Source organism: Ascaphus truei, chromosome 3, assembly GCF_040206685.1.
Source record: "Ascaphus truei isolate aAscTru1 chromosome 3, aAscTru1.hap1, whole genome shotgun sequence".
Taxonomy (NCBI): domain Eukaryota; kingdom Metazoa; phylum Chordata; class Amphibia; order Anura; family Ascaphidae; genus Ascaphus; species Ascaphus truei.
The window spans coordinates 34,118,201-34,240,096 of record NC_134485.1 but is presented as its reverse complement, the minus strand read 5'-3'; the positions used below and the strand labels follow the sequence as shown (position 1 = coordinate 34,240,096).

Sequence of the window (121,896 nt, the reverse complement as noted above, 5' to 3'; positions counted from 1 at the left end):
CTTCCCGTTAACATGTCAATTAATAACCAAAGGATTCTCTTCATCACAGCTCTGCACTTGTCTGAACCTTCCTGTCACTTGCCTCTCTTGATTCCTCATGACTGGACTTTTTCTCATTCCACACTTCTGGAATGCTGCTCCTCTCCCTGTCCTCCAAGTGCGTTTATATTTTAACCATCGGTGGAAAGAACATACACATCACATATATTGAATTCATAATGTACTACATCTTTATTTCTTTCACTGAAACAACAAAACCAAGTGTCAATGTTACACTTTATAAATGAAACATTGTGGTTTTTAAAAACATGGCATTTACTTTAAACTTGTTACATTGATGACACTATACAGTACATTTCTCCTACAGTTCTCAATTATTGTGTGGTGCAAAATACTGCACCTATACAGGGCCATAGTTGCTAAGTGGTGATAGGACCTAAGATACCTTGGGTCCATTCATGTGAATGGCCTGCAATGCATCTTATGATTCAGCACAGCTTAGTAAATATGGGCCAACATGTAAAATTATGCAATAATCGTATATCACTTTTAAACATACTTCAAAACACATTGTACTAAAAGGTCTTCCATTGTATGGTTGGTAGCATATGATAGCATGTGCCAAGTGTATTTCAGTGTCTGCAAGAAGAAAGTTATTCATTGACTATTCAAGTGTAATTATTTGGAATATAAGGCATTTCAACACCTTCCTACTTAATCTTGATATGTTAAAAAAAATGCATTTAACTTCCCCATCTTATTCAGCAACAAGAATTAAAGCAACAGTCCCACTTAACAACATCTGTTGCAGGAGTGGCCAACTCCAGTTCTCAACGGCCACCTACAGGTCAGGTATTAGAGATATCCCTGCTTCAGCACAAGTGGCTCAGTCAAAGCTGCTTAAGCAGTCTTTGACTGAGCCGCTGATTGAGCCACCTGTGCTGAAGCAGGGATATCCCTAATACCTAACCTGTTGGTGGCCCTTAAGGACTGGAGTTGGCAACTCCTGATCTATTAGATTTCAATAAAGCAACAATGCTCAGCCTTGCAACACCTTCTTTACCATTCATACATTGTTTCATAGTTGGAGACAATTATAGGGGTTTAGTTTATCTTGGAGAAATTAGAGACTTTATAATAACAATATATAATGTGATATACAGTGCTGATTAGGCGTTAGGGCATTGTAATTAGCAGAGCAAAAACATTTTGCAATAATTCCAAATGTGGGTCAATCTGGGCTTATTTATAAAACCCTTTGTAAAAAAAATCCCAATTTAACATGACCAATAAAAAATGTCAACAAATAATATTCCCCCAAACACTATTGTTTTTTTTTCCATTTAGACTAAAATCTGCATAACAGCAAATCAAATGCCATTTTGTTTAAAGAGACATTTTTGGTACACATAAGTGGGGCTAGTGCTTCACGAGAGCCAACAAAACAATTGTAATTTCCTGATGTTTGTAAATGCCCGAGCTAGAAAGGTTAGAATTCCTTTATGTTCCTTTGCATTAGCATTGGCTCAAATTTGCATGTTCACATTTAGTAGACGTATTAATAAATTGTGTATGTATTAGAACTAATTCTGAACTAAGGAACTTGTTTTAATGTCTGAATACTGATCATGTATATACTGTATGTGCACATGAATACTGGTAATGGGAACACACACATATACAAATCATTGATAACAAATTAGACACGACACGTAGTGAAATTAATGCAAATGTGTTATGCTTAGAAATGAGAGCAATGAATAATGATAAATATATACTGTACTGTTTTAATAAAATATAGCAAAATCATAAACCTCTGAAGGAATATTTGGCTTATGTTAGAAATATTAATCTAAGTAGTATCTATTAATCTATTACCTTCTTTATAACAAATATATCCCACATAATTCATTGCCTGAAGTTACAAATATAATTTGTTTGTCGGGAAGAAAAGACATCTATATGCATAATAAAAAATACATAAAAGGACCACTGATTTTCAGTGTAAATATACTGTTAAAGTACTTTATTGTTGATTACTGTACATTCTTGAGAAGTGGTGGTAACAAATGGTAGACAGACATCTATAATTTCCGTTTAAACTCTACTGTCATATGGAACATTTCATGCTAACCAACAGTATAGACAGTCAGAGTACAATCAGATTTCAGAACTTTCTTTTGCAGTTTGTAATAATGTGGGGTTGACAAAATAATTTAGTCTGTGTTTTTTAGGGGGATCTGTTTGTGTAAGACAGAATTATAAAAAGAAAAGCTAAGAGAACTATTAAAGGTTATGTTGAACAAGACAAAGGTAGTGTAACATTCCGGTCAAATATACAAATATACAAATAAACATACAGGGAAATGTATAAACAAAACCTTTGAATGGAATTTAGTTTTAAGTACCTAATGAAGGACAAGGCAAGTCCATGAATGTTTCTCAATTTAAATAGTAGTTACACAAATGAAAAAGTATCACAAACAGATGTGTTGATACATTTTGTTCTATGCCATTTCTTTTTAAAAGAGAAAAATGAGAAAATAACCTAATAGTTCATGAAGAGAATTCAAGCTAAGACATTCAAAGTAAAAAGTGGACATTATGGTCAAAGTTATTGCATGAATGCATTTTGTACAGATGTAGAATTTATGGTTATGCATACACTGGCTGCCCCAAAGTTCTCATATGCCTTTAGTTATTTTAATGCCAGATTGATTATAAGGATTACATTTACAAATACTCTCAAGCCTTGATTAACTCCCGAGGGAGCTATCGATTAATTTTGTGATTCAAAAAAATAAATAAAAGACGAATACTGTTTAACAAAACAATGAGAAGATATTCTTAATATCTTAATATAGTATAGCAATGGAAACAATGAAAATGCCTTTTGGAACAGCCCTGCCTTCAGAAATTTGATCGAGTGTGATTTAAGCCTTAATTTAACCTGAACGTCTTAACAACTACATACATAAAAACAATATGTTTAGCAGTGTGCGTAGACCATTAACCGTCATATATAGAGCCATGTTTACCACTTCTTTTGAAAGGGAAAACAAAGCTAGTGTCAGAATATAGCTATGTAAAGAGAATATATATTATATACAGTATATATATATATTTTTTTTTTCATATGGAAAGCTTTCTATAAAACATATAAAAACAACCAGTGCTGCACATTATGTAAACTCACAAAGTATACTTTCAACACACACAAGAAGCATAAATAAAAAAGGACAAAAGCAAAACATGTTAAATACAGAGAAACTTGTACAATAGGTATTTGTGTTAAATAAAAATAAATAAGAAACATTACAACGGTTCACATACCTTCTCGTACAAACAATAAATTATTTTCTTCAGTGCTGTATAGCATTTATTTTATCGTGTAAATTCCTTAAAAAATAGTTTTTCCGTTAGTAAAAGATGTTTCCACATAGAGACTTTAGTAATAAAGGGTACATTCAGCAGAGGGTCAACACCCTATGCTCAATGCATTGAGTGCTGGAGCAACCTACAGTGCATTCCATACAAACAGGTCGCAGTCTCACTGCTTGTTAACATGTAGAGGAAATTCTTACTATTCTCTTCTATATACTATTCCTAATAATCCAGTATTTTTTTTTTTTTTTTAGTGTTTTCAGCAGAAACAAATTTTAAAAATGGGATACTCACACTATTCACGTCCGTAGTAATAATGTATATGTAAGTGTCCTAAAAATAATTCCCTTTTAATGCAAATATGTAATCTGCATATTATCTATAGTCACACAGCCCCATACTATAAACATTATACAAAATATAGTCATTGTATTACATCATTTTGAATGGAAACAATCCAGTGACATAAGAAAACACTCACATAGGCATGTGAGGAAATGGCTATATATTTTTTTCGTTCGCCAAAAAATGTATCAGACTGAACTTTTAACTGTGGCCTGCATGATGTTAAAAAAAAAGTAATTTGTTCACATAGATTGCACTACAACACTTGGAATATGCCGACATTGTTTCATCAAAAGCAGCAATTCCCTCGTTTTTATTTTTATATAGCTTCAGGAACTGTGGGTCCTGCTCATGTGTTTAGCTACTTTGTTGTCACTGAGCCAATTGACATTGATGGGATCATTGTATGAACAAGTACATTAGTGACAGTGGCCATTCAATAATGCTGCCATATTATTATCCCCAATGTAACCATAAACAATATGTATCTACCTTTTGGAATGGGTGTGGTCCATTAGTATACAACCTGTATAGTCAGGGATGTCTTTTGACTCAGAAAACTTCATACATGGGTACTGTTGCCTTACCATGGGATGTAACTGGCTGATTTGGTAAAGTGGAGAGATATGGGAAAATCTGTATGAAAGGGGAAGGCAATGTCCCCCAGAATTGGCCTTTAAATGCCTCTACAAGCAATACAAATATATGTGGGCCAAACAAGGTGCTAACTAAAACAGTTATACAACCGTTTCTGAAACTAAAATCCAATTTACTTAATACTAATCATTGTTTAATGTCATTGCAATGATGTAGTCTCACAATATGACCACTTTGGTCTTTCCAGGAAACCAAATGTTTTGGAGACACATTTAGTCCAAGTTTTCCCTTCCTATAGGTTCTCCGGGATGAGAATAAAAGGCTGTCAGCTGCTCCGTGCCAGTGAGCGTACTAGTGCGTTCCAAACCGCGTGAGAATTTTTGATTGACTTAATAGCTGTCAACTAGGAGAACTGCTGCTTTAAAAAGTTTTACAAATTAATACTATTTCTCCGTTATAGTTAAACTGAGAAACAAAGAGATTAAGTAATTTATTAATTATCACAAATAATGTCAAATGTTATATGGTAATTGAGCCCACAGAATTGTAGACCAAAAGTGGGATCCCCAATTTGTACCCTGCAGTTCTTCCTTTTCCCCTTTGGTTTATTAGCATCTATTTTTGCTGACGAATCTACAACACATTTCAAAGGAGGTAAAATCAATCATTATGCGGAATGATTTGCTCTCTATGTGAAAACAGACTTTTTTCAGTTTATTGTATTTTCGTCTGTATTGTATTTTCAGACCCTAATCTGTTTGGATATATTGGTTATTCAGTGATTGTGTTTAAAAGGTGTAGGTTCAGTTTAGAATAGGAGCAACACCCACATTTTGTACTTCATAATCAACTTATGACAATACAGGACTGTCTCTGGAAAAGCAAATAGCAATATTGAATAAAATAAAAAATACAGTACTGTACTTCAGCCAAAAGGGCTTGTAATGCTTGGTGTGCAATGCATTCAAGCCTATATGGAGCTAAAGGGGTTAAACGGCTTGTTCTTTTCTCATTACCACAACATTTTTACAGGATAAAAACTTTAGAAGTACAAGCCAATATATCAGAGTGAGCAGAACATTAGACATCTTACAGTCATCCTTTGATTGCTTTTGTTCTTAAATCAAAACTTGGATGCCTCCTTTCATATTTGTTTTTTTTTAAAAGAAGCAGCTGTGTACCTTTAACTTAGGTTGTTACATTTTTGAGAAAATGTTCTACAGAGAAGGCATCACATTTTCTAAAATGAAAATCTGCTGTCACATATTGTCAATCTGTCTGGAAAAATAAGTATTCTGTTAATGAACAGCAGGAAGCTCTTGTTTTCCAGTAAATATCTACAGCCGTTTCTGAAACAAATGGAAAAGCTCAGAACAGCTGCAGAACTACTTTGGTCAATCACTGTGCTTAAATAAAGAAGCAAGTGATATAAAGTGACATACCAAATGACACATATTTACAAACACCAGAAGTATAAGCTACTACATGCCATCAGCAAGTACAATTTGACAGATGCTCCTCAAGGCTTTCTTTACCAGAGGTAGGTTACACAAAGGAGACCATAATGAAACCTTCAAATATCCCAGGAACCTCCATTATTTGATTTCTTGCAATATTCTTCTTGACTTTGAGGGTTTGTAACAAAGTTTGTTGCTTTATGCAACACACATGTTTAATTCTAATATCATCCAAGAATGTCTTCATTTCATCCCAAAATACAGCCCTTCGGATGTTTTGGTCGAACTTCAACAAAGTCTTAGCCGACATCTGTCTTGCTAGATCTATTGTAATACAGTACTATCCCATTTAAGAAATTGCGACTCCTTTGGTTAACACTTCTTAAGCAAGCACTGCTTAAATGCCGATGGTCTCTGAGACAGAAGACATCCTTTAGCTAATTTCCCATGTCCATCTTGGCACTGAACAGTTCTGGTGTGCCAGCCGGTGTCGCATGTTCTAGAACAGGAAAGCCATGGTCCTGTCACCCACTGTGGCTGTGCAATCTTTGGAACCACATTGTTACTGTCACTTATGGTGTTTGTGGTTGGAAGTTGTTTTTTGGGTACAAAGAAACTATAACGCACATCAATTGGTTTACTTGGGTCTGTTGCAAGAATCTGTACTATTAACACTTCCTTTGTAGCCGAATGCCCCATTGTATGCAACATATCGTCTATGTGACTCCAGCCACTATAGTTCATGACGGTTCCATTCATTTCAATGATGGTTTCTGAGGTGGATATCATATATTTTCCATTTATTACATAGGCCCCTGTTTTCCTTTTTAATGCTAAGTAAGCAGTGAACCTAGTCTGGTCTTTGCTCTTGTATTGCCGCACTCTTATATGGGTGGCTCCTTCTGGAATCTTGACAATATCTGTGTAGCCTTTACTAAAAAACAAAAGTTACGGATGCGTGTTACTGATTATGCAGGATCAAAAACATTATTTTATGCAAAACACCACGATAATAATATACCTATGGTAAGCTGTGCAATTAAACATGTAAAATGAAAAGATACTATTAACTGTTAAGTTGACAAGGGCAAAAAATATATAGATAAGCTACAAGTCAAATTTCAGATCTTTCTTTTGCAGTTCATAATATCTTAAACATTTTCTACCTGGAGGTTTCCCCTACCTTTATAAACTCATTATCACCAAATTCACCCCTTTCTTTCACATAGTTTCTTTGTATGATGGGTACTACTGAATTTCAATTTTCTCGTATATTCCATTCCCCCCAAATGAGTGAAGCTCCTAAGACATAATAAGTTCTTTTTTTCTTTTGTCTAATAGGCATTTTATAGTTATAGTAAACGGCATACGTTTTACCAGGACTGTGAAGCAGAGTGCTACAAAGCATAAACAGATATTGTTTATAGTCTAATTTACGTGCTTTCCAGCATACAGAACATAAAGTACAAAGGACTCTGGGCCATCCCTTAAGGTTGGAGGAAAGGAGATTTCACCAGCAACAAAGGAAAGGCTTCTTTACAGTAAGGGCAGTTAAAATGTGGAATTCATTACCCACGGAGACTGATGGCAGATACAATAGATTTGTTCAAAAAAAGTTTGGACATCTTTTTAGAAAGTACTGTATACAGGGATATACCAAATAAGTATACATGGGAAGGAGGATGTTGATGCAGGGATTAATCCGATTGCCAATTCTTGGAGTCAGGAAGGAATTTATTTTTCCCCTTATGAGATAGAATTGGTTTTTTGTTTGCCTTCCTCTGAATCAATAAGTAGGTATAGATATAGGATAAAGTATCTGTTGTCTAAATTTAGCATAGATTGAAATTGATGGACGTACGTCTTTTTTCAACCTCATCTACTATGTAACTATGTAACTATGTAAAGCTACAACAATCACCTAGATCTGAAAAACTACTATTTGACTAATAAAAGCTTTGAGTACTAAGGAATGTTTTTAATGATAAACTTTGATTTTTATAATTTACGAAGAACAGCTTCTAAACATTACAGCTAGTTCTTATTCTAATAGATTACTTCATAGCCATTTTTCTTGTAGGCAATTGTTGTTGAGCGATTTTAATTTTCCCATTCTACAATCAATATGATAAACACTTATGGGGATATGTATAAAAGTCTCTTGGTTGCAAAACTGGGGCAAAACTAAATGTGAATGGTGCCAGATTTATCAAAGGATAAGGGTCCATATGATACAATAGGATTCTTTCCTATGATAAATATGGTTTGATTTAATTTCTCCGGTGTTGCCCCAGTTTTGCAGCTGGGAAACTGACATATAACTCATTTTCGGGGTAACTAATCAAAGTCTCCTAACTGCAAAACTGGGGAAAAATCTGCATCAAACTTATTAAGGAAATGTCTGTCAATTAAAAGCAACAAGTTATTTTTCTTTGACAAATCTGATGCAGCATTTTTGCACTAGTCTTGCCCAGTTTTTTGTTTTAGCCAGAAAAAGTTTATAGATAACCCTAAATGGGGTAAATGTATCAAGGCAAAAGTTGTGCAATTTCTGGAGCAAAAAGGGTGCAATTTATTTTACCCAGATTTGCCCCTTTTTGCCTTTAAACATAGGCCGGGATTTCAACATCTCTGATAAGGGATATAAGAGTTTGATCTCATGTTCACTTCCATTGACATGATTTGTAGTTAATGCAGGATCAAGCTCTAAAACCTGTTGTTGGAGTTTAATGAATTACCCCCATATACCCCAATGATTGAGAGGAAAGTACTAAGACAAATATATAGTGAACAAAATAGAATTGTTCTGGTAAAATTCCATAAGGGTCCAACAATGACATAGCAATACAAAGCAATACACATCCTCTCCTCTTGATTAGATAGCAAAGTAACATTCATGCATCTCCTGGCCTGCTGAGGTTTCTAATATTTCATTGCCCTGAAAGAGATCTGCATGACCCTCTGGAGACAAATGAGCTAATATTTCCGTACGCTATGTAATCTTTAGAAATCAAATCTTCCCATTCTCCTCTTGTCAAAAGTAATTATGTGTGGCATAAAAAAACGTTTAAAAAAAAAAGAGTAAGCAAAGCAAGATTATGTAATGTCCAAATGTATGAAACTAAAAACAAAGAACTGTCTGTACTGTAAAAGGCAAATAGTGTGATTAATTCTGAAGTCAGTTTGGATTCTGTAACCAGGGCTATTGTTCCGGGTGGGTCACAATGCACAGATGAGGTATGTATCTAATCTACTCTCTAGTGCAGACATCACCAAAGAAGCACAATGATCAAATCCTCTTTCATTAAAGCAACTGAACACACTTGTAATGATGCAGTTCCACTTGGTAACATTTGATTGAGGTTCATGAAACCTTTGTCGCTGCAATTTTCCTTTTCTGCGTTTAGTTATTATTTACCCTCAAAGAAATCATTATGGACGTAATATGGCAAAATACTTGCTTCAATTTTTTTTTTAAGGAGGACGCGCTACCAGATATGGTAAATAAATACATTTTCATTGGAGAATGTATTTTTGTAAATATGATTGTGTTTCTTTTCTAGTACAAACCAGGAAAAAATATCATTGATTGGTGTGTTGCGTTTTCTGTGGGGATAATTTTAATGTTTAGAGTTTGAAAAATAGTACAAAGTTGTTACATGCTGTGGTTGAGTATACTTTATTTCGGATTTAATTCTATGTGGGACTATACCACTCAGTGTTAGACAGACATACGGAACATGGCTCCATAATGTAGTTGATGTATTAACAAGCAATCCATTGTTTATCTAGTACTTTCATATAAAGCTTCCGTTGTGCAGCGGAAGTGTACCCAATTTACTCACAAATTTATCCTAATCCTCCTGGGAGAAAGCTTGGATAATTTGCCTTTTAACAAGCATTTACTTTTACTTTGTAAAAATAATAACATTCACTTATTTGCATCTGCTTTATAACTTCCAGCTCATAGATCCTTGCATTGCTGTTAATTATCATTTTAGACACGACATTAATGCACAGTGAAATTTAATACAAATGCTTTCCAAAGGCACATCTTCATGTTCAAAACGTTATCCATCTCCCTCAAAAATGAATATGCAGCAATAAGAAACGTTTCTTTTTAACTGTATTCTAACCATTGGAAGGCTCTTCTACTTATAAAATGTATATGCTGTACAAGATATACTTCTAGGTGTCAGATTTTGGAAAAACATGCATAAATCTCCCAGATGTAACCCCTTAAGCATGTCACTTGCATTAATTTGCTTTGGTCGTAAGAGGGATTGCTTCGTTCAAGCTAATTTTCTTTAGAGAAGACTAGCCCAGCAGATAAAAGCCAGCTCTGAAATGTTGATGCAGTGTTTCCTGTTCAAGTTGTCCTCTAATTTAATAACAATAATAATAAATAGGAGAGTCCAATCTGATAGTTATTATTCATTTCTATTTGAATAGGCCTAAAGTACTTTGCTGTTTGGCTGTGCTGCTCAGCAGATGTACATTCTGGCACTGGGGTGTGCATACACTGCAACATAAACAGAGCCATAACTTACTGTATGATGTGATCCATTTAATGACATTAAAAGAATGTAATTTCTGCGGGACCAACAGAGAAAGGGTTAGAGCAGTGGCTTTCTTTCACCACATTAGGCCTACCAGAGCACAACCCCCAGTTTTACATATGGAAATCTCCCTTCTGTGACGGTCCCTGTTCTTTCCACCATAGTTTCTGAAATGTGGATAACAAAGTCTAATCTTATCAGCATTGAGAACGGGACTCATATCAACATTCCTGTTTGATGTTGTTGGCAATCATGTTCCTTGCAGCTATATTATTCTTCCTTCTACTGTAGTAACACAGGGCACAGTGACAGTGGAACTGGAATCTTCTGGAGGTAAGACTGGTGTGGTTATGCTGCATGAGACCCCTCCGCTTCATTCAGAAAGTGTACAAAACACAAAGTTTTTTTGTTTTTTTTGGTAAGTTTAATTTGTTTGTATATTTTCGGTTTAATTTTCCTTTACGGTGGAACCATAGAGGGTCTGGGAAGTTGAACCACAGTTGTTTAAAGAAAAGCTCTGCCGTTAAAGAGCTAACTGTTTTACTGTCAGTAATGTCTGTAAGAAATGTGAGGAATATATTTCATTTTATTACATTTAACACTAATCATTACACACACAAAAATATAATTAGGCCCAGACCCACAAAACGGTGTTAAGCTTTAGCACACCTCAGGTCCTATTCCTATGAATGGGGGTAAAGGCATACTAAATCTTAGCACCCTTTTGAGGATCTGGGTTTTTATAGTTGTACTTTTTTTGTCCCATTTGTGTCAAAGTACCAAGAAATTTGACCCAGATCCATAAGAGAGTACTAATCTTTAGCATGACTTTACTCTCATTCATTAAAGCTTGGCACCGTTTTGGGGATATGGCCTTTGGGGGCTAAAGTATGTATTATATCAAGGAGCAAAGTTGACCCAAAACCAGTCTTGTTTCATTGTGTTTCTTTATGAGGTACCTTTCTCCAACTTTGTCCTCTGTGTGTTGTTTCAATTTGAGTGTTAACATGAGGTGTTAGGGAGGAGGACTTAGATGCACATATAATGAGATTACAAAACTTCCCTGACTAACATACTGTGTGAAATGTAAGGAACTCTTACATTTGAAGCAACCCCGTGATAATATGGTGCATCATTGTGGTAATTACAGATGTGTTAACCCAGTGGTGCTCAAATGCAGCCCTCAAGACCCCCCACCAGGTCAGGTTTTCAGTTGAAGACTGAGCCTCTGATTGAGCCACCTGTGCTGAAGCAGGGATATCCTGAAAACCTGACCTGTTGGAGGGGCTCGAGGACTGGAGTTGAGCGCCCCTGTTTTTGCTGCTGAGATTTGCTTCGTGCCAGGCTCTATCAAACTTGCCCAAACAAGTTTACATCAGTTTCGATCAAACTTCTGGCTGCGAAAGCTCTAGCAAAGCAGCCCACATTTGTAAAAAATCACTATTTTGCTTAGCAAAATAGCAACACCGTGCCTTTTGAAAAAAAAAATATATATTTTAAAGTTTGATGAAATGTAGAAAGAAAAACTAATCGAAATTCATGGAACATGCAATGCCCATTCACTTTTAGTGTTTTTAAGCAAAATTGTTGGATTGAAGCAAATGTTTTTGCCTGAGCACGTTCAACGTTTTGCATATCTCTAATGGATCAACATAAACATGTATTGCACATTAAGTGACATTTAACCATGCATTATTTAGCAGTCACTCACTTGGTATTGTTACAATAAATATTTATTTCCCTTAAAATACGTGGAATTAGTTGTGTTTATATTAAAATGCTGTACACAGATTTGCTTTCTGTCATCAAGCCAATCTTCAGTTGTTATTGTTTGTTCAGGAAAATGCTATAATATAAATGCTGATTATGCACATTAAAGCAAAAGTCCACCAATATGAACACTGACATGCATTTCTTATCCAATTCAATGACAGATGTATAGTATGTACAACTTGCTTTCTTATGACTAGAGATGGGCGAATTTGGATCCGCAGCGGATCAGTCGGTTCCTTTGGTCCACGGATTTTAGCGGATCAATCTCAAAAAAGGCCGACGCGCGCTTTGCAGATTTTTTTTATTATTATTGCCAATACACTCCATGGATTGCACAATACGTTGACGGAGTGGCAGAATCCGCAGAGTGGATTCTACAAATCCGTCAACGAGTGGTATCCAATGGCGATTTTAGTTGAATCCGCGCGGATTAAAACCCTACCAAATCCGTTTGCGGATTTTACATCGCGAAACGGATTTTGGTGGGAGAATGCGAGAAAATCCGGGAAATGGATTTGGGCAGATTCGCCCATCACTACTTACGACTGATTTTGTTTTGCAGTTTTCACTTAATTGTACCATTATTGCGAAAAGTCTACATTTCTTGGGAAGGCAAGAAAATATACTTAGGTGCAGATGTGCGAACATCTCCAAAATTGCTTTGTGAACTATTAGGGAAAAACTATCGACTTTCTCCCACTTTACAACATTTTTCGAGTAAAAATCTTGTCAAATTTTCCCTGATTTTGAAATTCAGCACAAACAAAAAACAAAGTTACTGTAACAAAACACTGCTGTGTAAAAGTATTATCCTATGTACAATTTCTGTCCACCACAACCTAGATTTCATGGAAAGCTTAGTACCTTTTAGTAGTGTAGGTGCCCATAACTTTGGTGCAGCTGGAGTTGTCGCCTCCGCAGACACCGCATTTGTCAAACTGGAGCTTGGAGCCGATAATGCCATCACAGCCAGTGCGCACACATTTACCCCTTACACAGATGGAGTTGCTGTAAGGTCTACATTCGGTGCCATCAGTAACCTATGGGGTTAACAGGAAGATGGGAAACTTTGTGAAAAAGCAAAGCAAAAAAAGTTATTTATATTCCTTCCATGCATATACATAATTGCCGTGGAGAGCAGTCTTATTCAAAACGCAATGGCTCATGCCTTTAAAAAGCATGTTGAGATGTAGAAAGCAAGGTGACATTTATTTTCTGAATAAAATCATAAAAAAGAACTCTTACTATAATTCTGACATTTCAGTCTGATTCTCTTTAATGCAGCAAATCACGCCATTTAATTATTCGTATGCACTTTAGGAGACCTTTCCTTGCCGTTATTTTAATATTCTAATGCTCTTTTCAGGAGATCTAAGTGTTTGAAATATTAAGTACGAGGGAAGTTAAAATGAAGCTCCCACTAGAGCCCAGTTCAGATTGAAGGTTATCAAAGTAACCTCGGAAGCTAGAGATTTAACAAAAAAACATGATTTTTAACACTCATCTTTATTTATTTGGTTGTTTTTTTTAGTTTTGTTTTTAGAAAGGAGCAACACATATTCAGGGGACAAGATACTGGTCTAACAGTATAGGGCCTATTCTGGCAAAGTGTGACAAACCGCTTCTAAAGTGCTCTCTAGAAGCGGATTGGCATGCTTTACTATTCTGTAAACCCTTATCGCATGTCCAAATCGTGTGTAAACGGCTTTTTTAGAAGCGGGTTCACTCCTGCTCTGACAATCCCATCAGTTTGTCAGAAAAAGAATCAAACTCCCATTTTATGCACACACCTGTATTTTAGTAGCTCCGTTATGCAAACCGCTTCTAACAAATCCCATTTTTTTAACACCACTTAAAGAGTGGCGAGATTGGTATTGCAAGTGTAGCCATGTATCCTCTTGAATACTAATCTGCCGTGCCAATCACATAAGCCCTGGTACCAGTGCAGGCAGTGTTAGGGTTAATCTGGGTTTTCCCCTGCAGTAAGCATCTTCCCTTAGTGACAGGGGGGCTGAGCCTAGGGCCAGTGTTCTACCCTATCAGGGGTTCAGACCTAAGACCTTCACCCTGGGTACAAAAGGAGCCTAAATGTAGTGGTTGTGGATCTGGTACCTGGAGAGTTCAGAGTGTTGGAGAGACCCTCTCCCTCAGGAGAGTGGGGTACTACCCCATATTCCACCAGGGAATAAAGGAGCTAAGATAGACCTTTGGGGCCTCAAGCTCCTTGGGTTGAGTCCAGGGACTCATGGAAGAAGTGTACCTGATGTACACTGATGAACAATAAAGATCTGTTCCTCTTTTATACTCCAGCTTGAAAGTGCAGTTAATCAGGGGGAGCACCGGAGGGTTTTCCTGCAGGGACTGCACCCAGTGCCTTTGGGGCCTGCGAATAATAGAGGCGTTGCACAAAGAAAAGAACTGAGAAGAACCCTAAAGCATGTCCTGTTCATCTCCACTACCACAGGTGGACACTCAGTATCCTGTAAGCCTATCAGGTGAACAGCAGAACAAATCCTGGTAACAGTGAAATCTCCCAGTGGGTGAGGGAAAACCTGTTACACAAGTTATATCTACAGCCTGAAATATGGCTTTGGCTGAGAAAGCCAAATGCATAAATCAGACCGGGGATGGAGTTAGCACAACCTCAGGTCATTCCGCTTCTAAAGCAAGAACAATCTGTGCAGTTCGTCACTTTTTAGAAATGGTTTAGAAGAAGCAGTTTGCAATAGAGAATACCGTATTTTCTCACATTTCATTCCGCTACTTCTGCACATTCCAAGGCCCTATGAGTTAAACTCCTATAGGCTTCTGAAGGGAATTGCTGCTTTAAGATACAAATAGTTCTTTAGAATAATATTGTTGAATATGTGTACTCACGATTTATACAATTTACTGAACAAAATTGTCAATGTTTCGATCAAACACAGGCGTTCCTTATTCTTCTCAGTAAGGTTCACGTTGGAACGAAAGACTGACAGTTTTGTTCAAACAATTGTAAGCCCCCTTTCGGATTACAATGTTCACTTAGGAGTTTAAGGGTCTTAAGGGGTTAACACGATGTTCTTAGAACGTGTAACGCCCTCTCTTATCACATGATGCAGTGACTAGACAGAAACCTAGCCACACCCACCTTCTAGAACATTTTTTTTCCCCTGCCACCTGGTGTAGAATATTAAGTATAATTATAGCCACTCCCACTGTAGGCATGGTGACCTGTGATGTCACTAGTTTATATATATATATATATATATATAGCTGTAGAAGCTTCTAGGTTCAGGTTCTCAGGAGGAGACAGAGAGGGGGAATCACATTGTATATATTCAGCCTAGTTTAAGTGTGGCTACATGTGTCAGAATGTATGGTCACCTCTATTGTTTTTCTGTACCCAGAGATGAAGTGCATGAAATGCACTATTGGTGCATGAAATAGCTGGCCAATCCCTAGCTACAGTATGTTGGAAAAATTGCATAGCTGCGTAAGGTAAACCTACATATGTGTTCTTGATTCTTGTCTACAAGTATCCATGTGCATACTGTATGTGAAAGATTGACATAGATGCATTTTATAAAATAAAATTGACCTTATAAAATTACCTTTTGTGAAAAAACAACATAGTATCCTGTTCCTTTAGCTTGGCAGATAAGCTTGCACACATCTCCAGGCTGCACTCCTGCATACTTAGGGACCCACTCAACAAATGTTTTTACCCCTTTAGCATCCGATTGATAGCCGTTTCTTGCTTCACATTGCTGTTGCCGTAACGAGTTTGCTTAAGAAATAATAACAATGTTTAGAAGTGCTGTGTTGTTTCCACTTTCAATCATGATAATTTCCATGTCCCGTACTTTAGGCAGTGGTTTTCATTAATGCAACTCTAGAGTAACTAGTGGATTGAAAAGATTTATGAAATAATGAATGGGCAACACTAAATAATAATGTATTATTTTAAAGGATTCAGACATAAGTATATGGACAATGAAGAAAATTATAAATCTAACCATCAAGATTGAAGCAAACAAATTGTAGATGACGCTATTTTAGGGCGTTTCCATTGTTAACATATTTTGCTTGTTGTTGGTGTGCACTCCTTTCAAGGTCCATATATATTTATAAGAAGCCTCATCTCCAATGAATTTTATTATGCAGAAGTTTTTAGAAAAGGCAGAACTGCATCTAAATTGACATTTAATTCCCCCTGCCTCCCCCTGATTTGCATCCAAAACAAAACCAATCCATATGTATTTATACCCAGAGACATGGTTGTACGGCACTGCCATCCACTTCTTCACCTGCTGCCCTGTAAGCCTGCTAACATACTACCGGCATACCCCGGTTTAAGGACACTCACTTTAAGTACACTCACGAGTAAGGACATATCGCCCAATAGGTAAACGGCAGCTCACGCATGCGCCTGTCAGCACGCCCTGAACAGCAATACCGGCTCCCTACCTGTACCGAAGCTGTGCGCAAGCAGGGAGACTATAGAGCCTGTTACACATGCGTTATTTACATCAGTTATGCACGTATATGACGATTGCCGTACAGTACATGTATCGATAAGTGGGGAAAAGGTAGTGCTTCACTTTAAGTACATTTTCCCTTTACATACATGCTCCGGTCCCATTGCGTACGTTAATGCGGGGTTTGCCTGTACTTAGATTTTAGGTTCTGTGGTGGAGGGAGAAGGAGCGGCTCAGTGAGCAAAGACACTGACTGGCACTGAGTTTGAAGCAGGGGAACCTGGTTAAATTCTTGGTGTCGGCTCCTTGTGACCTTGGGCAAGTCACTTTATCTCCCTGTGCCTCAGGCACCAAAAAACATAGATTGTAAGCTCCACGGGGCAGGGACTGTGTCTGTAAAATGTCGCCGTATTGCGCTACGTAAAGCTAGAAGCACTATACAAGAACAAATTATTATTACAGGGTAGGGATCCCCTGTCGTATTGTTGACTTTTATGTTTGTTGCACTTATTGTATCATAATTGTGTCTGTTATTTTATAATAAGTTTGTAATGCTCTGCATACATTTGCTCTATATACAAATGACGCATATAGGAGTTTCACAACTTCTGTCAACAAATACAATTTTTCTCCTCCTTACCATTAGCTGGACATGGAATAACATTACAGGAACGATAGATGGCTCGCTTTCCTGTGCAGTATCGCCCACTGTTTCTTGGAGCAGGGTTATTGCAGTGGCGATAGGCAAACTGAACTCCTCCACCGCATGTTCGAGAACATTGTCCCCAAGGACCCCATGAGCCCCAGTTACCATGACTAGAAACCTGCAATGTACAGACAATCTTTATGAGTAAATGCCCACTCATTTTTTAACAGATAAACATAAAAAGATATACATATATACATTTCATTCTCACTACCCATTTCTTCTCTCTGAGGTACAAGTTTGAAAGCAGATGTCTGTGGTACTTCAAGACTCTTAAGTGGGCAACCTCAAACAGTGGGTGGTGAGGTCTAGTTGGTAGATGCAAACAGGGACAATTTTGTGTGGTGGGTAATATTGCATGGTAATGATAGCAATAAGCATGATTGCAAGATTGAAAGAAGCCTATACACTGTAGAATGTAATGATTGGCTAAAGTAGTAGGAGGCAGGTACAGTAAGCTCATGGGACATCACTCTTGTCCTGATATTGAGTTGGCCAAAGTCTTAGCCTACAGCTATAAAGGTGGAATAGAGGGGCACATGTTCACAAGGATATTAACTGTCAGATGGAAGTGAGGAAATGCATGATTGATAACATAATAAAGCAAGCCAGATTGGGGTACTAATTATTATGGTCTGCCTGGCTGTTTGGTAGCTGTCAGCCACTGTGTGAAATTATTTGCAAAAGGAAGTTGTTTATATTTTATATAGCTGTAAAGGTAATGTTAGAAGCGCCAGGGAGTTCAGAATGTTAGTTACATAGTTACATAGTAGATGAGGTGGAAAAAAGACGTACGTCCATCAAGTTCAACCTATGCTAAATTTAGACAACAGATACTTTATTCTATATCTATACTTACTTATTGATCCAGAGGAAGGCAAACAAAAAACCCCATTAAGGGAAAAAAATAATTCCTTCCTGACTCCAAGAATTGGCAGTCGGATTAAATCCCTGGAACAACATCTTTCCCATGTATACTTATTTGGTATATCCCTGTATACCTTTCCCATCTAAAAAGATGTCCAACCTTTTTTTGAACAAATCTATTGTATCTGCCACCACAGTCTCCATGGGAAAAGAATTCCACATTTTAACTGCCCTTACTGTAAAGAACCCTTTCCTTTGTTGCTGGTGAAATTTCCTTTCCTCCAACCTTAAGGGATGGCCCCGAGTCCTTTGTACTGCCCGTGGGATGAATAGTTATTTTGAAAGCTCCTTGTATTGTCCCTGAATATATTTGTATATAGTTATCATATCCCCTCTTAGACGCCTCTTTTCTAATGTAAATAAATCTAATTTAGCTAGCCTCTCCTCATAAGATAGAATGTCCATCCCCTTTATTAATTTGGTGGCTCTTCTCTGCACTCTCTCTAGTTCCATAATGTCTTTTCTTAGGATTGGTGCCCAAAATTGTACTCCATATTCAAGGTGTGTGAAATCTCTTCCTATAATTAGATTATAGCCTGTTGGATATATATATATATATATATATATATATATATATATATATATATATATATATATATATATATATATATATATATATATATATATATATATATATATATATATATATATATATATATATATATATATATATATATATATATATATATATATATACGATATATATACACATATACACACACACAAAAAAAAGAAAATCCAGATAAATACACAATGGTATCTAATTAGTTCCCATTGAGAGTAATGACCTACAGGTCTAAGAAGCTCATATATGCAGCATGAACATGAAGATACACATGGTAGAAGAAAACTGCTGTGAGAGCCTATCCTGTGGCAATATGCAGTTAAAGGAAAGCATACATAAAAGGATGAAAAAATCAAATCCCTATAATGAAACAAAATAGCCAGGAAATGCCTGCAAAGAGCACAATATTAAGTAAGCAGGTGGTGCTTAATAATCAGAGCACATTCTCTAACATACTTGTGAATGTAGGGGGTAACCAGGCTTTTCAATAAAGGTCAAGCCCGGTTTGGCTTACCCCTGATCCGTCCATAAGGGTCCAAGAGAGTTAGCCCTTGGGCCCAGTAACATTGTACTTATCCAAGGTATTGTATGTATTAAAAGTATTTTTTTGTGTTTTTTCCCTTTCCGGGCATGCAATCAAACGGATTTCTGGTGCCTGAGTTATAAAGGGGATTTTGCGGAGAAAGTGGTGTCAGAATGGGCATATCAGGTCAGGGAACAGAGTTACCAGTTCCCTGATGTTGAATGTATCCAACATTCATGCCTGATTTTCAGATATATGTATACATATAGCCCCCGGCAATACCTTCCCTTAAAAATATAACTTACCATTAGGGTACCCTGCTTTCGCATAGCTCAGAAAGGTGAATGAGGCACAGGGATGGACAGGTATCCCTGTAGCTGAGTGAATCCCTAGGTTAAGGGTGGTACCCCAGTTAGTGCCAAGGTATCCCAGAGCCTGTATTGGGATTGTGGGTGCCCCAACCGAATATGAGGTACCCCAAAATGTATGCTGTAATAAACTATGACATGGTGTTTTTACATTTACTATAAGGCTCTATGCAGTAAGCCTGGCCATATGTTTAAGTTGCCAGCTTCAAAGAGGAGACGGGATCTTGAGAGGTGTCGGGGTGCTAAGTGGTTGGGGAAGGGCGGAGTACTGAGTCCAGAGAACAGAGACCCCCTGTGGGGGGGGGGGGAGAGGGGGGACCTTCTGGTCTGCTGGATGCAGTGGCGCCTGCACAGCAGGAGGCAATGGGCTGGGTAAGGAAAAGATGGCGATCGTAGGTGCTTTTCCTATTGACCAGAACAGATGTCCCGCCCATGGGGCATCCCGAGCTGGTTCAACATGCCCCCTGCCTCTGACATCATCAGCAAGATGAGCCCTGTGTGGCTGAAAGGCTCTGTCCATGTAAAACAGTAGTCTCTAAAAGGGGCTGCTGCAGATCATTTGTCTGCTCTCTCAGTCTTCTCAAACTTATAGATAGTCTTGGGACTAGTCCAGTTGCACTGGTAAGGTTCCCATGGGCATTTTGATGCCAGGGAATTCCTAGCCAAGCTGAGGACTGGTTCTGAGGAGTGAAGTTACCTGTTCCAGGCTTATTCCAGCTCCGTGGAGTGGACAAGGTAAGCCTTTGCTGAAGCAGGTGCCTTGCACCTTGGGCAGCCTAGTTTTAACCCCAGACCCAAAGTAAGTGTGTATATTCTCTGTATTTTGTATTTCTGTGTGTTTCCGAGGTCTTATCCAAATAAACCTCATTTTATTTCATTGCCTTGTTTTGCCTTGTGATCGATCCCTTAAATTTAAATGGTGTTAAAAGCCCTGGGCTACCGTGACAGTACTAATACTAGTTGAGAACATGTCTACTCCTGGGTAGTTGAGATTGATGAATACCACAGTGGTTAAAACCACACTTTGAAACATGAAAGCCACAAGAAAAGGTAGACACATGTAATCTCCAACGGAAAGATAACTTGTAGCAGTTGTGTGTCAACACGGTTGCTGTCTGTATGGCAGATTTTCTAAGCGCTGTTAGCATATAAGAATGTCAGTAGATATAGTCCCAGACATATCTGTGTAGTTTTAGCGGGGATTGGCAAAATACACTTCTTCCATGCAGCAATAATATGTTTGTAATAAGAGAAAGTTGAAGTAGTGACAATTAGAGTGATAGCGGATAGCAAGCAGGTTGTATGTCTGGCTACATGGCAGAGCAACACCTTGATTGGCGATTGAGTGAAAGTGAGGATAAAGGTAAATTAATCCATATCACCAAATGTGCTCCATGCACCAGATACGCTCCGCTCATCTGTTTGCCAGCCCTGCGCAATCAGCCACTTGTCTCATCAATGCAGGATGATTGTGTTGAAAGGTAAGAGGCTCAGTCCTGGATTGCTGCCTATCAATCTCAACTACCCAGGAGTAGACATGTTCTCAACTACTGTATTATTAGTATGTTAGAGAATTTGCTCTGATTATTAAGCATCACATGCTTACTTAATATTGTGCTCTTTGCAGCATTTCCTGGGTATTTGTTTCATTATAGGGATTTGATTTTTTCACCCTTATATGTATGCTTTTCGTTGACTGCATATTGCCACAGGATCGGCTCTCACAGCAGTTCTGTTCTACCATGTGTATCTTCATGTTCATGATGCATATATGAGCTTCTTAGACCTGTAGGTCATTACTCTAAATGGGAACTAATTAGATCCCACTGTTTGTGTTAGGGCATTTCTGTGTTAAATGCTGCCTTCAAGTCAGTAGGTTATTAATTCGTTTCTTTTGTGTGTCCCTACATTTTCTGATTATATTTATGGGTTTTGTGCTATATTTCTTATGAGGTTTTCTGTTGATCCCCGCTTTTTATTGGTTTCTCTCATTTTTTGATTTGAGTCCTTAATAAAACATTTTTTACATTCATTATTTATCACAGTGCTTTATGTGGGTCTTCTTCTTTTAGCGTTTTGATATATTTTTCCCCTTAGCACCACCACTGGTATTATTTTTGCCATATTTAGTGTTTTTTGATCACTTATTATTAGTGATTTTTTATCCATTTTTCTCTCATCTCTCTCTCTCTCTCTCTGTAATTTGTTATGGGGTACTCGCAAATAAGTGAGTATCTTTTTAAGGGCGCTATGGCAAGTTGTACAGTAGGTCGTGGAATTTTGTAGTGTTAAAAGTACCTTATTTTGTACAACACGGTACAGTGCCTGGTAAGTGTTATAATTTTCAGTGCACTGCAACGAGCAACTTAGAGATGACATGCCTCTGTTTATGGGGACATTATGTTATAATTTTCAGTGCACTGCAACGAGCAACTTAGAGATGACATGCCTCTGTTTACAGGGACATTTACACCCGGTTTCATTTCAGTCTTTAGATTTCAGTATATTTTTGGTTTTCACAGGTTTCAGAGAGGGAAGTAGTGCGTTTGTAAGCATAGTGGACTGGCTGACAGTTTCATTTTCAAGGTTGTTAAATAAAGCTGCGGCCTTATTTTACTTCAACAAAACGGTGGGGTCTCCTTTTGTGGGGGTTAACAAATCATGTTTTTGCACATCAAGCCTTTAAGATGGGGCAGAGCCCCAGGGTGGGGACATAGCCCCCATACGGGCTGATGTCCCTCAGGGATTGTAGCATGGGTTAGTTTCCTGTCGCATCAGGATATATCAAGTCAGTTTTTTCCAGAGTTGGATGTCGTTTTCGTACATGTTACTGGTGACCCTAAATGAAATAGGGTCTGCCACACATAATATTTACACTATTATAATTATCGTTTAATTGTGACACGCCAACATATTCCGCAGCGCGGTACAATGGGGCACAGAGTTATGTATATTACAAAAACATAAACAGTTACATACACGTGACGACAAACATGCACAAACAGACAGAAAGAGGTAAGAAGGGCCCTGCTCGTGAGAGCTTACAATCTAGAGGGTATAACATGGACATGTATAACATTAATGAGGCGAGGTGAGAGATGGACGAGGGAACTGGGGAGTCCCAAGGCCGGTGCTGGACCACTGCTCTGTTGCTCACACCAAGGTGTGTTATTGTGTGTGTGTTGGGGGGGGGGGGGGAGTGGGTGTTTAGGGGAGATCTAACTTTCTCTGGAGCGGCAGCGTCTCCCCTCCTTCTGCAGCGTCATGTTTTCATGATGATCCCATGTCACATGACAACGCGACGTCACATACTGCCATGATGTCATGATGCTGCCTGGAGGAGGGGCCCCGCTGCCAGCATGCCACAAGAGGTAAGGCCGGCCCTGGCACGAAGGGCCCAGAAAAACCTGATGTTTGACGAGTGGGCTGGAGGAGAAATGGAAGCCTGGTTCTTTGGGGACGCATTCCACATTCTCTGATGTGATGGGATCATGTCATTTGTGATGTCATATGTGATGTAATTTGTGACATCATGTATGATGACATCAGCAAAGCATGGGATGGAGGTGAAGTTTGCGTGTCACCATAACTTCGAAATGTCCCGACTTTTGATGGGTTTGCTTACAAACCTTAACTACACTTTAACAAAGTTTTTTTCAATCGAATTTCTATGGTTTTTATTCTATGGGCCATACAGTATATAGCAATTTATAACAAGGACTCTTTCATTAATTATTTCACTATGAAATTGTTCATAGATACCTCACAATGATGTTATAAAATTGTATTAAATTGATACAACCGATTGTGCGCAAACTTTACACATAAATTCACTTTGGCAATCCGACCTACACTTGGTGAATTTTTGAGAGTCATGAGCAACTGAAAAAGAGAAGTTATAATGGAAATCTCATTCAAACCAGTGCATCCATAATATCCTCCTCACTCCCTGTAATAAATATATTATATATATATATATAATGGAAATATAACTGTATGCTCATTTGCATGTCTTAGGCAGGTCTGCAACCCCACTTATCACCCAGCACAAATGAGCACACAGTATATATATATATATATATATATATATATATATATATATATATATATATATATATAATACTGTGTAAAGTAAAAAGTATTAGTGTGCAGTCAGCAAGGTGCATAACAATCGGTAATGGATAAAATACGTTTCAAGGCTACTTAACCATGTACATACCGAGTAATATTTCTTCTTGGTTTTATCTACACATTTGCTATGAAGACATATTCTTCCTTTTCCACATGGTGTTCCATCAACAGCAGGTAGTTTCTTGGTTAAACATACCATCTGGCCTTGGCGAACAACTGCACACCATAAACGTGAGCAAACATCCATACCTGGGCACACAGTGTACTCAGGCCCAAATGCAAGCTTACACTGACGAATGGCATCATAACTCTGTCCAGGAAGTTCCTCGGGCCCCAAGATCTGATTTCTTGGCTGATCAAGCAAGCAGTTTCCTGAAAGAGTCAATGTCTGGATGATTAGATTTCCCATGTTTATTTTTATGTTTTTTTTTTTTTTTTTTTTAAACAATAATAATGTTTCTGAAGACTAAACATCTGACAAGCACACTTGAAATGTCTGATCATATCAATACATTAGTGGCTTCTTTTAATAGAGCAAAGCAACACTGAACTGCAAAATGAGTCGGAAAGTACTTTTTGTTTGTTTTGCAAATATGGACACAGGGCAGTGCATGAGATAACTATGTATCAATAATACATGCCACACCTGCTGCTGTATGTTGATTTTCTGCTGTAAGTAATAATTTACATCACTTTTCTCCTTCATAGCTGGTAATAAATAGAATAACGAAGATATAATTAATACAATTTAGGACAGAATTGAAGGCCTTATTAGTAGTCATTGTGAATCAGCAGTTGTTCTGTGACTTGTGATCTGTACGTTTAAGAAGCTTTCAGATAGTTTTACCAATGTAATAATACTTATAACTGGATTATCCTGTAAAATGCTGTTATTGAAATAGAATAAGGGAATTTCTAACACTTCAATTTTAAGAATGGATAAATACTGTATTGGCCCGAATATAGTACAGCCTCGCACATAATACAACCATAAAGTTTTGAAGGTGGCAGAGCGCGATCACATGGCCGCAAATTGAAAAGACAAATATTTTTTGTCTTTTCAAGCGTGGCCGCGTGATGTCAGCATCACGTGAAGTGGTTCAGCTTCATGACGCTTCAGCCACGCCTCCTCATCGCTTCCCCAATCTCCGGCAGGGATAACCACCAATCGCTGTGGCTGCAGGAGTGTGCCAGGCTTAGCGCGCGCACACGCCGGCACTATAATACAGACCTAATAAAAGGTGTTAGGCTGCGTATATAATACGAGTATAGTTTTGGGAAGAACATTTTTAGGGAAAAAAACATAGCCCTATATTCAGGCCAATACGGTATGTCAAAAACTACCAGATGAGAAATTACATTTTTGTATCCATGAAAAATCTAGAAGAGAGTAATTTGAAACTCAGAGGAGAATACATGTGAAAAAACTACGACAGTTAAAAAAAAAAAAAAAAAAAAACATCAATAGATTCAGAAAGAAATCCTGATTAAGTTGTCACAAGTTGCTACAGAGAAAAATAAATTTGAGTGATACTCTGATGCCAGCAGACTGAAATCAATAAGTAGATTTAGTATTCTCATACCACCTAAAATATTAAAGTCATGCTAGGAAATCAGTCTGTGCTAATACTTTCCATATCCTTGGCTACAACAAATTCTTTCTAAATGGGATTTAATGACTGTCAGCAGTTTCTAGCTAAGAAAAAAAAAAGGTATAACTACAGAAACAACCGCCCCCATGGAATGCTACAAAACTGTAGTGGCTCTTAAAGAATGCAGTCTGGCAAAATTCCACAGGGACGGAAACAGCTAACACTCGTGCCGTTGTGCCCGCTGCTGACTTTGAAAAACAGCCCCAACTTTAGAAATGAGAGGTTGGTATTATGGAAAAAAAAGCACGCATGTAAAGCGGAACATTAAAACAGAGTGTTGGTAAAGCATAAAGGCCAATGTGAAAACAGACTTCTGTAAACTACTGAATAGAATGTGTGACCTCATCTACCCTTTGTTGAAGAATTGAGGATTTCTTCAAGCTTGTCCCATATCATTGTTAATGGCCATTTTATGTCAATACTACACTGACTATCCAATACATATAGTGCGCGTCAGAGTTAACAATAAGGAAATACGTTACTTTTCTTAAATGGAAATGCAACCTTGTATCAAAAGATATTACCTATCTAGTGTTCGGCAGCTGAATCACACAGTGACAAACACAGGGATTCACAAACTCCTAAGAAAAATTCAGATAATGCATTCTGATATTTGTAGGAAATAAATACTGATAATGAGACTGTATTGATTGCAGGTTGCATCTACTTCAACCTTACATGTAGGTTGTTTCCAGGCAAAGATGTGAGAAAACCTGATATTTTGTAATAGTGCCATAATTCAGCTTGAAATTAATAATAAAGCTATGCGTCTGATCTACTGCATGACATAGATTCATTCCTTTTAACCCCTATGCTGTCAGTAGGCGAGCAAGACAATACTTTACTAAATCCATTTTCTTCTGTTCACGGTAGGCAGGGAAGGAGTTTAGTAACAATATTTTGTTACAATCTAGCCAGTAACTGTGTAATCATGAAAACACACGTTTTAAAATAACCTACCATTTTTTCATTATTACTTTAGCAATACTGAAGAAGGTGCACTGCAGAAATACCACTGAACCCTTTTCGTTTATCACTATACCTGTATATTAAGTGCATCAACAAGTCTGAAACCAATGTCGATGAAGTACACATTGTCTCATTATTTGTTTTAAAAAAAATATCTTACTATACTGTATCTGTGACTAGTTTACAAGGCAAAACCGCTACTGAAAACATATAGTATAAAGTAAGACAATATGCTACAAAACACATGCTAAAAAATGCACATGTAGCACCTATCATCTGAGATCTGACTCCAAAAGACTGTTCATGGTCCCAAGGCTCAACAAAGTATCCGGCCGCTCCTCCTTTTCTTACCGTGCACCCCAAAACTGGAACAACCTACCAGAGACTCTTACATCCACCACCAGTCTAAGTTCTTTCAAATCTAAGGCTGTCACACATTTTAATCTGGTCTGTAACTGTTTCATACGCCCATAATATATATTATCTTTAACTGTGCACGCAATGTCTTGTATATAATGTATACCCTGCTCATTATGTAACTGTATTTGTAAACATGTATTATTTGTCTTAACTCTGTGCCCAGGACATACTTGAAAACGAGAGGTAACTCTCAATGTATTACTTCCTGGTAAAATATTTTATAAATAAATAAAATAAATAAATAAATAATAAATACATAGAAAAGGTAGCACCAAGGTGGACTAGCTATTGGGAATTCTAAAGCTTTTTTTTTAATATAAAAAAAGAGATTGAAGTTTAATAAATATGTAGATACAATCCCAAAGCATTATTACATTAGTTTGCACATTACAATTGTCAAACTGAAAATAAATTGAATATTGCAATTTCTCTAGAAAAGCTGTTTAGCTGAGGATTTTTTCTATTACTGATGATGCCAAAGAAAGATTTAAGTGGGTAAAAATGACTACATGTCAGAAGTACTTGTTTCAAATTTGAGTAGCTAATTCAGCTCAATTTCTTTCGCCAGGACAACAAGAAGCTGGTTTGTTAGAAATGTGAGAAACCTGAGGTCACGAACTGTGCAAAATGTGCCCTGTTTGAGCCCTCTCCTCTCCCTAGCAGTGCACCAATTGTATCTAGTGACTGCCTGGTTACATGATCTTCCACATACAACTTTGCATCTTGGGTCCTATTCTGCTGCACTGACAGCGATTTAGTGAAACCCCCGAGCAGAATCTTCGCCGATCGGTAACAGGAGAACGGATTGATCTGCAACTTAGCTAATTACTTGTCAGTGTGTAGATTGTATTGAATGGAAATGTATTTTTTTTTAAAAGGCAGCTTGAACTGCTGCTTTAAGTGTGCATTGCTGTTTCATTTGTTATGCTAACTTGTGAAGTCTCTAAAACCGCAATGTTTGCTTCCAAAATTCTTTTAAGTCATTCCATTTGCTTAAGAAGACTATAAATAGGGCACAGACATCATGTTTCACTCACTTTCTGGTGATATTTTGCTATAGGCCTACTAATTTGGCAACTATATTATTAGCCCTTTGAAGCTTGGTAAAACATTTTGAAGATAATTGAACTTGGGAAAACAAATGGTTCCAATTTGGTGAATGCATTTTGGACGGTTTTGCACATCTCTAGTGTTTTGGCTTTCAACCAGGTTCTCTGCTGGATAGCCATTGCTGCTACTACCTATTGGCAACTGATGTATTTATTAGCTGACTGAAATGTAGAACATTGATCCTAATATTTTACAGATCACTTGTATGATGATGGGTAGCAGGGTATTTAGAACCGTATGTAAAACTATCTTGAGCAACTGGAAAAATAAATGATATTACTTTTTTTTTCTCTATACAACATTTTCTAACTTTCAGTGCATTCCACTTGTGTCCTTAAACAAACTCCATTACATCAGTAACCAAGCTCACACAACTATTTGGCACTGAACGTTAGTGTTTTGCTGCCATAGACCTTGGGTAATGTTATTAAGTCTGATAAGGAAATATGCTTTGTTTTTTTTACCAGAATAATTAACTGTGTGCCAGAAAACTAATACCATTTGACAAAAAAGAATTGTCTTTATAAATTTAATGAATATAATTTTGCTCTCTTTATGAGTAAATACTGCTTTACCTTATCTGACTCTTTAGCCAAAGTACACAGTAATTTCATGGTACTATATGGTTGTTATTTGATATGCATGTCTTTGGAAATAAAGTATTTTTTGTTGTTAAACACTACTAGTGTATGCTGAGATGAACATAATAGAACAGGACAGACAAATGGGATCTCTAGTCCAATATACATGTACTGGAAATGGAGAAATAAATAGATTTTCCCAAGGTACCGCCGAGTCAGTAAAGTATCAGCACAAATGGCAAGACATCTGATCAAGTACTTAGTGAAGTGTATTAATTAGCTTTGACTTCAATATGTATAGGGCCAGAGTTATTGTTGTAAACCACTTCAAACAGAGCAGTATCACGATCAGTAGTGGAACTACCATACTGTATGTGCAGTCGATTTGGCTGCACCAGGGACAACCACCTTTAGGGGCCCATCGTCCAAGCGCAGGAATGCTGTCCCAGCATTTATTTTAGCAGTTGGAACAGCGATACAGCATTTCTAAACTTCCCCTCTCAGCACAGAGGCTCCAATCTGTGGTGTGGATCATTAACCTTAGGTGGTGGAGGGAGCGCACCAAGGTGGTCCTAACAGGGAAGGTAGTCCACATTGGAAGTCGAGCCCAACTCTGCAATCATTGCCTGGGTGGGTTCCCTTAATCGCTGCCACGGCGTTAAGGACTCTCTCCCACCGATGACTCTTTCCGCCACTGATCTCGACATGAACTCAGGCAGATTGTAGAGCACTAAATGTCCGACGTTAATGTATGCAAGCCTCTGTTTCATTTGTAAAGTCCCTAAACTGGCTGTTACTCTAATTTCAGAGTCATATACACTTCTTGGGCCATAGTGGCAATACATAACTCTCTACTAAGTGAGAATAAATACATATTTATACACTTTGGTATGTTGTATGAGTCCCACATGTAGAAACTCATGTTTATGTTTAGGAAACTGAACTAATTATCATGATATGCCCAGTGGTTGATAGAAAGGTGTCTTAGTCTTACTAAACACTACGGAACAAAATAAAAAAACAACCATAAAATAGTTATAGTTCTGGGATTCATTTATTATAAAGGCCCAATTCATGTAGGTTTCACACATTGGGAAATAGTTGACTTTGCTGCTAGGACAGAAAATCCCTGTAAATATGGTAACACACATACGGATCGAAGCCAAGAGGACATATGGACTCACTCATGATTCATCAAACTCGAATAAGGCAAAAATGCAGTATTATAGGCAAAAAAAGGTGTTATTTTATGGTGCAAGTAATCAACATTGTACCGCTAAACATAACACATGTTTTATTGTAGCCGGCACCAAAATGACTAAATACCACAAATGTTGTTATTTTGGTGCTAGACATCAAGTATCGATATTTATCGGATCCTGGCTGATAAGAAAAATTTGGTAATTTTTGGCATTACCTACTCAAGGTTGTTGCTACCTTGACTATGTATATAATGGTCATTACATACATACGCAAGATAAGCTAAATCAACAAGGAGAATGCGATAAAATCTAACACTGAAAAACACCTTTAACTACATGATAAAGCCTTAGCAGGCCAAGTGGTCATATAGTCATGAGACTCTAGGACAAGCTTACCATTAAGGCTATAAAGGCAAGTAAGGCATTGTCATGCTTCTTTTCTTCCTTGAAGCCATTTTCTTTCTTCTTCAATCTTCAGCCACCGGATGTGGCCTCCACGTTCACTTCCGGTCTTCTGCAAGGGCCCTGGTCTTTTATAGTGACTAGAGCCATCACAGAAGATGTGTCATTGGGACACATGGTAAAGTAACCTATCATATTGCTTGCTGTACCATATGCTTCCCTCCCTTAGTGATGACATAACAGATTTTGCCAACCAAGCTCTCCCTGGTTGTCAAAATCTGGGACATCAGCAGAAATGGAGGGAAACATATGGTACAGCAAGCAATTTGAATGGTTGCTTTACCATGTGTCCTAATGACACTTCTTCAGTGATGGCTACTATAAAAGACCAGGGCCCTCACAATTGATCGGAAGTGAACATGGAGATCACATCTGGTGGCTGAAGATTGAAGAATAAGAAGAAAGAAGGCATCTTCTAAAAAAAAAAAAGAAGCAAGAAATACTCACAGAAGAAGATTCTTCTATCAACAGAGGAGCAACAGAGGATCCAGGATTTTCTGTCACGTTAAGGATAATCTGTCGCAGGCCCATGGATCACAAATAGGCCATCGGATCTTCATTGAATTATTTTGGGATTTAATTTTTTTTTTTTTATTTCAGCCATCGGGCTTTGTATTTTATAGTTTTTAAATTTTTGATTTTTTAGTGGCTATCGGGCCTTGACTTAATTGTATGACTTTTTTAATGGTTGGGGATCAGACCTTTTTTGGATTGGTTCCAGAGACTACAGCTCTGAATGTGAGGATTTCCTTCATCCAGGATGGGGTAAACTACTAAATTTTATTATAGCTGTTCATTGATTGTCAATGTGGTTATCTAGGCTCCCATTGAGAGGGCCTAAGAAGCCACAGTGACAATCAATGGCCTTATGTTTAAAATATATTAATTAATTTTTTTAATTGTATTATTCATATTGATGATTTTTTTTAATTTACTGTAATAATTTTGTAGTTATAGTGACCAAAGCCCTATTAGCCAAATTTAGCTAATAGGGCTGGCAGCCATTACTCAACAGGGGGGGTATGTTTGTTTGGATGAGTAGAGGAGGTGATTGTTGGTGGTATTTTCCCTGTGGAGGGGGTTTAGGTGCCCACGGGGGGATAGGACACAACCCCTGATGAAGAGGAGAAGTTTCCTCCAAACCAATAGTGGTAGTTCTCTTTTAACAATTGGTATTGTTGGCAATTGGTGTAGTGACAGCAAGTAAGCGAGCAAACGGACGCAATCCCTGGAGATTGGTCTTTCTAAATGTGGTGACATCAAGATGTACAACACTTGGTGCTATTTATGCACAACAGATACTTCTTTTCCAAAATAATTATAAATGTAAAAAATATATATTTAGATTACAATATTACAACTATACTGTCTTCATTAGAAATGACAAAGTAATACAGTCCTAATTTCTATTACTTTTAAAAAGACTTGTCATTTTAAAAAGGATTAAAGGCAAGATTTGACTAAAGGGGGATAAACTTTAGCACACCTTAACTCTCAATCAAGTTAATAAGAGTTAGGGCATGCTAAAGCTTAGCACAGATTAGTCAATCTGGGTCTAAGCGCCCCCACATTTACTAAAGTATAGTAAGGCTAGGTCCCTGGCGCCTGATGCAGCACGCGCTATGGTATATGCTGCAGGGACAAGAACGCCCCTCAATTGGGCTGGGCCCGCTTGCTGCCCTGGCCGCCGCGTTGCGTGACCAGATTTCTCTGAAGACAGTAAAACTGTCTTCAGGACTGGCGACGGAGCTCTGGCCACGCCCCTCGCAGTTCAGCCAATGAGGGTGAACCTGACGGGTGACGTCATGGCTGTGCCACCCACCACACCACCGTCACGCCTCCTATGTCTTTCCCCCTGTAGCTCTGCACAAACTTGGGATCACAGATGCATGCGCCTCCAGCCTGGCAGGCGCGCGTGCATCACCGACACCGAGGCCGTAGCCTTAGACATCACATTGTGACTTCAATAAAGAAACGAAACTATCAAAAACATAAGTCAGTGAGGAGGCATAATGTTTCAGGGAGATTCCTTTATCAGACTAAGTTAGTCTGTGTCTATAAGTATTGTATTTATATTGTAATGTCTTAACATTGTTTTGCGGCTTCACTAATTTGAGATACAATGTCTACAGCGCTATAGCATTACATCAAGAAGGGTCAAATAAGGAGTCGTGGTTTTTAGAGTGGAAGCCAAGAGGCCTATTCGTTAAACTTAAAATCAGTGAATTTCCAGATGAAACCGGACATTTTCATATGGATTTGCACCTGACCATATTCAATAAACCCTTATCATATGTCCAAACAGTGAGAAAATGGTTGCTTTTTACATGGTTTTGGTTATGCAAGTCCACGTGGTATGCAAATGAGGCCAACTCACAAATGTACATATTCATGGACTATTCATTAAGCTGCGAGTTTGCACATTGCCATGGAAAATCCTATGCAGAAATCTCGCCCATGCAATGATATAAGCATATTTCCCAGGTACAGTACTGTATCTCAGGTATTTCCCCATGTGGAGCATCAGTTAATCTATTTGGAGGCACAATATATAAGTGAATAGACACTCTCTCTTTTTCAAAAGCCATATTTCGCCTGCCTGAGGGAGGTGAGATTTCCATCAGTTTCATGACTGTATTGCAGCAAACTGGACAAAACGCATGCAAATAAGATATCAAACTGTGTGATTTTTATAAATACAAATACAGTAAAGAGAAAACCACGGATTGTTATTGCATCATATTGCATGCTATTTGTAGACAATTTTGCATTGACAATATCATAGTCAAATTAATTAACCCCTAAGACTCATGTTGTGAAGTTAAGTGATTCTTTATGTTCCAGTTTGCAATGGCACATTCTAACTTTAACTGTCCACTACTAATACCAAAAAAATGCAGACAGATTAAAGCACCAACAGTGAAATCCATCCTGCTGATGATTACAGTGGAGAAAGGGCAGCAAGGCTCAAGATATAATCTTGGAGACATGATAATGGTCTGCAGACTGGAGCTGCTTTTACTTATCTTAAATACGTTTAGGAAGTTATGGGCAGCTTGAAATGTCAAAATGTTCTCAGATTCATAGATTGTTCATTTAATCTGACATAGTGCACATTCAATGTCAATACCAGACTAGCACCCTCTCTATCCAACTTTAAGACCCACCTTAAAACACACCTGCTTAACAAAGCATATGAGTAGCTCCGTGGCTAACACTAAACATGATACATAAAGCTTGGCCCCTTGCAGACACACTTACCAGAATGCCCTCCTACTGTATCTGTATTTTCCTCCTACCAATTAGATTGTAAGCTCTTCGGAGCAGGGGCTCCTTTTCTTAAATGTTACTTTTATGTCTGAAGCACTTATTCCCACGATCTGTTATTTGTATTATTTATGATTGTCATGTTTATTACTACTGTAAAGCGCTATGTAGATTAATGGCACTATATAAATAAAGACATACATACAATACAACATGGACTTTTAATATAAAAGGTTTGTATGATAATAAATGAAATACTGGCTTGATAACTCTCAATTATTATAATCAAAATGATGTAATACCTTTATGTTAACTTGTTTGACAGTTTGTGCATTAGAATATTTGTATAGTACTTACCATGGCCATCATCCAGAAAATCAGTGATTGTCGCTGAAGTGCATTTTGACCATGGCTTAGAAGCATCAATGCTAGTCAGCACAGATGACATAAGACGTTTATCTTCAAGTGAGCCAAAGTTCTCTTCGCAGAATTTCGAGTCGTCATGGGAAAGTCCAAGTAGATGTCCTATAAATTATAAAAACATATATATGGAATTTATTATAAACCAAGAAACGTTGACTGTTGACTTCTAAATTACAGACATTTTCCAAACAGGAGTTGGAATGAAGGACGGGATATGTAACATGAGAATGGAAAGAGAAAACTATTTTATAATGTATGCAAATGCTAAAGATATAACTGAAAAGGATGTTGTCAGCTGAATTAAGTTTCATTGTGAAGGTAGTTGAAATCAATATTTATTATGTACTGTAGCTTCACAGGGCACTTTGACAAAGTTTAAGCCTCTTACAGTAAATCATAATATAAAGTTCACCGTTTAGTGAATAGGAACAATTCTTACCCGTGACACAATCAGTGAGGTACTGTATAATAATCCAGATACTGAGATATTTCTTATAAAAAGGTCTCATATAATACTATGCTGATAAATTGCTATACAATCTTTACTTCTCTCTGAGCTGCACTTACAATATGAACCTAACACCGTCACAAAAAAATAAACAAAACACAAACTGTAGGCATGTTGCAGGTGTGCTACTTGGTATTTAATTAAACTGGCTCATAGCACTCATTGGGGCTAATTTCCCCGGTAATAGTTACGTAATTGTTTTTTTATCACCTTAGATTTGTTTTTTTCCATGTGTGAAGAATGCCAACATTAACATGACATTACTCAAAAATGCATGCTGTGTAACAGGCACTGTGTAACTGCTGAATGTTACGTGTGAAATAAACATTTATGGTGTTTTCTCTAATGTTTATAAAAGTATGATACTCGTAACAAAATTTGACAAGTCAGCAAAGCCTACGATATCAAAAAAGCCTTCAATGCACTCAACATCGTCTGCGTTTCTATGGACTGACTCCCAATATAACTATGTGTAGTGCTGTTTCTTTATACTCGTTGATGGTATCTTAGACGGTGAGAAACAAATACTGTACCATGTCCTGGAAGTGATCATAAAAAATACCAGCAATTATGTTTTAATGATATTTTTGTGGAGTCAATAAGAGGGATGCTGACAAGGAATGTAATTTAGTATAAGATGTTTTACCAGGAAATAATATATTTAAAGAGTTACCTTTCATTTTCAAGTACGTCCTGTATGAAGAGAATGAAAGAAAAACAAATGTTCCTGGATATATAATGTAACACGCGGAACCCTCCCTGCCGGGATCCTAGGGAATTTACATCGGTGTGCCGGAGTTGGCTACTCAGCATAGTTGACCTCAAATCAGGGTGCTAGATTCATGCGGCTGGGCGATGAGATAGGAAGGGGACAATGACGGGCGCCAGGAACTTTTATAGTAAAACTCGGTTTTTATTCACGTCCCCAGGCATGGGAATACATCACTCATACAGTAGTTTATGTACTTGTAGCTACTCATGAAAACTGTGTTTCCATAGGTGCCCACACTCAAAGGGAGGTGCATTTACTTGGATGCATTTCGTGTACTGGACAGAGCCCCCCCCTCCCCCCTTCGGAGTAACATCCATTGTACCCCATCTACTGTGGGGCCTTACTGGGATTCAAGCGGGTTCTGAGCCGATTATACTTGATTTCTGATTGGGAACTGCTACTTCCCTACTGATTGAGGAGAATATGTAGTTGGATCTGACTGTAGAGCTGTTCCATGGACACGAGAGTCCTCTGCATTCGGGGCCCCATCTGGAGTAACATACATTGTACCCCATCTTCTATGGGCCCTTCCAGGTATCCTAGCCAGTTGTGAGAAGGTACTGATTATATTCTGTCCCTAATTGGGAACTACCTCTTCCCTACTGATTAAGGCGAATACTATTATAGATCCGGCTGTAGGACTGATCCGCTGACACTCGGGGACCCTTTGCATATGGCCTGCTATGGCTTGTCTGCTTCTCCCTATCTGGTACCTGTGTGTTTAATTGGGATCCTCACAATAAGGGCACTGTTTCTATCTGTAAAATAATAAACAAAGGGGGGACCTGATCTCTTCTATTACTTCATGAACATCATCCCTATCTACACTCCCGGAGGCTCCTCTCCTCTTGTCCTCCAGGAACCTATCTTCCAGAATCTTCCTCCTATCCTATATACTCCCCTGTGATATCAGTATACCTGTGGTAACACGGTGGTTCGCAACATAATCATGGACACATGACACAAAGCTTGGCCCCCTGCAGACGCACTTACTAGTATTCCCTCCTACTGTCTCTGTACGTTCTCCCTACCTACCAATTAGATTGTAAGCTCCTCGGAGCAGGGACTCCTTCCTTAATGTTACTTTTACAGTATGTCTGAAGCACTTATTCCCATGATCTGTTATTTATATTATGTTATTTATATGACATGTATTACTACTGTGAAGCGCTATGTACATTTTATGGCGCTATACAAATAAAGACATACATACATACATACATATGCTATTTTGCTATTAACCTCTTACAGCAACCCGATAACCCCATTGAGGTGGGGGTGGGGTTACACAAGAATATCGAAGAGAGAGAGAAAGGATAGAGTATAAAAAGAGAGTTAAGAACATCTTGGAAGAAGAAGAGTGATGGGTTCATAAGGGAAACATCATAATAAGCAAGGGGGAGCCGAACACACTAACAAAAAAAGCATACAGAGGGTTACTGTAAAAAGATAATTTAATGACTGGGATAGTGAAACGCATCCAACGTTTTGGGATGAAGGGCTTAGCACCGAAACGTTGGATGTGTTTGACTATCCCAGTCATTAAATGATCTTTTTGCAGTAACCCCTTTTGTGCTTTTTTTTGTTGGTGTGCTCGGCCCCCCTTGCTTATTATTATTATGTTTCCTTGACTAGGTTTGTTTTGCCTGTAGCCCCCTTTCTGTTGTACTCTCTTCGCCCAGTCCACACTACCTAGGGCCATCACAATTTGCTTTGTCCTGATTCCCCTCTTTGGCTTCATAAGGGAAACACAATTTATTTTTGAAATGGTCATAAATGGTGGATACCTAAGGTTTACAAACCTGCCTTTTCTTTGCAACTGTGAAAATAAGGGGAGCGCAATGTGAAATGACAATTATAATATAGTGTTCAAATGGTGTAATAAAGAGAAAAAGGTATTGTAACCATAAAATGTGGTGTTCCCTTAAAAACGATTTCCTCATGAACATCAGGAGTCTTCCTCACAGATTTTTGAACATAGAGGTTGTTCTTTTCTGGGTTGAGCTACAACACTAATACTTTATTTCACCATTTATTATTTTTAATACCTTATTTCACCATTTATTATTCATTAGCCCCTTGGTTATTTTGCACTTTTCCCTTTTCTTTGCAACTGACATTCTGTAAATATAAGATGAATAAGAATAAGGGAGCTGTTCCGAAACAATCAATTAGTGATGATTCTCAATGCAGTTCAGTCTTCTGTATCATACAGTAAATTACATCATTAATTAAAGATACTGTAATGGTCTCTAAGCTCTTAAAATTAAAATAAGAACACTAAATCTTGTTTTTATCGTGTTTCATTTTGTATAGTTGCACAAGTATAAAAAAAATCTGGCACTACAGATGTAGCAAGACGTATGGTCTCCAGAGCCAGGGCAAACTGCATGACTGCGACCGCAGCTGCCCCTGGCGTCAGAGGATTATTGCTGGGAGGTGTCTGATTCGGAAGCATGTACCACCCGTGACCATGGCAGACACTGCGGCTTTTTGCTTTCTCAGCCCCAGCACCGGAGAGAGTAAACTTGCTACATCTGTATTTTGAGCATGTACTGTGATATAGATGCAAAATTGAAGGAGGAAAAATGAAGCACTGTATCCAGCTATGTATGCAGCAATAAAACCAAAAGGAGTACGTTCCCAAAATAAAAGCTATTTTAATGGGTCAGAACAAGGTAACAAAACACACCTATGCGTTTTCCATTTCAATCATTTATTTTTTTGCAATACGGACTGTCTTGTGAGCACCACACACATTTCTTTCTACTGTGATATAGAGAATGGTGTGAGCTAACTTGAAGAGTTATATGAAAATTTGGGGGTCAATTGTAATGTAATGATTCAAGTGAGATTAAATAATTATAGTGAAAAAAATGATATATTAAAAACATTCATTTGTCGAAACAGATTGTAATATAACATTTTAATTTACAGCAACAGAGGACTTAACAGGTTGAAAGTAGAGGAAGAAATACTGTACAGTAAGAAGTCAGACTGTCAAAAAGTAAGAAGAACGAGAAGCTGGTGAGAAAACAAGAAATACAAATATAGCAACACAAAAAGAACGATGTACAGAAACTTTGAATAACACTATTTTGAGGGTTTTGTGATTGTACACATAAAGAAGACACCCGTAAGGTCTTAAAAGCTCTGTACATAATACTGGATCTACACAGCACTTTCTTCTTGGTCCTTTAATAGCCTAAGTGCTTCTTCATATTGGACAGTACTTTTTTGAGCCATATGCTTGCTGATCTGCAGCTAAAACCTGATTTATATCTTCAGGACCAAGATATTGGTCATTCAGCTATCAGTGAATACAATCCAACGATCTAAGTATCTGATATTCTGCAGCCTATGCACTAAGCTCCGATAAGCCACTTATCGCCGCCTTATAACCAAAAAAGCTTATTGCTATTTATTAAGCCCCGATAAGTTGGTGATAAGAGAGCTTTTCAGCAAAAAAATTTGCAGGAAAAAAAAACGCCAAACGCGCGGTGATAAGCCACTTATCACCAGCTTTTTAAACTTTTGCAATTCTAGTAGCCCCGATTAGCTTTTGAAGGCTAATCGCCACTCTAGAATTGAGATTTCCTCTCAAAATCGTCTCGCCAGGAAAAGTTGGCAAGAGGGTGGTGAGAAGCTGCCAAAAAGCGTCGAGACGAGACGTAGAAAAAAATGCATTTTTCCTGCATCGGATTGACACTTATGCACACTTACAAAGCTACACATAACACCGCGCCTCTCTACATCTCTAACCTAATTTCCAAGAAACCTCCCACGTGCCGTCTATGCTCCGCTATATATATAATGCAGCTGAACCAGTCTTTGAATAAAATGTTTGTTTATTGCTTTATCTGTCAACGCTTCAGTGTTCGTTCACACCTTCATCAGGGCGACTTGGTGAAATGAGAATTAACAACAACAGTAAACAAACAAACATTTTATTTAAAACTTGATGTGTATTGGTGAAACTATGAGACCACTGATTCTAAGAATGACTAAGGCTGTTTATATATAGTTCTAAAGCATTTTTTACTTAATTATTAAAATTATGCCAGTACATGTTAAAGTAAACATATATGAATAATAGTTTTTTGACCTTATTTTATTCTTTAATTTGAAAACAATACCATTGGATTGTTAGGCATGATTGTCCATTATAACATGTCAGATTATATCAAGTTCTATCACATAATGCATTTCGAATTAAGTTAGATGTCGATAACGGAATGCTGCATACATCCACATGTTTATCTTTCCAATCCCTCAAAATAAAGCCACAAGATCTTGCAATTACAGTTTAACCAGCTAGCATACCATTTGCAATAAAAGTAATAAAAAATCAAAGCAAAATACTTTCCCACATATCGTAAGATGAATGTGCCAGTAACCTTTGACTGCAGAATTGCTTTAAGGTTACCGTGTATCAGGATACATTACAGCTTTCAAAATAATGTCTTGTTTAATCTATCCGTTCATGGGGAAAACTTCTACATAGATCAGCAGAAGTAGTAAAAAACCTCAAACCACAGCAAAAGGAAAGCAGAGATAATGTTGTGTCTGAGGCACTTCCTAGCATTTTGGCTGAACATTTTGCTTATGCTTTTGACTCATTTTACCAGCCAGGCAATCAAAAGTCCCACTAACATAGTTTAGCAACAAAATCTCAAGGGGAAAAAAAATGAAGTAGGATTAAAATAGAAAGTTCAATTACTCTGAATTCGATCTGTTTCTTATCCTACACGTCCAGCCAATTTCCAAATGGCATTGCTTCACTGAAGTGGTTATTTCTAAGCATGTGTGCAACAGGTGAAATAATTGTTAACTGTTACAAGTTAATCCGAATATTCCCAAGTAAGCCAATAATTTGCTGTCAAAATGTAAAACTGCCATTACGTTTAGTTAATGTTTGTGTTTTGACAGAGCACTGATACATCACCTCCCTTTTAATTACATTAAAGAGGCAATCCACATGGCAATTGAAAAACATACATGCCATCTATTATGACCTTTACTGAAAATGAATTACCTAAGATGCCGATCAATTCATTCTCCTGTGTTTGATCAGCAAAAATCCTGCTTCCAGGGTTCACTAAATGGCTGACTTTGATTGAAACTGAATCATTCAGTTAGTGTGACTCAGCAGCTACCATGTATTCTTATTTTACTAAGGTAACATTATCTATTTTTACAGTTTGCAGCTCAAACTGCTTGGAATATTGGCAACAAATCATCACAAACAGGAATGTGTTACAAAGATCTTGCACTGCTGGGAGGTGGGCTATAAAAATCAAAGGATGCTCAGTATATTAAAACTGGCATTACATGTTGGATAAAAAAAAACATGTAGTACAGTAAGTATGATCTAATATTATAGAACGGATTAAAAAAATAAGCACACACGTAGGGTATTGCATGGATTGCTCCTTTAAATTCTTGTCACCCTACTCTATATCCAAGTATATTTCTATATGAAACTTCTTTTAGTATGTTGCGATCTTTATTATATTTTCCATTTAATTTGTTATAGGGACACAAGACAATTTAGCAACACATGTTGCAGGTGAAATTAAATGAAAGCATTCAATCATGAAACACATTCCATACTGTACAGTTATTTATTTATTATTAGGTATATTTTATAGCCTAAATCTGAAAGGCACAATTAATTGCCTTGCACCTCTAGCATACTGTATATATACAGTAGGTAAAGTATGGCATATTTAAGTGTTCCAGAACCATTCAAATGTTTCAGAAATCAGGTGAGATGGAAGCATTATTTTAGGTTTTGGGAGCTTTTACTGAGCAATATAACAAGTACTATATGCTTAGATATGGGTGATGTTCACAAACGTTTGACCTTCTATACAGTACCATATGTCCTCACATGAGCACAAAAGGTATAATGAAGGAAGCAGGAATTATTTCAAAGGCGTGGTGTAGAGGAAATGAACTCTGCAGGGGTTTACAGTACATAGGAGTTTGTAGATTAGCACACAATATGGGACTTGGAGGTGTCAGATGTATTGTAAACAGAGGAAGTGGCTGAAAGGTGTTAGAGTAACACCACTTCATAACAGTGAACAGAATGTGACATCAATGGAACATTTGATTCAAGTTTTGAAGACTGATACATTTTAACACCCATAATGGTTCCATCCAGTATGTTTAAAGGTGGCTCCATTAATGCAGATAATGTTGCCAAATGGCCCCATGCTAAAATCTTAAGAAAGGACCACAGTTTGGACTGAAATGTTGATGAAAAGAAACTTCATTTTTAAAAATTTTAACGCAGGTCCACGTGATTGCTGTCTTTCGTATATGTAGCATTTAACATAGTTATGTAGCTGGGACCTCTCCCGGTCTTTGAGAGCTCCCGTAGCAATATCCCCACCATCAGTGCTCCTACACAGGATCTACCTATGCTAAAAGGACAGCTTCAGCAAGTGCTGACCTTTATATTTGCATAGGAAAATTAAAAAGAAAAAACTGGTTGAATCTGCACTTGCAGCAAGACTTTATATTAAGAGTGAATTTCAGCTAGCTCTGGTGTACTGTATGCATTTTCTTACCTATGTTTAAAATCAGCTTTGAAGCCTATCAATTAGAGGCCAGGTAGCAACTGTGGTTAGAATGACAGTGGTTATTTACTTTATCTGTAAATTGCTATAGTACGTGATTTAAAAGGGTTATCTTAATTATATCAAAGATATGGTGTTAGTTTACAACCAGATTCCTCAAAGGTGACCCGTTACATGAGTTTGCTAATTTCGATTTTCGATACGTAGCCTAGGGCTCTTCAATTAGTTTTCCAAAGGGGCACAATCAGAAAAAAATTAGTAGGAGGGCCACGATCATATAACAGTGTAATTTTAGATACATTCACAGGCTTAAAAAGTATTATTTCAACATTTTGAAAGCACTTATAACATCCGTACCATATATATTTACATTACCATAATTTACAAGTGAGTTTCAGTGTGAAAAACTGCACTTTGCTATTCAAGCAACTGGTAAGAATTAGAAGAAGCCCAGAGTCAAAGGACCATACCAAGGCCATATAACAAGCTGCATTAAAGCCAATGTGCCATCTGTTAAAGAGCCCTGCTTTAGCCTCTTTATACAATCATATTTAAGTGTAGAGCTATTGTACTCTATCGGTGTCCTTGCTCTTACTGGTTCGAACAAGCTACCTCTGTTACTAGACTCCACTGGGTCGATAAGTCCTAATCGACTGGGATAGAATGCCTTCCTTTTTTATCATATTCACCTTGACTACACACAGCAGGCATTCCCTACTGGAGACACAGAAAGAAATGGGAACAAGACAAGGTATCCCACGTTGCGGTCCTTGCATGTCTTTAATCTCAAGCTTTATTAAATAGTTTTCATTTTGGTCTCCCACTTCCCTCCGCTCCATACACTACCAAACAACCCTATCTACTCAGATTTATTCTCTTCTTGTTGTGTTGCTAGTTTGCGATGCATAATAAAGCTCTGACCAGGTGTTTACATTCTGAGTCACACAGTGAGTATTTTGTAACATTACACTTGGAGTATATAATTACCACTGTTATGTTACATCAGGTATTGTCACAGTGGGAATATAACCATTAGCAATAAACTTCAACTGCTTCCAAATCCATAAAGTAAAAGGATAGATACAACTACTATATACATTACCACCTTCACACACACACACACACACACACACACACACACACACACACACACACACACACACACACACACACACACACACACACACACACACACACACTATATAAATGATGGTGGATGATCAGTATCCCTTGAATTAAATCTATTAAATTGCAAACATCTTGGTAATGTCCGTGAAAAAAAAACCAAGTAAATTATACGCATACAAAATTCTTACTAAGGAAAGTCAAATGAAAATGCTTTGGCTGGCAAATATTTATAGAGAATGCACAGTTCTCAGCTTCAGTAAAAAATTGGCACAGATGCCATAGTTAAAAGACATGCAAGCCTAACAAAAGCAGAGCAGAGGAAGCAGCATTAGACAGAAGGATGAAACATGAACTATTAAAAGCTTCACATTTCTTGCACCAACAAAAAAATGAGACAATCAATATAGGGTCACATTTCATGTTGGATAATTAGAAGGAAATTGGAAGAGAGCATAAAGGTGCCCCATTGGGTAATTGAGTAAGTGAGATATAAAGATCGCAAACTGTGATCTTTATGTAATAATACAGACTTCTATGCTTGACCTTCCACTGAAGTATCTCATACTGACAATAAATGAGACTACTTTTCATCACAAATGAGTAAGACTTAATAGGTATTCTCTCTAACGTGATATCATTCAGCATGAACTGCCTGCTTGTCTCCAACTCTTCTGAAAATAATCCTGTTGCCCCTCGACCCCCATCTACTAAGTATAAATGCAACGTTATTTATATGACACTGATACTATTCCCTTAGATGCCTGCGGTCGTGACCCATGAAGGATTTCCAGACAAATAATGGAAAATCAATTTGAAAACTATGAAAACAGCTGACTTTTTTGTATGCCTGCATCTGACATCCTATTCATAGGGGTATACGCAAAAAACGACATTCTAAAGGGTTAACCATTAAACTGAAAAAGTGCTGATCAGGCACTATTGCACGGAAACTACCATTGAATTCAATCAGAGATTCCATGTGAGTGCCCACATCTGAAATATCCCAATTTAATAATTAACCTTGTAGACCCCGAAAATACAGTACCAGGCTGGTGCTCTGTAATGCAAACACAGCATTGCAACCTGAGGTCATGTTTAAAAGTCAGACTATTGGGAAAGCTTGATATACAGTATAACTGGTGCTTCACAATGATAGTTCTGGGTCTCCCACATTTAACAATTGAAAGTGGTCCTCGCTGTTGCTTTTACATGGGTTTGTAATTTGATCTAAACAGTTGCAGACTCTTTCAGAAGTGAAGAAATTAATCAGTTTATAATCCAAAAAATAAAAAAACTTCACATTATTCTCCAGCTATTTAAAAAGTTTGAACTACTGAACTGAGACTCCAAAGCAAACTCTATTTTGATTTGGCAAGTGCTCTAAAGTAGTTTTCAAGTTGGCAGTTTTAAAATCAGTTTCCCTAGTGTTGTTATTTCTTGCAAGGAAAATAAAATAATATTTTTTTTTTTTTTTGCATTTTTAGTAAGCTGATGATCGTTTTGAAAAGACACCTTCTCGTGTATATTACATGTTGAATAATGCAAAATGTTCATATGTATTAAATAATATAGCAGTCAAGACATAGGCCCGGGCCATAGAGGTGTGGGAGAGCGGAGGCGCGCTAACGCTGAGGCTCGCCTGCTTCAGTCAGCGCGATTGCACGGACATGCAGGCGAGCCAGCGTGCGCGAAGGGAGCCGGGGGGGAGGTGGTTGGAGGCGGGGCAGTGACGTCGCTGGGCCAATTGCCCCGCGACACACTGACGTCAATGTCACGGCACCGACGTCACGGCGCCGTGACGTTGACGCTGCTGAAGGCTGATTGGATGTTTTCAGCCGACAGCGCGCTGAAAAACAGCTTGGCGCTCGGCTGAAAACTCCAAAGCCTGAGCACGCCTGCGGACGCTCGCGTGAGCCCCCTCTCAAGGCATCCTCATTGAGGATGCAGGGGCTCAGCGCGGAGCGTCCGCACGCCTCAGCGCTGCTTGTCCATCTATGGACGCAGCCATACAAGTCGTCCAAATCTATTTGTACATGATATTGCACAGGGTATTATTGTGATCCATTTTGCATCTGACTACAGAATTGCCACTGGGCTAATTGATTTTTTAGTACATTTATACTTCTTATATGATCTTAATGGGTAGAAATGAGAAAATGCTTATTTATAATGGTTTACATAACAGAAGAGAAACATTTAGTGCTTTATTCTATATGCACCAAAGCAGTCGCTATGAATTTTATGTGGATTTGCCTCAGAGAACTGCCTTGTGCAGCGGCTTTGGTATACAAACAGTAGAATTGCTCCTTAAATCATTTGACATAAAGGACTGCTGATAATTCATATCACAAACTTAGCATCTTTCTGATTCATTTTTTGTTCACATCTGAATGAGATTTCTTTTTAGATATACCATAAACATGCAAAATACATTTTTAAATGTCCAATTGCCAGTAAAATCATGTTATCCTGGTAATGTTATTACATTTTATTTTAGGGGTGACAGGTTTTACTTTTATAAAACAGGTGGATGGATGAGAGTACCTTGAGTTTTTTTTCTCCAACCAAATTACACTGAGCTTTTAAGAAATAAAAGCCATATCCTATTGTGAGTTGCCACTTGATGCCCCTAAACAGTGTTCCAAAAAAGAATATGTATATTATTTCATTCTCTTGTGAATATACGGAACAGGGTAAACCTGGAATTCATTGAAAAGTATTTTGGTTACTAATGCAGCTGTTTAAAGTGTTTGATTTGGCTAGAGAACAGAAACAGCACTACATACCAATTTCGTGAGCGACGGTAAAAGCTGCATGGAGGCCGTCATCCTCAATTACTGCACAGCTGCGCTCGGGAGAGCATATGGTCCCAACGTCTGCCATTCCCAGGGTATCACATGAGTGATGCCCACATAAATCCTGTCCAAGAAGGAAAATATAAGTAAGGCAAATCATTTTTTATACTAACCGCGAGCAACAACATGTTGTCAGCCACTTACAAAGAGCAAACCTTTGGCTCACACTATTCATGGCATTCAGGCAAGATTGGACAGAATCACAAACATCACCTGTCCATATTAACACTTCCGTGCCAGCTCCGAAGGTGGGGTAGAATTATATTTATTCTCCAAATATAGTTCCACACATAGTACAGTACGGCTATTTGTTAAACAAAAATGTAATTAGTAAACTTTATATAAACACGTTTTTGTTTCAGACACAGTTCAATTTATGAGCTGCAATTTGGAGGGTTAGACTATATTCCCAATGCTTAGTTATTGAACTCCATTCTGCTATTGGTATACTGTCTTTGAAACGCATGCATAAAATAATACATGTATTGCCTTTTCTGCCAGTAATTGCAGAGACATAACATTCTTATTTCAAAGGGTTTCTCTTTCTTGGTTTACAATACCACAGCTTTGTAGCTACATACTGTACTTCATCCATAAAGAAAACTCTTGACGTGAAAAAATATAATAATTCAAGCCTTTTTCCATGCGATTCACAGGAAGTTGTAGATATATAACAAACAAAATGTGATAAAAAAAAGTAAATTAAATAACTGAAGCCTCATTAATTAATAAGGTTAATAATAAAAAACATTTGATTTATTATTTTTAATAAAGTGAAATTTCACAGTACTTAGCTTGCCTTTGCACCCCAAAATATGATGTTTTAAATGCAACAATGTTGTTAAGGGGTCACAGAGAATATGTATACCCAAAAACATGCACCTGCCTCTTTTGGTGTTTTATTATGAACTCACAAAGGGCAAGATCCACAAAGCTTCATTAAATCAGCACTCATAACGTGATGTTACATAAATCAGGAATGGGCAATACTGTATGTTCCCCGAAGGTCAATGTGTAGCTTAAAATCTGACAGGCAGGGAACCACAATTGTTTGTCTCTCAATGCGATGTATCCCACACTTGGTATTTCAATCTTCAGAGTAAGTCATTCAACTGCTCAATTCTATCTATTAGTTACACAAACATGCATCTAGGGAAAGTATTATTGAACTCAATGTGTTACATTGTAATTTAAGAGTGCTGTTAGTAATATTGTCTCAAAGTAGATGGCTATAATGTGAATGAAGTTTCAATACATTATTTCTAAGTGAAGAATACACATGTAGCCAAATAGGGATATATTCCATCACAGCCTCTATTGCATTGGTAGGAAACACATGGCCAAGAAGGCACATGCAGCCCTCTGGGGCTTTACCTGCGGCCCTCATGCTATGGCCATCCCAGCAGCCCACTCTCCCGCTCTACCCTGTGCAGAGTAAAGATGTTACTGGTGTTGTTCGTAGTTTCTTTCCACTCCCTAAACTGCCTAATGGCAGTGCTAATTACTAGTTCCCAGTGTAAGGAGAAAGGTGGGACAGAATTTCTCAGTGTACCGGCATTAAGAGTTGGTTGGAGGTGGTTTGGAGACGCTCCTACCCACGGGTGCAAAACCCCTTCTGTGTATGCATCATATATCATCTTCAGTCCTCTTCAATCCATTGCTGCATGAAGGGCTCCCCAATCATCCTCCAGGTACAGCAGTTGCAAGCCTCTTCTCCATTTACAGCCAACACATTTTCTTATGTAATCCCCCTATCTTACTTTTGCTCATTGTTTTGGTCTTTTAATATTCTTTGGAATCCAGACGAGTACCATCTTTGTCCAACGATAGTCAATTCTTCTAGTGATATGACTGGCCCACTACTATTTTAATTTCTTCACCCTTGTGATGACGTCACAGGCTTTTGTTTGGTTTCAAAAACATTCATTATTTTTCCTGTATTTTCGGGCTAGCCAGCATACATTCCTCAATACTTCTTTGAATTGTCTGAAGCTTCAGAATTATCTTGTCACCAACCAATGAGGTTAGCAGGCTTGTCATGATTTGATCAAAAGATGCAGCCAAAAGTCTCTTTTGTCATACAGACAGGTTTCACCATATACCGTTAGCCTAATGAGAGAAGTGCAGGGATTCACTTTCTGTATTGCCAAATTTAGGTACTGTAAGACCAACAGGTGCAAATGCCGGTTCTGAACCGCTGTCCAAGGAAAATCCGTGACCATCTTGCGGTCACTCCGCTAGATAGTCCACAGCAGGCTGTAATGTCCCATCGGATTAACACAGCAGGGGTCCTTCCATTTTAATGGGACTAACACGGTGTGAATCCTACCGGGTTCCACCTGTCTGTAAGAGACATGCAGTAAGAGAGACTGAATCAGTCACTCTCCCTGCGCGCCTCTAACAGGCGATCACAGGTCTTTGATTTTATTTAAATAACATATTATTGTAGCAAGATGTCTCCAGAACTGAACCGCATTGATTTCAGGTCTGGGGACCCACTGCTTCCCGAGTTACAGGCTCTGTTATGGGGTGCCAGTTGAACAGCCGCTCCACCCCCCAACACATACAGTAATGGGCAAAATCCCAAATATCCATATCTGGATAATAGCTCATTTGCCCATTAAAAAATAAAACATAAACAAAACATGACACAGCCAGTATATAGTAAATTAAAGTTGTATTTACCACTGCCAGGATGAAGGCCATCTTCGTCCTCCTCGTCTTCCTCTTCTTTAGTGGAAACCAACAGTAAAATAAAAAAAAAGTAACTACTAGCCACTAACCCTTTAAATCACCTTAACTGTTATTAACAACTATGGTAATTAAGGGGTTAACCCCCCCCTTCCGCTACCCACCCATGAGGCCTAACTTGCCTCCCTGGGGCAACTACCCCCACCTCCTCTACCCATTGATTGGCACAGTGGCACACTATGCTCTATGGGCACAGCTTGCCACTATGGCAGTCAAAGTGCAAGCTGCAAAAAAAATAAAAAAATCACCAAATAAAAAAGACATTCAATTTGAATAAAAAATAAAACAATACAAATGAAACAGTTGATTGGCACAGTGGCACACCATACCCTATGGGCATGGTTTGCCACTATGGCAGTCAATGGGCAACCTACAAATAAAAAAACAAGCAGCAAATAAAATACATTATATTTCAATTAAAAAAAAACAATGCCCATAAACCAATTGATTAGCACAGTGGCACACCATACCCTATACCATACCGGGGCCTGTAACTCGGGAAGCAGGGGGACCTGAAATGTGTGCGTTCTGTTCCGAAGACCCCCTACTACAATACTGTGTGATTAAAATTTAAATAAAAACAGTGCGATCGTCTGTAAGAGCTGTGCAGGCAGCTACAGCTCTCTGTACAGCTCTTACAGATGGCAAGAAGATCGCAGTGGTAGGACTTAGAAAAAGCTGAGATAAGGTCATTGCTACGCCAAGTGGTTTTGGCATTTTCCTACCTCACGGTTTGTCACTTGCGGTATTGCTTTCTGATTATTTTTGAATACCGTGATAACACAAATCACAAACCGTTCAATTGAGTCATGCCACATTATTCGAGATGGCAGTATTTTATCAAAGCCACTAGAATAGCTCTCCCTGTGTCTTCTGCCAGAGTCAGGGTCAGCAGCATAATCGAGCAGCCTCTGACAGAGCTGCAGGGGGATTTTTGGGAGCAATATGTGAAGGAGAGGCTCCCTACTGATATTGTACTGATGTGGAATATCTAGAAATATCTAGAATGTATGGAAACACTGGAGACAATATGATTATGGCTGCCTACAAAAACAAAACTGTTATAACATTGCCACTTTCACCCATGATGAGATGAACAAAAAAAGCAAAACATTGATAAATATGTATGGAATTATTCCTCAAGGGATGTAAATTACTTTTTTTGCTGTAGGATTGATGCCTTGAGAGTAATTTTCATCCATCAGCTTCAATATATCAAATGTGTGGTTCAGCTTGTGATTTAATGAATAGATATGGGAGAGTTAGGAAATAAAAATGTGCATATTTTAATGGAATGTATCCCACATAGCATGTAGGTCATATACTTTCCCCAACTTTAATTAAAATAACATTTTGTTTTAAATCAAAGTCTGGCATAACGTAAAATCTCATGAGTAAAAATCGGCTCGAAGGCCCTTATTTAATAAAAAGTGAGACTCACTAAGACACATTCAGAGCTGGAAGACACCTAACAGCCCATATAATGATAAGACAAAGGCACATATTTACTAAGCATTGCTATGTAATAATATACCTTCTGGCACAAAATAACACATTGGGCCATATTTACTAAGCCATGCTGGAAGGTTTCTTATGAAGTAGTACTGCTTAGTAAATGCAGCCTTCAATGCTTGGTGAAGGTCCAAAATTAATGACATTTGCAAGCATGGTTGAAGATTTCACCTCCTATATTTGGATCACTGTCCTGAGTTTATCCTATTTTATCCTTTTTGCTTTTTGGTTGACTGTAGCAAATCTACATGTAGTTGACCTGTTGCCTTTACATATATATTGTGACCCCAAAAATTTAAATAGTGTGTTTTTAAGTCTAAGGCCTATGTTGACGAAGCATTGGTATGCCATAAGACACCGTCTGGCACAGCAAGACACATTAGGCCATACTTACTAAGCTGTGTTACTCCATAAAACACCTTCTAGCATGGCTTAGACAATATGGTCCTTTTATGGCACATTCGGGTGAAAGGGCTTTAAGATGTCTTCCGATACAGAAGAAGACGTTTTATAGAGTGGCATCAAAAATGCTGCCCTCTGGCCCATTCACTTGAATGGGACCATAAGATACCTTCAAGTACAGAAGATTTCTTATGGAGTAGCACTGCTTAGAAAATATGGCCCTTTACATCTTCCTGCACAGGAAAGTATTTGATGGCATATCAATAAGATGGCATATCGTGAGTGGAGTACCTCAGGGTTCGGTACTGGGACCCCTGCGTTTTAACTTGTTTATTAATGACCTTGATGTTGGGATCGAGAGCAAAGTCTCCATCTTTGCTGATGATACTAAATTGTGTAAGGTAATAGAATCAGAGCAGGATGTAATTTCTCTTCAGAAGGACATGGAGAGACTGGAAACGTGGGCAGGTAAATGGCAAATGAGGTTTAATACAGATAAATGTAAGGTTATGCATTTGGGATGCAAGAATAAAAAGGCGACTTACAAATTAAATGGAGATATATTGGGGGAATCCTTGATGGAGAAGGATTTAGGAGTGCTTGTAGACAGCTGGCTTAGCAATAGTGACCAATGTCATGCAGTAGCTGCAAAGGCAAACAAGATCTTATCTTGCATCAAACGGGCAATGGATGGAAGGGAAGTAAACATAATTATGCCCCTTTACAAAACATTAGTAAGACCACACCTTGAATATGGAGTACAATTTTAGGCACCAATCCTAAGAAAAGACATTATGGAACTAGAGAGTGCAGAGAAGAGCCACCAAATTAATAAAGGGGATGGACAATCTAACTTATGAGGAGAGGCTAGCTAAATTAGATTTATTTACATTAGAAAAGAGGCGTGTAAGAGGGGATATGATAACTATATACAAATATATTCGGGGACAATACATGGAGCTTTCAAAAGAACTATTCATCCCATGGGCAGTACAAAGGACTCTGGGCCATCCCTTAAGGTTGGAGGAAAGGAAATTTCACCAGCAACAAAGGAAAGGGTTCTTTACAGTAAGGACAGTTAAAATGTGGAATTCATTACCCATGGAGACTGTGATGGCAGATACAATAGATTTGTTCAAAAAAAGGTTGGACATCTTTTTAGATGGGAAAGGTATACAGGGATATACCAAATAAGTATACATGGGAAGGATGTTGATCCAGGGATTAATCCGATTGCCAATTCTTGGAGTCAGGAAGGAATTCATTTTTCCCCTTAATGGGGTCTTTGTTTGCCTTCCTCTGGATCAATAAGTAAGTATAGATATAGGATAAAGTATCTGTTGTCTAAATTTAGCATAGGTTGAACTTGATGGACCTACGTCTTTTTTCAACCTCATCTACTATGTAACTATGTAACTATGTAATTATTGACCTGTATGTGTCCTGGGACAGTGCAAATATTACTTGACATAGTTACCTAATAAAATGGCAGGTTTGTAAATTAATTGTTTAATTGGTAAACCTTCTAGAATTTTAGGTGTGAAAAGTTGCATACAGAGTATGGACAGTACAGAGTTCAAAAATGAAATATGCAGTCCCGTATTGGTTAAAACAGAATTAATGATGGCAGTGACATTTTATCAAATTAAAAATATTTGTTAACCATTTCCCAAGTTATCCTGACAATGCTTGTAATGGCAATCTTGTCCCTGAAATCTGTCTTCCTTATAATGGTGCCTTTTCTTAACTGGCCATTTGACACGGAAGTCAATACAGGCATACCCCGGTTTAAGGACACTCACTTTAAGTACACTCACGAGTAAGGACATATCGCCCAATAGGCAAACGGCAGCTCACGCATGCGCCTGTCAGCCCGTCCTGAACAGCAATACCGGCTCCCTACCTGTACCGAAGCTGTGCGCAAGCGGGGAGACTATAGAGCCTGTTACACATGCGTTATTTACATCAGTTATGCACGTATATGACGATTGCAGTACAGTACATGCATCGATAAGTGGAAAAAAGGGAGTGCTTCACTTTAAGTACATTTTCACTTTACATACATGCTCCGGTCCCATTGCGTACGTTAATGTGGGGTATGCCTGTATTTACTATGTTCCATAACACACTCTCCAGCACTCTAGACATCTTATGGCTCATTGTGAGTAGGCCAGGTCTTCCTGAGCAGAAAAGTGTCTCATAGCATAGCACCCCTTAGGAAATATGGGCTGGAGTGAGCATCCATAAATATCATTGTATTATTCCTGGGATGCAGCATAGCAAATTGACAATTATTTCCCTCTTTCACCTGTTCAGAGTCCTAGCTGTAACTGAAAGCAAAGGACATTTCAAAATGTTAAAAAATATAACTGTGTACTGTACTTGAAAAAAAAGGAGCAAGCACCTATAGTAGTTTAACATATTACACCTGTCACTGCCATTAGTTCACTAGTCTTGCACTAATTGGAACCAGGGCCATGACAGATTTCCCGGGGGCCAAGGACTAGAGTTTCGACAGTGCCCCCCCACCCCATGTCAGCAGTCTTGCAAGCCACCCCCCATTTCATACCTTGCAAGCCCACTCCTCTATTTCCCCCCCTCTTCCCATGTATTTTTCTCCCCCCGTCTCACACTTACCCCCTCTCTTCCTCACTCTCTCCCCTCTACCACTTTCTCTTCCTCACTCCCTCTCCTCAATCTCCCCCCTCTCCATCAATTACCCCCCTCTCACTCAATCCCTCTCCCTCAAATCCCTCTCCTCACACTCATTGTCTCCCCCCACCGGCTACACACACACACAACCCCTTCCCCCAATAATTAACCCACCCCCCATAATACATACAAAAATATCCCCCAACCCCAAATACATACAAACCTCCCTGTCCACCAAATACATACAACCCCCTAATCCCAAAATACAACCCCCACCCCCCGACTCCCCAAATACATACAGAACCCACCCATCAAATACATACAAACTCCCCCCACCCCCCAAATACATAGAAACCCCTCCGACCCCCCAAATACATACAAAACACACTAACCTTGAGGATGGTCTCAGGTCCTGGCTCTCCCGCACTGTGCGGGGCTTTCTCACGCTCACACGCCGGGCCTCTCTCCAATGCCGGTGTGTGCGCTGATGTCAGAGCGAGGCCCTGCATGGGACAGTGAGGGAGGCCTGCAGCTGGGAGAGCCGGGGTCCGGCGACAACAAGAGGATTGGCAGCCGGGCAAATAAGTTGGGCCTGACCTTTGGCCGGGCCCAACTTCCAGCGCTGGCTGGGCCCCCATCAGCCACCAGGCCCGGGACACTTGTCCTGGCTCTCCCCCCCCTTTCGGCGGCCCTGATTGGAACAGCATGTTTAAGCAATTCTGAGACAAATGCACAATCATTCTGAAGAGACATTAGACTTCAGACTGATAACAAACATGCCTATCTTATAATCAAGGATAATGTTGGAACTAGTCTGTCAACAATCTGGTGCTTGACTTTTGTTCACCATAGTTAAATTATTAGAATTGTTATCCAAGGCCGCTTTGTGACTGGTGACTGAATTAATATACATTAATAAGACTACCGCAGCCTGTGCTTATTTGTGATAATCCACTCCCCTGTCAACACCACCTGCTTCGGCTCTTTTTACCTTATCCTTTTGAGATTTTAAAATATAATGTTTAAATAACATTTTAGGAATAGCTCAGTGGTAAGGTGGCTGTCTTTAATTTGGGTGAACAAATTGTGAATCTCTGTCACCTTTCCCTATTAGCTAAAGCAAGTTTATTTCCTGTGCCTGAAGCATCACCATTAGATTGTAAGCTCTTTTGGCAGATACTAATTGTGCCTATAAACATGCTCTACAAAAAAATCTCAGCCTTATTTAAGTAAGAAATATGATAATTATTAATAAGTTTGATTTTGATCCAATAAAAAATATCACTTCTCTCAAAATGATCCATAAAATTGCAAATACATGTTTTTGCAAAGTAAAATAAATTGTGTAATTTGTACTTAATTCTCATTTAAGGCAGATCGTGAACTTTGCAAAGTCTTTGCGGTGGTGAATCTTCAACATAAACCTGCATTTCTGCACAATGACTGCTTGGTATATGATATTAGCAAGGATGTTCTGATGAATACTCCATAGAAACAAGACATAATTGCATCAGAGTTTGGAATAGTACAGAGTATAGACAGTAGGATAGGAAGAGATTATAGATGTATATAGAAAACAGGATAAGAGTGTTTACTCTAGGAGGAGAGGAGATCTTGTGTCAAAATGAGTGATGATTTAGGTAAGTACTAAACTTGTCATAAATGCTGATACCAGTTAATGGATCAAAGCATATTTAGAGATGTAACTTTGAGTACAGAGTTTTGAAACTTTTTCTTGACAGTGCACATGAAGAAGAAACCTGTGAAACATCAAAAGCTTAATCTACTGTACCACAGCCTCAAACCAATCTACATGTGCTCAAAATGAATACAAACACTAGAACTTTGCACCACATTAAGGAATCAGGATATACATTTGTGTAATAGAAAGGAACAATTCAGAACAGAGTCGGAATATAGAGTATTAGCTGTTTTGTTTTCAATAGCTTGCTATGGGAAAGCTGATATGCATCAAATACAGATGTGAATATGTATTGTAATTGAGGCCACAAATAAAGATAATGTATGTATTACAGATTAACTGTTTGGAGAGAGTGGAAGAAGAATATCTTTAATCTGTGGGTACTTTTCAGGTTATACTGACTTTCATTTGTGATAACAGCTTACACTATTGTATATAATTATTCCACACACGTCTCTTCAGTGTCCTTTTATGAAGGAAGAAACTTAATAAATACAAGTATATTTAATATTACAATATGCATATAGGGCAAGAAGAATTGTGGTAATTAGCCTAGGTGAAACATTTTTGAGTCCTGTCTTGGTCATATTAAAGCTGCAGTTCAGTCAATATCCTGCATGTGTGTTTTTTTTAATAAATCAGTTCTGTAGTAAGAAAAAATACTTTTAGCATTTTTTGTTTTAAAAAACAACAACTTTGAAAGACCAATTTTCTTGTATTCTTTTTTAACATATTTAAAGATGTCGCCAAACTTTGCCAATCAATAGACGGAGAACGAATTGACCGGCAGCCTGAACTGCAGCTTTAAGTCTTTTGTGATGAAGGGACATGCAAAGACAAATGACATACAGATAATCCAAGATATAACAATGTACAGATGGTAATAGATCTGGTACAGATAATTAGATTCAAACGTCATCTGTTTTACGTGGCTTTTGAAGCTACAATTGTTAATGAGATCATCAAATGACAACAAATGAAAACAGAAAACTTCAGAGCCCAAAACTGAGTCATGTGAGCACAAACATGAGCCAGACAGAGAAATACATGTATGAACAATAGTATAAAAACTTGTCATAAATGTAAGAAGAGTGAAAGATAAGTAGAAAAACAATTAACAGCATCAATGAGGGGACAGCTTTCAAGACACACTAGCTGTTCATGACCTGTTCTTCTCTCATTCTTTTCACCTCTTTGCACTGACAGAAACTTGGCTGTCTCAATCGCACTCTCCCTGGAGGCAGCTCTATCCTATGGTGGTCTTTCCTTCTCACACACACCTCGTCCCTTGAAACGTGGGGTTGACGTAGGAATACTTCTTTCTTCTCACTGTAAATTTCAGAACCATACATACATCTACTTCCCTGACATTATCATCCTTTGAGGCCCATACTATTCGCCTTTTCTCTCCACTCGCTCTACGTATTACTCCCATCTACAGACCACCTAACTCGACATCCTCACACTCCAATTTCCTATCTTACTTTGAATCTTGGTTATCTTTCTTCCTCTCTTCTGACTAACCCACTCTTCTTTTAGGAGACTTGAACTGTCGCATTGATGACCCCAATCAATCCTGGGCATCTCGCTTTCTCTCTCTCCCTTCCTCCTTTGGTCTCTTCCAATGGACTGCTTGGAGCACCCACAAGGATGGCCCCTTCCTTGACCTATGCTTTACTAAAAACGTTTCCTTATCCAATTTCTCCAACTCTCCTATCCCACTCTCTGCACATAACCCCGTCACATTTTCTCTCTCTCTCTCTCTCTCTCTCTCTCTCTCTCTCTCTCTCTCTCTCTCTCTCTCTCTCTCTCTCTCTCTCTCTCTCTCTCTCTCTCTCTCTCTCTCTCTCTCTCTCTCTCTCTCTCTCTCTCTCACACACACTTCTCACGCTCCTCACACTCAACCTACAGCCTCTCCTTGCTTCACTCAAAACATTCAGTCCTTGGAATACATCATAGAATCAAAGTTTTCTTTACTAGCACAGCAAATAAAAATATGATTTGTGGGAAATTACATGCAAATAAGTAGTGTCATCTTTTACTTTATGACCCTTTTAACATGGACCCCTATAAGCATATGCCTGCCGTATTACACAGCTTTTTTAGCACAGCCTGGGTTAAAGAAGTGCATAGCAAGTAAAACCTCTCACAGCACAGACAGCTATTTCAACCTTTTGGGTCTCTTCAGCATGAGGCTGGTTATACTGGCTTTGCAATAGGACATTGGAACAACACATTATATAAGTTATGGTGAGTAAAAAGTGACAAAAAAGCTCCACCGTACAGTGTACAGCAAATAAAAATATAACTTGTGAGCACAATCACATACCATAAATAGGTATACAACCCTGCTTTGAACCGTTATCTCTTAGCATGCAGTGCTTCCACTGCAGCCAGGAATTCTGGGAAATTACATGAAAATGAGCACACAGTGTCACATTTTGCTTTATTAGCACCCACTTCTGATCCAAACAGTCTTGCCACAATTTACAACACTGTCGTTTCCTCCTCACTTAACCAGTATGCTTCTCCTGTACATCGAGACTCATGGCACTCCAACCCACAACCCCGGCTAATTACACAGAAACGCTTTCTTGCACGCATTCTGCTGAATGACTCTGGACAAAGTCACACTGCCTTATTTCCTTCACTACAAATGTATTCTGTCCTGCTTTAACTCTGCTCCTTTTCTTGCCAAACATGGTTACTTCACCTCTCCTATAAAAAGGCATAAATCCAACCAACACCCCTCTTCTCTGTCTTTTACACCCTTCTGCAACCTCCCGCCACACATGGCTCCACTCCTTCCAGTTAACCCCAAGACTTTACAAATTATTTTAAGTACAAGGTGGAAGCTATCTGCAAAGAAATCCCCTCTGTCCCTTCCATACACCCCTTCCTAATCCCCCTCCATCTTTCTCATTCTCTCCAGTTACAGAGGAAGATGTACTGTATCTCTCCTGCTGCTCTCCTCAACATCCAGCACATGCAGCCTTGACCCTATTCCCTCCAATCTCCTGAAACCTCTCGCTTCTACCATGGTTCCCATCCTCATTAACATCTTTAACTCATCTCTGTGCTTTTACCACTTTACATATTCTTCACTTTCTTAACTCCAATAACATACTTGACCCTCTCCAATCAGGCTTCCGCACAGCATACTCTACAGAAACTGCACTCACCAAAGTCACCAATTACCCCATATTGTCAAATCTCCAGGAAACTTCTCAATTCTGATTCTTCTTGACCTCTCCTCAGTTTCAATACTGTTTGCCACCCTCTTCTACTACACATTCATTACTCTCTTGGCATTCCTGCCACTTCTCCTGGTTTTCTTCCTACGACTCTCTCCAAGTGTCTCATGCCAACTCCTCCTCAGCCTCTATGGAACTCTCTAGTACAGTAGGTGTACCTCAAGGCTCAGTTTTAGGTCCCTTAATCTTCTCTCTGCATACCCTCTCACTGGGTTATTTAATTTACCCCTTTGGTTTCATCAGTCATCTCTATGCTGATGATACATAGCTTTATTTATCTACACATGACCTTACACCTGCAGTCCAGTCAAAAATTACACAGTGCATATCAGCTCTCAGCCTAGATAGCCTTTCGTTGCCTGAAGCTTAACATGGCAAAGACAGAACTTCTCATATTCGCCCCACACGAGGTCCCATTGTTCCCTTCTCGATTACAGTTAATACCACTACTATCAACCCAATATCGCAAGCACGCTGCCTAGTTGGTTACATTTGACTCCTCCCTTTCCTTCTCCCCACATATAAATGCTGTTACTAGATCGTGCCACTTTTTCCTTTACAACATTGTTCAGATACGCCCCTTACTATGTTCCAGCACCACTAAAACACTAATACAGGCCCTTGCTCTCTCACGTGTCGAATACTGTAACATTCTTTTATCTGGTCTCCCTGCCTCACATCTCTCCTTTACAGTCCATTCAAAATGCCACTGCCCAAATTATCTCCTGCTCTTCTAGGCGTGTCTTTGTCTCTCTCTGCTGGCTTCCTAATAATTTCCATATAAACGATAAAATTCTCCTCCTTACTTTTAAGGCTCTACACACCTCTTCAGTTTCATACATCTCAACTCTAATCTCTCGTTACACACCTACTCACCCCTTATGCTTTAGCCAAGGTTGTCTCATCTTTGCACCTTTTACCTTTACAGCCCTCTCCTGTCTTAAACCTTTTTCACTAATCTCTCCCTACGTATGGAACGCTCTTCCACTCAATATTCATCAAGCACCTTCACTTTCCACATTCAAAGGCCAGCTGAAAATCCACCTCTTAAAAGAACCATCTCATTCAACTTTAAACACCTCTTCTATGAACTCCAGATGCACTTGACCTCCCATGTCTGCACTTCTAATAATGCACTTTTTACTCCTAATGTGTCTGTAAGCCTCCCAACATAACAGTTAGATTGTAAGCTCTTTGGGATAGTGTCTCCTTTAGCCTTACAGTATGTTGTCATTTACCTGTTGCACTTATTCCCATTGCTTGTGATGTACATTATTTACCTCCTATTGTAATATTGTAAAGTTAGTTGATGCTATATAAATAAAATTAGACATACATACAACAAAAATAAGTGTTGACATTTAGCCAAAAGTCAGGACATAGTGAATGTTGGTAAGCTCTAACACAGTTCTGCCATAATTTGCTATGTTGTGTTTCTCCCTCTTGTGAATTAGAACTCAAATCTCCGTAGGTATTCACACCTTTCAAATAATTTCCATTCATGAATATAAAAACTCAATAACATACATGACATATATACTAAAATAGTTATAATCAACTATAAATGTACCAATATCATACAACTGGGATGCCGACCAAAGCTTCTATAAAGGATAGAAAGAAAAGGACTAAGCCATAAAAATGCTTGGTATGTGATTCATATCCACTGTAATTGCACAGATGCTTCTTAATCTCTGATTTTACTACTTTCTTATACCTAATAATGTTATAATGCTATGCTTCATATGAAGGGATAATTCAAACTATGTTATTGGTGGGTTGGGAAACATTGCATTGGTTTGTCTAGTAAACATGCAACATAACACCTTTTGTATACAGTCTTGTCAGCATGCAATTTAAACTTCTCTTGTCTCACAAGAATTGAACCAAACTATATACATAAGTATGCGACATCGCAAGCATTGGGAAAATATTTACAAACATCTTTCGTGGCAAAAACAGAACAGAATGTACAAGCCCCTCTGGGTAGTGTGTCTGACAAATTAAATATATGTATGCGAAAGTTCTTCATTGTCATGTGCTCACTTAGTGCATACTGCACTTGCATTGCATCTCAGGGCTAGCAACTGCTTGTGAAATGTGTTGGTTTGACAGATGAAATGCAAATATTATTCTGCTAACACATAGACATGAAGTTCAAAGCAGCGTTAGCTAGTAAACAGAAATGGAAAATGTACCTCACACATTTGCTTCATGGAGGATAAACAAGCCACCAGAAGAAGACATCTGGCGCAATCAGCGCCCATCAAAACACAGAGATGGTAGCTTAGCGTCTTGTTGCTTAGCAACCAAGTTCATACATTCAAAACATTTCTAAAAGTCAGGCAGCTATGCCAATTGCTGTTTTTTTTTTATTGAACAAAAATGTGCTGAGATCATTTTGGAAGAATGTGCAATACACATTTCCATTTAGATTTTTTTTGCCATTCAAGTTTAGATTCCTGCTCATTGTTATTTAACAAAAGGTTAAGTCAGGCAAACTGTTTGTAATGTAAATATCACTTTACAGAAAACATATAATACTGCAATGCTCCAGCAACGTGCATCATTATTTCAGATTCCATACATGTTGCCTCATTGTGTGGACTTTTCACTTCTTGAGAAAACTAACATCTCTAGAGTAGGTTAACTTGGACTAAATCTTTGTCATATGCTTCTAGTTAGGTTACTGTAGGTAACACTGCTTATCTATATATAGCTAAAAAAAACAAATGTCATATTGTATATTTTACAGCCTAAATTTCAACAACTAGTTTACTTGAACCATTTATTTATTTTTGCAGGCTTTCATCTGTTAGAAATTATATACCAGTGGTGGCCCAGGCAAGATTGTAGAGGGTTTGGCACAAACACTGCACAGAAATGTAAATTTTCAGAGGAGGAATACTTTCCTAATCATATTAAACATCAGGGAAACACAACATCTGCAATTTCACAGTGACCTATAATTAGCTCAAAGATTTAGCGTATTGTAAAATGTCACCCACTGCTTAACAGGATGGATCAGTTTATTCAGATTGCAGAAAGAATGCACAAGTGCAGAAAGGCAAAAATGGTGCCCACTATTATAAGTATTTCCAGCTATAAAAGTAATGCTATGCCATCTGGAGGAGTGGTTTCCACAAGGCATTCCAGGGACATTTTTTCCAGACCTCTGATGTGGAAATGCGTTTATAAACTTAGAGACTGGCATGCAACTTCTCACATTAAAAAGGATAAATAAAAAGAGTGGCACTTGTACTTTCAAAGTACTGGTATAAAACAAAGTGCAGACCTGACTTGTCCATTAAAAAGCAAATTGGTTAAGCTGTGTATAATGTCAATTATTTTCAAGGTAAGCTATATCTGCGTTACTTTCAATAGATACAGTATATGTATTAAATATGCATATTTTGCAACAATTTGCACGAAGTAAGAAGCAAGTTTACTTTTAGGGTTATGATAAGAGATTGTCTGAACTTTTATACCTCTCTATGGGTAAGATTCACAATCATGTCCTACCCATGAACCACAAGAGCAGTGTTCAGGCATCCACTTTGCCGACGCCTTTCCTTAAGGCTTGGGCCGACCTCTTAAATATAAAGCAGTCATCCAAGAAAGAAAGCCAGCCAGCTGAAGGAATTCTCTAGGGCCTTGTTTAAACTTTCAGCTGCAGCACTGACATTTGCAATCTCCTCCGCCCAACCTGTGCAGCTTGGTTATAAAATGCTCACAGTGACCCAAGGCAAAAATGTGAGTTGCCAAAAATAAGTAGAAGACTGGAATATTTAGAACAATGCTACACAATGACTGTGTTGTGTCTTTAAGTGGAACAAAATATACATGAACATTATTTTGAATAAAACAGAGGAAGTAAGATTACTGATGTTTTACTATTCAGATTCACCTGCATCAAATCAGTGCTCATTGATCTCTCGATTAATCCATAGATTCTGGATGAAAATACATTTCTGGACAGAATTGGGTTAAGTAAACAAATACTAATTATGAGCTACATATGGAAAATGTAATCTCTGAAATCAGCACTTATCAAAACTGTAGTGTATTGAGGTTTTGCAAAGGATGAAGGATATTTAAAAGAGAATTAGTCTCTGGAGAAGAACACTCGGTCATCTCTGCACAGAGACCACTTCTCTGACAAATAACTTTAAATAAAATAAGAAGCCTCACATCGTCATGTCTTGGATCTATGAATTAAGATAATATGACAGGGATCCTTATTGAGCTACCAAGAGAAAAAGTGTCCAAAGGTGCATACCCCCCTCCACTCCCCCTTGATTTGGCATGGAATGTTATTTATTAAATGCTGGTGATAAATTCACTGTATATCTCAAAATTAAAAAAACATGTTACATACAAATTGAATAGCTATGTTGTCAATTGAATGTGCCATCTGGATCTAGGGGAAATACAGTACAATGCAATGAACTGCACCTGTTCCAAATATGAGGATACATGTCAGACAGTAGTAAAACGGTCATTTCACAGCAAATTAGATGTTTAGACTGTGACACCTTTTATAAGACTAACACAAACCTTATTCATAGTCTGTTACCATAAATATGCTTTTCAGGTTACACATTTCTCACTTAACGTCCATTGTCTTCACACTGCAATAGTGTAATTGACCTAGTAAGAATAATCTTTAAATAGTACGTTTGTTGAGCTCTATAGAAGATCTATAAAGAATATTCACGTTGTCCATGTTGTCAGGGTATTACCCTGAGAAATACCAACTTTAGGATCCCTTGTCTGAATTTGCAATAGCCTTAAACCATGATTTTTCTACACTTAGTTCCAAGATATCTGTGTAGAAGAATAGGCAGGGAAGAAGGAGGGATAAAATAAATTAAAGTAAACAAGGAAGATAATGGAAGACAATGTAAGGACTGACATTGATGAAAATAAAGAGCATTTCTCCCTCCAGAGGCTGCATTACAATGACCTACCTCTCTGGTGAACAGGATTGCAGCATCATAATGCTCATCATGTTCATCATCCAGCTGATTGTGTTGATGTTGCCACTTGCAGAAGTTCTTCAATGTAGTGGCTGCATTTTTGCTCACTTCTGGTCCCTTCTCCTTGTCCGTGACCATCACTACCTTCACCACTGCCAAGCGGATGTGGTTTTCAATGCTTGGATGGTTGTAAAGCCGCGATGCAATGGAAGCCAAAGTCAATAGGTAATGGTGGAGGTCCTTCCCGTACTTTTTGCCCATAGACTCATCAGCTACCACTAGGAGTTCCACATGTCTGGACTTAGATATAGATCGCCTTTGGCGTTTCTTTCCTGTGGTTTTCTGCAAAAAATATTCTTTAAGGATAGGATCAGTGGGGGTGTAGGTTTGATTGGTTTTCTGAAAGCTTTCCCCGGTTTGCTGGTCTTTTTTGGCATGCTTAGTGGAACCTTTCCCATGCTGATGCATTTTTCTGCCAAAGCCATGTGTTTCACAGCTGGCTCTGGAAGGTACAGTCTCAAAACTGAAGCGATCCTTGATGAAAACATGAAGCACCCTCTCTGATCCATCGCTGTACACCTGCCCCTCGCCTGCTTTCCCTTTGATTAGAGGCTTGATGGTGTAGTGGGCATGCTTCACTGCAAAGTAACCATCCAATCCCCCGCATAGGTTGAATACTGCAAGTGACTGGGGGCTGGAGTCCACTGTCCCCCTGTAAAAACAGTGCCGGTGCAAACGTCGCTGAGGATGCATGCGTCCTAGGTACCTGGTGCTGAAATGGGGGGAGAGCAGCAGATCGTCCCTTTCGAAGTCTAAGATGAACTTCTTCCCATCTGCATACACGATGTAGCCCACTTTGCCTCCCCCTGCATAAATCTGGTCGATGTTCTGCACTATGCCGCTTCGCCTCTGCTGCTCAGCAGCAGCCTGATGGTGATGTTTATAATAGGCAGGTGGATCCCCCGTCCTGGAATCTGCAGTCCTGTTAGGGAGAGAAGCAGCAAAGTGCAACTCAGTAGCCAGCAGCAGCACTAACAATATCAGCACCATTTTTCGTTTGGAAACTGGAGAGAAGAAAAAAAAAAACCAAAAAAAAAAAAAAAAACTCTCGTCTGGGTTGAATCAGCCGGGAATAAAATGTCAACAGAAGCAGGGACCGGCGAGGCAATGTATAAACTTTCTTTACACAGTGGCTTATAAGGTGATTTGTTATCAGATCGCAGAAACTGACATAAGTGCTGGATTACAAAGGCACTAGCACTGCTACCCTACAGCTGCTACTATCTCCAATGCTGTGCTGAGTTGTGGCTGTCACTCCTTGCTGTCACTCCTTGTCCCCTAGGACTTTCAGAGACTGGAGCAATTCTGTTCCTTTGTTGGGTAGAGGCAGCAAAACAGACGAGCGCCTGAGCATAGAGGGCTGCTGAACTTGCCCACTTGACTGTTTGCAGTCTGTCCTCCTCCCCAGTCGGTAGATGTGAACAAGAACAGAAGAGAGAGAAATGTGAAGATGAGAGGAGGTGGAACAATGCATTTATACCGGAATGCCATTTTCAATGAGTCGTCACTGCAGGCTGCCTCCTAAAGGGAGAGCTTGTAAAGTACCACTCCCACACTTCCCTTCAATAATCACTCACAGGGAAAGTGTTAGTGTGTGTGTGTGTGTGTGTGTTTGTGTGTTTGGGGAAGAAGTAACCCAAGCTTTCCTTTCAATCTTGCTCGAGTCACCGCGTTCAGGATTCTGCTCCAGTATTTCTCAACTGTCTGTTGACTAACAGCTGACTTCATGTCCTGTAGCCTTTTTTAATATGATTTTAATGTCCTTTCCTGAAAGCTGGGACAGATCTGGGGGAGGGGGTGTTTATAGGGATTGAGGTCGGTTTCGCAAAATTCTCAGATGCACTCGGCTTATGTACATTGTGCAACTAGGGTGATATCTGATCTTGCTGTGGACATAAGGGTTTTGCCTAGTAAGTTTTGTTAAAGGTATTAGGAATTTCCCATTTATATGCTTGAAACATAACTGCAGTCCGGCTCATTATGTGCACTGTATCATATGAACACTTTAGCTGAACATGTTATCAACTTTTGGTACTGTGTATCTGCTCTAGTGCCTCTCTGTTGCAAAACAAGCTGTCAGGTAAAGGCAGATAGGGTGTTACTTAATTGTTATTATTGATGAAAAATGTTTACTTAGGAGGTCTCAATTACTTAGTATGTTGTGTCAGTGGCACTCTGAAAATGCCCTGAATGCAGCTGGAAAAACAGATCCTAACCATTTGTCTAGTGATGTCTTCATCTGTCTTTCATCTTTTAAATGCTGGTTATATAACCCTGGAGCAGGTCACAGAAATGAGTAAACAGATAATACAGACAAGTACTATAAGGAACATCTGAAAGTAAACTAAGGGCTAACATTTACAAGCATAACACTGGGGGGGGGGGGGGGAGAAAGGCAATGGCATTTGCGTTAGTACTGTATACATTAGATGATTATACTTAACCCATTAAGTGCTGTATCGTTATATCGAAAAAAAAAATCTGGCAATGAAATAGTGCAATTTGAGAACTGTTATGTGTACATCGTTGCATAAAAGTCACACTTATAACTATAGGTTGTGGATATCTCTGTATAAATATTTGCTTCCAAACTGACTATTGGATATTCTAATCATTAGATTTTAATCTATAGACCAAATTATATTTGTAATCCTCGATTTTCTAAATGTATGGCTTACTCATTATGTGTATGTACAGTAGGTTTCATTAGGAAGGATGATTAACCTCTAGATGACAAAGATACATACAGGTAGAGTGCCATCAAATCTTGTTTTGCTGTTGCCTTTCTACTGAGTGCTCCCAAGTATAACATTTCACTAAGTAACAATTTATTGCATGCCAAGCAACCCTTTCTGCTTTCTGTCATGTACATGTAAAGACTTCCATGTTTGTTACCACATTTATTATCATATTTTATTTGTATGGTTCAGCACAGTACAAGATGCGAACAAGAACAAAACATAAAATACATACAATATGAAACATCATGAAACAATAGTAATAAGGTCCCTTCTCTAAGAAGCGTACAAATCTAAACCCATAGATGAGATAGGGACAAAATATATAGGTTCTATGTATAAGACTGTTTTTGCTGTAAGGTTGGTGCTTACAGATACAATTTGAGCCTCTGCCTCAGAGTCATTGTATTAAGTTGTTTAGCATCTTTTTTTTCAAGATTGCAATTTTGTTAGAGTTTACATAGAACCGTCACAGAAGTGTCTAGCTCCAAGGATCCATATCAGTGCTATTTTTATTTTTTATTTTTACCAAAAAACTAATATTGAGTAGTCCCTTTTTTCCATTTTATAAGGGAATAAAAACACCAAGATATCTAAATTAGTGTGAATCTCAGGCAAAGAGATATGTGTCAAATATTAGAAACGTAACTAATATCTTTCTTCAATGTGACATTGCCGTGTGGAAATACAGAAGAACAGTTTAATGTCTCATATTAAAAGAGGATGGAGGTCTCAAAAGGATGAAGATACTGACAAATGTCAAACAGTTGCATTATCCACTGTAAGTGCACTGATTTTGATGTGCATATGCGTACAATTCTCGTACCATCTCCTTGTTATGTGACTTTAGACAGATCTAGGTAATTGTTGAATTCCCTGTGTGGTGAGTGCCAACATTGGATTGCAAATTTCTCAGTACAGGAATACTGTATATTGTGTGTTTCATGCCCTATAGATGTAGCAAGACTTAATGTCTCCAGAGCTGCGGTTAAAAAAGCTTAAAGCCGTGACTCCCGTGCTGCGGGCAGTCCATGCTTCCGGATCGGACTCTCCGCAGCTATAATCCTCTGGCACTGGTGGCAGGTGCGGTGCTGCGGTGCTGCAGTGCTGTAGTGCTGTGGTGCCGCGGCTTGACAAAGTGATGAAAAAAGTAAGGCTGCGGCCAGGGTGATGCTGAGCGGTGCGCACGCTCGCACTCAGCACGATCAAACACATTGCTACAATGTGTTTGTCCAGCATGAGCGCATGCGTGCATGTGCACGTGAGCGCACGCCGCTCAGCTGCTTGCAGAGACAAGTAAATTTGTTTCTGCAGCTCGCTGGTGCTTCGTGTGTGCGGTTCGCCCAATGAGGGTGAACCAGCTCTGTGACGTCATAGCTGCGCCCTCCGACACGCAAGTGGTTGGCCACAAATCCCCCAAGAAAAATGAGCACCGAGCTCGAGCGCCAGTGCGCCCAGCGTCACCCTGGCTGCAGCTTAAGGCTGCGGTCCCAGTCATGTCTGTGACACGCGCGCCCGGTGGGGGGGCGGCGCGTGCACAGCGCTAACCGCGATCTGCGGTCTCCAGGAGAGAGGGAAGCATGCGACGGGAGGGGGCGTGGTCGGGGATTTGCGGGGGCGTGGCCATCACGTCACGCGTCAGGTTCGCCCTCATTGGGTGAACCGCAAGTGGGGGCGTGGCCACGCCTCCGTCGCAAGGTTTGAACTCAATTTCATTGAGTTTAAAAAATCTTGCAGTACGGCTGCACCTTTAGCATGAAGGTGCGTACTGGGCCCTTCCCCATTGAGGGGCGGTGCTTACACGCACAGCGCACGCCTCGGGTAGTGACTGGGACCGCAGCCTAAGTCTTGCTACATCTGTATGTGCAGCACTGTGCATTCTGCAGCACTATATAAGAAACACAATGTGCAGTACGACAGGCCACAGCAATCATTTTAGGTTCAAAATGTACAAGTCAAGCAAGTGGAAAAAGAGTTTAATTCCACATTTTGATTTTTTTATATGAATTCTTGACATTTTGATAAAATTTCAGTAACAGCCATGTGCATAATTAAATTTTCACGGTGCATTAGCAACCTAATGCTGTTAATACTAGTGCAATAGTAAAATGATCTTACTTTAATTGTTTCGTTAACACCCACTGATACAGGAATGGATTTTCTGTAAATCTTTTCTTCTATGTGAACATTTTTTTGTTGTTTTAAATTGCGAGATAAATGGCATGACGTGAACTAAGGTCTGAGATCAAGATCCTTTCTGGATGGCCCTGTATGAGTCATTTCATATACTAGAGCCTTTATTATCACAAAAAAGATTGCTAGGTCCACAGGAAATACAGTACATGTATTGTGAATGTTTTGGGGTTTCTCTGCTATTGCTATAAATATATAACACATTCTACTGAGAATAAAAAAAAATTACAACTATGATACAATCGTTTTACTTCCTACAATCACAATAGACAAAGGATATCGTTCTATTTAAAGGTTTTACGTAAAAAACATTTTTTACAAAATAACTTTAAAAATCAAAACCAAATGTTGGTTGATTGTTGTACTATAATTTCAATATGTTTGCCTAATGATAACATATAAACATCCCAGTGATGGTTAATTACAGATTTACATTACATTTTTTCCCCTTTGGTGCGTTTAAGTGTGATATTGTCCTGCAACAGGATTGTATATTTTCTGTGTATTTTTTCGGCTCTCAGGCTGCCAGCTCTCCCTAGTGAAAGTTGTGTTTCCCTGTTCTGAAGCAGCCAGTGCTGCTATGTAGTTGCAACATTGTTTCTACAATTAAGCCTATCCACAAGCCACCAGTCAGTTGCCTTGGCAGCCTCTCACAGCTCATAGCTTGAGTTGGTTTAGCCCTCTCCCCCTGCCTTTCTCTCTTTATTAGTATGCACTTACCAGAACTCCCTCCTACTGTCTCTGTACGTTCTCCTTACCTACCAATTAGACTGTAAGCTCCTCGGGGCAGGGACTCCTCTTCCTGAATGTTACTTTTATGTCTAAAGCACTTATTCCCATGATCTGTTATTTATATTATCTGTTATTTATTTGATTACCACATGTATTACTACTGTGAAGCGCTATGTACATTAATGGCGCTATATAAATAAAGACATAAAATACAATACAATACAATGCCCCTTTGGAATGTACCTGTCTGGAAAGGAAAGTGTGCTTTCTCTTATTATCAGCAGACACAGTGAGTAGATGCAACTTCCACTGCTCCCTTAGAAAGGGATTCCTTTTTACCTTCCCCTCACAAGAGCCACTTTCTACCACAAACCTACATGCAAGTGCTTTTATATTTCTGTTAACCCTATCCAATAAAATTTAAGAAAATAGAAGGACTTTGTGTGCTTTTTAAAGGGGATGAGTTTATGCTACATGGACCTAATCAGAGGCTAAGGTTGGCTTGGTCCAGAATAGTAAAAAGGACACCTTATTGCTTAGGTATTCAGCTCAGAAAGCTCAAGTTTCTACAGCCATACTACTGGGAGGCAAGCTGCAGTACAACAGTTTTTATGGAAGTTCAGATACTGCATTACAGCTGCAGAGTGTAGAGCCCCTGTTTCATACACAGCTGCAGTCACAGCTACACAGTGAGGTACAGCCATCACACCTACCTCTGCGCTACATCCCCACGTCTAGGACTAACAAGGGCCATGACACCGGACATCCGCCAGGACACAGGTCAGAGCCATGGACACCTGTAAGTACAGCTATCGATACGCTGACTGCTGCAGGACACCGACCAGCACCATCTGAGACAGTAGTTAATCGCTGATGCAGGTAACAGACTGCACGCCACATGTACAAGCTAAGGTCTACATACACCGGCAGCATGGCAGAACTCAGACCCTCACCAGACATCACGCATGATAGTGACAACTCAGATACCACGCATGAGAGTAATAACTCAGGCGCTGAGACCAATACACAACTGCAACAGATGCAAGAAGGCGCCAGGCCTAAGCGGACAGTTACACTTACAAATAAGGCCTGCGAAAAGTACGACACTGACATTGACACACACCGCAACAAGTTAGAGAAATGCATGGGAAAATACTGAACTTGAAATGTGTAATGCCAGAAACATTAGCGATCAAGAAAAGCAGATTAAGCAAGCTATAACTCAAATTAAGTCATGCCATAGACGTTACATAATGCTGTCACAGGCATATTTCATCTGACAAGGATTAACATGGAAGAAAGCCTGTGAGAACATGACCTGCAAAAAACGATTGATCTGGAACATGACGGTATCGTGCAGACCGCCATCATGGAAGCACAAAGTGAGAGAAATGAGCTCTTGCTGGAGACTGCATCACAGCGTTCCAGTGTATCCAGGCATTCATCAAGGTCAGCAAAGTCAGCTCAATCTACCACGTCTAGCACTAGTGCAAACCTCAGAGGCCGCACGTGCTAGTGCCGAATATGGTCGGAAAGAGGCTTCCATAAGGTTAGAGAGAGTGCGCATAGAAGAGGAGGAGCAGAGGGCCTCCGCCGCCGCAGCCTCTGCACATAAGAAGGCTGAGTTGGACGCAGATTTAGAAGCCCTAAGGAAGAGGACGTCGCCACCGCCACAGCCAAAGCCAAAATCTTAGAAGCAGGCGAGCGGCAGGATGGCGGGGAGCGATCGTACAGTCAGATAGCCTCAGAGGATCCAGCCCAACGCACTAAAGCCTATGTGAGGAGCCTTCCCAGCATAAACACCAGCGCACCATCTCTATACGATGAGGAGGATATCACAGATGCTGAAGCCTTGCAAAGTCCACGTGGAGAAGACACTGTTTCTTCAAAGGCATACACTACCTGGGGTAGCTGCAGCCACAACAGTGATCCACACGCCAGCACGCATACGGATGCACTACAACAGGTTCGCAATCCGGGTACTCCCACATGGAGAAACACAACTCCCCACACTAAACAATAGTCATCGCACATCCACACCAAGGATGCGGCGACTGCAAGGTCCCTCCCGGCAACCATCATTGCACCAAATGCACACTCTGCACATAGGTCAAATGCACACTCTGCACATAGGTCAAAGACGCACGATCGACCCCACTCAACCTTATAATCCAACGCTGCAAACATATACGGTGGACAGGGCAACATACCAGGATGCGACTGACCACATGCTCCACAAGACCAACATACTGATGCATCAGGCATAACAGACATGGGGAAGTACATGATACTACCTGATATGGTGCAAACAGGACTTATCAACTTTGACGACCATCCTGAGAATTACAGAATATGGAAATCCACCTTCAAGGATGCAATCAGGTGTCTGGGCTACTCTGCGAGGGAAGAACTCAGCCTGCTAACCAAATGGTTGGGGAATGAATCTGGTGAGCATACAAAGAGGCTCAGGGCAGCAAACGTAAACCGCCCCCAAGTAGGACTTGACTTAGTATGGGACAGGCTAGAGGAGTGCTATGCTAGCCCTGAGTTAGTCGAAGATGCTTTCTTCAAAAGAGTCAACAACTTCCCCAGAGTCACGGTCAAAGACTATTCGAAGTTACGGGAGCTCGGAGATCTGCTGCAGGAATTGGAGTCTTCAAGAGTAGATAAATCTCTGTCAGATCTCAAAGTCATAGACTCCACTCGTGGAGTAAAACCCATCTTGGAGAAGCTACTTTACAACCTCCAAGTAAGATGATCTTCGCAAGGTTCAAAATACAAAAGGGAGAAGCGAGTCGCCTTCCCCCCTTCTCATTCTTCTTGAACTTTATTCCCTCAGCAGCCAAAACAAAAAATGATCCCAGCTTCAACCTAGGTACACCAACTGCACCCAGTTCAAGTAACCTAAAGAATGAAGGACAGGTGACAAGATACAGTGGCACCAGAACGCCTATCTCGGTCCACAGGACAGACGTATCTTCTGAAACATCTACACATCCCAATCATTCTACCGCTCCAAGCAGGGAGACATGGGACCCAATAGGGAATGCCCCATACACAAGAAGCCACATCCACTTAACAGGTGTTTTGAGTTTAGGATTACGCCCCTAGAGGAATGCAAGGACTTACTCAGAGGATTTGGAGTTTGCTTCAGGTGCTGCGCTTCCATAACTCATCTATTCAAAGACTGTAAAGAAACCATCAAATGTACAGTTTGCAACAGTGACAAGCATGTAACATCTCAACATCTAGAGGCACTGACTCTTGACCAACTCAACAACCCTTCCTGCATGGCAAAGCATAGAGGGGAGGAAGGAGAAGAGAAGTCAACATCTGCCACATGCCAGTGTACTGAGGTTTGCGGAGAAGGACATGACCAAAGGTCCTTCTCCAAAATATGCCTTGTTGCAGTATACCCCAAGGGACAACCTGAGAGGGCTATTAGTATGTACTCAATCATAAATGGTCAAAGCTACAGATCATTAGTGAAGTCAGAGTAATTTAGCTTGTTCAACACACAAGATAATGCCTCACCCTACACACTCAGAACATGCGCAGAACTGACTAAAACAACAGGGAGGAGAGCAAATGGCTATACCATACATCCCATGGATGGCAGAGCAAAGATACCTCTCCCTACACTCAGAGAGTGCAATCAAATGGCCACAAACAGGAACGAGATTCCCACACCAGACATGGCACGCCATCACCCAAACCTTAGGGGAATAGCTGACCACAACCTGCTGATAGAACAAGATGCCACGATTTTGCTACTGCTCGGCATGGACATCCTCAGAGTGCACAAAATCTGAGAACAGCACAATGGACCCCACAAGCCCCATTTGCTCAAAAACTTGACCTAGGATGGGTGATAGTGGGCTATGTATGCGTTGACAAAGGGCACAAACCGGACTACGTTGATGCCCACAGAACAAATATAATGGAACGTGGACACTCATCCCTCTTCAAACCATGTCTTGGCCATATCCAAGTGACAGGAAGGCCTAGCAAGGAAGAGAAACGACAACCACCACAAAAACATCTTCATATCAGAGGAACGTGACAATGGCCTAAGTTGTTCAGTAGTCCAGACGACAAAAGACGATGAGCCAACTTCACCAAAGGATGAAAACGATCTCCCGAAGGTGATTGAAAGTGATCTTCCAAGATAACACAAACAATTGGACAACTCCACCTCCACCCAGTGGACATCTCCTAACCAAAGTAAAGGGATTTGAGAAATCAACAAAGACAGATCAGTGGCACGATGGGTTAGCGTCTACAGCTGAAGACTAGAATCCTGCAAACCACACTACTGGGTTAGAGTCTACAGCTCGCCCTCAGAGCACATCATTGCTTACAGAACAGAGTCTCTGATGCAGTTGGATAAGACCCCATCTGTTCCAGCAAATACAGATCAATTAACAATTCCGGAAACAGCTACAGAAATCCACCCTCCAGTCTGTGCTGTGGTCACAAACGTTACACCTGAAGATACGCTAGGACTTCATCGTTCCTCTAAATGGACAATGCTCCAGCGAGCGTTTGCAGAGTTTAGGCATACTACCACTGCTCTCAACCACACAACTGGTGGTAGATTAGACAGCTGTCATGGTAAGCCTCCTTACAAAAGACTAAGTACTATTAGCACAGTGACCGAGGCAAAGGTGGTCGTCCCCAATTGTGACCAAAGGGGGAAGCATACAGACAAGGAATGGAATGGAATGGAAAAGGGAACCTCTCTTAAGGGAGTTCCTCCTGGAAGCAGAATCCTACGACCAACAAGGGCGACTTCACAAAAATAGATGGTGACCTTGCCAATCCCAAGTGTGCTGGGAATGCACGGTTCGAGTTACCCAACCAACCAGTCTTCACGACTATGGAGGCAAGTCCAGCCTGACTTTTCCATGATCCTTGACAATGCTCTTGGACGCAATTCCAGTTTTGTCGGAGCCAGAACCTTCGCCAGGATTTTGTGGACTTGGGATACCAATACCTGGGTGTCCCTACTATTGACATTCACGGGCCTCAACCATTCTATGGACTCCTAAAAGACATTGTGGAACACTCAGCCATCCTGGAATGGTGTGCTTACTTGGCATATCTTGCCAAAGGGGATCTTGGAGCCAGTGGTACAGGCCGGTATTATGTTGTTATGTAAACATGGACTTTAAACATTGTTGTTGTATTTTATATGTTCCACATATATGTTAGATATAGTGGTGTATATACTGATACCGGATGGGGTGTGTCCTGGAACATTGTCTGTGTATTTTTTCGGCTCTCAGGCTGCCAGCTCTCCCCAGTGAAAGTTGTATGTTCCCTGTTCTGAAGCAGCTAGTGCTGCTGTGTAGTTACAACATTATTGCTACAATATACAGTAGCCTTTCCACAAGCCACCATCCATTTGCCTTGGCAACCTCTCACTGCTCATAGCTTGAGTTGGTTTAGCCCAGTCTTTTTCTGTTTCTTAGTATGCCCATTTGGCATGTTCCTGTTTGGAAAGGTACTTGTGATTTCTCTTATCATCAGCAGACACAGTGAGTAGATGCATCTTCATCTGCTCCTTTAGAAAGGGATTCCTTTTTACCTTCCCCTCATAAGAGCCACTTCCACCCACAAAAACTACATGCAAATACTTTTATATTTTTGTTAATCCCATCCAATAAAGTTGAAGAAAATAGAAGGACTTTGTGTGCTTTTAAAGGGGATGAGTTTATGCTACATGGACCTAATCACAGGCTACAGTGGGCATGGTCCAGAATAGATATGTTGTAATTTTCTGCCATTATATTTCGTGGAAACAGTGTGACATTCTGCGCTACAACAGGATGTGTTTTGTTATGACTATCTGGGGAAACAATGTCACGCACTGCATTAGTTTATACGTAGTATCACATATAACTTTTTTGCATTTGTGAAAATCAAGGCAGTTAATTAAATGTTGCCTGTATTAGCGTCAATTTATGAACAGCATCAATGAGCACTTTGGGGAATGGCTTTCGAAAAAGATTTACAGTGGGAAATTAATAAGCACGGGATAAGTATAGATGAAATCTTCCAGGTCTGGGGCTGTGTATATTGTTGTTCTTGTAAGATTGGTGTCAAATAAAAAATGGTAAATTCACAATGTTTTTACATTTGGCACAGGTGCACATTGACTCTAAAATGTTATTGCACAACATTAGGAGTATCAGCTTGATACAAAGGTCCCTTCATGAAATTGAAATGGCAGTGGCAGTAGCGCTGGTGAACAGTAATAACTACAATAATGGCCTTCACGTTTCTGAGACTACCATCTGTTCCTTTCTAAGAATTATTTACAATGAGCATGCCATGTTATCTTGGACACACATTCGCAAACAAACCTCTCGATACTGGACACACAAAAAGTCAGATAGACAGTAAAAAGTTCTAATAAAAAACAGCTTGTACAGTATATTGCTCCGTGCGGTATAGATTATACACACAGAATCCTCTGATGGGAAGTTCTCATAAAAACCCTTTAAACTTTATCTCCAAGCTATTTTTGTGTAAAGGCTGCCATACATTTAAATAGGTCAGGTTACATTATTTCACTGTGCTGTCTCGAGGCCTTTGGTGCAGTCGGCGCACATGATAAAAGTAATGAATTTTGAAAGTTCACATTTCTATAAACATTGCAATAGTTTTCTAAATGAAAAAAAAAATGAACCTCTCTCTAATCCCTAGTTTGAACTTCTTGATAGATTGAGTAAATGAAATCCCCTGTAAATAAGGGATTAGAGCCATGCACAATTTATTTAAAAACTACATTAGAGATTATCATGAGTTAGACTGAGGAATGTGACTTACAGTTATAGTATGCTTCCAATAACAACGTTGCGTGATAATAGTATGTGATTGAAAGAGGATTTCTAGAGGATTACCCAAACCAACATGAAGTAACTGTATATGTAGAAAAGAAGCACATAAAAACCTACATCTATTTTGAACAGATGTATTTAAAAAAAAAAGCACTTGATTTAACTATAAATGAGATCAGGGAAAAACTCAGCCCTTTGCATAGAAGCCGTTTCTGTTTGCTCTTTATGCTATGCACCATCAGCCAGGTATGTGAAAGAAATATTTATAGTAGTCTCTAAAGTTATAAACAGACACAACTTCCCTCTCCTCCCCTCCCCACCCCCCCAGGACATATGTTCATTTAGCTATTTGTATAAACGACTTTGGGATAAAGTTAAAAAGGAAAAATGCTGTATTTTGCTACCGCGAAACTACGTCAGAAGGGAAGTTCCATTTTTTTTCAAACAGCATTTTTGTAGATTGTATTTACTGTAAAGAAGCAATCCCACATAGTCAGTTATTTTTCCCCCTTCCATTTTTTTTACTGGATAGGAACCAAGGAATCCCCCAGAGCTTATCAATTATATATTAAGCTCCAGGGACAGGAGATACTTAACGTTGAAGTTATTGAGTTATCATCTCTCAACATGGGAAACAAGAGGGCTGCCAAATCGGCGACCAATAGGAAGACACAATATCATAGGTTGTGGCTTCCTATTGGTTGGCCATATAAATGCCCTTTAAAAACAAGGACGTTTTACTGGTAACTTCACCTGTAGGTATTTTAGGAATAGCGTGGTTCAACTCTGGAGGATCTCCTGGGTCCTATCCTGTACAAAGACATGTTAGCTAGGGAGGATGGTTTTTTTTCAATTTTTTTTTTTCAAGGTTGAATTTTTTTATCCTTCCAATTTTGTTCTGCATTGTCTTTTTTTTAGTATAGCTGCTAGAACAGGAGTTGCATATTTTGTGACATTTATATTTGTTGTTTTGCCATTTACATTTTAAAAAATGTCATGAAGTTGTGACATGCCTAAGTACTTATGTTTAAGTCATTTCAATGTGATGGACAGCAAATAAAAGTTTAACCCCTTCTTAAAGGGTTATTAGCAGGTTAGTATATGCTGGGCCCCACCCTGTGTTACCATAGGGATTCTGACTTTATTTTGTTGAAGGGTCTTCCCAACGCTTCCAAACTGGCAGATGTCTTTATTAAGGAAATTTTCCATCTCCATGGGGTTCAACAGATCATAGTTTCTGATCGAGGGTCACAATTCATCTCTAAGTTCTGGCGCTCTTTCTCTCAGCAATTGGGTATCTCACTGCATTTTTCCTCGGGTTACCACCCTCAAACCAATGGTCCGACAGAGCGAACCAACCAGTCACTAGAGCAATACATTCATTGTTTTGTCTCAGACACCCAGGATAACTTGACTGACCTTCCCTGGGCCGAGTTTGCGCACAATAATCTGTGCAGTGAATCCCACATGGAGTCTCCCTTCGTCGTCAATTATTGGTTTCACTCATCCCTTCTATCCATTGCCACATCCAGATCTGGGGTACCGGCAGCAGACAAAAGAATTCGTTGGTTACAGAACTCTTGGAAAAGAATTCAAGGTAATCTTACGAGGGCAACTTCCAGACAGAAGACACAAGCAGACCGTCACCGACGGAGGATTCAAGAATACAGCCCGGGAGACAAGGTGTGGTTATGATCAAAGAATATTTGCCTCACGGCTCCTACTCTCAAATTGGCACCGAGGTTCATCAGACCCTTTACTGTTGTGGAAAAAGTCAACCTGGTGGCATACCGCCTACGTCTCCCTTCCTCTATGAGAATTTCGCCTGTGTTCCACACATCACTGCTTAAACCGGCTATCCAGGATTCTCATTTCCCTGACTCATCCTCATTTCCGGGTCCTCTCCTCGTGCAGGGCCAACAGGAGTTCAAGGTACAATCCATCTTGGACTCCAGGATCTCCAGGGGAGCTCTCCAATATCTTGTACTCTGGAGGGGGTTTGGACAAGAGGAACGTTCCTGGATACCTCGGCACCGTCTACATGCTCCCAGGCTTGTCCGGCTCTTCCACGCTAAATACCCACACAGGCCTTCCTTGAGACGGCTGGAGGTTGCTCCTGAGGGGGGGTACTGTCAGGATCCGTGATCCGCGGTGCACTCGGCACGGCCGCTACTCACCCCAACTCGTGATCAGGTGTTCCACTGCTACCTCCGCCTGTGACGCCCCTCACACTTCTGCCGGTACCAGCTGCCAACCTAGGAGCGCGTGCGCACCCCGTGCTGCAGTAAATATGGTTCCTGCTGGTCCCGCCTCTAGCTTGCTTCTGCATGGTGGCGACACCAGCGTGCAACTTGCACACACGGTGCACGATCAGCGTGCGCACGTGCCGAATCACCTTTTGGCTTCAAGGATACTTCCCACACCTGCTACCAATGTCTGGGCAGCCAATCACAGCCAGGCTTACTGCTGAGTCTCTTTACAGCCTGCACCCCATTGGACCTTATCTCCTATATATGCTCAGCCTGCCTTCTGGCAAATTGGCTGAGCATAATCATTTCTTTGTGCGAAGTGCTTACTGTGCTTCCTGCCTCCTTGTCTTGTTCTGGTTCCTGGCTTTGTTTTCATTTGACCTTGGCTCTCATGTGGATTCCGCTCTTCTCTACTCCTGATGACCCCGGCTTACCAACGATGATCCCCCACCTCTCCAATCCCGACTACGGCAAAAGTACCTACGACGATCCGCACTACTCCAACACCGACCTCAGCAAGTACCTTTGACCATTCTGACCTCTCTAACCCCGACCCGGCTACCTTGACCAATCTACACTCCAGACACGTCCTCGCAGCTGGAGGTTGGTGTTTTATCAATCCCCACCTCGGCCCCATTGTCACGCCTTGTTTGTGTTGAGCACTCCGTTACACTCTGAAAAGAGGGCTCCTGTGTGTCGGTGGATCGGCTCTATCTGCAGATCAGCACTAGTATTTTTCTCAGTCTGTATGGAAGTGGCAGTTCTCATACAAGCCAAAGGTATCATTGTCCCCATTACAGAGGACTAGCCAGGATCCCCACAATGGGCCCAGCTTAAACGGGTTTTTATAGATGGTTATTCCGAAGCAACAAAGGGGTTCTGGGTCCCATAACAATAGAGCAACTAAGTAAACAAACCTCCTTGCAGTGCTCTTTGCCACCAGAGACCCATCACCTTATCTTCTGCTATTTATTTTTTCTGGTATGATGATTTTAATAAACGACTGTACAATAAGACTAACAAAATCTTTGGTTCTCTGATATTGGGGAGAAGTTTTCCCCTAAAATAGTAGTTTTTTTTTTATACAAGAAAATAATATTTCAGGTCATCATAACTTGTCCTTCATTAAGAAAAGGGTTAGTGTTGAACTGAAAGATTGTTTTCTTTGCATTTTCCACACCATACACTTTTAAATAAATGGTACAATAAGAGCACAACAGTTTGGAAACTGTTAACAAAAATGTGTTAAAAAAGAATTATCTTCCCAAAACCCTATTATTCACATTATGAGACTACTACTATTACGATAGGAAGATGTTGCAGTGGAAGTCTCATGGAAGATTTGCTGCTTTAAGTGAACAGCCAACATATCTGTGTTTCACAAGATATGGAAAAAAGTAGGTTATCAGGCAGGAAGATTTTGTAATTTTAGTGCAAGAGAAAACAGTCTACACATGAAACAACATCAGAAATGTTGTGGGTAAGGAAGTTCTCACTTGACTGGTATTTTTTTCTACACATAAACTCTGCCTTCCATGAACACTAAACACTGTTATAGTTTGTAAAATTTGCAGCTGTGCAGTGAATTATGTAACTCTAAAATATATAGCTTGGTTGAAGGTAGATTGGGTTGCAGAACCCTGTGCATCCACATTGCTAATAATCATCTGTGGCCCAGATTCACCAAGCTCCATTAAGTCACTTGACGTGGCGTTAATCTATCTTTTAGAGGTGCGCAAACTTTATGTCTGCACCCCCCTGCCTGCTCTCCCCCTCTGCTCGCGCCCCCCGTTTCCTTTTCTCTGACGTTTTCTGACCTCACAACATTATGTGACCCTGCGGCATCATTTGACGCCATCTGGCAACGTGTTGCCAGAAGCCGCCGGAGACAAGGCAAGGGAACTCGCGCGTCCCCCTGGCATTTACTTTAAATCTTGTGGGGAAGAGCGTGGGGCCACTGTAAGCACTCCACCCCCAGAAAATGTTGCGCTCCCCAGTTTGTGTACCACTGTTTTAGACTAACGGTGTATCGTCAAATGACTTTAACATAACCTTAAAGCATGTTTTCTCACGGTTAGAGAATTGTGTTAACTATAACGGACGTTAGTGATAATGATAGGAAAATAATATACAAATAGTGCTTTAATATAACATCACATATCCAGCAAAGTACATAATGAATTATGCGAAGATTTAACATTACGTTATTCAGGTCTTAGCTAAACTTGGCATTAATCATATCCAGAAACTGGACTTTTGCTGTAAATTGGTGTGACTCCCCAGTTAGACAAACTTTAAGTAACACAATATTATTTCTCTCTCCTCTTTCTCTCCAGCTAATGAACTATTTCAGGATCTGAATTTGAGTAGCACTAAGAAGATTGTTATTGGAAAATAACTCATGTTATTCTACAATAATGTAATTTATTCTATTTATTTATAACAACATTTATATAGCACCCTTATCCAGGGTGCTGTACATTAGTTAGTCAAACAATGGTGATAATGTTAATCCTATGCCAATAAGATGTTGATCAGTCATTTAGTTTTGCATATAATTAGTTTGGAACATTCCATGTTAAATCAGGAAACATACAATACTGTAAAAGACAGAAATGCCCAACACTGCATATAAAAGTGTTGGAGGGTTTTGGGGTTCTTGAGCTTGCTTGGATATTGTGTGTTTATACAGAACTGTAACATCCATTCTTGTTTTAGGTAACGTTATTGTGACAGGGTAGTTTCCTTGCCTAATTACTTTGTATGTGTAGCTGTTGAGTCAAGCGCTGAGCTGGTTACATTTCAGCCTGAGGTAATTAGCCGGCCCTCCGCTGGAGCATTAGCAGGGCTTAAAAGCATGGAACTTGCTGCAGTCTGTGTCTTACCCTGGAACCATCCAAGAGCACAGAACCTCTTGTCTTGCTTAAGGACTGAACCTTGTGAACCAAGGGCTCAGCCATGCTCTACTGTTTAAAATGGACTATGCTAACCCTGCTGAAAGTAAGCTGCTTTTTGTTACTTTGTTCATATCGTATGCTGAATGCAAGCTCTTATGATTTCCACATGTATATGTTAAATAAAAAGCTTATTGTCAGAACCCCCATGTGTCATTGCTTGCTCTCTGCAACATATGGTGTAAGAAATTGGTTCCTGAGCGTCACCTGCATCCAAAGGGCCACTCAGAAAATAAAGGAACATTTTTGAATGGAGTTTCTGCAGGAGCAGGCCAGGCAAAAGGGACTTTTACTGCAGCAGCCAGCCCAGCTCCTATCCCATCAACAGGCAGTGCAGTACAAAAAACAGGCCAGGCAAAACAGTGAACAGACCAAGCAAGCCAGACTAATACTGCAGCATTTACAGCAGCAATCCCATCTCCAAATCCAGCAATAGGCAGCCCAGGATTAAAGGCTGACCCATGTGCTGTCCCAGTGTCCTGGGTCTGACCGATCAGAACTTCCCGACAGCCCACCTGTTTTCCTAGAAAAAATTGAAGCTGGCTGAAGACACAGAGGCTTTACTGTTAACCTTCGAAATGGTCGCCGAGGCACAGGGCTGGTCCGTAGATCACTGGGCAACCACTTTTTGGAGGGGGTTCCCAAACAAGTCGTTCTTAAGCTCCTGGGTAAAACACCATGCTGCCAAAACCCTAACCCTGGCTGTTCAGCTCATTGAATATTTCCTTAGGGGGTCGAGGACCAGGAGAGTGTCCTAGGCTTGATGGTACAGACATCACCAGCTCCGGCTGACACCCAAAGTGTGAGATCAGACCAGCATGTGAACAACAACCCATGAACTCGGGACTGCCAAGCCCCATGAATGGATCAGCTGTTCCAGAAACTGAGAGTTTCTGATGCCAGTCCCGCACCGAGACCCTTGTTTACTTCCTGGCGTCGACTCATAACCAAAAGAAGAGAACTTCGGAGGACGCTGAATGCAAGACCCACCAAGCTCCTTGTCTCCAGTCTCCTGTCCAGCTGAGAGGTATCCACATCAACCCCCTGTGAGAGAGCCCTCTTCATGTTCTACCTGTTGGGAACAGGGCCAACATCATATGGAGTGCCCAGAGATGGATTGTTCCTTCAGCAAGACCATCGCCTCAGCATTCCACAGAGAAAGCTGAAAACCCTGTTTGCTCCCAGTGTTGATTGGGGGTAAATCGGTTCAGGCTCTGTGAAAACCTTTGTCTTCTGGGAACGTATACACCTAAAGTGCTTTCCTATGATTCCCTGTGAAGCATAGAATGTATACTGTACATGGCAATACAAAATGGTACCCCACTGCCAACATCCTGCTACACGTAAATGGTTGGGCGGTCAGGCTAGAAATAGGAATTTCTCCTTGGCTTCCTGCCATAGTTTTGCTTGGCTAGGACTGGCCCTATTTCTCCAGTTTACTGTCTTCCTTCCCAGGAGGAGCCTCCTCCGATAAAGAAGAAGCCCAGGGAACTCTTCCCCTTCTCTTCTGAGATATTCCCCAGTAGACACTGAATTATGAAATCTCAGAAGCAAAGACGCTGTGATAAATAAGACTGGTTTCAAAAATCTAGGACTCAAGGTAACAATACTAATATACATGTGTAGCACATGTACCCCCACCCTCTAGGTCTAGGAGATACGTGGTGCGACTACAGGTGTTGGTGGTGCACATACCTGTGAGGGTCCAGGAGAGCTGAGTTGTCTGCGATGGGGATGAGACCAGGACAGGCTTTTGATGACCTCTGACGTTCTTTCAGGTGTTCAGTGCCTCCAGCTTCATTCGGCTCTAAGGATCTTAGAGGCGGTCCCTTCTGAAGCACTCTCATACACAATGCTCACAGAATAAATCAAGGCAGGTGTAAAATGGAACAAGGGCTTTATTGGCAGTCATGGCAGTTGATGGAAATACAGCGGTTACAAGGTCTTCAGAGGATCCTAGGCCTCTGGATAGTGCTGGCTTAGGTGTTGCTGAGCCATCAATCCCTTGATGGGTTGGCAGGCCTCACTATCCTGCAGGGAGGAGACAGGCAACACACCTCCACTCTCTTGGAAGGGTGGGAGAGAACGAACTAAATTGGGTACTAACCCTCTGAGGAACCAGAAGGGGAGGGCTCAAGGTCCGTACCTGATAGACTACACACAAACCATGAGTCACCACCACCACCACTCTGTCACTCAGAGAGGAGCATAAGGGGGGTCAATTGCCCACAGGACTGACTGACTATCACTGCTAAGGACTTATGTGACAGGGGGGAAAGAGAGGCAGAGTAGACTAACCACGTTACACATGTCACAAGAAATGACCGGGAATGGCCAGAAGGAGGGAGAGACAGGGTCTGGAGATTTACCTGAGATGTATCTTTCTGATTTTGCCAAAGGCAGAGGGAAGACCAATCCTTGATATACAATAGGAAAGGTGTTTAAAATCAATGCTAATGTATTGGATACCCAAGGTGTAATGTATTCCCTCCTTTCGAATTGTTAAATTATATTCTGTTTAGGGTCAACAAGCATACACAAACAGGAGAGATCACCAGGCAAATCTTGGTTCCCAAGGTGTTTTTAAAAGACATGTTCACCTAGCACATCCTCTCCCTTGGGGTGGTCCCCTTGGTACAGACAAAACTTTTGCCGTATTTCAACCTGGTTCTATTGGTCAGGGATGCATAATGAGATTGCACAATTATATGAGGCATGTCCAGAATGCCAGCTAACTAGCCCGAAGGGACAAAAACAGGTCCTCTTAATTCCTCTACTCTTGGTTTTGGTTCCATTTGAGAGGTTTGGGATAGACCTGGTAGGAGCACCAGATCCCTGTGTGAAGGGACACAGGTTTATTCATGTGATAGTTGACTATGAGACCAGATACCCAGAGGCATTCCCCATGAGCATGACAACTGCTAATCAGGTGGCCAACAAGTTGGAGCTGTACTTATGGGTCAGACTTCCCGAGGTAATCTTAATAGACCAAGGGATGAATTTCATTTCTAAATTGATACAGGATGTCTTAAAGTTACTAGAGATCGTCAGTTCAGACATTGGTCTACCACCCACAGACTATCAGATTGGTAGAAAGGTTTAGCCAAACGCTAAAGAGTAGAGATGGTCGAAACGGTCAAAATCCGTTTCCCAGAATTTTCCGAGCTTTCCATTCAAAATCATTTCCGTGGTGCAAAATTTGTCAACAGATTGTTCCAGTTTCTCTTCATATGGATTAATCCAACACCGCCATTGGATACAATCCGTAAGAATTTTTACAAATCCGCCAACGGATTGCGGAATCTGCAGATTGGATTCTTAAAAAAATCTGCCAATGGATTGTGGAATCCATGATTGACAGTGGAAAAAAAAGTCCGGAAAGATGTATCGCCTTTTTTGAGACTGATTTGTGGAAATCCGCAGGCCCAAGGAACCAGCCAATCCAAATCCGCAAAAATGAATAATCTCAACTAAAGAGTATGGTATGTAGATAATGAAGTTTGCAGATACTGAAAAGAGAGCTTGGAATGAACTTCTTCCCTTTCTGATATTTGCAGTGTGAGAAGTTCCACAAGCGTCCACTAGATTCTCCCCATTTGAGATCCTCTTTGGCCACCAACCCAGGGTATCATTGACCTCTTAAAGGAGTCCTGAGAGGATCAGCAGTCCCTTGCTAAGAATACCCTTCAAAATATGTTAGAATTTAGAAACCGCCTAGATATGGTCGGCCATTTTGCAAGGGAGAATTTTAAACATGTTCAAGAGAGTCATTATAACCAAAATGCTCACATGAGGGTTTTCCAACCTGGGGAACAAGTGATGTTTATTTTACCTACTTGTGAGAATAAAGTTCTAGCCAAATGGCACGGCACATTCAAAGTAATCCAATGCATGGGAGATGTGAATTGCAACATATCTCAACCAAGGTCCAGGAAGGGTAAACGGATTTACCATATAAACTTACAGTATTGAAAATCTGGAATTTGCAGAAATCTCTGTTCATTCACCCAGTGGAAGTGGAAACAAATTTGGGTCCTCATCCCCCACAAGGGAACACCTTTGTTGACAATCAAATTCCTATGTGAAGCCATTTAACCTCTGAACAGAAAAGGGACTTGTAAGAGGTATTTAACCAAATCAGGGATGTTTTTTCTGATCTCCCAGGGCAGACAAATTTAGTTTTGCATGTGATAGAGACATAACCTGGTGTAAATGTACACTCCTATCCATACATGTTGCCTGAAAGCCGTAATGCTTTGTAGAGAGGGAGATAAAAGAAATGCTAAATCTGGGCGTGATCATGCAGTGAATGGTGTAGTCCAATAGCCATGGTTCCTAAACCAAATGGGAAGGTAAGGTTGTGTGTGGACCTCCAAAAGGTAAATGCAGTATTCAGGTTTGATGCATACCTAAATGGGCACAGATTAATACATTAGCAGTCAATTGGCAATGAAAAATATTAAAAGAAAGAAATACAATAAAAAAACATATGGAAAAAAAATAACATACATTCAAAATTTTACTTACCTTTAGAAGCGTTGGCCGTCCGTATCCAGGGGTATCAGGAAGGTCTCGTACCACGACATTATCAAAGTCAATCCTACGCTATCCACCTTGAAGATCCTGAACATTTAACTACATTCTTCTTTCTTTATCTTCAATCACCTTCTTCTTTCTTCATCTGTCATTATTTCTTTCTTTTCTGTAATCTCCTTTGTTCATCTGTTAATCCACAAAGCCCCATGGAAAATCCACAACACAATGTTGTCACGTAGGCTTCTTGAGGTAAAATGAGGCGTCAAGGCCTTAAATATGGCCTGTGAAGTCACATTTTTAGGTCAGATTGTAAAGCTCCCATGTGATTGGACGCTGTATCATGTGCCCGCCTCTTTTTTGTTTGGTGAAGGATGTGATGTCATCTCCAAGGGAGGTACGTCACATCCTTCAAACCACATGGCTATATCACATGGTATTACAGTCAATGGGATTGAAGACTATCCCATTGGTTGCTGTACCATGTGATCAAAAGGATGTGATAGTTCCTCCCTTGGATGTGTTCAAAAGGATGTGATGTTACTTTAAGGGATGATGTCACATCCTTTTGAACTAAAGTAACCTGTCACATTGAACAGCAACCAATGGGATTGAAGAAAAACCCATTGGCTCTAATACCATGCGATATGGCCATGTGGTTTGAAGGATGTTCACCTGGTTCTCATATGTAACCATGTATTTGTATCCATGTATGTGTCATCATAACGCTGTGACCAGGACATACTGTACTTGAAAACGAGAGGTAACTCTCAATGTATTACTTCCTGGTAAAACATTATAATATTATAAATAAATATATTATAAATAAATAAATAGTAAAGCATTGCCATGCAATGCATTAATAACTGCTAATGTAACCAAGGGGTTAACCGCTACTATGCCCTAGGTGACCTAACCACCATCCTTATGGCAACTACCCCATTCACCCACCTCTGCTGCCCTCACTCACCATCAACGAACCTGACACCCACCCTCTATAGTTATGGACAATAGCCTGATTAGCCAAATATGGCTAATCTGGCTTTTGCCCATTAAAACAAAACAAAGGTATTTTAAATAAATAAAAAAAAAAACACTACCTAAGCAAACAGTATTTTTACTTTATTTATATCTGTCTGTCTGCTGCTGAGTTTATGTGTGTGTGTCTGCTGCAGAGTGTGTCTGCTGCAGTATGTGCGTGTCTGCTGCAGAGTTTGTGTGTGTGTCTGCTGCAGAGTTTTGTACTGTATGTGTGTGTCTGCTGCAGTATGTGTGTCTGCTGCATAGTTTGTGTGTGTGTCTGCTGCAGTGCGTGTATGTGTGTGTGTAGCTTCAGTGTTTGTGTGTGTGTGTGAGATTGTGTTTATAATATATTTGAATTTTATGAAGATGTCAAGAAGCATTTGGAATAAAGAGATATTCTAGATACATTGCTATCTGAAAATGATGCCTTGATGAACACTAAACTTTTATGAATCTTTCTGTTTCTGTATACGTCAAATGTAAAAAGAATAAAACTTGCTAATCATGTTTTTGCATTTAATCCAGATGTTGTAGGTCGCGATTAAAGTAAGTGCGATGGTGCGCGCAACGTGAACAAACTACACCAGTTCTATTGGGCTGGCCATAGTGCACGCGAGCATGCACGTGATGAAGAGCGACCGCAGAGTTTTGAAAAGACAAATAATTAGTGTGTGTGTGTGGCTGCAGAGTTTGTGTGTGTGGCTGATGCAGAGTTTGTGTAGGTGTGTGTGTGTGTAGCTGCAGAGTGTATGTGTGTTTGTGGCTGCAAAGTGTGTGTGTGTAGCTGCAGAGTGTGTGTGTGTGTGTGTGTGTGTGTGTGTGTGTGTGTGTGTGTGTGTGTGTGTGTGTGTGTGTGTGTGTGTGTGTGTGTGTGTGTGTGTGTGTGTGTGTGTGTGTGTAGCTGTAGAATTTGTGTGTGTTTGCAGAGTTTGTGTGTGTGTAGCTTCAGAGTTTGTGTATGTGTGTAGCTGCAGCTTGTGTGTGTGCATGTGTGTGTAGAGCTGCAGTGTGTGTGGTGCTGTTGTGCAGCAGCAGCAGAGTTTGGATGTAGCTACAGAGTTTGTGTATAGCAGCAGTTTATGTATTGTGTGTGTCTGTCTGTTTGTGTGTAGAGCTGCAGTGTGTTTGTGTGTGTGTGTGTGTGTGTGTGTGTGTACACAGAGGGGGCGGCAGTGAGTGGATATAGATATCTGCAGTGCAAGAGTATATAGAGGTGCTTTAATGTATTTACCATTTTATTTTAATAAAAAAATCTTTATAACTATTCAAAAGTGTCTATTATTTATGAACCAAAGGCCTACATTTAGCCTATAATAGTAATAATCCCATCAGAACAGGGCATTACTGGCCAATAATGCCCTGGCTGGGTTAAAGACCCTCGGATTCACCTCGGGCCTTCAACTCTTCCAGCCAGTAATGCCCTGTTCTTCTGGGATTATGACATAAATAAAGCAATTATTGAACTATATTGCGACTTTATTGGACAGTTCCACAATATTTAAAATCTCAAATTTGATTAAATAAAATGTACAAAAGTCATACTTATTCATGGAGGTGGAGGTCTCGCGTGCCCTCTATGGTCTCTTCAATATGAGATACTTGCAGAACGCTGCAGCACACTATTGCAAGTGCAGGAATTTATATTTTTTTAAGTCATCATATCAGCAAAAGAAAGAGCAGATGAAATACAACACAAAGTAATGTTCAATAGAAATCTTCTCCCTTCATCATTGAATCTCTGATGAAAGGGAAGTAATCTTCTCAAACATCTTCTAGCTCAGTGAGGGCTAACCTTTTGAATGATGTGCATCGAAAATAACGTTGCCTTTGAAGGGGTGCCTGAGGAGTTTGTTAACATTTTTGTTGAGGGGAATGGTTTTTACTGGCTATCTTCGTAGTACTGTATGTAGTATGGTGCATTCTGAACTTAGTGTCAGGAGCACACCTCCGCTCACCGTGCCTCCTCATTCACCCGCCCTCACGTCCCGCCGCAACGGTCAAGTCTTCCTTCCCTCTCCTGGCTCAAGCTCCGTTGGCTCACCGCCCCCACCTTCCAGGAGCGCACAGCGTGTCCCGTCTGCACACGCATCTCGGCGTGTCACGCTCCAACCTTGGGGGCGTGCGCGGCCACCACTTAAAGGGACCAACGCCTGCAATAATGCCTGCACTAATCTCAGATGGGCTACACCTGTGCCACATCCAGCCTCAGCCTATTATCGCTCTACCTACATCTGAGCCACTCCTTCCCCCTTCTCCCTCATTGGTTCTCTCCTGTATATATGCTTATTCAGCCCTCTGGTTGTTGCTGAGCATAGATCTTTCTATGCACCATGCTCATTTGCAGCCTGAGTACATGCTCCTGTCGGAATCCTTATCCCTATTGTGACCCTGCTTGTGCCTGACCTGTCTCTTCTTGTTCCCCTGGACCTCGGCTTGTTTAACGGACTTCTACGCTCTCTACTCCACAACCACGGCTTACAGACCTCGACCATTCTACGATCTCTACTCCACGACCACGGCTTAAGGACCTCGACCACTCTACACTCTCCAACCCCAGACCATAGGCAAGTACCCGCTACCCTCTCCACTCTCCTATCCGTTCACGACCCTGCAATCCGGACCCATCCCTGTGGCTTAGGGCAGTGGTTATATATCTTCCCCACCTCAGCCCCGCGGTCCAGTTCAGGTTGTAGTGAGCATCCGTGATACTTAGTTTCCTCACTAAAGGAATTTCAGCAAATTCCTCTCAACCTCACTCAACAGTACTCCATTCTCCCTACTTCTCCTAATTTAACCTCTCTCAGCCTGAAAGAGGAATACAGTGAGAAGATTGGACAGCCGATGTTCCGGCTCAGGTGCCACATGTACCAGATTAGACATATGTGCCACAGGTTTTGCATCACTGTTCTAGTTTGTCCTCTGCTTTTTTTTTTTGCTCTTATAATGAATGAAATAAGTCAATATAACATCATCTTTTACTTTGGGACATATTTGTTTCCTAGTTCATCTTCTGTCTTTTCTTACGTTGTTACAATAATTAAAAGTATTGAATTTATTGCATTTTAATAGCGTGTTGGGGTCCTTTTATATGTTCTACAAAAAATTGTATATCTACTGTTGGAGCCATGCCTTGCATAGTATATTTACTTATAAGTACATGTTTTCAGTACACGTTGCATTCATCTTCAGGGTCCTCTGTGGCAAACAGTCTGACAATAAGAAATCCTATGTATGGGAATGGCAGGATGTAGGAATTAACGTTGATGAGATACTTGCAGCTGGTGCAGAATGCAGCTGCCATACTACTTACTGGATTAAGTCAGTAAGTGTCAACTACTCCAAGTCTGTTGGCTCCACACTGGCTGCCTGTACATAAGGTGATAACGGTTTTTAACACGTGTATATAAATCCTATAGAGAATCTGAGCTATGTTGTTTGCTAACAGATACAGTAACTACTCACAGTCAAAAAGGAGGCACAATTTATATTTGTATTTAATACATTAAACTAAGTTACCTAAAGTAAATAAATTATACATTACCAACTTAAGGGGAGATTTCCGAAAAGGGTGTTAATCGCCATCATGTGTTACCTGCCATTCAAGACAATGGCAGTTAATGCGCTTTCATGAATCCCTCTCAGACAAAATACATTTACATGCAGTACCACCGGAATCATTTCAAGAAGGTGGAAGAGAGGAGTGGATTGCATATTTGGCTTCACTATTCCTGGTGTGCTGTCCATCTGTTGTTACTTTGTTGGACTCTTCCATGTAGTAATACTAACTGAGGGTGACCTTAACTTCAACCTATGCTGTTTCTTCCTGTATTTTTGCTGAAGCTTTAAGTGAAGTTGTATTCTCCACATTTTCTTCTCAAGATTGCTTTCTCTGCATTCTTACAGCACTGTTACAGTACTGTAGTGTTAGGTCCATTCCAAAGTGCATCAAGTTGCTTCCTCTGGAGTTTCATCATCAGTACCGATTTGCATAAGATGCCTCCTGCTTTTGTAGCTCTTCAGACTTTATTAAATTGTATGTGAAAAAGTAATCCAGCGAGTATTATAATAGTAGACTCCCTAGTAGTATATGACTATTTTTCATGTGGTTATAACACAACTGTGAGGCTTTGTAATACCTGAATGCTGTTCTTATATTGTCCCAAATTCAATATGCTATGAAGGTTACTCCGCAAGATGTCAGTTGAATCAATTTGCTTTCATTTGAATACTGATGATATTTTCAGCAAGATGCAGATAGCATCACAATAATTTGAATAGGGGGAAATCAAGAAGATATGTGTCCGCGGGGGGAAAAGTAAAAACAATGGTAGAATAACAAAGAATATGCTAAAAATGAGAAATCCAGTGATAAACATATTAAATATCTTAGCATTTTATTAGTGGAGATGTATTTATTAATAATATTTTAAGAGCAGGCAATTGTAAAATGAAAACATACTGTAGGTCAAGTTAGCTCTCTGCAAATGTCCTCCTTACATAAGAGATTTTATATACTGTGTGTGTATATAAATATATATATATATATACATGTAGAGGTATCAGTACCGTGTTAGCCGAGCTTCAATAATGAAAAAATAAATAGATGATACCGTTCTGTGGCTAACGAAATGCTTTTATTTGTGCGAGCTTTCGAGATACACTGATCTCTTCTTGCGGCGATGTTACAATCGCCGGAAGAAGAGATCAGTGTATCTCGAAAGCTCGCACGAATAAAAGCATTTCGTTAGCCACAGAACGGTATCATCTATTTATTTTTTGATTATATATATATATATATATATATTATATATATATAATCTGTTGATCATTTGGAATCTTCAAATTGATATGACAGTGGAAAACATATTGGACATTAAGATGAACAAGTGACCTGGGCCACATGTTACACACACTAGACTTTTAAAGGAATGTGCATATGAAAGCTAAGCTAACCAAACTAATACCAGTCATTAACAAAATGATTGACAAAAATGTAGGCTGGCAGTTAAAAATAGAATTATTCAACATATTCAGAAACACAGCATGTTTAGTTAAATAAGAAATTATATCTTTTGTAGAGTGAGATTGTGTTTTATAATATATTTGAATTTCATGAAGATGTCAACAAGCATTTGGAGTAAATAGATATTCTAGACACATCGCTATCTGAAAATGATGGCTTGATGCCCATTAAACTTTTATGAATCTTTTTGTTTCTGTATATGCCAAATATAAAAGAATTAAACTTGCTAATCGCGTTTTTGCATTTAATGCAGATATTCTAGGCCGCGATTATAGTAAGTGCGATGGCGCGCGCAACGTGAACAAACTGCACCAGTTCTATTGGGCCGGCCATAGTGCACGCGAGCACGCACGTGATGGAGAGCGACCGGACGGCAGCTTTTTGAAGAGACAAATATTATTATTTTTTCACGTGATGGCCGCGTCACGTAAAGCGGTTTTAGCTAATGAGGGCGAACCAGACGGGTGATGCCCCCGCCACTCCTCCATCTAAAGAGCACACATCGCTCTGGTGATAGGCGCACACGACACCATGCACGAGCGCCTACTATAAACGCAGCCTAAAGCTACGCTTATAGTGCCGGCGACACGACGGTCACTGGAAAATCAAATAGAGATGACTTCTAGCGATCACGACCAATCTGTCGCTCCGTCGCGCCGTCGCGTCGCGCTTACTATAAGCTCACGTGACAGCGGCAACGCATTTGTTTTGTCACGACATCGCGGCACTATAAGCGCAGCCTTAGACAGGAAGGTTTAAGCCGATTCCTGGAAAACACAGACGTTGATACATCTCATACGAGACGTGTGTGTCACATAACTATTGTTTCATATAATCTCTGGCAGAATAAAAATCTGATACACATGGTACACAAGGCATACTAGTTTGAAAAAGTATCTTTTAACAATTATGCTAATTTAAAGGCAAATTGCACATTTCCGCCACTTTGCATTTTACATAAGGGTCTTTATTTATTTCAATTTTTTTCTAACGTGCTACTCAGCAACAAAACTCAGTGCTAGAACATTTATTTATAAAAAAAAAAATGTTTTACCAGGAAGTAACACATTGAGAGTTACCTCTCGTTTTTAAGTATGTCCTAAATTTCCCATATGTGGGAATTTAGGGAGGACACCCATCCCAGATTAAATTGCGATCTGGGTACTATTCCACATGTAACGGTATTTCTGACCCGGCCTGACCCACCCAATCGCACATTGGCCCCTGTGGTCTAACCGGTCCCCATTACAGTGTGATAGTGTCTGGTGGTGCACCTGTTGGCTACAGGACTCCTGAGTCTCCCGCATGATGGTGTGTGGGGAGAACCCGTCCAGACAGGCAGCTGAGGTAGTGTGCGGAGTCCTACCTAGTTCCAGTGCAGCGCCTCCACCTCATCAGTGTCCCTTCGGTCACTTGGGGATGGTCCTGGCGAGGAACTCCTCTGTGGTGCTCCTCTCTGTACATTCACTCCACACATGTACATGAGAGGGTTTGTGATTAAGAGCATCTTTATTGGTTGAGGTGGGCTAACTGCCCCTCGCAGTAGTTTCTCTAGCCACTCATTGTCCCTCAGTGCTTCCCTTTGAAAGGTGTAATTCTCCTTTAATAGGGATTCCCTATCCCAGCCGGGATGTCTTTACCCTGTGCCAGGTCCCTGGACACAGTCTTCCTGTTCAGCTACTACACTGGCGACACACTGTATTCGAGCTCGGCTAGTCCCACGAATTCGGGTATACCCGGGTGTATTGAGGTTTGTGACTGTTTTCTGCCCGAGTGCATTGAGTTATTTTCCAGCAGGGATTGAAGCATTTTATTCCCGCTGGCTGCAATACTGCACTGTACATATATATATACTGCATTACAATTCATGAATTTATGCCATCTGGTAGACACGCGAAGCATTGCAGCCTATTAAATCCTAATCATTATCATTTAACAGATCAGCCGCCCATCAGCCAGGCATGAACCCAGGCTGGGAAGGCAAATGCAACGGGGCTTGTCAGAGGTGAGGAGCGGCGCATTCCAGGTATCTGCCAGGTACATACCGGGTATTTGCTCGAATAAAGTGTGTCGGTGCAGTATAACATAACTCTTACAGACTATTCAGAACTCCTCCTCCACCTAGCAGAACTACTCAGAACGAACTTTTAGACACAGTGCTGTGCCTTATGTACACTCTGAAAGCTGACACACCTCTGACATCACTAACCATGGAGTCAGAGCCTGTGACCACTCCCACCCATACACAGGGCACCCCACCAGGGTGTGAGGGCAAACCTTCATAATTACTGCTGGCATGCCCACAACTTACCAGGCCTTACTGTCAGCAGGAGAGATGACTGTAGCCATTTACATGACCGCTACACACATAATCTCCCATTGATTTCAATTGGACTTTTCAAAGTATAGTGTCCAGATTGGCATTCACCGTTTAATGACAACTTCCATTGTTCTACAGTATTATACTATGCACGGACAATCAGAAATCAGGAGATAGGAGTAAGAATTAAGCAGTCATTAGAAATTGAAAAGGTAAATTTGTTTTATCTGCAATTAATTTAAGTTTTAAAGGAAACAAAGGGTACAAATATATTTTAATTTTCTCACATTATGGCTGCTATGCAATATGGTGTGAAGCCTCTTCCCTGTGCAGGAGAAGAGTTCAGCCCCATTTACATTAATTGGACTAAACCTTCCTCTATGATAGGGGTGTTGCTTCACAGCATATTTAAAAGGGGCCTATTAGAGAGTAAGCAGTGGCTGCGGGGCTCTATATTGGTTCAGTGCTCCTCAATGAATTTCAGAATACTATTAATATTAATACAGAATATCCAAGTAAAAAGCTGATTATAAGTAGCAGAAATAACTCTCTAAATTAGGACACTGGACAGTTAAATGGTAAATTAAATATATAGATCAACATTAAAGCATTGCCTCCAAAGAGAGAGGGGAAAGAAACCCCCAATTGTCATAAATTAAATATATAATTAATATAACAAATATGGGAAAAATAATGGCATCTGAATGAAATGCTATGACTTAGTAAAGCAACCGTATAGACATTGTGGATATCATCTTAAAACAACCGTCTGTTTCAGCGGTCAAAAGGTCAAACAGAATGTTAGGAAAAATGACCAATGGCATTCAACAAACATGCTCAAGTAACTGAAAAAGAATATCATTGAACTGCAAGAGAAATGAGCAGCAGGGCTGATGAAATTGATGAAACAACTTTACATGTAAAGAAAAAACTAAAAAGATTAGGGGGCCTATGCAGAGAGCAGCGCTATTTCGAAATTCGCCATTTTTTGGAGAAAATCGCGCAGAAAGCAGCAGAAAATGGCGAGTTCCGAAAAACGCGCCAATTTTTCTTTTCTATTTGTAAAACTCGCCTCGCGGCTGGCGAGAACCTCAATCTCGCCAGTTTTAAAAATATCCGTATGCAGAGAGGCGCGAACGGCATCTAGCGGCTGTTCGCGCCAATAAAATGGCGCGATTGTCTCAGTTTTAACTCGCCAGAAAAAACTGCCGCTCGCGGCCATTGCAAAGGGGAAAAAAAAGCCTCGAATTTGTTTTAACACATTTCTGAAGCGCGCATCTCGCCAATTTAAACTCGCCACACGCATCCATGTTAAACATAGCAGAATTCGCACTTTTCTGCATATGGAGATTAAAACTCTCCAAAAAAGCTACTTTTTAATAAATTCGCCAATTTTAAAATTCGCTGCTCTCTGCATAGGCCCCTAGGACTAATTAAGAGACAGCTAATTGGAGATACTACATCTGAAGTCATCAAAACAACAGAGAACACAAATAAGGCTTAAATTCAACAAAATGGAGAGGATAATGAAAGTGGCTTATTTCATATTTATTTAAAATAAAGTACAATAAACCAAAGGAACACACTATAATTGATGCTTTAATTACATTATATCAATAAGGTTAAAGCTGTTTTTTGTGTGGGGTTGATGGGGTTGATACATTACCTGAATCAGTAGGTCCTTCTGAGACAATGCACATCCCTCTACCTCCAAGGAACCCCCCCAGTTTCTGAGATATAAGTGGTTTCTCTTCCATGTCTTGTCCAGTGGACACAATATGGCCACAAGAGAAAGCCTAAATCCTGCAGACAATAGAAAATGATGACATAATCCGCTATATTCTTATTTTTTTGTGCATCACGCTAGCACAAAAACTACAAATACCTCGAAAGATTAGGGCCCCAGAGAGAGTGATTGGCCACAGTTCAGGTACTTTAAATAAAAAAACAAAAAAAGAGGGGACTGTGGCTTTAACTGGGGAACACACACACACACACACACACACACACACACACACACACACACACACACACACACACACACACACACACACACACACACACACACACACACACACACACACACACATGCAAGTTAACTGGATAAAAAGATCAAAAAGGCAATCTCTATGTCCTAAATCTAGGATCTTGACAAAGGACTGGATAGTCAGACATGTTGCCCATTTTATTAATCTTTTGTATTGTAAAATGGAATAAATGTATACTTTTGATAATCACCTAAGTGCTTCAGATTCTTCTTCCTTTATACTGTATATGTTATTTGGGACTGGATGGTGATCCTGGCTCTTCTGCTTGCATTGTATCCCCTGGCACTCGCCAGCAGGGGGCATAAATGTATGTTACATTGGGTACAGGGGTGTATTTAGCTAAGAATAATTAGAAGTGGGCGTCTCATTCTAGAGATGCTTTGTTTAACAGTCTATTCATAATCTTCCTTTGCTGAGCACTGTTGGAGCCTGGGTGTTGCTGAGCTTGATGGACAAGTTGATCTGACTGTATTGACAGTTCATACTTATGTTCCTACAAGTAATTAGAAGGCACCAGTTATACAGTCTCTAAGAGTCTGACTATTTATTTAGGATGGGCCCTTTCACTGGTGTTTTGTTTCTAAATTTTTTGTGTGTTTTTGTTGGAACTCAATTGGTTTAGTTTCTGGACTTTTTTGAACTTTTAACTTTACTCAAAGGTTCCCAAGATGTTTAGTTTGCGAAATCCCTAAACCCCCCCCCACCAAAAGAAGACAGAAAAAAAGGAATCCAGGGACTAGCCTTTCCGGTTCTGGCTTGAATTTCACTTGTATTCCAAAGTTAATTGTAAAGGGAGAAATCTTCTACCTGCTTTCGCTTCTCTTATTATAGTCGCTATAATTTTGACTGTAAAAAACAAATAAGAATATTTATGGCTGATATCTGATTCAAATGACTGAATAATGACTTTTACAGTACATTGTGAAAGTGTAAGTATAAACATGAGGTATGAGAACTGACATGAGTACTTTGTGTTAGCACAATACAGCTCAACCCCGTTATAACGCGATCCGATACAACGCGAATCCACTTATAACACGATGCAAACGTGGCTCCCAATTTTCATATTTATAAATAATTTACAACACGATTATTGGTATCTTAAATACTTTATTGTACAATGCATGCAAATGTACATTATTTCTAACGCGATCCCCTTATAGCGCGATGTGATTCTTTGGACCCCAAGCACAGCGTTATAAGTGGGTTGAGCTGTATGTGGACCTAAAGTACCTTTCATTAGATATAAACATTCTCTATGTGGGGCCTTTCAGCAAGGTGTAAAGCTTTTAGAGTAAAATAACTCCAGTATCTAGTTTATAAGTCCTTGTGCTTTTTGCTTTGTGAGGGGTCTGAGGCTGCGGAGGAAGGGGCAGCATGACTGCTGCTGATGTGGGGAGAGCGGGTAGGACGGTTGGTGTGTGACCAGTGGAAGGGATGTGGGAGGAGATAAGAGGGGACAGAAGTTAATATAGGAGGGGTTTGAGTTTCCTTCTACCACTTCTACCTCCTGACCAGTTTGAAGCCACACCTCCCCTCCTTTTTGTTAGGTTTTGTTGGTGTTTGGGTATTACTGGTTGTTTCATTTAAGGTTTAGTTTGTTGCATCATGGGATTAAAGTCTTAGATGGGTTGAGGTCCCTGTTAAAGTTGGCTCCTTTTGGGAAGGTGTAAGGTATCTTCAAATAGTTGGGTTTGGGGAAGGCAGTGTCATACTTGGCTTGGGCGTCCCATATGGTGGTGACCTTCCAGTTGTGTGTTTGGACCATGTGATCTTGGCGGCTGTTGTCAGATAGAGAAACAAGAAGGGGGTTTCCCCTGGGCTTTATGTTTTTTTTAAATGAATGGAGCAACTTATATTGGTAACCCTAGTTTTATGTTACATTTTTTATTCATAAAAAATAAATAAAAAACAGCTAGCCTGCAAGCAATTTTTTCCAGTCATTGTATGTGTGTTATTTATGTGTTTGGTGTGTTCGACAAGAACACACAGCCCTAAATTAAAGGCCTTGGTACGTCATGTTGTTCTTGATTTTGTGCATGGTGAGCAGCTCTACTTACAGTATATACTATGTAGCCCTTGCTGCTTTTACCTGTGTGGCTAACAGGAGGCCTGAACCTCCTCCACTGGGAGCCTGGGATACACTTATTACACGGTGCAGCGCCTCCACCGATAGGGGATCCCAGCGTGGTGGGAGTATTGCCTCACTGGAACCAACATACACAGTAACTACACACGTTTGTAATAAGAACAGTATTTACTAACTATCAAATAATGCATGTACCATATCATAACACAGTAACACAGCCCCAGCATATGATCCAACAACACACAGTCCATGTAAATGTCCCCAAACACTGAATGTCTAATGGCTCTTAACCACTGTGTCCCTCTTTCAAAGTGTGTGTGTGAGGGAATAGCGCGCTTCCCTGTGTTGGGGCCCGGGGGTGCACTTAGGAATACCTCCTTGGTCTTTGTCCAGACCAGGATAAACAGCAGCGGTGTGGACCCGCGACGTGGTTCCACGGCACGGTCTGATGCTCCTTTCTTGGGCAGATCCTCAGACTGACTTCTCTGAAGGGGCCTCCAGCCGGATGGCACCTTACAAGCAGTCTCTAATATGGAGTCCTGATCTGCTCTCAGATAGCAAGCTGCGCTCTCCTTCAGGCAGTGTCCTGCAGCATCTCTTGCACTAATGCTATGGTGAGAAAGTTCCCTACCTTAAGGCTTTCCCTGCAGCAATTACAATAAGCTCCTCTACTGTGTCTCAGGGGACTAACTGGGCCCTCGGGGGTAACTTCTTGCCTAGTCCCTGGAGCACAGCTCCGTGGACCCTAATTCACCCTCTAGGTCTTGACTGACCTCTGCCCTCCCAGCATGCAATAAGTCTATCTTCCCCTTCCAGGGAAAACAGCAGTCTCATTGGTTCTCGGGGATCACATGGTGCCATCTCCCTATGCAATATGGGAGTTGTAGTCCCTGCAGAGTCCCCTTATCATTGCAGCTGCGTGAGTCTACTTTATTGCGCATGCGTGACTGTCATGGCTGCCGCAAATCTCTCTGCACATGCACGAACCTCCGTGAATGTGCACGCATGCAGCCAACATGGCAGAGCCCTGCAGAGGCAGCCGCCGGAGCCTCTGGCGATGCGCTCGCCCCAGCAGCAGCCCAATGCCTCCTGCATTACCCCCTATGTCAGCGGAGGTAAGGGGAATACACCATTACACCGGGGGGACTGAAGGGGACCAGGAGGACACCTGGCTACAACTACATTAATTTTAGTAGTCTCTAAAAAAATGAAGAATATCACTTTGGGTACGGAATACTTGGCATTTTAAACATTGTATGCCATTTTACCTTCTTTATATTCAAATGGGGTATGATCCAGGAGAAAATAAATAAATTACTTATTAATTGAGTGGAAATCCATTTTTTTTAAATTATTGTTGTTGTTATAATTTTTGTATTATTGTTAATCATAAAACTACAGTTTACAAAAATAATCAGTAGAAATCTTGCAGAGTAGGAAAAAAGATTTGTTATTTGCGGCGTTGATGATTTATAGAACTAAATATCATTAATGGTTGTAAAATGTGTACTGCTCAACTACTGAAGTGTTTATCAATACAATTACTTTTAATATGATTAACATCTCATTGCTGGTAACTTGTAACTAATTATAGCTACTAAAACTGTTACAAATACTACAATTTCAGTAAAAGACAATACCATTTTTTTCTCCGACACCCCGATAAAGCCTTGCTAGTAAAATTCTGTAAGTGGTTAATTTGCCAGTACTGTCATAATGTTTAATTTGCCTGTGCACTGAGTGATACGAAGTTAATTGAATTTTAATACAACTCTCAATTACAGAATCACAGATTCACTGGGATATTTCATATATCATCTGCAAATCTCACTAGGGCCAAAGCATAAAGGGGTTTTACCTCATTAATGCTGATCTCATTATTGATCTGTAGTACTGTATGTATTGAAGGGATGAAAACCTTTTAAGCCATTAATCCAGTTGCATAATATTGATTTAATTGTGCAGCCAAGATATCTAGAATATACTCATTTAGACTCTAGAGGCGATAATTGACTTGTTTCCTCTTAGTCATTAGCTGATCACATATATTACTACATTTAAAACGCATTTAATAATGTTTTCCCTTAAATAAAGGATGCAGTTTACAAGAAAAACAACGTAATGTAGATAACAAATATAGCTGAAATGTGTTATCATCATTAACCCATTTAATTTATATCGTTATGAAACTAACAAAATACATCAATATCTGCCATGAAAAGAAATACATGTTACTTGGTTCCTTTTTGAAGTTCAAAACATGCTGGGCGTTTATTGTAAAAGTGTTGTCACAATTTCCAGTATTCCTTTTAAAAGAGGCAATAGTCTAATTCCCCTTAACAAAAGGGAGAGGTAAAGTACTCTGGCCATTAATCTGTTCACAATAGGTGTGTTTTCTATATATTTTTCAAAGCAAAACAGACCTTTTCTCATCCTGAATAAACATGGTGACAGTGTGAATTTTATAGCTCTCCTAGTTCCTTTCGTCTAAGCTACATTATTCTCCAATGTTATGGCGGAACATGGAAGGGAGATGCCTTTTGGCAAAACCCTTATGTTTTTTAAGTGGTTTATAGGAAACATATCATATATCGGCCAATTTTAGCAAAGCTGAAAATATACTTCATCTCAGTTTAGCCTTAATTGACCCTTGAGGATCAAGAAGGTGGGCTGGCAAGGTTGTGGTGTGACTGTTACGTCTAGCAGTAACAAATGTTGCTGTTGTACTTTAGAGACTGACAGAAAAAAAAGTGTATTTGGCATTATCGCAATTATCACCAGCAAGGAAGATTTAATCTGCCCTGTGCGATTTATGTGTATATAAATCATGCTTCTTTTTTGCTCCTTGCATTTTGCTCCAAAAATGACACGTTTAATCAAATCCAGCATATAACTTCCTAAATTGTGACATAACTCTTTGTCATGTAATCAGCTGGAAAAGCAGTCTGGATCTCATGCCAGAAGTAACACTCTTGCCAGAAGCTTTCCTTCATGGGTGGTGCAAAGGTTTGTTCATCTATGTAGTACTTCCCTTCCCAGTCAACTTTGTGCTGCAGGATGCTATGAGAAACATATTCCAATTTCCTTCGGAATACATTTTGACCCGCAGGTGCAAGACTGATTGTTTTTGTTACACAGAGAACATAGCGGAGGTTTAAATTAAAGGTCCATCGAGAGGGAGGAATGAGTTCAGAAGGTACAAGTTGGGTGTTTTTTTGCATTAGTTTCTCACAGAGCTGTTACATTAGTATTCTGAATTATTGAAACATGCAGTTTCACTTACATTAGCCTTTTTTTTTTAAAAATTGCCTAGACTTTTTCTTTTCATCCTGATTACATACTTCATTGTGAAATTATCCGGTAGTTTACAGATGAAATGACGTAAAAATATTATTTGAATACATTCAAAATGGCTACCATTGTGGTTTTCTGAAAGCAGCTTTATAGTTCTCAGTGTAGCATTTGAATACAGTAATTCTATAACCAGTTAGGATCAAAAGAAAGAGCATACGTTTTGTGATGGATTTTTTATTATGCTCTTTGGGAAGTTATAAAAACGTATTTTAAATTATGAAAGAAATGTAAGAAATTATAGGGAATTTATTCCACGAGGGAATGCATGAGCACCTTTCAAAGCAATTAGAAAAACCATAAAGGGTATTTGTCACGGACGTCAGACCTGTGAGCACATGACGTGTGTACAGATGCAGCGGCCGTTATTCGAAGAAATCACTGAGCCGTTTTCGTGTGCTCTGCTGTATTAACGCGGCCAATCGCCCCAGGCACACGTGTTTATCGCAGTTGTTTTGATTGAATTTCATGGATTCTGTTTCTTTGTGTGCAATGAAATGAATGAATATTAATGTGTACAGTACTGTGCTACTGTGCTACTGTGTCAATTTCAGGTGTTTAAAAACCAGAACACTAAAATGCCATTTTCTCCACTCGCATGCATTCGCGTCTTAAGGCGGCACGGTAAGAAGAAATCACGCGCCATGATGGGGTTATTCCGAGGTATACACCGCGTGAAGTGTTCAAATAATGGCCGTTGCATCTGTATGTGACAAGGATTATTACATCTACCTAAACAGCTGACCTGCTTATCTCCGGCAAGCTCACTAAAAGGAGCAAAATCTCCCCTAAAAACATCACACTACACCTCAATATTCTGCTGCCATCACCACAAATTATTTAAAGTCTTATTTCAGGAGTTCTCAGTTCCCTTGTTTACTAGGAAAAATATGTGATTAAAGCAAAGTCCTGTGTAACAAAATGTGTCCTAAAATTGTGGTTAGCCTCTTTAAAATGTGTTGTATTCATTTAGAGCCCTAAGACAATACTTGTTACGTTTTAGATTTCATATACAAAATAGTACAGTGCTTTATTACAGAAAAGAATGTCACAACAAACATGCAATATGAAAATGCAGACAGTTTCATGAAATAAACAGGGATAAAAAAAAAGAAAATCTAAACACGTTGCCACATAGCAATATCAGATCCCTCCAAGAGGTTGTGTGATTGGAATATGAGAAGTCACATCTTTATTCGCATAAAACACTCTATTGAATTCTAGTTTCCTTATCCAAAATACAGGCTTTTTATCCAAAAATACTCTGTAATGGGAACTGCATGAGCTCAACACCCGGGACATGTCACGAGCCCCACTCATCAATCTCTTGCTATCTACGGTAAGATGTAAGGACAGTGTTTAAAAAAATCAAAATAGCTCAGAGTAACAAATATTCTATAATTCTTTCTCCATAACTCCTGCAATAATGTGTGTATGTATATCTTTATTTATATAGTGCCCACCACTGTACTTGGTGCTTTTTAAGAGAGAGAGTACAGTAAAGGGAATTATAGTACAATAAGTGTAACAAATAAGATCAGACAATAGAAAAGGAAATCCCTGCCTTGGAGAGCTTACAATCTAAGTGGCATGATGGGACACTTAGAGACAGCAGGTGAGGGAATACGTGCAGTAGATGGCAGGCGTTGGTAGGCGTGACTGTGCGTGTGTGACAGTAGCTATTAATCTAAGCTATTGGATGCTTCATTTAAGAGTTGAGTTTTAAGGTTTGTCTTAAAGGTGGGGTGGAAAGCTGCCTGACGTACTGTATACTGAGTGTGAGGGAGTTCCACAGTAAGGGGCAGTGAGGGTAAAAGGTTTAAGGTGAGAGAGAGCAGAAGAGGTGAAAGGGATGGAAAGGAGACAGTTTTGGGTAGAACACAGGAGACCAGCAGGGGCATAGCAAGAGATTAAAGCTGATATGTAGGTAGGAGAAGATGGGTGGAGAGCTTTGAAGTTAAGGAGGGGAACATTCTAGATAATTCAAAACTTGATGGGAAGCAAGAAGATGGATTTTAAGGAGCAGAGACTATTTTGGGAGAAAGTGACAATTATTCTAGCGGCATAATTTTGGATAGATTGCAAAGGAAAAAGTTGCGAGGCAGGGAGGTCTGTTAGCAGTATGTTACAATAATCCAGATGGGAGAGAAAGAGGGCATGCATTAGAGTTTTAGCAGTAGCGTGACAGAGGAAAGAGCGGATCTTAGTAATATTATGAATGATCGTGACAAGTTTTAGCCATGCCGTGAATGTGAATGGAAAAATAAACTGAAGAGTCAAATGTCACTCCTAGGTAACGTGCTTTGACGACAGGATATATCATAGAACCATTTACGGTGATGGAAAAAGAGGGTATTGGACCAGGTTTAGGGGGAAATATGAGGAGCTCTTTTTTAGCCATATTAAGTTTAATGCGGAGGAGTGCCATCCACGACAATATAGCCAGGAGGCAATTAAAGACTGGGGACTGGATTGCAGGTATGAGGTTAGGGGTGGATAGATATATCTGTGTATCATCTCTATGCAGATGATACACAGATATATCTAAGGTCAAAAGAATTCATGAGGTCACCAATTGATAGTATGTAGAGAGGAAAGGAGAGGTCCCAGAACAGATCGGTGAGTTACATCAACGTACAGATCAACAGAAGATGAAGACATATTAGCCACAGAGACTGAAAATGTGCGATGGGAGAGGTATGATGAGAACCAGGAAAGAGCTTTGTTGCAGATACCAAAGGAATTTAGAATATGAAGGAGAAGAGGGTGATCGACAGTATCAAAGGCAGCAGAGAGATCGAGCAGGATTAGTAATGAAAAATGACCATGGGATTTGACTTCATGTTCTGTAGATCATTGGCTACTTTAGTGAGCACAGCCTCTGTTGAGTGAGCTGTATGAAACCCAGTTTGTAAAGGGCCCAGAGGGGCATGGGAACTAAGAAAGTTGATCATGTAGGAGAGAGTTGTTCTAGCAGTTTGGAGGCAAAGGGCAGGAGGGATAATGGTTGATAGTTATTAAGGCACCTAGGGTCTAGGTTTTTTTGAGAATAGGTGTAACAACTGTATGCTTAAAGGGGGAGGGTTAAATGCCAGATGACAGTGAGGAATTTAGTTTTAATAAGGTGAGAGGGGATAGGATTGAGAGTGCATGTAGTGGGAGAAGTGAAAATCAGCTTAGAAACTTCCAAATCTGATGAAATCACCCAAGTGTGAAGAAACGCTTAGTGATACTAGTTTTTACTAGTGATGGTCATTGCACCAGACCTGTTCTGTATCTGGGACTTTCATTCAGACTCTGGGACTCTGAGATGCTGCCCCGCACTGACGCGCTGTTTGCTGGGACTTTGGGATGCCACCTTATGGTGACACATCAGCGATTTGGTCCCCTTGGTCCTACCTTCTCCCTTCCTTCTATCCGGAACCACTGTTCACCACAGCTCGTTTCCGGCTCAGAACAGGAGTAGCTGCACACTCTCTTAAGTTCCTGCTGGACGGTAGCTCAGAGGTGCCATACAACTTGTGGGAGCAGGACGTGTGAGCGGAGCAGCAGTTTCCAGCATCTGGCGAATGAGTATTACTCATTACATGCTTTAATACTTTTTATATTTGTGAGTGCGCATTTGTTGGAGTTTTATGGAACATTAAATTTTGTATCTTAATATAATACACTAGGATCGGGCGCTTTCTTCTCTTTTTGTCTTCTAGATCCAGTGGGAGGTCGTTGTTCCTTTCAGAAAGCTGCCTACATCATACAGAGGGCCACCACCCTTCCATCTTAATAGGATATTTTTATCATATGGTTTTGTGGACTCTGATTCACTTCATTATTTGTGGTTTCATTATCATTTTTATACTTTCCTTCACTCCCCCAAGCACACTTATTGTATTTATTTTTATTTTTAATTTTATTTTTTCTTATACATGCATGATATTTGAACAGTCATTGGTAATACTAGTTTATGTTATTGATTTAGTTTTTATTATATTTTATATTTTTATTTTTGGTATAGTGCTAGACTAGAGCATCATTTTTTGATATTTATTTGGTTGCTTTATTATATATTTTTTATATTCATTTTTTCCTATATATATACTTTATACATTGATTATACAGTTAGTTGGTAATACATTGCAGACAGATACTTAAAGCGCAGTCTTTTTTGTATATATATATATATATATATATATATATATATATATATATATATACACACATACACACACACAAATTCCCTACATATCTGTTGTGTTTTTTTTTGTTTTCACTGTTGAACTCCCAGATAAGTACTCTCCATTATATCTGTGCTTTCTGGGTTTCTGAGTAAGTTCTCACAGTTTGTGTTGGATGTCATATATTTTGTTTAATTTAGTTCACTTTATTCAGTGTTGCTGTTTAAATCATGCACTTATTTTTTGCTCTATTTGGCTTCTTGTTATTCTTTGTTTCTTTGTGAGTACAGGCTTCCTAAACTTATATTTAATTATATTAAAGATTATTTTCAAAGATTTTTTAATTAATTTGAATTTATTTTCACAAGAAGGAACATTTAACGTGGTTTTGTTCAACATGGACTATCAATTTTTTTTAATGGTATACATAATAAGGATCTTGCAGCCATAAAGATAAAAGGCACTGAGCAGGTCCCAGTTGATGAGCGCAGAGGAGACAGGGTTCTCCACATCCTTCAGAGAGAATCCTTTTACAGTAGATACTGTACACCAATTATAAACCTTGAGACCTAAGGGTCTCAACCTGGATATTGACCTACAGTAGCAGCTGTCCAGTAATTGGACCCACAAGAAAGCATATGGTATATTGCTGTACATGTAGACCACCTTTGGTGAATCCTCTTAGATGTACTCTCATACACTGGCGACACACTTTATTCGAGCTCGGCTAGTCCCACGAATTTGGGTATACCCGGGTGTATTGAGGTTTGTGACTGTTTTCTGCCCGAGTGCATTGGGTTATTTTCCAGGCAGGGATTGAAGCATTTTATTCCCGCTGGCTGCAATACTGCACAGTATATATATATATACTGCATTACAATTCATGAATTTATGCCATCTGGTAGACACGCGAAGCATTGCAGCCTATTAAATCCTAATCATTATCATTTAACAGATCAGCCGCCCGTCAGCCAGGCATGAACCCAGGCTGGGAAGGCAAACGCAACGGGGCTTGTCAGAGGTGAGGAGCGGCACATTCCAGGTATCTGCCAGGTACATACTGGGTATTTGCTCGAATAAAGTGTGTCGGTGCAGTACACTAATATTTTTTTTATTGGGATTATTCCCTCAAATTAGTTATGTATGACAACTCCTTCATCCCATTGGACCCCCCCTTTCGTCATTTAAAAATAAAATATATTATGTAAAAAAATGAAACATGCAATTTTTGATACTAAATTTTTTAATATGTAATATTTGAATACACACTTTTTTTCTTAATATGTATTTTACAATATGCAACAGTGATTATCCTGTGATTTCATTTAGACATAGATACTAGAACCCTAGGGCTCTGATTTCCATTATGTACTTTTTCTTTTAAAACATTTTTTGGCTTCATCATTTTTAGGACCTTTGATATGGTTTACACATTTGGCAGCTCTTTGACATTTTGGAAGATTTTCGCAGTGACATCATCTCCCATTTAATTATGCCTATCTGCACTTGGATTCTATTTTATGTATTCTATAATTGTGAGACACAGTTTTCATCATTACTCTTTATGATACACATTTACAACACTGGTATCATTTGACACACAAGGATTTTTGCATCTTTTCAGCAGTGTAACCCTCTTTTTTTGTCCTATTGGTATTATTTCTAAATACACATGGACTGCTACAATTGCTTACCTCTTCAAATCTTGTCTGCTTTCAATAAGACAAAAACCCTGTCTGTGAGAGGCTTGTCTTGACTAGAACCAATCAGAATCTGGTAGGAGAAGCCAGTGCGAGCTGTTTGCTGCTGTTAACAGATGTTTGGTGATGTTAAAGCGTCTCTATATCAATCTGAAACTCACCAGCCCTTTTATCACCTGTACCCAATTTTCCAACTCTAACTGTGCATGAAATGTTTTTGAATTGATTGTATGACCTCTGTTCATTTAAAATGACCATGTATTGTTAGCATAATTCTGTGTCCAAGAAATACTTGAAAATGAGAGGTAACTCTCAATGCACTATTTCCTGTAAAAACATTTTATAAATAAATAAAGTGTGCACTATTTAAACATACACCAGTCCCAAGGTGATCACTCTAATGATGCAGCAACATTCTACTGTTGCGTAAAGCTTTGGAGAAATCATCTGAGGAAGTTTGTCCCGTTGGCATTCCTTACAAAGACAAGAGCCTAGGAATGATGTCCCCACAGCTGCAGTCTCTCCACAAGCCATCACAGTGTAGCAGGGTTTTCAACTATACACAGATAAACTCTCAATAGTTATGCTCATTATGAGTTCACCCTATTTTCTTTCTTACTCAAAATAAATGTTGTTAATTGTTTGCACCGTGTTGGTTGTGTTTTTCTGCACTTCTGTATTCTAGATATTTCCTGTTACTGTTGGGGTTCTGAGTACTCTAGTATTCCGAGGCTGCATCAACATAACGCATTAAATACTAACATTTTAATAATCTGTGGAACTTCCTTTTCTTTTCACCTTAAGAACTTTAGGACTTAGGGCCTCATGCAGTAAGCGTTGATAAGGGAATTATCACCATTTTATAGCCAAAATTGGGTTTGAGATTCAGTAAGCGCCGATAAGTGCTTGATTTCGCCAGGTTTCGGAGCCGATTATTTTGTTATGGCCAGTCGGCTGCCGATAAGCCTGTTTTCGCCACTTATTGCCACTTTTTTAAATCGGCTGGATTCAACAAAAAAAAACAGCTTATCGGGCCTGATCGGCACTACGAAATTGAGATGTTATGGCCAATTTCTCCCGCCAACTAAAGTTGGCAGTTTGGAGGGGAGAACGATCGCTAAGGCTGCCGCAACGGCACTTAGAAAAAAAAAACTTCTGTACATCAATGGAGTCAATGGAGCGGGGACGTATAACAGTATAGTACTGTTTACGTTTCATTGCTCACAATACAAACGTCATTTGCATTACAGTGTGGGGGCATTCCCTGCATTGTGTCACAGCTGACGTGTATTATTTGCATAACATTATACTTTTACATGTTTGCAGCATTTGCGGGTCACATTACTCATCATGTGATGATGTGCCAAGGGAAAATACTATACTCAACTCTTAAAGGAGAACCTCACATCATATCACACATTTTAATGAACTGAGCGACAATTATTTACATGATGTTTCACATGTCACACATGTCACACATACACAGTATATTCATCTTCCTTTACATTACACAATGCTAGTAATGTGTCACGCATCTTTAAACGTTCATGTACATCTGTATTCTCATGTTTACATATACTTTTGGGTCCTCCCTATTTTCATGACGTCACTTATTGGACGCTCAATCACATTGCATGTTTACATTGTAACCGTAGCATTACAAGCATTTCAACCTAACTTATACACACATGTACAGTAATTCAGCATTGGGACACCTTGTTAACTCATTCTATACCAACTATCCTCCTTACAGAAATGCATGCATATGCACACGACTATTCATTGTTGTCAACATGTCACAATAACATGCCTAATTACACATGTTACACAAAACTTTTCCCACGTCAATCTCAGCCTTTTTGCCTAATTACATGACTGACTGTTGCCTTCACAAGTGTTACATGCATTGCACATGCAACTATTTATTTGCAAGCAATGTTTCTACAAAGGTTCACGTCACATCATTGCCAAATATCATCATTCCCTGCAGAATACACACAACAAATACTTATAACAAGAACTGCACACAGCTTGCCACAGAAGTACTTTATTATGTTAATGTAACACCTTGCATTTTACTATGTCACCTGACATCATCACATACCTATTTAAAGGACGCCCATTACCTGATCATTCACAGCTACTCATTTCAAAATGTTGAGATTGTTTAGGAGACGGAGGAACATTCTTTTCTATGACATGCTTGATGATGAAGACAATCATATAGGGCAAGGGAGGGACACACCGAGGGACAGTGACAGTGACAGGGACAGTCACGCGGATACGACAGAGACAGGGAGAGGGACAGGAGATCAGAGGAGAAGACAGAGGAGACAAGTTGTGCCTCGTCCGCGTCTGTACAGGGAGAGAACCCTGTTAGATGGGATGAGTGAGGAGGAGATTGTAAGTCGCTATCGTTTGAGTTCAGCAGCAATCTTAGCACTTTATCAGGAGATAAGGGGAGATTTAGATTTTTTCACAGCCAGAGGTCGTGCAGTCCCTGGGCTTGTTAAAATGCTGTGCTCATTACATTATCTTGCTTCCGCGTCATACCAGACAACTGTGGGCATAGTGGGCGGGGTCTCGCAATCTACATTCTCGCGGGCCTTGACCCAGTTTCTCTATGCACTCAATAGACGCGCTAGGAATTATATTCATTTTCCTACAGAGGCGACAGAGTGGCTGGAAGTCAGGACTGGCTTTTATAATATAGCAGGGATACCATGTGTGCTGGGTGCAATCGATTGCACACATGTTGCTTTGATTGCACCTAGTCAGAGTGAGCATGTGTACCGCAATCGGAAGCACTACCATTCACTCAATGTACAGGTGGTATGTGATGCGACGATGAGGATAATGCATGTGGTACCCAAATTCCCTGGTTCCAGTCACGATTCCTCCATCCTGAGGAACTCTTCAGTCTTCCATGCGTTCGAAGAGGGACATTTTGAACATGGTTGGCTGCTGGGTGAGTACACATTTACATGTTCTAACACAAAACACATTTTTATTTAGGAATGTTGGCATTGTACAATTTGATCACTAATGTCAGCTTATGTGTGCTCCATTCATTATAGGTGACTCAGGATACGGAATTAGGCCGTGGCTCTTGACTCCGGTGCTAAACCCTCAAACTGAAGCAGAGGAGAGGTACAATGCAGCCCATATATCTACAAGATCTGTTATAGAGAGGACATTTGGCCTACTCAAGACCAGATTTAGGTGTCTGGACAGAACTGGTGGGGCTCTTCTATACAAGCCTCAAAAAGTGTCTGATATTATCCTTGCCTGTTGCATTTTGCACAATGTTGCACTCAGGCACAATGTACAGTCAGACCTAGCTGAGCCTGTGGTAGACGAGCATCCCACCCATGTAGCTGCTGAAAATGAACAAACAGCCAGTGGTGGCCAGACACGCCAGAATCTCATCAATTCATTTTTTTCTTGTAAGTAAAAACATATATGTTCCAAGTTATACTTTTATACTTACATTATGTTATCTTAACAATAATGTTTTTTTATATACCCTTCTGGTAGGACACAGATGAATATGGGTTGCACACCTTTCTTCTCTCTGCTGTGTGCACAAAGGGATGTGGCACCGGTATGTTATTGTTGCACAGGTTATATAATCCCTCTTCAATTTTACTTTAGTTGTGTGTATGTGAATACAACTGGGGTAACAAAGCACTAATATTTTAGCATTGTGTTGTTCCTTATGCTAACACAATACACATATTATGCCCATACTCATTCATGCTTCTAGTATGCTTACATACAATGTTATTGGTGCAGTGTAACATGTACATCCATATGATGTGTACACCAGCCTGATTTACATTTTGAATGTCATGAAATATACATGGTGTTGCACATTTAACACCAAATACACACTTTGCTGTGTTGTTTACGGTACTGAAGATGGCATGTCAATGTTTGCAATTTATATATTGTTCCTTTGCATTATAGGTATATCTCCAGTATGACTGATCATGGTATGTATATTTGCTGACATCTCTCATAAGATGTGCCTACCTCAATCTTCCTATAATTATTTGAAGTAAAAACACAACATATAGGTTTAAAGACAAATGTAACATACATGTACTTTCTGTATCATGTACTGTATATGCATTTAGCTACTCTTGAGCTTTCATGTGCATTGTATTAGAAAATGATTACTCACATTTTATCACATTTTATGTATGTTTCCTTATAAATTCCATTCATGTAATATAGAGCTGTTTGGAGAAAAGGGGATAACTGTACTTATTTGTTTACTTACGGGAGATCATTCATCACGGATGAAATTGACTGATCATAACACTCCATGCATGAATGCCTGTAATCACAACAATGCGTACTACATCTTATATTTAGCAATGTAGGTGTTTTTTAATGCTAGGAATTAATAGTCAACATGAATTTAAATTTGTGACATGTGTATGTATAAGTCACACGTGTGTGGATGTGTCCTACATGTACCAAGTGTAAAACTGTTAACAGAAAACACTATTTTGTTGCAAATGTTACTGTCATTTAGCATTTCTAATATACCTATATGACAATGTTGGTAATATTTTTGCAATATAATTCACGTCACTTCATCATTATCATGATGATAATTATCAAGTATCAAGTATCAATTATCAAGTATTCTCACAATTGTAACGTCAATCACGTGCACATTAGCATAGACACACTTTTTAAGACAACTGTTTGTGTCTGTATCAATTTGTGTAGGATCCATGTATAACACCGACAAATGATAACACCAGCTTTATTATGGTAGCTTATATCATCATATTGACTATACTATGTATTTTTATAACGTTTAATAAACACAGGAAACAAGAGATTTTTAACAATAAATGGCTAGTTGGTTGTAAGTGTCCTTTACATTGGGAGAAGGAGTGGCTCAGTGAGTAAAGACACACACTGGCACTGAGAGTTTGAAGCAGGGGAGTCTGGTTCAATTCCCGGTGTCGGCTCCTTGTGACCTTGGGCAAGTCACTTTATCTCCCTGTGCCTCAGGCGCCAAAAAATAAATTGTAAGTTCCACGGGCCAGGGACCTCAGCCTGAAAAATGTGTCTGTAAAGCGCTGTGTACAACTAGCAGCGCTATACATGAACATGCTCATATTATAATTATTATTATTCTTATTATTATTGTTACATAGTTTCGACAGTCATACGTTCCATTACACAATAGAATACACAAATGTGTTAGCAGAGTGGGAATGGTTGTTATATATAAAACACACCATGCCATAAAATGATAGTAGTCATTAAAGAACACTCAATAAAAATTCATGAGGCACTATTTTGCAACATCATTATGTTAATTAAGTGCTTATGCAATATAGGCATAAGGGTATCACATTTTTAATTGTTTGTTAATAAGCGCTGCAAGCAATATAAAATTAGTTCCATATGTAGTATAGTAGTCGGTGACTCCTCCTCACAATCATCTCATATAAAGGTAGACTCTTCTGAAATCATACATTTATCCGATTGTATCTTCCCCGACATCTCTGAAATACAGCAAACACATGATGGTCAAATATGGCACCTTACTATATATGTATCCGTGACAACGCATTACACAGCTCTATATGATTGTGTACATACACACGTCACTCACTTATATGTTAGAAGTACAAGTGTACATCAGTATGTAATGTTTCTTTAAATTTGTAGCAGGCATAACTATGTATATGATGTGAACGTTGCCTGTATACTGAAAAATGTGCGCGCACATCTTAGTGTGCGCACGCACTTCACGCTTGGCTGCACTAACTGTTAGCGCATGCGCAAAACAAAGCGTACGTTGTGCGTTCAATACATCTTGAAAATACCATTAAACATAAAATCTTTATTTCAAATACAATGAATACGAAACTACATTCGTTCTAAACGAGTACATCTGTATTCTTTTTAAACAGACGTGTTTGGACAGAAAGGACGGCCGATAACACAATGCGCAAATGCAATACGTGTGACGTCATGTTAAACCAGCGTGAAACGCACGCTAACACTCCTCCCACTCAATTAACATTCAGCTAACGCCCAGTTGGCGCCTACAAACACTGAGCCGCACACATGACACACTGCAGTTACCGTTACTATAACAAAACATGACAGCCAATAGGCTTTGAGGCGCGCATGTCGCTTGGGGGCGGGACTTACATCCGTAATCCTTTTTAAGGACGCCTTGGCCCATGACAAGGGTCCCACGTCATACGTGGTGGACCCGCTTTTAAATGTTGCATGATAACAAAACAGGTATGTGTTAGAGTTATGTTAAAATGTTGCTAATATGGTTAAAGGGATAGGAAAGTACGTATATTTATTCCGTCAGCAATGTGTACTACTCTTTCAGGTTCTACTATATTGTATTCAGCAACAATTTCTTTGTGATCGCTACATGTTATGCAGTCTGCAATGTTACGCTGTATCCACGCATTGAAAGGGAAAATGGTGGTTAAAAAAAAAAAAAAAAAAAAAACATTTAAACGCACAGTCAACGCATAACGGTTGTTATATTTACCATTCTTCTAGAATTAACTGTTCGTCTGGCTGCAACTGGTCGCTCCAGAAATGCAAGGCATTTTCATCCACGCTTGACCCACCCGCTGAATCCAGTATGACACACATCTCCTCCATGAAGCGCTCATAGGAATCGCCACTGCTTTCTTCAAACAATTGGTCGGGAGGTAGGTTCATTTCTTCTGGTTCCCATTCCAATGCATTTTCAGCTGAAAGGCTTGGTACATAATCATAGTACTTTTGTTGTTGTACAATGTGGGTTTCAGGAATGGAGGGTGCAGATATTGCAGCAGGTATCGATTCACACGGAACAGTAGTAGCGGATCCATTGCTATTGGCATTAGGAATAAATATGCCTTTCACAACAATATATGTGCCCTCTTTCAGGGTAAAATGCTTTTCCTTTGCAATCTTCCAGAAACCATAGTTGTGTTCTAGCTTATCCTGCACACGTTCAAAAAAGTCATTTGTTGATAAAGTGAATCTTATTGAGGAATTAAAATTGCGCGCATGCCGACGGTTTTGGTAATAAGGATATTTTGCTCGAATCAAATCATAGATTTGGCGTGTGCTTGCTTGATGTCCGCAAGTTGATAAAATAGCTTCTGATATCATGTATTTATAACCTAAATTCGGATTCATAATTGTCACCAATTCATCAGCCATTGCAGAGTAGCACAAAAGATGTGTGCAGGTATCTGTTCTTTGCTCATCAAAATGAAACTGCTCAGTGGCTAACAAATTGCTGTGTTTCCTTTTCAAGGTCAACAAAAGTATAAACTGTAACTCCTTATTTCAAACGCCAATTGGATTTCTAGTTATAATTGCTTGAACATTTGTGGTTTGTGATAGCCGCATGTGGGACAAAAATGTATCCTTTTTTTATCTCGTTTTTGAAAACATTAGTACACTTTTCATTCAGTAACATTGAGTTTTCTTGCAAAATAACAAAGAGCACTGTGTGAAAATAGTGCTTAGACAGCCATATCAGTAAATACACACACCTGCAAAATGAAATGTTTTTTTCCCACATACATTTCTGTGTGTATTTGAAAGTCTGGTTAAGTCCCTGTCTGCATGAGTTTAAATACGTGTGTATCTATATATATATAAATATATCTATCTCATAAATATATATATATATATAAAGTGTATATTGTACTATATGTATATTGTGTGTATGTGTATGTGTATGTGTATGTGTATCCGTATATATATATATATATATATATATATATTATATATAAAAAAAATAATATTTTTTTTTTTATATATATATATTATATATATATATATAAAAAAGTAATTTTTTTTTTTTTTTTAAATATTGCTGGAGTACACACAACATATTGATGGCAGTAAGTAGGCCTTGTATGAAACCTATTTAAATGGTGATAAACATGAGTGAATTAAGTAATAAACATTTGTTTGCGCCCAATAATGTTAGAGGCTCACACTTAGTATAGTTGTCAAACATTAGGCCTGTATTATTAAAATAGTGTGTTTTCACAAGGAAGCATGAAGTGTATGTTTTTTGTAAATACATCTATACCAGTTTAGATAGTACTATATATACACACACACACACACAGTGTGTGTCTGTGTGTGTGTGTGCATATATCAATACATACTACATATATATTAGTATCAATTCAGAGATGTTCTTCAAACAAGAACACATAAATGATTAAAGGACAACATTACAATGGCCACCAAAGGTAAGTAATATTTAACACAAAATCCTGCTGTACACGTACAAGAAAGATGTTTGCAGTTAAATAGGTGCTTTTATAATTGCATGAAAATAATATGCACATGCAATGATTACATCAATTAACACACCCAAATGCAATGTTTTGCTGCAAAGTCAATGGCAGCTTCTCTAAACTTAGCAACTGGCTCCTGGTGGACCATTACTGAACAGACGATTAAAACATAAATATTTATAACACTATTCATTAATTAGGAGTGTTAACATTTCCAAAACTTCACGTGTACAAGAACATACTTGAAAGTTTGGAAACAACACAGTCTTCAGCATACATACAATAGTAATTAGATAATCTGAAGTCAACAAAACAAGGCCAAAGACATATTTTCTGAATTATAACATTTATTTTTTTTGTTCCTTTTGCGAGCGAGTAACAGGCCTGCTTGTTGTCTCTTGAATTTTCCTTTTTCTTTTGCCACCAACTTTAGGCACAACAGAGCCACTTTGAGTGGCCTCTGGCACTTCACGGGCAGGGCTTGTGGCCAGTGACTCACCTACAGGGCTTTTGGGCAGTGATTCACCCACAGGGCTTTTGGGCAGTGACTCACCTACAGGGCTTTTGGGTAGTGACTGTTCACCTACAGGGCTTTTGGGCAGTGATTCACCTACAGGGCTTTTGGGCAGCGATTCACCTACAGGGCTTTTGGGCAGCGATTCACCTACAGGGCTTTTGGGCAGTGACTCACCTACAGGGCTTTTGGGTAGTGACTGTTCACGGACAGGGCTTGTGCCCACTGACACATGTGAGCAAGTTGGTAGACACTGCACAAGTGATGGTTGGTCTGTTTCATGTGTGTCTTGTTCTGTTTTTGTCGCCTCCTTTGTAGGTGTCTGCTGCTGAATTTGTACAGATGGCAGCGGTAGGATGTCATCAGGAACCTGCACAGCAATGTCTGCTACTTGACCGGTAACATTTGGGCCTGGTGAATGAATATCAGATGAATGTGGTGAAAACTGACCTGCATGAACAGATCCTGGCTGGGAGGTGTTGAATTGTGGTACATTAGTCATTCTCCAGTAATTAGCTTGTGTTTGCTGAACAACTAATGCTTCGAATGAGGTGTTGATTTTTTGCAACTGTTTAGGCACTTCAATGAAGACTCTGTGGAGATGTGCCAATTGTGAAACTGTTTCTTCCTGCAGTGCAATCAATTCTGCTTCCACAATTTTTCCCTCAGAAGCTACAATTGCATCATATGTGGTATTTGCTGGACGTTTTGGCGGTAAAACAGTTTCAATTGGAACCTCTTCATGGTCACTTGCTTGTATTTGTGTGTCTATGGCGGCGGCGGCGGCATCATCATCATCATCATCATCATCATCAAAATCCTCTTCATCATGTTCTACAAATAAATGTACACATTATTAAATGGCATGTTAATCTCTGCTGTGTTACTATGTAATTGTACTGTGTCATAAGTAACAACTAACATGTTTCCATACGTTTTATAACCTCACATTAAAAACTACCTTGACTTAAGAATAATGTTTGGACTCAGTATGAAATATGAGTGAATGAAAACTTGCTGTAAACTCACAACTCCTACATGATAGTTAACATCACTAACACAATACAAGTTGCCTTAAACTTCATTTTCACTGACACTAAGTAATCCTATTTAAAGAAGATGTGCAAAACAAATAATGAACATGACAACATAACATATAGAAGAGCACATATTATATGGCCACCAACTGATACACTCACCTTCTAGGTGTGTTGAGCTGGCTGACCCAGGTGAAGACACTTGTTCAGTCTCAGGTGACACATGTCCTTCAGGGGCAACTATATATAACAATAACATAAGTTTTACATTTACATGTGTAAATATTGAACAAACAGTTATTGTATGTTCTGTATTTCTGAGTACCTAACATCATAATTTCCTTAACCCAAAATGTGTGTGTGAAAGTGAACATAAATAGTTGTAATAACAATGTACATGCCTGTGTACTTAGAACTTTTGAGTTCCCTAACATAAAACATACTATGTTCCTGCAGTAATGCGTGAGGATAAATAGATAAAATTTGAACATAAAAATCATATGTTGTGTAGTGATATCAGTATCATAATGTACATAACTATCATGAGATGACCATTCACAATGGTTATCATGAAGGTGGTCATATTGCAAAAAGTGTTGTTTTTGGTAGAGGATATGTGTGGTACATTAATATAAGATGTGGCACACATGAATGTGGCTGTGACTAAACAAGACAACACATGCAGTGTGTGATAATGTGTCGTTGATAGTAGTAGTTCAACTATAGATATGAGTGAACTAATGTGTGACGTACGCTTTGATAAGTAATGAGTTGTTGGGGCATTTAGTAGCTAAAGTGAAGCTTTCAAATGAGTGTGATTAACTTCAGTTGTGCTAGTCAGGTTGTAAGAACGGTATTCCCTTCCCCAAAAAGCCTAATCAGCCACACCTTTCAATTACTTGAAACAGGTGAAAATGGTGTGAACTAAGTTGACCCTAAAATGAGGCTGTAATTAGTGTGTGTGCTGAACCCCACCCCCTCTGTTGAAGTGTATGCTGTGATGAGATATTAATTGCAGCTGCTTTAACACAATGGTAGATGAGCTAAATAGTCGTGTGCAGTTTTTAAGTTATGAAAACAATGACATAAAATATGATACGTGTGCCTCATTATGCTGTCTGTATATGACTTAAAGCAAAAATGGACCTTTTCATAAACAACTATAGATGTGTTAGTGCAAGTGATGTTTGTAGGCCGTTGCATGCAATATATTTGATGCATGCTTAAAATAGGCAGTAATGTCATGTTTGTCGGAGTAAAATAAATAAAATACACAATAATATTATACATATTTCTGTTCTGTACCTGTAGCTAGTAATAATTTCTCATTAACATGTGTTACACATGTGTACTACCCTGTTGTTCCCCATCTTCGCCCACCATCAATTGCTTCCACTGCAGCAATGCATTTTGGGAATTCACATGTAAATGAGCACGCAATGGCACGTGCTATATTAGTTACTGCTTTTAGTAGGACTACAACATATATGTCTATTTTAAGATATATATATATACAGAATCAGACATATACATATATAGATGCAGGTATGCTTATATTGTGAAGACAGTATAAAAAGCAGTGTAACTATGCAAAATAACTGTAAGCAACGACACGCCTAGTACAGTAATATTTCTCACCTGGTGGAAATTGTGAGGGGTAAATTCCTATATCACGGTCACCAGGTAAGCCTTCCACGACGACGGGAAGTAATTTTGCCCGAAGCAGCTCCTCCAATGGACTTAATATGAGACGTTGTGGTGTCGGCCCACCTCCAGTGCCAGTAGCATGCACGCGTTGGTGTTGTATTTTCTTTTTCAATTTGGACCTAATATCATCAAATCTCTTGTGACAATTCCGCTTGTCCCTCACATGATTCCCACACGCATTGACACCAATGACTATTGTGTCCCACATTTCTTTTCTGCTTGCTGAACTTGTCCGCCCTTGAAAAACATATAAAATATATGAGGTAAATGAATAATAATAGAAGCACCAGTTTCCTACACTGCTAGCTGTTCCAAGAGATAGCAAACATGCTGTTTTATGTGTAATATGTGAAGCACATGAGCATTCACTACTAAACCTATACATGTAAGCAAGGTTGCATTCATATTGTATGCAGTTATGGCAAATTGACCGCCTGTGTTTAGTTGTCCTTGTAAGGCATGATAAAAAGCTGTGTTTCCAGACTAATTAACATAGAAAGATATTGTGAACCCATATTTGCATATGAACAAAACTCAGATGACCTAGGATCACATGTATTTGAATAATAAATGTAAAGGTACACTTACCTAGTAAATGTCCATATATACTGTCATAGTGCTCCAGAATGCCAGTGACAAGAGCTGTATTTTCCTGGTCATTGAAGCGAGGATTACGTGGCTTCTCCACACGTTTCTTCCGAGCAGGTTTAGGGTCAGAGCTTGGCTGGTGCTGACTGGACTCTCCTTCTTCCAATGGAAGAGCCTCCAAAAGCTGCCCACCAGCAAGCACGCCACCACCATCCACCCCATCAGCAACTGCGCCACCAGCAGCACTCCCAGCACCAGCACTCCCACTCCTAGCACCAGCACTCCCACTCCTAGCACCAGCACTCACACTCCTAGCAACAGCACTCACACTCCTAGCACCAGCACTCCCAGCACCAGCACTCACACTCCCAGCAACAGCACTCCCACTCCCAGCAACAGCACTCCCACTCCCAGCAACAGCACTCCCACTCCCAGCAACACCACTCGCCGCACCAGCACTCCCACTCCCTGCAACACTACTCTCACTCTCAGCAACATCACTCCCCTGAACAGTACGTTCACTCCGACGCGTACTCGCACGAGTAGCACTCCCACTCCCACCAGCATCACTCTTCCCACGCTTTGCGGGCATACTTCCAGCACTCACAAAAAACAGACAAGAAATGTACAGCCAATCACACGAAACACTTCCACATATAAAACAAGACAAAGATGTAAACAAAACAACAATGGACAAAGCTCACCCAATACACAACAAGTCTCTCAGTCAATATGCAAATCTTCAAACAGCCAGCTCTGTGCGTCTCTCTCTCTCTCACTCCCAACAACACAGAGAATGATTAGCAGTACACGTTGCCTTTAAATATGGCGCGCAATCCAATACATGCTTGTTTCGCCTGATTCAGCAAGATTTGTGATTGGGCAACCTAACAGCACCGCGCCACACACGCCGATACACCTGTGTGTGATCGGCTAATCATCGTGAGAGTGGGCGGATTTGTTTTCGGGTTGATTTTGAATGTATTCGGCACTTACTGCATACGGAGAGGAAAAATCGCCAATAACATGACTAATCGGTAAGATTGCCGATTTCACATAATCGACGCTTACTGCATGAGGCCCTTAGACATTTCAGTATTGGTTATTTTCCTTTGAATTCTTTAAGATACATTTGCTCCACGGTTTTTCCCAGAACTATTTTTTAACTACATATTTTGTGTTCATTCACTTCCACATTTTTACACTAAGTCCCTATTTTTAGTTGTCTAATGCTAGAATAGGTCTTGTTTCGGGGTGGGAAGGGAGCGATGAGATCAGGAACACACCATGAAAATAAAGAAAACAGAAACAATAATAGTGCAGTATATCAATGCAATTGGAGCTTAGTAGATGTCTTGGCTCTGTAGAAATTCCTACTTACAACAAGTGTAATAAAAACTGGCAGTGGTCTGACTCAGTCAGTGTTGGTGAAGGTATATCTCACACAGGAAGATAAATTCTGGCTCGGTAGAATTTCAGAACAAACTTCTTGCAGATATCTTTTGCTCAGATCCAGATGAGATGAAGTGTATATGAAATATATAAACGGACCAATGGTATAGATTGCAAAGACACTTTTATCGCATAGAAATAGAATAGGAAATGTACTTACAATAAGTACAATGATTTGTACACATAACGGTTTCGTGAGACAGTTGAAATGCTGATCCTGGATGGTGAGGGTTACTCCTGTCCTCCCGCAACTCCAACCTTGCCGCCGATGGATGGCGTCTGACGTCACTTCCGGTAAACGGAAATCATCTCATCTGGATCTGAGCAAAAGATATCTGCAAGAAGTTTGTTCTGAAATTCTACCGAGCCAGAATTTATCTTCCTGTGTGAGATATACCTTCACCAACACTGACTGAGTCAGACCACTGCCAGTTTTTATTACACTTGTTGTAAGTAGGAATTTCTACAGAAATACTGCACTATTATTGTTTCTATTTTCTTTATTTTCATGGTGTGTTCCTGATCTCAACGCTCCCTTCCCAACCCGAAACAAGACTGCTTCTGTAGGGAATCCTTGCATATTCCTTGGAAGGTTGAGAAGTATCTTTTTGGTTACACATCATTATATTTATATTTAAATTTGTTTTGTTGCATTTGCACTTGTTATCTGTGGGGATCTTAGCACCTATTCAAATCACCTGGGTTCACTAATGCTAGAATAGATCATCATAATGCTAGATCATCTTTATCTTGCTGATCCATGGTTATTAGATTTCCTCTTTTTTTATTTTGAGCGCCTAACTTTCCCCTTACCTATTCCATATACAGTACACACACACACACACACACACACACACACACACACACACACACACACACACACACACACACACACACACACACACACACACACACACACACACACACACACACACACACACACACACACACACACAGATAGATATGCATATATATATTATATATATATATATATATATATATATATATATATATATATATATATATATATATATATATATATATATATATATATATATATATATATATATATATATATATATATATATGTCTTGGTGTATACGTATAAAACAAAAAGACAAAAAGCCCCAGTGCTACATCCAATATGACAAATTGTATAGTTAAATACTAACTCTGTTTTTCTGTTGATAAGTGAGGGTCATTTAGTTAAATTCTTTGGCAAAAGAATTTTAAACTTTCCATCCATGCCCAGGTATCCCCTCTTTTATTG

At 39.6% G+C, this 121,896-nt stretch overlaps 1 protein-coding gene across 1 annotated transcript; it reads right to left on the bottom strand.

Moving 5' to 3' along the window:
- Positions 1 to 212: 212 nt before the first annotated feature.
- On the bottom strand, positions 213 to 64,622 carry ADAMTS5 (ADAM metallopeptidase with thrombospondin type 1 motif 5). Its single transcript, XM_075593932.1, has 8 exons — positions 62,975 to 64,622; positions 45,663 to 45,795; positions 33,816 to 33,983; positions 23,884 to 24,167; positions 17,216 to 17,399; positions 15,709 to 15,884; positions 12,980 to 13,155; positions 213 to 6,717 (listed from the first exon to the last, which is right to left on the bottom strand). The coding sequence occupies exons 1-8, from the start codon at positions 64,031 to 64,033 to the stop codon at positions 6,156 to 6,158; spliced, it is 2,742 nt and encodes a 913-aa protein (XP_075450047.1). The 5' UTR covers positions 64,034 to 64,622; the 3' UTR covers positions 213 to 6,155.
- Between the last annotated feature and the right edge of the window lie 57,274 nt (positions 64,623 to 121,896).

What these genes read in the sequence shown, in the direction of transcription:
- ADAMTS5 (XM_075593932.1), bottom strand. Translation starts at nt 64,033, where the DNA reads ATGGTGCTGATATTGTTAGTGCTGCTGCTGGCTACTGAGTTGCACTTT. An exon ending in TACCGTCGCTCACGAAATTG is followed by an intron (nt 33,984 to 45,662) that starts GTATGTAGTGCT and finishes TATAATTTATAG; the next exon opens with GACATCTACTTGGACTTTCC. An exon ending in GGCACCTACACTACTAAAAG is followed by an intron (nt 6,718 to 12,979) that starts GTACTAAGCTTT and finishes TTTGTTTTTTAG; the next exon opens with TAAAGGCTACACAGATATTG.